The 144,179-nt window shown below is 38.2% G+C and overlaps 1 protein-coding gene across 2 annotated transcripts; it reads left to right on the top strand.

The window, feature by feature from the left end:
- Positions 1-54,191: 54,191 nt before the first annotated feature.
- Positions 54,192-129,519, top strand: LOC122146417 (protocadherin-1-like). 2 transcript variants are annotated; one of them, XM_042764916.1, is made up of 5 exons: positions 54,192-54,365; positions 59,001-59,819; positions 60,493-62,679; positions 106,750-106,969; positions 127,080-129,519. In XM_042764916.1, the coding sequence occupies exons 2-5, from the start codon at positions 59,028-59,030 to the stop codon at positions 127,451-127,453; spliced, it is 3,573 nt and encodes a 1,190-aa protein (XP_042620850.1). In that variant the 5' UTR covers positions 54,192-54,365; positions 59,001-59,027; the 3' UTR covers positions 127,454-129,519. The 2 variants fall into 2 exon arrangements, with proteins under 2 accessions (XP_042620850.1, XP_042620849.1); XM_042764915.1 differs by having other exon boundaries at positions 54,192-54,783.
- Positions 129,520-144,179: the final 14,660 nt, after the last annotated feature.

Here is a 144,179-nt window from a genome sequence, read left to right as displayed (position 1 = left end):
CACATCCTGCGAGCCGGGCTTAGTATAGTATCCGGGATGAAAATGACGAATTGTTTCAGACATTTTTCACTGGTGCAATTACATTTGTGCACACAAGTTTAATGATGTTCGGCTGCAAGGCACTTATGGGCAACATTCACCTGTTATGCAGTTATGATGCAATGCCAGCAAAGCCACTACCTCATCTCTCTCTCTTTCACTCCCTCTCTCTCTCTGTTATTAGAGTCCCAGTGCTTGATTATCCAGTGAAAAAAGCCACAGACTAATCCTGCTCAGACGCCCTTACTCTTTGGTTTAATATCTTAACTGGAGAGAGAGGGAGTGGGAAAGAATAAAACTACCCTACCACTTTCATTCTCTCTATTTTTCTTCCAGAGATGAGGCTGGAGTGCTGATGTCAGGACAGTGCTGTTTCCGTGGTAATGAGCTGTCAGCGATATGAAGCTGGGCACTCGATTTCTCACATCACCCATCCCCTTTCCAAATCAGGGCCAGAGACCAGAGAGCCAGAGAAGTGCTTCCCTCCTCACGTTTTCTGGGAAGAGCGCCCCAGGGACGACAGTGTCAGAGACGCGGAATAAAAGCCAGAGCAAAAGCGGTCAGTTCAGTTGCAGGCTGAGCCAGTGCTGTAATTAGGCCTTTAGATGTTATCTCTTGAACAGGGGTGCACTCAGGAACCGCCATCCGCTTGTCTGAAGCAGGGGCTGTCAACTTTTTTGGACCCAGGGACCCCCTCCCACCCCAGACTCTTAAGAGTCCAGTAACCCGGTGATATAAATATACTCCAAAACACTGGATAATCTTTATTATTGGTATTAAGGAATATTCGTATCTTTGATCCTTTTGAGCACAAACAAGCAAATAAATAAAATGCTAGATAGAGATAATCATATTTAAGTAATAATATAATATAATTAATTTAATCAATGTAATATAATATAATATAAACATTACCAACATTTATTAATATGTAACAATTCATTACAGACATACAGGCAGGCTTTTTATGTAAAATAATAAAATAACCAAATGTAAAAATAACATTTACATTACAAAGATATCACATATCTATTGTATCTTTTAATAGAGATAGATAGATAGATAGATAGATAGATAGATAGATAGATAGATAGATAGATAGATAGATAGATAGATAGATAGATAGATAGATATTTATACTTTAATACAAAGAGTAATTACTATCTATTTCTCTCTCTCTCTCTCTCTTTCTCTCTCTCTTTCTCTCTCTCTCTATCTGTCTGTCTGTCTGTCTGTCTATCTATCTATCTACCTATCTATCTTATTAGCAGGCGCTAATAAGACAAACAAACAAGATAAAGCTCAGGGCTGTTCCAGGCCACAGTTGTAAGCCACACTGATGCCGCGATGCCTCATCACAAGGAGATGTGTCATAAAGAAGGTTTACGCAGAGCTTGTCGCAGCTGCACTGGCAGTTAAACACGCACTACGCCTCTGAGAACACCACTGTACACCAGACTATTTTCCATTTACTGAGATGTTGTCCCCCAGCCGATAGTGTTGGAGACAGCGTGCGCAGAGATCACTACAGGCTGTCAGAGCTGCTGATCTCCGGAGTGGCTGATCTCTGGGACACGCGCTCAAAAAGAGGAATTCAGGCTGCTGGAGCTGGTTTAGCTGAACATTACTTTACAATTTGAAAATGACAACACAATCATTTTCGCCTATTCACTGAGGATTAACTCAATGCACAATGGAGGAAACGTAATTAGCTCATTATTCACATAGTAAGCCAAAACATGTCACAATGGCGCATTAGCAGTTGCTATTGTCAAGACAGCTGAGCGCACAGGCTCTCATCGCTCTCTCTTTGGAATAGAAAAAATGAATACAGTAGAGGAAATTTGGCAGTTTTGCTTATTTACATTCTGCAATATAGACTTGTCATCTATGCTGAGTGTACGTTTGCTGGTGTTATTCACAGCTCTCATTCCAGCACATATAAAGCATGCTTCCCATACTGATCTGAAGTTGCAGATGTGTGGCTCTGTCCATGGTGCTAAAACATACATGTAACCAAATAATCAATTAGTAATCGGATTAGTGGCTCTATTAGACTGAAAAGTCTTCATAAAAAACATCTCAATCAATTCAATTGAGGTTTCGATCTGACTGAAAGGCATACACTGTAAAAAAAAAATAATAATAATATTAAAATAAAATAAAAACATTTGTAGTAAGGGGCAATTTTTATTGTGTGTGAACTGAACAAGAATACTGTAAACAAGTTTCTAACAAAGCTTGGTTTGTTGGCCTTACTTAGACACTCAAGTATTTGTTCAAAACCTGTCTAAATGTTTTCCCAACTTTCCAAACTGAGTCATCTGAACAATTTTACATTGCACAATATTGTGCAACTTCCCAGAATGCAATGCAGCTTGAAAACACTATGGTTACTATATATATATATATATATATCATAGATTTACATTAAATTACTGAGTTAATTAATGCTGCTGCTGTCAATGTTAGTTAACATAAGCTGTTAACATTTGTTGGCAATCACTGTTTAACAACGCTCTATGCACACCTTGGCAATATAATCGCCATTGGCTAGTGGGTACACAACCTACTTACTCTTTTTGATATACTATTTTACACACACACACACACAAACATATTATATATATATATACTCTGCGAAACCATTGAGCTGAATTAAAAAAAAACATAACACAGATCGCTTGATGGAGAGTGAAACTCTCAAGCGCTCAATCAGAGTGTTCAGCGAGTGAAAATATATCTATGCTAAACTTATAAACAGCCTCTCACAAACGAGTAACATCTAAGAATTTATTTGCCAATGACTTATGATAGACATTATTTAGTCAACCAGAGTGAAGATTTAGTCACATATGCGAGTGATTTACTCACAATGTAGAGGGCTGCTTAAGATTTGTGTGTTGACACAAATCTGCCACTGCCACTGCTGGATGTAATATATTTGAGTATTAGGTTTGTAAGTTTATCTCTAGTTTTAAGAGGCACATAACAGCCATATCATGAAGTGGGCTTCTTTACTTCAAGCGTAAAGGTGAAAAATGAGGTTTGTAGCTCCTTGAATTGCTACATCCTTCAGTGTTTCCCATACATAAGCTCTAAATAAAATTTGAATTCCACTTTACGAATTTCTGTATTTTCTGACCTTGGTTGAATGACCCATTTAAATCACATAAATCTGTGTTTCTTTTCTTTTCTTTTTTTCTTCTTTTCTTTTCTTTTCTTTCTTTTCTTTTCTTTTCAAGAAAGTCACTTGGTGATTGGTGAACAAAAGTATTTAAGTTGTCAGGTGTTAGCTTATTTTTTTTTTTTAGTTTTTTGTTGTTGTTGTTGTTTTTACCATGTGGTGTAGACCTAAAATAATCTGAACAATAGGAAAAATCTGATTTTAATAAATTGTTGTTCTAAAATGTGCTGAAGTTTTGTCAGCATATGCAAATGCACATGTAGACAAATATGTGCATCAAATTGCAAAGCTTAGGGTTTATATGGACAACTTTCAAATCTGAAAATGTATTGGATTTATTCTGACTGACGACAAGTAAACATATCTAATGAAACATTTGCATTGCTAAAGGGGTAGAGAATGCAAACTTAAAATTCTGTCATCATTTACCCATCCTGATTTCATTTCAAATGATCTACATTCTCCTAACATTCTTGTTCAAAAGAATATGGCTAGAATGTTAATGCTGGTTTTCCCATACAATGAAAGTGAATGTGAAAGGTGCTGCTGAGTAACAAAAACTAGGAAAAAAATAGTCCATACATTTTTTTTGGCAAGTCTTTAAAATCATACAGGAAGACTGCTATGCTGCTCTTACTGTCATTTATAGAACTTGTCAGCACATGTCTCCATTCATTTTAAATGTATGGGGAAAATATTTAACATTTGCTTCTGTTGTCCATGGAAGGAAAAAAAAAAAGTCACATAGATTGTTAACGACATGAGCTTGAAGAAATGATGACAGCAATTGCCTGAGGATGTCCTCAAATGTACAGTACAGTGCAGATCATTCACTGTCCTTGGTCCTGAACTTCTCAGCCCATTCTGTGAAAACTTTTTGATGTCTACTCTAAAATTAAGTTCTCTAAGGAACTGTAGCTATTTGAATATGAACAAAAAAGTGAGATAATTTTATGGGGGATTACAGCATGTTGGTTTAATTAAAACATGGTAGTTTAAAAAATGTATCAACTCTAATTTTTTTATTTACTATGCCTTCCCCCAACCTTTTTTGACACTGTGTTAATCCCACACAGCTCTAATTAAAGACAAAATATATATTGATTTGTAGTTCGTGTGGATCCACACGGTTTCTCTCTTATAAATGTTGTGTCATTTCAGTAATTAGCCTCTGGATAATATAAATGTTGGAGTTTGGGCTTGTGCTTGGACTGCCAGCCAAGAGCAGTGGAAGGAACTAATTACCAGCCACGCGCCTGCAGAGTCAAAACCTCCACCCACATACACACACACTTAATTAAACTGATGCACATGTGCATACATATGCATATAAGGAAATTGTAAATCTTTTATGTTTTTCTACATACACAACCACTCCTCATCTCCCTTCAACACATTCACAGATGCATTAGAAAAGCACACGTTTCCACGCAAGTACATGTGAACACACACACCAACACATTCATTAAAATCTTCTAGACTCTAGAGTCTTTTATTCTGTCATTGTCATATAGACACTATTGAAAGCACTGATGTTTGATGGATAAGAATGTGTAAGATCAATTCGGAAGGGGTGGAAATCAAGCAGGAACATAGCTAATTGGATTTATGAAAGCACAACTAGACCTATCTCTCGGAAATTATCAATGGTAAGTGGTTACCTACGGTATAGAAAAATGTTTTTCATGGAAATACTATTTCAGTCTGTCTGCTTCAAAATGTAATTTCTGATGTGCTACTTTTTTTTTTTATTATTTCTGAAATTTACTACCATTTCTACTATTTGAACTGTTTCTACAAAAAATATTAGTGTACACAAGAGTGTGTCAAAGGTTAAAATCCAAATGCCAGCAAGGGAAAATTTACTCAGTACAAGAATGAGAGTCCAACCAGCTGATAAAAACATCACAACAATCTACAAGTAATCAGTATTATTATTAAACATGAATATATAGTAACAGTTCTGTAATTTATTAGTAGTGGTAGTTCTTTAATAAACAGTGTGTTTGTGAGTTTGAAATAATTACACATATTTTTATGTTTCTGAAAGAAGTTTCTTATGTTCACTAAATATTAAAATATTAACAATGCTATATATATATATATATATATATATATATATATGTATATATATATATATATATATATATATATATATATTTATATATATCAATGCCAGATATATAATAAATACAAAATCTGTGCAAAAGTTTTTCTGTGTTTGACAATGCAGAGTGTTCCAAATGAACAAATTCTGCCACGTCAAGTGAACTTCAACACATTCCCTGCTGAGTGTATAGGAAGCAATGAACACTGCCCAGGGACCCTGTGGATTTGAACAATGCTAAAGTGTTCTCAGCAATAGTTAATCTCTCAAACTTAACTGTTTTTGCATCACTACTGCAAACCTTTGTGGTTTTCCTCTGCGCTCCTCTTGACATCCTCTATTCCTCTGGTCTCACAGTAAGCTCTTATACGTCCTCAGATTCAATCCATAATCCATCCACATCTTCTCTCTCAATGCCTCAACTGAATAATACAAACTCCTACTTCCTCATACTCACAGTACAAGTGACTCAGGCAAAGCCTCAGGCGAACCTGGCACAGAGGAAATGAGCTCGATCCTTTGAAGGCGATGGCCCCTTAAAGCTTAGAACAAGAGAGGACCGGCTCAATAATTACCAGAGCACAAAGCAAAGGGTTTTTATGTTTAGAGCTATAGCATTGCATGTGGCGTTCAGACTATTTAATTAGACAGACAGATTTGTAGCAATGCATCTCCCCCAATGCGGTTGTTCTGCTCCAGCTGAATGAGCGCACACACGCTTGTCTTTGTCGCTCTTATAAATTCACACAGAGCTACCCGGCAGAACTGCTCTCGCAAACACAAACTCAGCATACTCAGATACACACATACACCGGCCTATTACGGTCTAAGACACAAACACCTTTTAACAAGCATGCACTAACAGATCAACCCACCCACACAGGGCTTGCTTTCAGACACCTGCACACACACACAACTCCACAGTAAGTTCAGTGTGCTAGCGCTCCATTAAAGATGTTGGATGCCAGCAGTGCAGGTCAATGGTATGGCAGTTAAAACAAATTCACACACTGGAAAACAGTATTTTTTTAATAAGCAGAGGTTTTTAAAAGGTGTTATCTGGCTTTTATTGACATTTAGACATTCTGACACTTTTAAAAACCCTGTTTTTTAATTTAGCTAATGCAGATGTTTTCTTTGAACTGGCAATGGTCAACTCTGTAACTGAAAAAAGGTTCCCACGCTGTCAGATTTATCCAGCCCTACAGAGACATAAAACTGGAATAAACAGATATTCAGGCAAGAATTATGATTAATTATTACGCGTCAACATCGACCATTCCTTGTAAGATTAATTTTTAATTATTAAACAGCGCTCTGCATTTATTCTGACTGGTTTAATACTTGACTTCATCCTAATATATATATATATATATATATATATATATATATATATATATATATATATATATATATATATATATATATATTTATATACTATATATATATATATTTATTTATTTACTTATTTATTTATTTATTCCTTCTCTTTCTAGCTTGTACTTATTTGAACAATGCCTAAAACTTGGTATTACGAGCACTTCCTGTGTCTGTTTGCCTCTTTAAGAAGAATCGTTTTATGTATTCCTCAATTGTAAGTTGCTTTGGATAAAAGCATCTGAAAAAAAAATGACTAAATGTAAATGTGGTCAGTGAAAGCATTAAGGGGTCAGATTTTTTATAACAGTGTCGTTCTTGGCAATGTGGTATCCTACGGTGGCCGAGAGAGCTCAACAAACTGCAATTGAAAAAGCACATGCAAATAGAAAAAAAAAAACACCTGCAAATTAAGAAAACATCTTCATCATTTTGACAACACACGTGCTGCAAATTCTCACAACACAATCAAATGCAGAAAAAAGCGCTGCAAATTCTCACAATACAAACAAATACAGAAACGCACTGCAAAGACTCACAACACAAAGAAACGTGCTGCAAATACAAAACAAACACACATTAACATAAATGCACAGAACACATTGAAAATGTTTAAGGGATGCGTGTTTCTTTCTTTGTGTTGTGAGAATTTGCAGCGTGTTTTGGTATTTGGTTATTTTGTTTTTTGTGTCTATGTATTTTTTTTTTTATTTGTATGTAAGAATTTTTTTTTGGTTGTTGGTCACATTTATTGTTGTTTGGCGAATTTTCGCAGGCAAAATCCAGATTGTGACCAGTGCTTCATACATCACTATACTATTGACAATAGACAATGTACCCTTTTTGTCTGTGAAATTTGACCACAACATTTAGCCACTATAGATAAATAACTATTGTACAATAACTGGAAGGACTGCACCGGAAGCCTTGGACATTCAAGGAAAAAAAATTACTGCATCCGCGCTTTTTAAAAATAAAGTGTGTATCAAACATACTGGCATTGCAATGTGTGGTGTTTCACACAGTGATCTTGCTCTCTCTCCTTCTTTTTGTACAAACGCAACAGACGCCATTGCATGCATCACAGCACTGAAGTGACACAGCATTGTGAGTAAGGCATTTAATTTACACGACAGCTCAATAAAGAAGTTATTATTGGTTAACTTACTGTTAAGGCTAGATGGCATACGCAAAAACTACTGGGATTCCGCACATCAATATAGCATAATTTTTCTCACTCTGTACAACAATAATTACTATTTTTGCATTATTGTAAGGGCTAGGTTTAGGGTTAGGGTAGGTGTAGACATTAATAAAACACAATCTAATAGGTACAAAATTTAATTTATTGTTAGCTTCCGGTTTTTGCTGTATCCCTTCCAGCCACAACCGTAACTTACATTTTAGACACAATATTTCCTGTTCCTTCTTATTCTTCTTCTTTTGAGGTTTTATTGGCAGTTGACAAACAACAAAATGGTGTATTACCGCCACCAACTGGTATGGAGTGTGGACTAAAATTACTTGCTCCCTCTCTTTTTTCATATCCTATTTCTGGTTCCAAACACATCCACTGAGTAAGTTTAACAGCTGAGTCTCTGACCAACACAGTATTGTAAATTCCTAAATGAATAAGCGTTTTTACGAGTCGGTTGACTGAACGATTCAATAATTCACTCATAAAAGATAATCAGTTGTTTAATCCCTGAAGTCTTTTAAAGGCACAATATGTATGATTTTTTTATTAAAATATACAAAAACCACTAGAACAGTGTTATATATTTTGCTGACTTGTGTACTTAGATTATCCCAAATGTTTCGAAGAATGTTTTAATCCAGAGAAATAAGCTATTTTAACTAGTGACATGGACCGTGTCCATAGTGTCATTGTGTCGCCTGCCAAATTACATCACACACCCTCAATTTCCGTTTTTGTTTTGTAGAAAACATGGAACAAACGCTTTAATATGTTATGCATTTTATTAGATACAGGTTGGGGACGACCGCACAGAGTAGCATTGTAACAGAACTTTCAAATATATCTAGTATGATGAAACAATGCGGTTTTTTTTTTTTTTTTTTTTTTTTTTTTTTTTTTTTTTTGCCATATACGCACGACCGGAAGGAGCAGAAGTGGTGTACTGTGGCATAATAAAAGCTCCGCTGCTTTCGAGCCATTCATACGACAATGTTAATAAATCATTAGCTCATCCACGAACATGATTTCTGCCCGAGTCCCATCGGATTGCATCAGCTGTGGGGATGAAGACGACAACTCCCATGATTCCATACTCAGTCACGGTGTCATCATGTGCCTTTAAGCAAATTAGTTGATTAAATAATTCAATGACTCACTCATAACAAAAGTTACCTGTTTCATGCCTGAATGAAACAGCCTTTTTTTTTAATGATTTGTTTACTCACTTATAAAGGGTGCCACCTACTGCCATATTGATTTGAACTACAGAACTGTAAATGGAAATTTCGACACTAATGTGAGACTTCCTGTCGCTTATTTTGTGATGACCAGCTGACTGAATGTTATCATTTACTAATTACACAGCATTAAAGTTTTGCAGGGCATTACATGTAACATTCATCTTCACCGCAAATTTTAAATTAGATTTTTAAAGATTTTAAATCAAAAATTGTAATTCGATTTTAAATTAGATTAATTTTATTTAGAATGGGACATCACATGTTTTACAGTGCTCTGGAGTGCCACTGATTTTATCAAACAGGACAGTTTAAAGGCCCCTTCAACCTCTAAATAGGGCCATTCATTTTGATGGACAGCTTCCATCTTTTATCTGAACATGTATGGTCATGCCATACCAACAAGCCTCTTGTTTGTACCACCCCACATCAGACTGGCATTGTTAACCGACATGCACACAATCATCTCAGCTCTCATCTTGCCAGCCAGCAGCTCGCATTGCAGAGATCATGAATATTGACAGAAGATACAGGACTGGGGTCCGGCTGCTCATTTCACCACGTCAAGCCACATTGCAAATCTAATTCATTTTCCTCCCTGGACCACCATCTCACAAAACTGCCAAGTGTGATGGATTGAGTCAGAAATTCATTTTTCCTCATGTTCCAGAAATCCTGCAACATTACAAATGGAGGAGTATCCTGCGGTGGTTTGTAGAGCACTGATTTGTTTCTGTCCAGCGTTTGGGTCACATCATTTTGTGGTGTCATTGGTTTACACTTGCCTCCCTTGACCCCTAGCAACATTTTGAATGGATGATTCATAAAGAAAAATAAAAAAAATAAAAATAAGTACAGTCCACCCCCACCCCTCCCCCCTCAACTTTAGAAAGTTAGAGGTCAGTGTACATTGGGTGAAATATTTATTTGATCCCCTGCTGATTTTGTAAGTTTCCCTACTTACAAAGAATGAAGGGTCTGTAATTTTATGGTAGGTTTATTTTAAAGTATAGAGACAGAATACCAACCAAAAAAAAACAAAAAAAAAAAAAAACAGAAAAAACACATTATATAAAGGTTAGAAATTGATTCGCATTTCAGTGAAATAAGTATTTGATCCCCAAGCAAAACCTGACTTAGTACTTGGTGCAGAAACCCTTGCTGGAAATCACAGAGGTAAGATAAGTTTTGTAGTTGGTCACCAGGTGTGCAGACATCTCAGGAGGGATTTTGATCCACTCCTCTTTACAGATCCTCTCTAAATCCTTAAGGTTTCTTGGCTGTCATTTGGGAACTCAAAGTTTCAGCTCCCTCCACAGATTTTCTTTAGATTTTAGGTCTGGAGACTGGCTAGGCCACTTCATAACCTTATTGTGCTTCTTCCTGAGCCACTCCTTTGTTGCCTTGGCGGGATGTTTTGGGTCATTGTCATGCTGGAAGACCCATTTATGACCCATCTTCAGTGTTCTGGCTGAGGGAAGGAGGTTCTTGTTCACGATTTTACAGTACATGACCCCTCAATGCGGTGAAGTCGTCCTGTACCCTTAGCAGGAAAACAGCCCTAAAGCATAATGTTTCCACCTCCATGCTTGACTCTAGGGATGGTGTTTTTGGGTTCATAGTCAGCATTTCTCTCCCCCCAAACACAGTGAGTCAAGTTAATGCCAAAGAGCTCAATTTTGGTGTCATCTGACCACAGCACTTTCTCCCAAGCCTTCTCTGAATCATTAAAATGTTCTTTGGCAAACTTTAAATGGGCCTGTACATGTGCCTTCTTGAGCAGGGGGACCTTGCAGGCGCTGCAGGATTTCAGTCTATCGCGGCGTATTGTGTTACTAATGGTTTGCTTGATGTGGTCCCAACTGCCTTAAGATCATTAACAAGCTCCTCCCATGTAGCTCGGGACTGATCCCTCACCTTTCTCATTATTATCCTTACCCCATGAGGCACGATCTTGCATGGAGCTCCAAACCGAGGCCGATTGATCGTTGTTTTGTATTTCTTCCATGTCTGAATAATCGCACCAACAGTTGTCACCTTCTCGCCAAGCTTCTTGCTGATGGTCTTGTAATCCATTCAAGCCTTGTGCAGATCTACAATCTTGTCTCTGACATCCTTTGAAAGGTCTTAGGTTTTGCCCATGGTGGTTGGAGAGGCTGGAATGGAATATTGGATTTTTTTTTTTTTGGTTTATATTCTGTCTCTATCTGTAAAAAAAAAAAAAAAAAACTACCATAAAAATGACAGACCCTTTATTTATTTCTACAGTACGTGAAAACTTACGAAATCAGTAGGGGATCAAATAAATATTTTCCCCACTGTAGCATGCAGGTAAATAATTCAAACATTTCATCTAAATGTTTTATATTGATTGTTTTCGTTTTAAAATTATATAGTTATTTACATTTTTTTTTTTTTCATTTTAACGATTTAATGAATTATTAGCTTTTCATCAATGGAATGCAAAAAAAGTTTTTGCAATAACTTTCTCAAGCTAATGAAAAGAGATTTTCTTTACCAGTTAACATTAAGCTTAGCTTGAAAACTGAAAGTTAACTGAAAGGGCAAAAAAAAAATGAAATTAAATTAAATAATAATAATAATAATAAAAATAAAATAAAAAGTGAGAGAAATTAATATTTTGATTGTTTAAATTTAGGTAGTATGATATGATTTAAAAATACATTAATTAACATATTTCCATGATCATGATTTCCCAACATTTCCATCTGCATACCCATAAAAAGGTATTACTTTTGGCTCCAAATGAAACAGGGTCTTGTGCAATAGCAGCCTCTCCCCACAGGAGCTAACATGTCCATTCTAACAAGCCAGACTTTTGGCCACCTCTTGAGCCAAATGGTCAAGGGAGTTGCAGGCAGGTGGTGAAGAATGACATGTAAACACTCTACAGGCACAAACTGTATGAATGGGTGTGTCCTCCTGCAATCCCCCGTAACAGGTTTGCGCTAAGTTAGCTAATATCCCCATTCCCAGCTGCTGTTGTGTTTTTGCTGACCAAACACATCTGAGCCCAGAGAGAGCTAGAGGCAATCAGCAGGCGGGTCGACAGCCTTGATCGATTATTAGCCTTGCTGTTGGCTGGGTGATTATATATCATTTGTATGTATTGTGTTTACTTTCTTAAGTGTAGCCTCTGCTAATCAAGGGAGTTCTGCTGAGACAAAATGCAGATGCTGGTCAAGAGCCATTCGCTTTTATTCCCATAAGTCACTGCTTCTCTGACTAGATCGGGCATGATGCCTGAACATTAGACTGATAAAACCCTCACAGCCCAGGCCCTGGTTTGAGTGTCAGGACTGCAGCAGAGGCAATTTCATTAACTTTCCTTCTATCAGTTATTAGCAATATCAAAAGAGTGTGAAGTGTGTTTGTGTGCCGAGAAGATGGTTATCGATTGCGAGAAGATACCTCCTGAACTCTGTGCGGCTGCTGACACCGAGAGATTGCTTTAGATTGTATGAGTGCATATGGAGGACAGTTATGTTGCAGATAACTTGATATGTTGTGAATTGTGTCATTGAAGATGAATGTATAGTATCATGATGTCTTAAAGTGTTTTCCATTGAACGGACAATAAATTTCCCATTTTTCTCAGAGAGACAATGCATATGGCCAAGTAATCGTCACATTTACAGTCACTGACAGTAATGCACACTTAAAGGTGCACTAAGCAATATTTGAAAAAGCTTTTGACCACAGTTTGGTTTGGTGCTTTCAAATCTCATCATCGTTTGGCAAAATTTGCGTAGTGCACCTTTAATGCGATTCATTGCCAATAAAAACTGAAATTATTATTATTATTTTTATTTTATTTTTTTTACGTACCAACACACCCCCATTGGTAAGTCTCAAGTGCACCTTCATTATTATTATTATTATTATTACCATTTAGAGGACAGTTATGTTGCAGATAACTTGATTTGTTGCACGTTGTGTCATCAGTATTGAATATAGTGTAATGAAAGCATTTTACATTGAACGGACAATATTTTTTAAACTCTTTAATTAAAAACAACAACTGAAAATTATTATGGAAGCTACTTTTAAACAGTAATTATTGAAAACAAAAACAATTAATTATTTATCTAAACATTAATTAAATAATTGGCTTTTTATGCAAAAATTGCATATTTATAGATTTTATTATTATTATTATTATTATTATTATTATTATTATTAGCAGCAGCAGCAGCAGTTTAGAGGACAGTTACAATGACTTGATACATTGTAAACTGTGCTTTCCATTGAACGGTCAATTAATTTTTGCATTTTTTCTCAAATTGCCATTTTTCTCAGAGAGATGATACTGAGGACCACGATAACACTCGTAGATACTGACTGCTATACGGTCTCTTGCTCAGTGCAATTCATTGCCAACAAAAACCGAAATTAATTCCAGTCTGCTAGGTTAATCCCTCAAATTGTTTTTTTTTTTTTTTTTTTTTTTTTCATTAAACATAATGATACCTGCGCAAGGTAATGGCCACTATCCGGTCTCCATATTGCTAGCGCTAATGTACTGTAAACTCTCTCTCTGGGGACCGTCTGAGATTTATTCTGGCATGAGTGTGTGTGAGTGAGCCCTGAGTGCATGAGTACTCTTCATTAATGTAAGATAATGTAGTGTTGGGAGGGTACAATGCTCAGTCCGTCCGTGCATGTTCTAAGTGGCTGAGTGTTGCCGTGTGGCTGAAGTGCGCTGCATTGCTAATGTATGCTAATCCAATAGACATGGAGCATAAGTGTCATTTATCAACTCGTTTGACAAAGTCCCGCACATTTTCACACCACTTTAGATCGCTTGTACAGAGAATTGTTCAGAAAGATAAAAATGGATGTGCTGCTAGCCTGTTTTAACACAATGCTGATTCATTTTAGGTGAGCTGAAAGTATTCATTACTCGTTCACTCCCAATGGACTGTGTGAGGCGAGCGGTGTGTGATTAATGGTTGGTCTCGGTGCCCACACAAGAGCAAAAACCTGAAAACCAGATCCCCAGACAAAAAATAAAAACACCTCACACCTGACAGAAATTAGAAGATGGCAATTTTGAATGGGCACTTGAGTTTTTAGTCCTCAAGTCCTGCCCCACTGAAGTAGCACACCTGCTCACTGGGGCCTTGATGGCAGACAAAATTTATGGTTATGAGGAAATGTGCCATGGCATTAAACTACTGTCTAATACACTGCCTTTCTTGATTTCCATTTGAGATGGACTGAAAAGCCCTTCTCCCACTCCTATTGAGTGGGCAAATGTGGCACACAATGCGTGGTCCATTGTTTCACTGAAATTAAATTGTCTGTTTGTAAATGCGAAAGTAGCAAAAGTGTATGTGAATATTTGCTTTAAGTATCTGGTCTGACCCCCTTTTGCAGCAGTAACTGCAGGTAACATTTCTTGTAACTGCTGATCAGTCCTGCACAACATCTTGTTGGAATTTTAGTCCATTCGTCAGTACAGAACTGCTTCAACTCTGTGATGTTAATGGGTTTCCTCCTATGAACTGCTTGCTTCAGGTCCTTCCACAACATTTCCATTGGATTAAGGTCCAGACTTTGACTTGGCCATTCCAAAACATTAAACTTTGCTTTTCTTTAAACATTCTTTGGTAGAACGACTTGTGTGCTTGGGGTCATTGTCTTGCTGCATGACCCATTTTCTCTTGAGATTCAATTCTTGGACAGATGTCCTGTCATTACCCTTTATAATTTGCTGGTATAATTCAGAATTCATTGTTTCATCAATGATGGCAAGCTGTCCTGGCCCACATGCAGCAAATCAGGCAAAAACCATGATACTACCACCACCATGTTTCACAAAAGGGATAAGGTCCTTATGATGGAATGCAGTGTGTTATTTTCTCCAAACATAACGCTTCTTATTTAAACCAAAAAGTTATATTTTTGTCTCATCTATCCACAAAACATTTGTCCAATAGCCCTCTGGCTTGTCCGCATGATCTTTAGCAGACTGCAGACAGGCAACAATGTTCTTTTTGGAGAGCAGTGGCTTTGTCCTTGAAAAAGTATAAAGTATATATTTTTGTCTCATATGTTTGATTGGATTTTCTTTGTCAACTTTCAGGATGTCTGATGTTCTTTTTGGTCATATTTATGCAGAAATATAGACAATTCTGAAGGGTTCACAAACTTTTAAGCAGCACTGTATGTATATGTATATATATATATATATATATATATATATATATATATATATATATATATATATATATATATATATATATATATGCGTGTGTATATATAACTTTAAAATATTTATATATATTTAAGTACAAATACACAAACACAGAGACACACTCATATAAAACCTTTGTTTCGGTCAACGCTTCTAACGTTTGAAACACACATGAAATTTACAAAGGTTTTTTATATTGTTAATTTCTTTGATATTGTGGTTGAGGCACATTCAAAATTCACAAAAAATGCAGACCTGTGCCTGCACATTATATATCAAATTGCTTTGCAAGCATAAACAGCCTACAGGCAGGATAATGAACTTGGATGAATTATACCGATAATTGTTTGTAATAAATGTAAACCTTTATTGAACATTGGTGTCTTTTATCATAGTGCCATTGCCGGCATTTTATAAAAGCAATAAGCCGCTGGAGTCTGTGGGTTGTAGTGAATTACAGCATGTGTGGGTTGAGGGTGAGGGGGGATGCTGACACTCTGCTTTGTGTAAAATCACTGTAACACATGGCCTCTCCTGGCTTATTGCTTGAATATAGTTGACTCTTGCCTGAATATATGCTAATGTGCTTTTATTGTGTTCACTTGTTTATACATAAAAATAAACAAACAAAAAAAACCCTAGAAAAAAAACCTTGAGAATTCCCCATGTGACAACTTGCCCTGGGTCTCTGTTAGACTTGGTCTTGACTGTTTACGATACTGGCTTGTGCGTTACATTACAGTGCTCACTTTGAAAGTGAAAGTGACGTGACATACAGCCAAATATGTTGACCCATACTCAGAATTCGTGCTCTGCATTTAACCCATCCAAGCGCACACACACAGCAGTGAACACACACCGTGAACACACACCCGGAGCAGTGGGCAGCCATTTATGCTGCGGCACCCGGGGAGCAGTTAGTGGTTCGGTGCCTTGCTTAAGGCCACGTCAGTCGTGGTATTGCTTGCCCAAGACTCAAACCCACAACCTTAGGGTTTGGAGTCAAACTCTCGAACCATTAAGCCGCGTCTTCCCCATTCATGTTATTATATTTGCAATATAATAACATGAATATTTGCAAGGTCATACTAATTACAAACATGCACTTAATATTTAATTATGTGGTAGAGCTACTATTGCTGCATTGATATTATTATTACAATATAATGAACTATATTAACATGTGTTACTGTATATGTAACAAGGACACTGAAATGTCCCTGAAATCCAGTGTGCTGTTCACATTAACTACATGTAAGATTGGAAAAATGATTTCCCTCTGTGCTGTTTAGCAAATCTAAAGAGACATAATCAAAAGGCTCTGTAATGTAAGACAGAGGGTGATGGATGTGAAAGCAGCAGTGAGATGCTGATAGCAGCTTTGAGCCCTGCAACCCGTTTGTCTTTTATTATCTAAGGGATTGTTTCAACGGTTATTACCACTTTGTAACAATAATGAGATGCTCCGTATGTGACTCACACCAGATCACTTTTAGCCGGCGACTCTGCATTCGGTCCACACTCTTTTAAATAAATTTATCTGTAATATGGAAAAACAGGCAAATCCTCACCTAATTAGCTGTAGTTTTGCCACTGTTTCTCTGCTAGAGGGTGTCCTGTTGTTATCAAAGCATGGAATTATATCTTCACACATAACTAACACTCCTGCTTGTTTATTTATTTATTTATTTATTAGCTTTTCACTGAGAGGCTAATTATCAAAGGATAAACTCTTCACAGAATTCCTCAAACTGAGAATAAACAGTGGGCCAATTATTTTGTGATCTATAGACTTAATTATTTTCTACAGTGAGGATGATAGAGTTTCATAAGCAGAATTGATGAGATCGGATGTCAGCAATGACTCCAGTATTGTATGTTAGGGGCCAATTAGAGATTGCAGGGCAGTCGTTTATTCTTACACTTCCTCATAATAATTTTATTAGTCAAAAACAAGAATGTCTATCTATCTATCTATCTATCTATCTATCTATCTATCTATCTATCTATCTATCTATCTATCTATCTATCTATCTATCTATCTATCTATCTATCTATCTATCTATCTATCTATCTGTCTGTCTGTCTATCTGTCTGTCTGTCTGTCTGTCTGTCTGTCTCTCCATCCATCTGTCCAATCCATCTGTTTATTTATCTGTGTATCTGTCCACCTCTCCATCTGTCTATACATCCATCCATCCATCTAGCAAAATCTACTCTCTATCTAATCTAAAAAAAAAAACAATGAAAGAAGCTGTTTTGGCGATCAGTGCAAATTGGTTAAGTATGTAATAAAATATATACTATCAGAGATTGCTCATTGAATGTAATTACAGGACAGAAGAAAAAGCTGCTTTCGAACTTTGCTTGCTAGCTGACAAGTGATGTTAGCTTGCTAGTAAGCTAATTGTTTCTATGGACAAAGGGAAATTTTTAAAGGGGCATTATGAAAGAATTTTCAAGTATCACAGTTTTTCTCAGTCGCTTCTCGATTCATCCTTGACATTTGCAAAACAGTAAGTGCATTTCTCAGAACAACTCATACAAATAGCAAAACACCATGGATTACCTGCAAAAGCCAGTCTCTTGCTCAAAATTCTTAGTTCATCTCTCAAAAATAAATATCTGTGTCAATGAACATGTCAGTGCCATCAGAATGACAAGTCCTTGTGTACGGATAAGACAGTCAAATTGCTTAGTCATGTTGTCAATATAACAGTGTACTCTGGAGGGATGTTCTAATGTAAACTATGGCTACAGTTTTGATGACAATTATTGTAAATTGTAGGTTACACCTTAGTGTATGTGGGAGTTTGATTGCAAGAGACTGGACAAGATTCACATTTACGCTTTTACTGTTTGTACTGTAATTTGTTGACAGACCATGTCATTGCCATACAGAAAGGAAAAGACAACACTGCATAGCACAAAGAAAAAAAACAAGAAAACAAAAGTAGAAATGTGAACATAGGACAATCTCCTTAGGGAAAACTGTACATGCAGTTGTACATGTAGGAATTAAAGTGCAGTCTTCCTACACCTCCTGACGTTCCAGTCTGTTGGGCCACAAATTCTCATCCACATCACAACGAATATCTTCTCTTGCGATGATTTTTTTTTATTTTGTTTTATAGTGGCTTTGCAGGCATCTGCTGTGATGTCATCACACACTGCATCCATGGCAGCCAGAAGGGTCATCTGTGTATGTGGCTGGCGATCATATACTTTCCATCTCCATGCTGAGAAAAATTCTTCAGTGGGGTTAAGGAATGGAGAGAAGGGGGGGAGGAACTCCATCAGTATCCTGTTGTGGGCTGCAAACCATTGCCTGATGATGTTGGAGTGATGGAAACTGACATTGTCCCAAACTATCATGTACTTTGGCAGGTCATCTCCAATCTGACCCTTCTCTTGTTCAAGGATGAGATCCCTGTAGAGAGTGTCTAAAAAGGTGACAAGACACTCTGTATTGTATGGCCCAATAATGGGAATATGCGTTAGCACACCATTCTCAGAGACAGCAGCACCCATGGTTATGTTCCTGCCCCGTTGGCCTGGCACATCAACTGTAGCTCTGTGGCCGATGATATTTCGTCCACGCCTTCTACATTTCGTTAGGTGGAAGCCAGCCTCATTCATGTAGATGGTTCACTTGCTTCCAGTTCCATTATACCCTATATCCAAAAGACACAAAATGAGTTTTATGAATTACATGCATTTTTATTTTGGCCAAGATACAATTACATCAAATGTATACAGCACATATTGCATCTTTTCTACAGCCATAGCAAATGTGTAAAGGTCACACTTACTGTACTGTATATCACTATACGATGTTGTACTGTTTACTGTGAGGTACAGTTGCTGCATGCCCACACATGTTTTAACTGTACATACTGGTAGCACAGCTCCTTCACTCTTTCACCATTTCTTTCAAATGGAACAGTGTACAGCTGCTTCATATTCATTTGGTGTCTTTTCAGCACCCTGTCAGTGGTTGAGATGCTGACTGTTTGGATGTTTTCAAAGATGTGGTTGTCCTCTATAATGGCACTCTTTATCTCCCTTAGTCTTATGGCATTGTTTTCTACAACCATGGTGCAAATAGCCTCCTCCTGTTCAGGTGTGAAAAGGGGCCCTCTTCCACCCCTGTGAAGTTGTCTTGCAGTCCTATGTGGAAAAAAATATAGTAATGCAAAACACAAAATTGAGTAAGATACAATCACACTGTTTAAATTATACTTACTATATATTATAAAATGCAGGTGGAATACTGTAATATTGTATGAAGCATTACAGAAAGTATACAATATTACAGTACAGTGCCTATTGTTAGATTACATACCTGTTCTGTCGACTGTTTGTGTGCCCGTCTCTCTCTCTCTCTCTCTCTCTGTCTCTGTGTGTGTGTGTGTGTGTGTGTGTGTGTGTGTGTGTGTGTGTTAAACTAGGTCTTAACTGTTCATGATACTTTCTATCTGTTTATTTATAATTATGTATATATCAACATATAGTAGTATTGTTAAATTTATCTATTATATTATCTATAAGCAAAAGATTTAATATTGTATAATTTTATTATATTTATTATATATGATATATACTTTCTATTTAATTATTTTATCAATCCATCCCTTCATCTGTATATCTGACATTACTGTTTCTTTTAGCAGATATGAGTCAAAAAGTCCATTTGAGCTGTTGGGAAATAGAGCAGGGTGTGAGTTCAATGCCAGGTCATTTCACAAGACGTCAAGGCCACTTGCTGTGACAAAGAAAATCCTGAAAAATTGAGAACATCCAGCATGGACGAGGTGAAGGAGACTGATTTTTGTTCTTAAGAAAAAAAGAAAGAACAGGTAAATGCATTGTGTAATGTTGAACCTATGCCATGGTCATATGGATCACAGTATATTAACTAAGTGGAAAAGTGTCATCTATATCCTCAGCTGCCCCTGTAGGAGGCCATTTAGAAAAGTAACATTGATGATTTGTCATAGCACTACATATAAGACTTCACTGACAATGCTGTCAGCTGCAATCTGGGAATGAAGACTAGGGGTTTTTAATGCGATTCACATGTCTGATTAAGACGGAAACTCCCCGTTCAGCATCTAAACAGCTCAATCTCTAATTCTCCACACATAGTCCTTGTGTTTTCCCCAAGGTCTCTCCACTGTCTCTCTTAAAACCTAATCAAAAGTAAGCCATCAGTGCAGCTCATCAGCGCAGACAAGCAGCCGTGCAGAATGAAAGTGTCTCATCAGTGATATTCCTCTGATAGCCCTCTAGTCGGTAACAACTTACCCACTCAGCATGTGTACCCCACAGTCCCAGGAGCCCTCACAAACAGCCATGCCAACATTCCTCCTAGATACAGTTACATTTTCAAATCTCTTTATTAATTTATGCTACTGTTTAGTCATATGGGGTGAAATCAAGAACATTGATTTTTCACTTGGGGCTTGTTCTAAGAGGCCAGGTAGAAATATTTATCGATGTATATATGAAAAAAAAAAGAAAACTTTTTTGTCTGACCATGAGTTTAATTAGATCACCTTGTACGACACAAAATTTATATGAAGTTAAAAGATATATAGATTTTATATAACAATAAAAAGCAGATACCAAATGCAATGTTTTCAGCAGAAAGCTTTTTTAATTTTTTTTTTTTTTTATGTAATAAGTTTTATATTTGTTTTATTAGGGGTTCAAGCACGTAGCACTGAAACTCTATTGCAATTGCTAAAATGTCCCAAAATCAGCAGTCTCCCATAAAAGTGATCGGACAGACCGATCGTCTGCCAAGTCGTAAAGATTTTAAACTTGATGGGAGTACTCACACCTTCTACAATGTCACCAATACTCACCCCATTCAGCCTGACGCGTTACTGCCATAAAAAATACGAAATCGCTTGTAACTCCTAAACCGTCGGTCACAGACTCAATTGCCTTATATCGTTGGGGTTCTTGGCTCACGATGGACAAAATACATCTTTGAAATTTTCAGGGTATTTTGGATTTTTTGAAAAAACTACTAGGTTGTCCTAGGTTGTTCACCCGATTGGAACTAAAACTCACCATCAAGACAGAACGGCAAAATGTTCATAATGGACCGAGCTGCTTTTACTAAAACAGCTATAATTCTTGAATGGAAAGAGATATTTTCACCAAACTTGGAACACTTATGTAAGAGCTCAATCTGAGGTCACAGTTAAAAAAACGTGGAATTCGACCACTTGGTTGTGTTATAACAAGGGGAAAAAAACCCTTAAAAATCATTACCCAACCATTAGTCCGATTGACATGAAAATTGGTATGCAATGTTTTTGTCCAAAGTGCCATAAGTGTCTCTGAGGACATTTGCGTATCTCGAAAAGCATGACCACCACCGGCCTCAAGTACCACTGCTATCAATCAAATCGTTAATTAAATATCTTTGATTCTGTAAAAAAAAAAAAAAAAAAAAAAACACTTTTGTGAACTAGTACTATGTTTTTCACTCAACCTCAATATAACCACTGCAGCACAATTCTCTGGACTCTCTAGATCAATAATTATCAAAACAAAAACAAAAACAAAAAAAAAATTAAACATGGATGATTCTAAACAAGCATGCAAAGATTCATGGAGATCGGACCATAGGTGATGCTATAACTGTTAAAAAGCTTTAAAAAAACATGTATTTCCTTAGTAAATTGACTGTATTGGCTGTAAATGATCCTGTCCATCTATGATCTAAGTGGTTACATGCTTGCTAAATAAAACATAACTCCTTTTTACACATGTTAAAAGCCTTAAAGCACTTGAACCCTGATAATTGCGGCTTGCAGCTATTTAATTTTTTTTTTTTGTAATTATCTTTTTGTAATAGTTTTGTATTATTATAATTTTATAAGACTATATAGTAATAATAAAAAAATAACAATTAAATCTCTACTTAATTAATTATATATTTAATAATAATAATTTATTAAATATATAATTAAAGTAGAGATTGAATTGTTATTTTCATAATAATAATAATAATAATAATAATAATAATTATTATTATTATTATTATTATTATTATTATTATTATTATTAATATTATTATTATTATATTTTTTATTATTATTATTTTTTTTTTTTTGTTTTTGTTTTTTTTCCAAAGGCTTAAGAAGATGAATTTGCTAAATGTTAATTGTTTGGAATGGTTTATTATTATTATTATTATTAATGAAATTGTTAATATAATAATTATTAAGGGATGCCGATATAATAATGATAACAATATAATAATGACAACTCTGGTGGCATATATGCATCTTCTTGATTTAATGAAATATTTAGTGTGAAATGCAATAATTAAGACTGATTTTGGGGTAAGAAGATTCATAGTTGAGCTGTCACATGCTTGGACAAGCTCCAAAAACACTCAGCATGAAAATTATAAAACGCTCACTGCATTCAAAATCAACTTATTTTTGGGAGGAAGCACATGTTTCGCTATCTGCGGCAGAACAAACCCAATCACAGCATCAGTTTGGCTGGGTATTAAAGCAGGTTATGTTGCTTTATTGAGCATCCAAATCTGTGTGTGCCGCTTGCAAGAGCAAAAAAAGAGTCGACGGATGCCAAGTGAAAGCATTTGGGAAAAGAAACAGAGAAGGCAAAACATCTGGCCTCTAGTTTTTAATTAGAGTCTGTTCACCTTTGGGATTATTTTTAGTTCAGGTGGTGAGGGATTTCTCCTCCTTGCGGACCACCTGACAACAACGCGAAAGCACCTGTGTTGTTGAAGTGAGAGAAACAGACCAAATGTTCGCTTTTGTTTGAGCTACGTGCTGTAAAATAAAGAGACACGTGAGGCGACTGACACCAAAACTCACCGTTTCTCTTCGGCTACATTAGAAACGACTACCAAAAGACTTTTTAACCCTGCCCCGCACCAAGGGCAACTGGAGCAAACCACAAAGTATGGGATTCTTGGATGGGAGAGCGCATGACCAATGGGAGGACACTTAGCCCAGGGAGATGCAAAATCGATTCGGTTTCACTTATCAGAGTCTACTGAGAGATGAGTTTGCGTGGTATCCATAACAGATTCAGAGCAAGCCTCCTGCTGAGAAACTCACCTCAATTTCCACAGAGCCGTGCTCCTGCTCTGCTTAGCCAGGATCGAGCACCAGATTTTTTTATTTTATTTTATTTTTTGAAGGGGGAGGGGGGTAGGTAGAGTATTTTTTGGTTGGCGGGAGGTTTTATTGCTAGCGGCTACGGGTGATGACACTAGCTGGTGTGATTGAGAGTGAGTAATCACGAGTGTCAGGCCCGTTCTCAATAAAACCTGCTCGCACAAAGCAAGCTTCTCTTTGATTGACACTTTCTTATAATCCGCCATATGAATTCCGGGAAGCTTATTATGGCTTTTTTTTTTGTTGTTGTTGTTGTTGTTACTGGATGCTGTAAGCACTTAGTTTGTCCGTATCAACGGGTCTTTCAACCTGTGTACATTTCCATTCATATACGGGGAGAAATCATTCTTCAGACAGTCTAAATACATTCATAAGACAGGAACGCCATGGTTTCAGATAACATGATTCGTTTCGCTTGGTGAGAAAACCGAGTCATCATGCTGGGAGATAGATGTTGGCGATATTTTTGACCAGGCCGAATGCTGAGTGTTGGAACTAATCATTTCCTTCTCCACCCCATAGAGTGCTGTCACTCAGCCCCACTCTAATGCAGACATAATCATAGCAAGGGGATGAGGAACTTTTCATGTTTAATTAATAATGCTAATGAAACTCAATTAGCACGGCTAATGAAAAATGCATTCAAATGAGAGATGAGCTTTATCCTTAAATAACAAGCCTCCTGCACTGGATTTGGTGTCCTATTACATGCTAATTAGACTGCACTGGGGACTGTTAATTTAACGAGCACACATCATTTTCATCTTCTCCATAGTGGAGGGGTGCAGGACCGGTGGGTGTGAACGAGAGAAAGAACGGAAGAGCGCAAAGGAAGCATCTAAGCCAGTCTCACGTCCAGCCTTCTGTATTAAACATGTTTCTGATTAATAGTCGTTCTCTGTTAACTGAACATTTCTATAAGCTTGACTGAAGTCAATTTACTATGCTCAGATTTTTTTTACACACCACTTGACAAAATCTAGGTCTTTCTCCTGCAATCAAATTTAAAGGGGTCATATGATGTGATTTCAAGTTTTCCTTTCTCTTTGGAGTGTTACAAGCTGTTCGTGAATAGATCCCTAAAGTTGCAAAGACTAAAGTCTCAAACCTAAAGATATATTCTTTATAAAAGTTAAGAATCGTCCACGCCCATGTATAAGTCTGGATGTTGGAATGTTTACATAATGTCGCTCAAATGTTCACGCAAAGAAAGAAGGCGTATTGTTGCTGCCACCACCGCTGCGATGTTGTGAAGATGCTGTGTGTTTCGTTGTGAAAGAGAAATAACTTTGTTTGGTCTTCCAAAAGAGGACACAAATCAGTGGTTAAGTTGTATTTACAATACTGCTCCAGAACAGTTCAACCCAAATATTCAGATGTGTGCAGCGCATTTTATGGAGGACTGTTTCCTGATCCTGGTAGAGTAGACTACAATGCCGGCGCTTCTGACTCACAGACATGGTTTTGTTTAAGCGGCGAGATGCTACCCAACGCATAAAAATACAGTATAAGTCATTATAATCCATAATTATGTCCCCACTGGATGCTACAAATGCCTAGTTTATAATGGGTTTTAATGTTTTTTTCTCGTCACTCCAGGACATGGCATCACAACATGGTAAGGGGCGTAACATTTTCATCACACGCGTTAGGTATTTGGCCAATAACAATGCACTGGATAGCTGTCCAATCAGAGCACACCTCGCTTTTCAGAACGATGAGCTTTGTAAAAATCAACAAAACAATTATGTACAGTACATGGAAAATAATGTGTTTTTGAACCTTAAACCACATAAACACATTTCATTACACCAAATACACAAAATAATGTTCTTTTAAGCAACATCATATGACCCCTTTAAACAGTATCTATAAAAGTCTTCAGAGTGCTGAGTTATATGTAAATATGTTTTTTTGTGCATAATTATTTACACAGATTTTATTTTCCTGTTGCAATTAACTATAAATGCTCATATAAAGAAGTCAGTAAACTTAAATTAGTAACAAAAAAATAAATAAAAAAAATGTGCATTTTCTAGCAATCATGGCTGCAGTAATGATCAGATGATGGGGAATATGTTTTGAGTTTGTATGGCCTGAGATATACGAACATGTAGTGAAAATGATTTTTAGGTTAAAATAAATAAATAAAAAGATGGACGTCCACCCCTAAACTTTTTTTTTTTCACTTTAAACCTAATCCTCAGTAGGCTGTAAGTAGACTGAAAAAAATAAAAAAAAATAAAAAAAATAAATACTTAAACTAGCCTTAACTGGTTGGATGGTCTGGTTTAAAGTGGTCTCCCAGACTGACCAGTGTTTATATTGTTAAAGCGATAGTTCACCCGAAAATGAAAATTTGATGTTTATCTGCTTACTCCCAGGGCATTTAAGATGTAGGTGACTTTGTTTCTTCAGTAGAACATAAATTATGATCTTAGCGTCAGGCGTTGCAGACTTAGAAGTGCCTTACCACCACCTATCTCTCAAGTGGACCATTGACACTCCTAATTGAGATTGTAGAGTGTTAATGGGCCATTTGAGAGATTGGTGGCGGTAATGCACTTATAAGTCTGTGATCCGACATAAAGTAAGCAAGAAGAAGAAGATGATGTCTCAGGCACCTGCTGCTATGAAGCGCGTTCACAAGAGTTCTAACAGTTTGGACATTGCGTGAATCAGAGGTTAAAAAACAACAACTTTTAAATACTAAGTTTCTTGCACAGACCGATCATTTTGTGTCTTTACACATCAATGTATCATCACGAGCCACAGGGTTTAATATGGATTTGTCTGTGCATGTTTTTTTTTTTTTTATCTCATAGATTCTGTTACCATTTGCCATGCATTGTACGACTGACAGTATGCAACGACTGGAGCTAAAAATCATAATTTGTGTTCTACTGAAGAAACAAAGTCACCTACATCTTGGATGCCCTGGGGGTAAGCAGATAAACATCAAATTTGAATTTTTGGGTGAACTATCCTTTAACTAAAAATAAAATGATTTAAATGATTTCGCTAATTGAAATAAAGCTGAAATAAAATAAAATTAAAATATCAGATGAAAAACAAAAATTAGACATTAAGTTAAAAATTAAGTTTAAGTACTAAAATGACAAAAACTAAAATTAAAGCTAAATATATACTGTATATATTGGGGAGGTAGTAGTTGTTGTTGTAAGAAAGAAGAAAACAAAATGATGCTACTTTTTTATTTTTTTAGCTAGCTGTAGTTGTAGTTGTAAGTGTTTGATTTTAGAAAAAAAAATTAATAAATGAATAAAATAAATACAAATAAACATCAAGTTCCAACCCTAAATGTAACCCAAGTAGGGCAAGTACAATGTACAAAAATGTATATATATGAGTATGTATGAGTTAGACTGTTCAAATTCAAACAAATTTGCCAACAATTCACCAAACCACAAAACAGAGGAAAAAAAAATAAAAATCAATGTGTGCGTTGGTTTTAACACAACATTTACTTCTACTGGACAAACAAAAATTTCACTATTTGTTTTCCAATAGTGATACAGCCCACTCCAACTGTTTCAGTTTAGTACACTTTGATCTTGACACTGATTTACACAGATTTCTTTACATTTATTTTTAGCAAATAAATATTTTTTGGGGAAATTATATCAATGTTTGTCTGGTGAACTCCAACCTGCAAAACATTGTACCATGCAAATTGAGTTCAGCAATCATTTTTGGCCCGTATTTGCATTGTTACCTGATTTGTATGAAGAGGTCTTTAGCAGGTGGTCGATGACAGTACTATAGGGGGTTTGTCAGTTATTGTTTGATCTAAAAAAAAAATAAATAAAAAAAAAAAATGCAGTTAATAAAGATACACAATATTTAACCCACATAAATATGATACTATATGCATGTTTTTATAGGCCAAGCTTTTAGCACTTTAACAATATACAAAAAACCTATAAATGGTCAAAGACCCAGTTTCACTAAATCAAGTGCTAAAAAAAAGCAGAAGGCATGCACAAATAAATGACGCCATCAGCGGGCGTGATTTTATCTTTGTTTTTGTGCATTAGGTACAAAACTAATGGCGGCACAACCGTTTACAGTTTGTTCATCCACTGCAGAAGGTGGTAGACTGTCACACTGCATCTGTCCTTCTTTCGGCTCCCTGAACAGAGTAGCGACATCCCAGCTCATCCGTGGAAAATGCTGTTACGCCCCATGGGGAAGGGCTTGTGATCGGCTGCCTGTCTGCATGATCCCCCCTTGAGCCCTGATTCTATCTCCGCATTGGGCCATTAGCCAGCTCTACATGCTTAGATACACATGACTCCAAGGTTTCTGCTTTCCTTGGAATTAATGCAGCTTATCACTGTGCCATAAGTGTGTTGTTGGTGACATATAAAGTTTCCCGCTCCTGAATGATAATTAGATGTTCTGCATGGTACACTACTCGTGGTGAGGCAAAATGTGGGAAGTGGGTTTGTTGTGTGCGCTGTCACCTACCGTACCGTATGTGTGTGTGTGTTCATACATCTTTGGGTGTGTGCGAAGGCAGGAGAAGGTGAGAGAGTGAGCGAGCATGTCTTGCTTGCACTCTCTTACATGGACTGTGAGTCTGGCAGAGGCCAGCGGGGGTTTGTGTGTTGCCATGGTAATGTGAGGCAGGCTTGAAAGAGCAGTGCGGTTTGCCCAACAGGACATGTCTTAAATGGACCAAAGGAACACATGTGAACCTCTTTTCCTCTCTCTGCCTCTTTCTCTTTTCAGTATTCATCATCTTTATTTGCAGAACGTTCTGCTTGTAGCACTAAGAATTTCTTTGCCAGGTTATAATGTAATATATTAAAACCTCTCTGGCTAATGTGGCTGTAATAATATACTGTGCCATTTTTCCTGTTCTTCATTTAATTTGATTTATATTTTTTCATATTTCAAATCATGACCGTAGCGATTGTCATATTTCGGGAAAAAAGGTTATTAACAAAAATGTGTGTTCTGTGCTAGTACAGTTTGAGATATGCCAGGAAAAATAAACATAATTAGGGGGTCTGTAATTCAGAAATAATTATTTTTAATAAAGTGTTAAGACTTTATTTCTGACCTAAGGTAGCCTATGTGCTTCATGTGGTAAATATCTAAATTAACTGGTCTTATTAAAGTAAAAATAATATTTAATAAGACTACATTAATAAGAGTACTATCACAATCTCTCCCCGGACTCCATTTCCCATAATCCTTTGCCCGGACTCTTGAGCACTCAACAATTGCAGTTACCTGTCTCTCAGGACTTCATCAGTCACACACTATAAGAATGGCACACACACACTCACTTTGCTGCTGGTTTTAATGCTGCATTCACTCCATGTTGTAATTACTGTGATTTAGAGATGACAACACGTGATGTTCTACTTGGAGCTGTTCACACCCTTGTACTCGGTACTATCGCACTATCAATGCCTAAACATATTACCTAATGAACCTGAGGTGGTCAGGTGGTAGTGGTACAAGTTGTAACTCTCAGAAAACTCCCAATTTACAAGTTGTACTTACAAGTTCTATGAGGACATAAATGTTTTTTACAAGTTTTTGTAATCACGGTAATTACGATATGGCGTGTACACACCTTAAGCCTGTAACATTTTCCCAGTTTCCGTGTTCCCTTGTTTCCTTGCCTTGCCTTAGTGTTTCTTTGAACTTGGACTCTTTCCATGTTTTGATTGTTTGCTGTCTGCCCTGACCTTGCGCCTATTTGTTGGATTACTCTTTTGGACTATTCTTGGATGTTATTGTTTGCTGGTGATTAACCCTGCCTGTTTGACCATGCTCTTTTAATAAAGCTAGCATTTGGACCCACAACTCTGGTGTCACGACCCCTACATTACAGAAAATGGAGTCCAGGGGGTAAAGTGGCAAGAGTCTGAAATGGAGTGCCCTCTAACAAAGCTCACAAGCACTCCAGCTAGAGATTGTGACAAGTACATTCCCTGCCAAAAATAAGTTTAAACCAGGCTAAACTGGTTTGCTGTTCTTAGCCGGTTTAAACTGGTCTCCCACCCTGACCAATGGTGTTATTGGGAATAAAAATATAACTATTAAAAAAAGTTTTTATTAAATTAAATAAACCCGAAATAAAACATAAATATCAGGTGAAAAACCAAAAATATTGGGATTGCATTGGGAACTAAAATAAAATAAGCTGAAGTAGTAAATTACTAAAACTAATATATATATATATATATATATATATATATATATATATATATATATATATATATATATATATATATATACACACACACACACACACACACACACACATACAGGGGTGCACATAATTTTTTCAGCCTGGTTCAGCCATAATAGAACCTGGAGATTTGGTTTGGTCCTCACACTGCATATAGCGTGACCCATTAAATATAACTATAAAATAATAATAATAATAATAATAATAGTTATAATATTATTGGACTTTATTATTTTTTTAAATAAAATAATAAACTAAATAATAATGTGTGATAATATTATTAAAAATAAAAGGTAGGCCTAGTATTAAATACAAATACAATTATTTTATAGTAAACTTAAAAATAAAATGCTAATATTTACTACTACTTTATTTGTTTGCCTCTTTAAGAAGAATCACTTTATATAAATGCATTATATATACTATATATATAATGCATACATATACACACACACACACACACACACACACACAAACAGAACATTTGAAACATGGTTCGTTTGAGCATTAATGTGCAACTCCTGTATGTCACTGTAATATTCTTAACCTTGATTACAATTGTCATCCATCAAAATTATACTAGCACGACACTGGTTTGTTTCATCCAGTCAAGAGCTGTAGTTTGCTTATCATACACTCATGCAGCGGTCGGGTGTTTTGAGCTGCTGTTCAGTCTGTATTTCACACAGCGCAATGAGAAATGGCATGAGCTGCTCTGAAACACAGAATAGCACAAAATAGGCCTAAGTAGCCTACAAGAGAGGTGGTGCTGGTATTTAAAAAACATATTTTTTATATCAATCATAAAACTAGTGAATTGAATATACTTTAATTTTAAGTTATCTCCCTGGAGGAGAGCACTCTACCCTTTGGAAAATAAGTGAAAAAAGAAAGAGCAATTCTCACTCAAGCTTCTATTTATCACAGGTCAGTGTTTGGCATTCTAAATTTGCTGAGACAAGGAGCCGCCGCAAACGTGGGCCGATACATTTACAAATCCTCGCTCGCTCAGAGATCTTTATTTAGAGAAAGAAACAAGGAGGAACAATGCTGAAATGCAGAAGATTGAATGTAACCTTTTCCAAACGGAATCAAGCCTGACATGCATTAAATTAATATCACAAATCAGTTTGAGTGATTTGCTTATTTTGTACACAATCATTTTAGTTGGAAGAATCTGGTCTGCCATGTATCCAGGCAACCGAGTCTTGTGTTTGTGACTCCTTTGGGAATAACAGTGAAAGGGAAGATGTACATTTAAATTAGGTTAAAACGACATTTTGTTTCTGCTCTACATTTCTTTTTTATCACCAGTCCATTAACTCCTGTCAGGTCTGTCATTCCCTCAATCTGCTTTCCTTATTATTAAGCCTCTTTGCCTGTCACACTGTACTTAACGCAAACAAAGCAACAGGAGGAGGAATCCTCAAAAGTGGAGCATCACCGTGATTGGGTTTGGGGTGACATGCAGCCCCGAGCGCGGACACCGTTTTTTTTTTTTTTTTTTACACACATCCTTGAGACGTTTTCACACCCTGGCCTTAAGTGCAGCATTGCCGATGTGAACAGGTGAATGCACTCGTACTGTGAAGCGTCCAGGTAAGTGGCCCACTTTCCCACTTAGAATGGTGATGTCATGACCTGGTACTGAAAAACACCTGGGGGAACAAGCTTCAGAGTGTGAATGAGATCTGTCAGTCAGAAAAACACAATGCAACATGGGCATGAGCTGACATTTAGCCGCCACTGCTGGCCTGTTGTGAAGCTCTGTCAAAATATGTTTTTTAAATAAACAAAAGCTTGAAAACACTTTGCCTGCAACTCGTCTAATCCACTACAGTTAAGCTGTGTGGGTCTGACAGGGACTCGGATGAGAGCATTTCTGGCTAAGACTGAAAATTTTGCCACAAACAAGACTTATGATGCCTTTTTCACACACACACACACACACACACACACACACACACACACACACACACACACACACACACACACACACACACACACACACACACACACACACACACACACAGTATTGTGTGTATACATTACATTGGAAATAAATGACATAAAGGAAGTTTCATCTGATGTCCTAAAATGACTAAAACTGAATAAAAAAAATACAATTTATAAAGTAATAAAAATGCACAAAATTACCTAAACAAAAATGAAGACTTGAAATTTAAAATAAAAGCTAGCTCAAAATATTTTGTCAAAAAATATTACTTTTATTTAGCATGGATGCATTACATGAATCAAAAGTGACAGTTAAAACATTTATAATGTTACACTATATTTCTATTATAAATGCTGTTCTTTTAAACTTCAATGATTCAAAAAAAAAAAAAAAACCTTTTCCACAAAAATATTAAGCAGCACAACTGAATGATCATGTGACTCTAAAGACTGGCGTAATGATGCTGAAAATTTAGTACTGCATCACAGGAATGCGTTGCATTTTAAAAGATATTCAAAGAGAAATCAGTCATTTTAAAATCTAGTAATATTTCTTTCTTTTTTTTTTCTTTTTTTTGATCAAATAAATGCAACCTAGGTGAGCATATAAGACTTCTTTCAAAAATGTTTAAAAAAATCTGATTAACCACAAAGCACCAAAGTGGCTGCAGTTCTGCAATGCTGGCTCAATATTTAGTATTCCCACCCCCTTTTTTTGTAATAAAATAAAATGTTTTGAAATTTTAAATCATACCAAATCCTGATTTACATTACAGCTAGCTGTTCTGCAGACTATTTTTGATGTGTTGACACTAAATTATCCAAGTGGAACACACTGGTGGTGTTGAGTTCTCATTACACAAAAAAAAAAGGTCCATAAAATGTCCATGAAAGTGCTCCCCGACTCAGTTCGCTCATTTGAAAACACCGACAACTACTCATAAATCAATGCTCTTTGAGAAAAATGGTTATTGCAGACATTCAGAAATAACACTTCTAATGACATAACATTACTTCAGATTAAAGTTTGAAGTGTTTTTTGACAGCTCTGAAATGATTTATGAAATAAGATTCATGAAAACGCTCTCTATATATTCTCTAGGGTCTCTCTATAGGTTCTGTATTCTCATTCCTGTCAAATAATGAAATTACACTTCATTTTTCTTGCTTTCTATCTATCTATCTATCTATCTATCTATCTATCTATCTATCTATCTATCTATCTATCTATCTATCTATCTATCTATCTATCTATCTATCTATCTATCTGTCTATCTGTCTGTCTGTCTATCTATCTATCTATCTATCTATCTATCTATCTATCTATCTATCTATCTATCTATCTATCTATCTATCTATCTATTTATCTATCTAAACATTTAATTTAGCCATTTGTTAAGATTGTCATGTAATTATACAGAAACTTCATTAGTTCCTTATCAAGTACTAATTCAGTACTATATCAGACTACAAGCATTTAGCGGAGCCTGATGCCAGAAACACCTGTCGAGGCTAAGCAAGTGTGGGCAATGATAACCTGAGAAATCTTTCCTGACTTTCTGTCATCATTAAAATTCCCAAGGCACTTCTTGCAGGAAAGCTAGGGTGATAACCTGGCACCTTGGACAAATTTCCCACTGTGGCCCATTGCTTTTAGCCTCCTCCATCAAAGAGAAAATTCTCCCCTGCCCCTCAATGATAAGTGGTGAGTGCCCATGGCCAACCTGAGTATACCTCTGCAAGATTTACAGTGTAATTACATATGGAAGTGCCCAGTAAAAATAATGAACAACATGCACTTTTATATAATTATGTTGTGGAACAGTCTATGATTGTTGTTGTTGTTAATTATATTAATTAAAAGTAATTAATTAGCAGCATGGGATCCATAATGTAAAACATTGTAGAGTGATTTAGTATCTAATTTACTAAAAAAAAAAAAAAAACACCTTTACCAAAAGAAATAATAATAATAATAAAAATCGCCAGACTGACACACTAATTCCTCAAGGATCCTGATTATACAAGTGCTATTGATGAGTTTTCAAAACACTCTTAAAATTGACAGCTTTGAGTGAAAAGTTTCTTAATGCCACTTCAGACTTGAGGGATCCGCAAAAGGCCATTTTCACAAAAAGAATGTATTCAAACAAAACATCAAATGTTCTCCCCAGTGAGGAAATTACTACAAGGTTTTATAGTGTTTTATAAGCTCCAGCAATTTTGAACCTAGTTTAGACTTCCTTGTCTATGGTTTATGAATCTCTACTTTTAGAGAGATTTTAAGCTTCAGCAATTACGAAACTCTGTAAAGGTCTAAAATGAAAACTCTCCTTCCCTTTAAAACTGTTTAGTGGTCACAAATATGTTATTTGCTGAGGGCAAAATAGCATCTAAATTTAAAAAAGCTGTTATTTGCATCACAATTCTATCAAATTATGTTTCCTCAACATCATTTTAAGGTGGCTCGTTCAATTGCAAGACCTTGTTTTGGGTGGAGCATGCTTATTGTTAAAATGACATGTTTTATTTACATTTAAATGATGTGTCGCAGAGAATCAAGTTCAAGGTTTTCTAGTTGTGGCACACAATTACTTTTTGCTGTGAGTAATTATGACAGCTTTGTTATTTTTCCTGTGCTCCAAATATTCTCTCTATAAACAACAATCTCTGTTTAAATGTCAAAATGCTTCTATATTTGGTTCTCGCCACCCCGAGCCTCTCTTGACCCTCAACCCCAGCCAAGTCTTAATGGCCTTTTCTCCTACCGTAAGCAGCCGGAATATTTACAGTATACATACTCTTCTTCTGTTTCTTCAGAAAAGCATGTCCACAGTTCACTGTAAGGTCGTCCACCTCTTATTCCGCTCCGTGAACATCCCTCTCATGCCGCAGGGCTGCAGGGTGTGTCTGAGGAGGCGGTATGAAGGAAGGTCAGCACATCTGGCCATATTCTGCATGAGTTGAAACTGCTGCAGGAAGGTGAGGATAAGGACATATGTATCTTAGTAACTGTTTTTACAAAGTACAATGCTATTATTTCAGATTTTGGAATAGAAAACTTTGTATTATTAAAGATTCTAAAGATATTCTGAATAATATTCATTACTGGATCCAAGTGACATCCACTGTATGGACATAAATCCCATAAATCCCAAAATTTCTAAACACAGTCTTTATTACCTATGCATTGTTGCTACTCCACTAAATGTGTATTGTTTCAAGGATGTTTTTATATAATTTATTTTTACCAGAAAACAAGTAAAATAATAAGAAACTCATCAAATAACAAAAAACGTATAAAAAGTCATTTTTGCACAATGATATCTAAATGCAGCAACACAGGTGAGGTGTAAAAGAATGAAGGGAAAGAACTAAATTAGAATTATGTTGCTAACCAGATTCAATCTAACATATTTTATTTATTTATTTATTTTGCAGTGATGCCATAGGAGAACTGTTTTGGATTCCCCAAAGAACCTTTCAGTGATCAGTTAGTAATTTTTTTTTTTTTTTCTTAGTGTGAAGAACATTTTAATAATCTAAAGAAAAAGAACATTGTGTGTATTTGAAAGGTTCTGGAGATGTTAAAGCGATACTATGTCATAGTATGAACAGGACGATTTGAGAGTCACACCAGGTTTGAATCCTGAACACTGACTGTGTGAACGTGCACTAATTGCTAAACTACGACTCAAGACAGTTCAGCATATCTGAAGCAATTTTAACACAAATAAATTGTGTGCTCAAGAGTTCAGATGAAATTTTGTGTTTAGGATACCCTTTCTCTTAAGGTGCTGCTCACGGCAAGGTGAAGGTAATGCCTTCGGCGGCAGACAATACCCTGACACTGCGCTCCCAACACTTTTTATTACAACATCAAAGAGGTACAGATCATGTAAACACAGAGCACATTACATCAAAGCAGAAGACTTCATGTTTAAACCCCCTGACTCCCTCTTCCTCTCTCTTTTCAAACACCTGCATTTACTCTGCAAATAGGGCCAGTCGTGGTTATTTTGTTTTTCCACTCTCCTCGGCTCGGAAAACCATGCTCTGGCTGCTGGGGGAATGTTTTCTTTGTTCCCAGCCAGAAGACAACGAAACTCTGCTGAGTCCTTTTGTGAATATTATCCAAAGGAACATGTAACGTATGTGCAGAAGCATATAAAGTACCGTACCACATGCACCTGGGAACAGATGTACACGTGTTCCATATATTAAAGTCAGAGTTAAGCCTATGCCACAAAGTTAGAGCCGGTGGATTCATATATTATCAGAATGTTCCGCTGGTGGAATGGGATCATATCTTCAAAGCTGGTCCATATTGACATTCAGCTACTTCCGAAAGTGTGTGTGCGATAAACTGGCAAATGAGACTGCAAGAAGCATGCAATTCAGACGAAAACACGTACGCAAACCTGATATTCTGCAAAACTAGGTGTGATGTGTTTGTGAAAGACAACAGGGTAACATGTTTCACCAGCTGAGGATTTGTACAAAGAGCCAATTGTTAACAACTAATTACAGACACTCACTGCAATAATAAATTAATAGCGTTCCAAGGGGCAGAAATAATCCTAATGAAAAAAGCAGCTTAAAACGATACCAAACCTAGAGAAATGTGCAAATAGACACTGCTTGTGCTAATCCACTCAAATCTGTGATATTGATTCAAAAGCATTTTTCTCTTCTTTTCCTTTTCTCTTCTTTATGACAAACCATTTCATTAGACCACTGTATACTTAAGAGGCTTAATATGCTGTTTCCTTGCTGGCTGTCTTCGCTGCGTTTGGTGCATGGGTAAAAAAATGAGCATGATAGATATTAAAGCAGAGCTCTATCACTGTTGGCCATGTCGGTATGATGAGAGCCCCACTGCATATCCACACAGATGTAATCCCACTAAACAACCCGATGGCAGATAGCCTAGAAGGTAGAAAACAAGCATCTGCTGGAGGAGTAAGCAGCACGGCAGGGAAAGAGGTGAAACATGGCTGGGAGCATGTACAGAGACATTAAACATATCTCTGAGAAAGAGAGACGAGACACAAAGAGCGAGAGAGAGAGAGATCTCAAAAGCAAGTAAGATGACTAATTTGATCACCAACTACTTTGGTATTCAAGTTAAGACATGTCAGGACATGTTGTATGTTTCTTGGTGGTAATTGCTGTGGATGACAACCCTTACGAAAAAGAAGTTTATTCAAGTGTGCTATTAGTATACTTTTTTTAAACTAAAAATAGGAAAGTATGCTTTTAGTTTACTTTTTATGTACTCCTCAGAAATATGCATAAAATTACATTTAAGTATACTTGACTTATACTTACAAAAAAGTCTAAATATACTTGAACTTTACTTAAGTATACTTAATAAAATAAACTTGAAGTATACTACTTTTTGGTAAGGGAACGCGTGAAGTGCCAAGGTAAAATCACTTGTACTAGTTCAGCTACAGCAAATACCAGTGTAACGGGTTCAATATCAATGGAGCAGGTAACAAATCTGTTAAGAGCTGTTTACATAGTAAGGGTTCTTGTGAAATCGAACAGATGCAGGGAAAGTCGCAGGGAAGTTGACAAAACAGTGCTATGTATCAAAGTTTGAATCATCTGTTTAGTATGTTTACCATGTTTACCTAATCCAATGATTAAAAGACGGATTGCAAGAATAATTCCTCTATGAACAGCTCCTCTGTGGATGTCTTGGCTAAAGCATGGTGTCCCAGACAGTGGTTCGCTGAACAGTAGGGGGTTCATGAGTTGACTAAAAGTAATTTATAAAATCATGGAAATATAAAATTAAAATAAACAGGACTCCACAATTAATTAAAATAAAAATGAAATTGCAATTATGGCCTAACAAATTAAGACATTGCAGAAGTTTGCAGTTTGGCTGCTGTACTGCATGTTTCAGATCAAAGAGTGGCACTATGTTCATGTACACACCAGCAGCTCATGATCCGGTGGTTTCAGCGTCACTGATAAAGTGCACTTATGAACTAGTTTATTTGGTTCTGATTAATAAGAGTCCTCAGTTCAGTTGTCTAGTTAGTTTTTCCCTTTGTTTTACTCTAAGAAACCAACAGTTTCTGTTTGACATGGTCCTGATTCTTATTGCTATTGCATTAGAGCCTATGTTTAAGTTCACTGTGTTATGTGGTTGAAGATTTTGGCTAGATGTTATTCTGTTTGGTTCCTTGAGTAATGAACTAAAGGCCTCCAGGGTATCTCCTTCATCGTGTGCTGTATTGTAAGATAATAGAATTATATTAAAATAAGTAAATCTATCATTCTATTATTACAATAGTAATATATTTTGTCTTATTTTCTTATACTTAGCATTAATAATAAGAATAATATTAAAAAACTGTGCCTTTGTATATTATTAAATATTAAAAAATGTAAAAAAAAAAAAGTATAATTTATCTAGTTTTATTAAGCCATTACATTTATAAATATACTTTTATTATACAATTATTTATATTATTTAATACAACTTAAAATGTTAAAAATGTATTAGTATACACAGAAATAAAAAAAAATCATATTCAGGATATAAAAATATAATAAGAATCAATCAGTCAATAAAAATTTGAATAGTAGTTACCTGAATGCGAGGTATAACACTACTGTTAATAATGTGTTAAGAATTTTGCTCTCAAAAGTAGACTTCTTCAACACTGCACGTTAAGGACACAGTGTAACTGAGGTTATTCTGTCTGCACTCAAGCTGCTCTCAAAGTTGCCTGATGCCTAAAGCACAAAGTCATGACATACAGAATTCATAAGTCACTTCTTTCTAGCCTGATACTCTCTTGTCTGTCCTACAACCTACAAACAGTTTCTGCCCTGTTAGATCCTCCAGAGGGGAACCAAGGTGGGTCATGTCCTGAATCCAGCCGGAGGAGGGTCAGGTTTCTGCTTGACACCCCAATCATCAAAGCATTACAGCTGAAGTCAAAAAAATAAAAAAAATAAAATCACAATAGTTTTAATGTATATTTTACAAAGCAGAACATAAATAATATAAAAGGGATGGAATTTGTATTGAATTCACAGAGCTTAAAGTTTAGGCTGAAATGTCAGAACAGATGTCTGGAAGAAAATAGATCTCCCTCGGACTGTTTTCACATTGCCCTCTGTCTCAACTGACATGTTTTACCAACCATTACAGGGCATCTATGCACTGACTGCCCAGCTTACATCTATAGCTCTTCTTTAATTAACTCACAGGATGTTCTGTTTTACCCGCAGTAAGGGGATGATGAAGGGGATGATGGCTCATGTTGCACCAGAGTCTGTAATTGTCACAGAAATTGTCACAGACTCATTCTTTATTCTCTCTAAATTAAGTCATCTCTCTTGTTCTCCAAATTAATCCACTCCATCTAAACCTACCTGGCCCCTCCCCCCCATAACAGAAACCCCTCCCTTTTACTCTATTCCTCATGCTCATTAAACTATAATGTGGTTTTAATCAGCTCATCACCTCTGGAATAGATCTGTGGAGACAATTTCTCCTCTCAGAGGAAAACTGCACAGCTCAAAAGGTCTTTTATTGCACTGGAGACTTTAAAAATACGTTTCATATGAGTAGCGACAATGATGTTTCTCCTACAGTTCCTATAAGAAATACAAACACTTGAATTTTCTTTGGATAACCAGACAGCCCATCCCATCTTACAAAACTGGTTGAGCTAATGTGCATTTTAAATATATAAAAAATCACACTTCACATTTGAAGGAATATTACATGTTCAGTACAAGTTCATTCAGGCAGCATTTGTGGCATAATGTTGATTACCTCAAAAATAATTTGGACCCTAAAATGTTTATTTATAATTTGGTACCCTAAATTTATTTATTTCATTTTATTTATTATTATTTATTTATTTATTTATTTTTGAGAAAAACATGCCGTTTACAATTTTATAAAATCATTTACATAATTTAAACTTGCATATCATTTAACTCTGTAAAGAATGATAGTAAAAATAAATAAATAAATAAATAACGGAATGGTTTATAGAAAAATTTGTAATATTAAAACAAATCTAAAACATGCATTCAGTATTGTCTTTTTTGTTGAATATCATATTCAAAATACTGCTGGAGGATATAAAGCTCATAGAGATGGAAAAACTCTTCAGTTTTATTCAAAGGCTTCATATTGGCATTTATATTGCCTCCCCACCAGAAAAAAACACCCTGAAGGCACATACTTTTACTAACTATAAAATTATAAACTATCAATCAAATGAGGCATGTATTAGATTATGTACAACAGGTTTTATAACAATGCTTTAATCAAGTTAATAATTTAGAGGCCTTAAAAAATGTGAGTATCAAATATGATGCAACAAAGTTGGATGCAACAAAGTTAGAAAAGGTTAGTAATCAATTTTCCACTTAAAAAAAAAATTTATTAATACACATTTTTTATATCTTGTGGCTATATTATTGCAACAGAGTTTTTATATGCTTGGCCCCAGTCTTTCACTGTAACATAGATTTGTCATTTTTCTTTCAAGAAAAGAAGGTACAAGTGGGAAATAATTTCTCTGCCAATCAATATTGTGTCAGAAATGCTGTCAGAATGTTCTCAGAATATTCCTTGATAGTCTCTCTCCTTTGCATTTAATATCATTGCTGTCTTGGAGAAACAATTGAGATATTAAGATCGCAATTGTAATTTTTCTTTCTTATGGGCTTTTCCCTCTCTCCTCTGTGAGTTAAATAACTACTGTACACTGCCTGAGACAATACAAGGCCAAACCTTTCTCCACTGTTTTTGACCAAACTTATATCCGGCCCATAAATGAAAGCACCCAGAGTCAGGAAGCGTAAATAAAGTAAATTGCTATAGGATGCCATAACATGAGGCTGTAAGAAATAGAGGGTGAAGTGACAGTCATTTAAAAGCTCATCTGGCTGGGCTGGCATGATGTTACTCAACAAGACAAATGGCTGGAGTAGTCAGCTTGCTGTAGTGGCTTCACCAGCAGCCATAGGAAACCTAGTTAATAGATATTACAAAGCAAAGCAAGAAAGTTCTGCACTACTCTGCTCACACAAGCTATTTCTTAAAGGCTGCCCATGTTTCTTTCCCTGCAATATCTCTCCTCTTTTAGCCATCTCGGCATGCTGTGTTTTCTCTAAAGCTTTCATCACCTTTCCTGCCCAGCTGCCTTCAGCATCGCCTACACACAGCTGCCTCGAGCATGACTTCCCGGGCAGATGCTTCCTCTGGACACTAGAATAGAAAGAGTATATAAGTTCAATGAGCATGATACTGACAAGGACAGCACTGTATATTTAACTGCAGTCAAGTAGGAGGAAAATATAGAGACTTCATCTATTATGGGAAAAGGTGTTGCTTCAGCTATCGGCACTTTGACCCTAACTAAACTCACTTAAAACAAACTTTTCACACTCTCGCTAGTTGAAATAGTCCAATAACAAAGTTCAACAGTGTATATATTCATACATCACAGGAGAATACTGTCATGTTTTCTGAAAACCAAGAATATTTCCAGCATATTTGAAATTCTGCAATGTATGAAGATGGCAGAAATGACTTCTGGCATCTTGCACATTCGCGATTTTTAACCAAAGTGATATTACAGCGACCAAAGATTCGTTATATTCTGTGATTTTAACTAAACCACTGTCAACAGAGCCGTCGTGTTTTGTTTATGTTTGGAAGGCTACTTTGCAGAGTGCACTTTTGAAGGTTTGCAATGTCCACTTATTATAAATGACACTTTTTAAGTGTCTTTGAGCTTGTTGTTTGGGCTCATTAAGCAATTTGGTTTACATTTGGATTTGAGTTTATTATCGACGTTCTTATTTTATTTTATTTTTTTTTTACATCTGGCAACATTAGTCAAAAATGTAACTTGTGATTTCCTGTACTGCGCATACAGAAGAAACACAACTCTGATATGCATTGGAATAAGTTATTAACAGCTAGTTGTTTGATTCGGTTCCATACACACTGCGTAAAGTTTTTGTAAATGTGGTTATAATTGAATTTTTTGAGAGTCAAATCGGTTGTAGAATGTGGTTGTCACTCCCGTAAATTACTGAACTGTGTGTCTACAAGACAGAATTAAGCACTAAAAGGTGAATTGACAATTGAATTTAGCAGCAGTGTGTACATGGCCATGACCTATTTTCATCTACTTTGTCTACCTAATGCTAATTTCACAATACAAGGCCAAACCATTCTTCATTGTTTTTGACCAAACTTATATTTAGCCCATGAAAAACAGAAACTTGTCCAGTAACAATGTTCAACACTAGATATTCATACTTCACGTTTAAACATGTCGGCATCCGTTGTGTTCCTAAGGCTAATTACACAGCTAGCATATTACATATCTGAAATATACACAATATACACGTAATATTTTCATACTTTTGGCATAATTTGACAATTGCAGCATGATTGGAAGTGAATAAAAAATGTGAAATCTTCCTTGATTTCCGTTTGTTTTCTTCACACATTACATATCTCATATTTCATTTCAAGCAGCCTGTCCACTGACAGTTTTGTTTCCATGGTAACAAAGAACACTAAGTTCTGAAAAAAAAAAAAAAAAAAAAAAAAAAACTTTATTGAGGACAAATGTTTGTTTTGAAAAAAAAAACAAAAAAACAGCACAACAATTGAGAAATTATTACTGGTCTCTCTCTCTCTGTATGTGTGTATGTGTGTTTATATGCCCAGAATGCAGATGTTTGATGGCTTTGTGGAATCCAATCTGTGTGTGCAAGGGAAGAAAAAGGGTGCTGAAGATGTGGGGTCTATTCGCGATAAGGGGGTTGATATCAGTTGATAACACTGTTTGTGAGCCAAAACACTGGACTCTTTGAGCTGTCAGTCAGGTTTATATATACACACACACACCCCTCCTTCTTACACAAACCTATCTGAGATGTCGGATTGGATAGCTAATAGCCCCATCGATGTGGAAATAGCATCTCAAAGCAAATAAGTTGCTGATGTCTCTCAAACAGGAAGAAAATCAATTACACACCGTTTTTAGTTTTGCTGCTCTGAGACGTAAAGGCCAAACACAATTATCAACAACACGAAAACAAATACAACATGAACTGACAGAATCACACGAGCAGCTATCTAATAGATGTCAATGGAGACTGACCACCAGAAAGCAATTATATTACATAAATCAAATATCACAACAATGTAGAAGGAACTGCAATCAAATTGCATTTTCTTTTCTCAGATGGAAACAGGTTTTGCTGATAACTTGTTTACATTCTGAAGTTATCATTTTACCTGTAAAATGAGAGATAAGTTAAAAAAAAGAAAGAAAAAGAAAAGAAAGAAACCGAAACAACTTGTGCAAATGAAAGTTAAAGGACCTCTGATCGCTCTTATCAATGCAGAGTTAATTTTGCACATGACAAATGTTAATCTCACTGCGTACTTATTTATCACATCTCTATGGAGATGTGTAGCTTTAATTATCTGGCATTGTTTTTTCATTGTAAGCCTGATTAAATTGCATGTTTTGTCTTACTTAAGCAAGATTGGCAGCTAGTGGTGTGACATTGCTCCGCCTCCTAAGAAACACTAATGTACTTCTCTTATTAAAGTCTATTGTGCGCACACATCTTTTTTTTCTTTTCTTTTTTCTCAGGATATTGAATGTCTTTTTCCCCTAACAACTCCCTGTTGAACCAGGTTCTTGTTTCTTTGATTACTGATTTTATTTTGACTACAATGTTTATTTATGCTCGGTGCCCTGTTGCGTCTTGTGTTTGACTACTACAGCACTGGACTTGGTGATTTAGGTAATGCAATAAACACTGAAACTTTTTACATTTTTTTATTCTCCTAATTATATTATTCTGCAAAGATGACATTTTTGCAGGCCATAACCTGAAAATGAATTCCAGTTCCATCGTCTGTGATTAACACAAGCTCAAGATATTTTCTGTTTTTTTTTTTTTTTTAGTTATTATGCTGCCTGCAGTTGGAATCAGCTTCCAGAAGAGATCAGATGTGCTAAAACATTAGTCACATTTAAATCTAGACTGAAAACTCATCTGTTTAGCTGTGCATTTATTGAATGAGCACTGTGCGATGTCCGAACTGATTGCACTGTATTTTACGTGTTCACTGTATTTTATGTAAAATCATTTTCTATTTTTAACTGTTTTAAATTCATTTTAAATAAGTCGATTTTTAAATAATTTCCAAAGTTTTAAAATTGCTTGTTTTATTTTTGTTATTATTTTTCTTCATGATTACTTTACTTTTTTATGTAAAGCACTTTGAATTACCATTGTGTACGAAATGTGCTATATAAATAAACTTGCCTTTCCTTGCCTACAGCACAAAATACATTAGTAATACCTCTTTGTGATATTTTTTTAAAGCTTTTACTTGTCTTTAAAAAAAGGCAGTTTCTAACAAGAGGTTTAGGGGACATTAAAAGTTATCATTAAACACCAAACAGAAAAACTCATCTCTTCACCACTAGTTTACTTTCACTTCCTCATCGCATTTATAATTGCAGACTATTCTAACTCAAACTTTCAAGAAAGTTTTCTTTTCTTTTCTTTTCTTTTTTTTAACTGAAAAAGCTGTTGGAAGGTTAATGGTGGTGACATTAAAGGCATGCGATAGTAGTTCATTTATAGCTTAAGTTCAGCTTTTTACTTCTGCCGATTGTATTTAGACTTAAAAATTCATGAAAGTTGTATTTATTTCTGAACATTATGATGAACAAAACATATAAGAATCATAATCTTTTGTTGGTCACAGAGCTTATATTCTGCAATGATCCAAAAGCCAATGGAAAAATGCTACTGCGTTTTTGTCGAAGGAACTAGGGTGAATCAAACTTACGGGATGACCTACAAAAAAACGTCATCACTGGAGAACTCTAAACTTTGGTGCAAAATACACACTGTATCTTTTCAAATAGTGAGGTTTTATACACTGTGTATTGCTCATAAGCATTAAATTGTACCAGCATTTGTGGTACAGACATCATGAACAGTACATCAAATCGCAACCATGTAGCAATATCTTAGTAACTATCCACAACACCTCACCGTATGTAGTTCACAGGAATACATCTGAAAGCATGACAACACAATAAAAAGGCATCATCTGATTTGTCCATGTTCTTGGTACACGTCCAACATTCAATCCTATTATGTGGACGTATCAACGATAAAACAGTTTAGTTGCAATCAGCAGCACTTCGATGCAAATGAGCTCTTCCGTTTTCAAGATCCCGTTGTGACCGAAACAATAATGCATGTTTTTCCATCAATTTCTCTTCTGGTATTTTTGCTACAAGAATAGAGACATAATCATTCATCTCCAGTACACCATTGTTACTGTGAAATTTCTAATCGTTCCCATTACAGATTGTAGCCCATTGATATACAATGGACATAGAAGCTAGTTATAATTACTCTGTGATATATGGCAGTTATTATACCATATTGAACACTATAATACGATAAAAGGCCTCCACGCCATCCACCTCTGTCGCAATCTGTGGGGGTGTACGCTGCCTCAGAGCATTGAGGTGTGACAGACCTTTGATTAAGGACTTCATTTAGACCTGTTTGTGCAGTGGCTGGTCAGTCTGAGCTGAAAGAGACCTGCGGGGGATCGCGTTAAGAGACCTCTCATTAGAGAGAGTGAGGCATTATGGAGTCTTCAAGCCCATTCGAAGGCCACATATGGTTTTAGTGTTTGCTTTTGGAATTTCTGCGTCTCACAGGGGTAGATCACAGGAAAGTGGCGGTTAGATATCAACAATATAGAGTCGAGGGGATTATGCCACCTGTTCGTGGTGCCAGGACTCACTCAGTTTAATGTTTAAACTCAATCACTTTAACTCAGTTTAAAGGACAATGCTCAGTTTAAGTGAGGACAAATACTAGCCTCTGGCGAAACTTGCCAGTTTAAATAGCACACTTGCCATTGGAGAAGATGGAGAATTCCAAACTGTTACATAAAAATGCATTACGTATGTGAACATATTCAATCCAAGCCCTGAAGCTGATTCAATCTTTAGCTTATGTGAGAAAAGAAGAAGGAATTGTCTACAATTTTGAGCAGCATGGGCTAGCACAATGTTGTCACCAAACCCAAAATAGCTTGTCCACGGGGGGTGGGGTGGGGTTTTATAAGTACTAATACACAGCCAACATGCTGGAAATATGCATTATAATAAGCAACTAGTTAATAGTGAGAACTGGTCCTTAAAATAAAATGTTACCGACTTGGGTTAAAATGAACTAAGCATGAATAATACTTTGTGTTAATTTCAACATTTACTAATGCATTATTGAAATCAAACGTTGTGCTTGTTAACATTAGTTAATGCACTGTGAATTAACATGAACCAACAATGAATGACTGTATTTTCATTAACTAACATTAACAAAGATGAATAAATAATGTAATAAACATATTGTTAATTGTTTGTTAATGTTAGTTAATACATTAACATTAACATTAACATTAACTAACATTAATACATTAACTAACATTAACTACTGGAACCTTATTGTAAAGTGTTACCAAAACATCTTTCTGCCACTGAATAAAAAAATAAAAAAATAAATAAAAAAGGTAATGTTCTTTTTATCTCACTATTCTGATTATTTCTCTCAGAAATGCAATCCAATTCTGGACTGCAGTTTAAAAAAATCCAATTCTGAGGGTGAAAAAGAATTACATTTTAAAAAGTTTAGATTTAATTATTTATTTACTTTTAGTGCTTTATTTATAATGTATTTAGACAAAAATAGTATTATATTTTAATATCAGCCCTTACATAAAAATAATTGTCAGTTTATTGGTATCACACCAGATTTTTTATATAGGTACAGACAATCTTCCAACTTCTTGATTGGCATCTGTTGTCCCATGAAGAAGATTTGACATCCATGGAAAAATTCCATTGCACAAAGGTGGAAAAAGCTCTTCAGATTAATAAAATATTGTTTGTGTCAAGAAAATGTCCCTACCAAAAGGATCTTTTGAGAACCCAACCATGGTGGACTTTCGAACCTATATTTTAAGACTGAAGAATGAATTTGAAATAGGAGACACGATTGTGTCTAGCATGAGGAAAGTCCATCACATGCAGTTAGTATAATAAGAGATGAGCCACCAGTCAAAGGAGAGACAGAAAACACAGATATTTGTTTGCTAACAATGCTAACTAACTGTAAAAACATAATGCTACCAGGGCAGTTTCTTTTTCAAGCAACATTGTCTGTAGCACTCTAATGAAAAATAATTATTTTAGCTTGTTCTCTAAGCGAGAATGTGCAGTTTTACATTGTGTTGGTTAATGTTCCTCTGGATGAATGCCACACACATTAATCTTTGTCTTTGCATTTAACAAAGCTAAAGGCTTATAATCATCATTACTATTTATTCATTTACATTTTTTCAAGCATTGCTTCAGCAATTTGAGTTGGAGGAAAATTAGTCCTCCACTGAGGTAGCCAAGACACCAGCTCTGTTCCAAAACCCAGTGAGCTGCTTCTGTATAGGCAGCATTTTAAAGCATCATACACACACTTTCGACATTAAGACTGTTCCAAAGTGTAATTTATTCAACTTAAATTTAATTATGCTGGCTCCTAAGACACCATCTTTTGCCCAAATTAAAAGGCAACATGGTATGTATCCTTCACGGAGAAAGTAATCCCAGAATGCACTGAAACGAACAAAGAAACAAAGATGATTACAAAGGATTTATACTTCTTTCAATACTGAAAAGTATAAATAGTTTAAAAAAACTGACCTTTTCTTTTTAACCCAAACGTCCTGAATTCTATGCATATTTATGCTAATTAATGTAGTTCCTCTCATGCTGTGTGAATTTAAATCAATTGTGTTTTTTTTAGTTGTGTGGTTCACTGTTGCTGCCTAAATTAGTCACTTATGAGGTTTCATTTCAGTTAGAATGATGCCTTAGAAGGGAGCTGCTTATGTAGTCAGTATGAAGCTCAAATGGTGTTCACATTTTCAAAAAATCAGTATTGATTTTTGTCTACTGTATGTGGAAAAATTGTATGATCCTATACTATCAATGCTTCAGGTGATAGGGTATTTAATGTTTTTGAAGGAATTGTTATCTGTAGAATGTGAAGCTTCCTTCCATAAAGTCAGTCGGCTTGAAAAGCAAACTCACTGAGTTTCCAATCATTATGCCTGCTCTGTTTTATTCAAAGCTTTCAGGTGAAGATCAGAGGTTTGGCAGTCATGACAACTGACTATGTTTTCTGTAGAAGTCTAATAAAACATTACAGAGTGTATGTATTCTGCAGAGTGTTTATTATTTATTATTGTAGCACAGCATCTGCAGTCAGTAAAGGGGTCTTCATGCTGACAGTGATTTGCAGAGAAGAAGCAACTAGAAGCCATTCATTTTCAATGAGAGCTGGTGATTTCTGGCAGCGTGAGTGACAGCACCAGTTGTGGGCGTGTCCAGCCATGTCACAAAGGTGATAAAATTGTAACTTTATGCAAATGAACAGCAAGACAATGCAGCAGCTACTAGTAAGATGAAAACAATGGAGCTCATGTAATCCGTCGATAGTGAGTGATTTCATTGTTCTATATGATTTGTCTGTGCTCACATGGTGAGATATAATTATGCATGGAAACTATGGTAGAAATTGTCAGCACTGAATTTGATTCATGCATTGATAATTGTTCATGTTGTTCATGATATGATTAATTATGCACTACTATAATTTATATACCTACACTTTTGCCTTTTGAAAAAAAAAAAAAAAAAGCTTCTGTGTAAAATAGAATGAAAGCTTATTTTTACCAACAAGCATCCCATTTAGACATAAAGAAAGACATACATAGATGGATAGATAGATAGATTTTTGCAACTCTGCTAGTTACGTAGCCCCCAAAGAACATTAGTGCATCCAGCAGTAAACTATCGACCAACAGTACAGCGACCCGATAACCTCCTACAATAATATCTCTGTCAAACTGAATGGGGCATTAAAAGGTGTTTTTTAGGGGCCGGCAGAGCTGAAAGTGGTGGGTCAACCAAAATATAGCTTTTACATAAGGTCAACAAACCATCTGAATACCAATGTGCACTTACATTCAGTGTTTCAGGCAGCGCTACTTGCTAAAAGTGTTTGGCCTTCCCTTAACATTACTCTCCTGTACCGTGTTCAAGGCTGGATCCACCTCTTCATTTGAAAGGTGCAATTTTAGCAGGTTCCTTGGGCGGGAATATCTTTTTCTTCATGCACTGGCTCTATGCTGTCAAAAAGCTGTTGACCCTGAAACGTGTAGAAAAGGTTCCTGCCTGGTTTTATTCCTAAGCCCAGTTAATTGTTCCCCTGCAGTCTTGTCACGTGAATCAGCCTCAGGGCTAAAGCATTAATTCACATGAATTTCTCTGAAGCAGAGTTGTTTTAATGTGTAAATGTCAGTTTGTGGAAGCAAAAAATGCCCACACACATGCTTATGCTTTTCCATTCATTACTAAAATCATTGGCGCAATAGTCGAAGAGAGAAAAAGAGGGGAAAAGGGTGAGTTTCAGCTGTAGAAGAACAATGTGTATGTCATCCCCATGCATATTATGTGAAGTGACTGTGAGGAAATGTCAAAACCATCTCACGCTCTAAAGAGGAAAATAATCAAACTGCTTTGCACTAACCAAAGCAACTCCTCTGCACCCCCCTCTGAGTTTGCTATGTCATTATGCAGTTTTATCCCCTTTGAATATTTCTGAATACACTGATTGACAGTGGTGGGGTGTCATTATCGCAAACTGTGTGAAAAATGAGTCAGTGCTATTACACAATCAAAGAACAAAAGATGAGTGATTTTAAAGTCTCTCACCTTTCATTAGAACAGGTTTCAGACTATACAAAACCTGGATGTAGACTTTCTTTTGTGAGACAAGCTGCTTCTGTCTGGAGTATTTAACAGAATTCTGTGAAACATGTCTTTACAACTGTTTGGGTTTGTAATGCCACTTCAACAAGAGGCAAAAAATCTATTAAATGGCAAATGTGTTTTTGTTACCCTTTTTGGATGTAGATACACTTCACTAGACGTTTATTGATGGACTGGAGTCTTGTAGATTACTGTGATGTTTTTATCAGCTGTTTGGACTCTCATTCTGACGAGAGTTCATTTCTGAGTGAGTGATTCCTTTAAGTATACAAAAAAAAAAAAAAAAAAATATTATATGTGAAAAAATATGAGTGTATGTTTGATGTCTTAATTTATTCATTTTTACATATTAAACCAATATTTATTTTTATGTAAAACCACAAGGAGTGCTTAAAGCTTCTCTTTTTATGCTTCTTATTACAAGTATGAAAATATAGTAGCCAAATACACATTAAAGCGAGATTTGATTTTATTTTGATTAATTGTATAGCCCTACTTGTGAGACAGAAAGATACAGTGAAAAAAAAATGGCGTTTCATACATAGCTGACCTCTGACCTCCTCCTTGTTGCATGTAGGCAGGCAAAGCGTGGGTAGAAGCTTCGCTTTGATTGGCTGGCGCCAGGCTCGTGAATGATTGGCAGTGCTTAATGAGAGCCCAGGAGAGGTAACCCGACAGCTGTTTGTTTGCTGCTAATGAGAGACGGGTAGAGGAGAGAGAAACACACTGGAACTCTTTGAAAGAGGCTGCCTTCAGAGCGCTTGGCAGAAAAGAAGAAGTCCTACCTCTCCCTGAGGGCCGGGCTCGGGGGTCTGCTTCAGTGTGCCGCTCTGGAGGCTCCTGGGTTCTGCCACCGCTGTTCACCACAGATCGGATTTGATGTTTGCACAGAGACCAGGGATATGTGGCTTGTCAGAGCTTTGCTGTGTCTGTGATAATTAGGTTTAACAAGATTGTATTGATCTTTCATAAAAGATGACTGTATAAAAAGATGATGAAACATTTTTAGCACTTAGGTCATGTGATTTTGGTAACAATGTGCGGTGGATTGGTACAGTTTTATCTATACAGAATCCTGCTTCAATTGTTCTTTCTCTCTGAGCTTTTATAAACCCCCAACAGCATGTTAGAAAAAATTAAACGTGTAGTTTCCAACCCCCGCCCCCCCCCAAAAAAAAAAAAAAAAAAAAAAAACACAAACCGCTTGTTGGACTCTTTCTGAAGGACAAACTGCCTGCTTTTTTCTTTTATACAGATCTCCTCTCGGCTGGTGGGAGCTTTATGATTTTAACAGACAGCATCAGGTGGCATGCTGTTACACCCAGTGTAGAAAACATCTACCGTGTTGAATACATACAGTGCTAAAAATATTGAGTTGAATCCTCAGTTTTGCAATGTAAACACTGAATTAAGCATAGCAGGTTATACTTACTGCTCCGCTGGTCTCACAGCAATCAATAAAGGCCTTGGCAGACAGTTTTTAAAGTACTTAAATGGTTAGTTTTGCCAAAATTAAAATGTCTGTCATCGTTTACTCACCCTCAGGTTGTTCCAAACCTCCTAAACACAAATAGAGATGCTTAGCAGAATGATTTCTGTACAGTGAAAGTGGATGGGGACCAGGGGCCATCAAGCTACAACAAGGATGAAAAAAACACTAAAATTGAGTTTATACTTGTTTACCGACTTGCGCGCTAAATTATGAAGTCATCCAGTAGCATAGACAGCAAAATCTTGATTGACAGTTTCAGTAACTTTTCAATTACACAATTTTTCAAATTACACAAGTTTTCAAAAGGCATGAGGGTGGGTAAATCTTCATTTCAGCTGAATGATATCTTTAAATGAAGGATAAATGAGAGTTCACAAGTTCCCATGTTAATATAATGCTTGAATAAGGTGAAGGTAAACTTGCTGGCATGCTGTCTCTAATGGAGGGCTTGAGAACGAAATAATTCAAACTCTAAATTGTCCCCTTGACTAGCTAAATACTGAATGTAGAATAGAAATGAGTAGAAATATAGGTGGAGTTAGGGTGATTGACAGGATTAGATTAACATATTTCTCCCAAAATGTAATTTATAACTCCAAGATGAGAGAACTAAATGTCAGTATACAATCACGACTACCAAATCACTGGTATTTGCATGATATTCTCATTCTATCTTGGCTCTTAAAGGACTATGATAATATACAGTAGCACTGATGCTAACAAAACATTGCGTTTTAGACAATAGGTATGTTTACATGCACCAGTTTTCACCAATCAGAATGAATCCAATCTGCTTTTAGATTCTGAGAGTGCTGTTTATATAAACCCTAAACTTTACAGTCCAGTTCACATATTCAATTAAAGATGCAGTTTGTCGCATTCAGAACTGGATAGTCACCGCAATGACGTCACCGGAGCTACTGTGAGTGCAATTGACATTTTTGCTTTTATGACACATCTAAAAGCTGACGTATGTACATATGCTCAGTAGTGTGTTTAGGAGGCACCACGTTATCTACACAATTGAGTGGGGCCCCGCAGTCCAGGGGGGCTTCTACAGAACAAGATTTCTACCAAGGGGATCCCCCAGGGACTGCTTGTTAGGGCCTCCAAAACTCTAAGCACGCCCCTGTACATGCTTATTTTTTATTGATCAGATTATTTAAAGGTGCTGTATGTAGGACTGACATCGAGTGGTTGAACTAGGTATTGCAGTACAAATTCAAAATACTGGAGAGGATTTTTTTTCATCTGGCCACTCCTCCTCAGACTTGATGCACACACAGGTTGCCAGGTTGAGGACACCAACAAGAACAAGCACAATTGACGATGAGTGAAATTAAATACGCTATCTTTTCCGACAATTGGCAACCCGGGGTGCCGAAATACAGTTGGGTAAACTGGCAGTGGGCAGGTTTCACAAGCCAAAACAATGACAGACATTCCCGCCCGGAACACACATTTTCAAAGGAGAATGACTGTAGCATTGTTTTTCAGATAAACAAGTATGTTGACTTAGGATGTTTCTTAAATATCTGCAAACACATTTGGTATTTTTATGCTTTAGTAGAGTCAAAATCTTACATACAACACCTTTAATGTCTACACCACCCCTTCCAATTCGATCAAAACTGCATTCAGATCAAGCTCAATCGAATTGATTGAGGTGTTTACATTAATGATTTTCAATCAGAAGTAACCCATCAATTGGATTACTTGAGACTGTTGCATTCGGTTGCATGTAAACGTAATGTCATTATGGCATGAGCCAAAACCTGCCCTAATTTAAACAAGAAATAAACATACATGACATAGATGCAGCAGATGTTTCCTTTCTATTGTTGTTGCTGCTGTTGAGTGTTTTCATTTAAAGCTTAATCACACATCTCCATTCATTCCTATATGTGCTTATTTCTAAACAGCATGTTCAGGGATGAAGTCTAGTCTTCTCTTCACAACAACTGTTACACAATCTAGCATCCTTTCTTCAGCATAAGAACAACAGCAGTGGCTCTGTAGGTGTGTGTGTGTGTGTGTGTGTGTGTGTGTGTGTGTGTGTGTGTGTGTGTGTGTGTGTGTGTGTGTGTGTGTGTGTGTGTGTGCGAGCGCGCGTGGGCGATGGGGGAGTGGATTTATGGGGTAGATTAGAGCAAACGTGAACACGCTTTGCCAGACATGTGTACATTCAAACGCCTGTGGGTGGCGCCAAAAGAGCAAAGAGCGCTCAGCTCTTAACTTTTGAACGCATCAAACTGTGTCTGTTCATTGGATGCGATTCCAAATCGATCAGTAATCATCACATTTTATCACCCAGTTGCTCAGTATTATGATCCATGCACGAGAAAGTAATGAGTAATGACACAGCCAGCAGAGCTCCGTGGGTGACCCTTGGAAGGGTCTGATGCTTAAAGACTTTGAAGCCACCTCTTTAAAACTAACAACTTTAAGGTTCAAAAGCGATTATTTTTTTAATAAGGCCATCACGTGGTCCCTGTTTTTGATTACATTTTTATTTATAGGCATTTTTACTATTAATTAGATGTCTACCAGTCCAGTTCCTATAGCCAGCTCGACTCAATAAAATAGCAACTTGCAGCATTCTCGTTTGTGTATTAACATTCTGATTTTTGCCTATTTAAGTAATTCGCTTTAAGGTCCATCAGTCAAATCCTCAGTTCAGTCCGAAGGGTGTTACTATCAGTCCACATTTCTCGGTCCGAAAACGGTGGTGTTGTTTTAAACACAATAAAGTTAAATGACTCGTGAACCGATTCAGTCAAATTCTGGTTGTGTGAACTGGTTTAAACAATTCATTGAAGAGGTCTGACCTGATTTGTTCACAAATCTGTCTTGCTAATAGGAAAGCAGTAAAACGCATTTAAAATGATATGAGCCACATATATTAGGCTATTAACAATTATTTTCCTAACCTAATTGTGCCCTTTTCATCAAACAGCCTGTGGCGCACAAGAGCCCCACCTCCTGTCGGTCTGCGCGTCCGCCTGTGCGCGCTTCCAAAGGGGGGACAGCGCGCGGTGCTGAGAAATCTCTACACTCACTCACTCTCTCGCATGCATAGAAATGCAGGATTAACCCTGTGCGAAGAAGATCCCTGTGCCAAAACTGAATTGATAGTCTACTTCTGAGGAAAGCGAAGGGAGAAAACCCGATTCCATACGTTCTGCCATGTACTGTTACATTTTTACATTATTTCCGTAACGAATAACGAGGTGCAGTCGAAATTTGTGAGAACCTTTACTCTCCTAAAATTACTGTTTGAGGATTTATGGATTGAAACGGGGGGGAGTTGCTTGTATTAGAACTGTTCCTGTGTTGAGAAACAACAGAAAAGACCTATCATCAGCCGTAATTTCTAATCCTGTAACACTTAAATGAGTGCCGACGTTATCAAACTGACGCGGAGTCGTGGGAATGGCGTGGAAAAATAACGCGTCCACTTATGGATTGGTTTCCAACGAGAGGATGTTATGTTTTCTTGATGTCTGGATTCTTTAAAGCAGGTGTTTAGGGGTCCGTGTAACCACGAAGGGAACATCAGCTAGTTGATCCTCAGACAAGAAGCCTCGGAAAAAGTAATCGACGAAGGTAGGCAATGAACTTTATTGACGCCATCGGAAAATGAATAAAGCTGAGGGGAATGCTGGTTATGTTGATGGGTCATATTTAAATCGTCGATTCGCGGTATGCCACTGCAGAAACTATAGTGATTTTGAAAGATTACCCATCGATGTCAGTGATTTGTGTGGCAGCCCTTATTATTTCGAGATTCTGACCGCATTTAGATGGGGGTTTATGTGCCGCAGAATCAATCGGGCTGTTTAGGTTTACATACAAATAACCACTTGTTTGTTGCCACTAGTAGCTATTTAATGTGACACGAATTCACGATTCTTATTTATTAGTGCAGTAAACGTTTTGCGGATCTTTTGCTGCGTATTTTAAGGTACCGAACATCAATTCGTACTGATCCAGCTGCGATGAAGATAGTTGACGAACGACCAGTTGAATGTGCTGTTTGCCGTGCGCAACTGCATGTCATGTGTAACATCACTATCGTTAGTAACTCGCCATCATGCAGCGCTAGGTTGGATTTTATTCCACAGGGCTGCAGATAAAAAGGAAATCGCAGTGGAGCGCCCACCTGGGCTGGCTGGGTCAACAGCAGGATCAATGTTTGGTCAAATCCCTGTAAGACTGATTACAGGATTCCCCCATCCACCATCTCCACCCACAACCCTGTCTGAGCTCAAAGGAAAGGATAGTGTGCGTCTACAAAGTGGGGTTTACAATAAATAAATAAATATATCAATAAAATCCAAGAAAAACCCCCAGTGAGATGACGATGATGATGATGATGATGATGATGATAATTATTATTATTGCTACATACATTCATATAGCTATCAATAAAAAAAAAGACAAGATAAAGAAAAGCAAACTAATAATGCACTAACAATAAAAGAAATTATAGCATTCCTAATGAGCTTATGCAAAGGATAAAAATAGTGCATGGTCTTTAACAGCCATTACTGAATTCATTTGACTGTTAAATGATCCAGCATTTGTCCATAGGGAAACGTATGGCTAATAAGATGGGTAACTGATTTAATTGGACTGAGCTGAAATGCTAAACCTGTTGAACCTGAATGAATGCGATAACAGATGATTTACAGCACTGCAGAAATATAAAAGGTCACAATACTTCAGGGAAAATAAAATGTCTGCATGAACTATCAGTCTCAAGAGCAGAGTAAAAATGACTTCAGAACTTGTTTAGGGTGGCTTTCCTGCATGTTAATTTCTGAAATTGTTGCAGGCGTCTTGTGAAGTATATAGAGCAAGGCTTGAAATGTACAACTGAGGGTTCTGTCTGAAAGTGCTTGTGCTGGATTTTCAACAGACCTCTGAATATTCTCAGCACTGTGTGAGACTGATACATTGGCTGAATGAGGCTGGTTCGTTTAGATTGTCTAGGTGTTTACCAGCATTCACTAGGGAAGTAATACATAGTGAACATATGTTCTGCTCTTTGCCTCTCCACAGCATGAAACCAGCTGATGTCTTTGAAACAGACCCTATAGTTAATGTTTTCATCAACATATTTTTCGACGCTTACATTTGAGTTCAGAGCTATTATAATAACCTTTTGTTCATGAGGCACTCTAAATAGCTAAAATCAAGAGCACTTAAATAGTTTGTTGAGTGTTTATAGACCCTTATCAGGATGAGATGAAGTGCTTATGCTCTTGTGGTGTTTGAAGAGTCTCTTATGTAAAGCATGTTTCCGTGTTTTAATAATTTTTAATATTATTATTGTGATTTGCTAGAATCCATGTATGAATCTCTGTCAATTTATTGTGGCTGCTGAGGGAGTTAAAAAATGAAAATGGCTTCTACAGCCTGTCAAATATGGCATGAAAAAGCACTCAAATGAACCTCCCCCTTGCACATTTCTTCAGCAAAATGTTTTCACTTCCCTGTGAACCACCCCAACAAAGGCAAAATGCAATAACCGTCAAGGCTGGAACTGAGGAAAAAGAGCTTCATGGTTTTTTGATTGATTTTTATACTCTGTTTTCTCTGAATCTGAGGATAGTTCACCTAGACCTGTCTGTCAGAGGACAGATCATAGACTAAGAGACCCAATTTCGGTCATAACCCACTTTTGACAAAATGTGTAGTTATTGTGCTTTTGTCTTTGTAGGGCAGTGCAGTGTCAGTGAATTTCTATTCAGTTTGAATTGAGTGGTTATACAGTAGAACTGGCTTGAAGGTTCCTCAGTTGCAAGCAGTTTTATTGGCTGGAATTTTTTTTTTCCACAAATCATTACATTCACTAGTAAGTTACTTGGAGCAGCATACTTAAAGCCCTTAATAGAGCGAAGAGCAAAGAACAATATATATATATATATATATATATATATATATATATATATATATATATATATATATATATATATATATATATATATATATATATATAATGCACCAAAACGCCACAAAATTGCATTTTCTCCACTAAGACATAATGCATGAGCCAACATATCATCACTGTTAGGAGTATTTTCACATATCTGTAGCAGTAGATCCAGTGTTCCAGTCTCACTGCATTACTTGTGTGGTTGCTCACTGCATTACCACCCACTGCCGTGAGCGCAAGTTATTGCCTGAGCCTTCAGAGGTTGTGCTTTATGCCACAGCCCCTAATCATGTTTTTACCCTATACACTATCAGCACAGCTAAATCGACAGGAGGCTGCCCTACAAATGCAGAAAGAGGACACATCAATACCTGGGCAATTAGTGCATCAATACGCTGCACTCCCAATCTTAACAGATACGAAGGAATTGTATTTCTTATTGGATTTCTATGCATTCTTGTGTTTAGCTATTTTGTATAACACTTATTTACTTTCCTTTGTATCATGGCCGCTTGCAAAGCATGTATTGATTCTGGTTTGACTTGTGCTCCATACTAGATGTTACATGGATGTTTTGCATATAAACATACAGGGACTTCAAAGACCATAGCATCAAGTGTCCCAGATCAATAAACTGTCTACTGTCTTTTAAAGGCACAGCATCATCTTACTCAGAAAATAATTAAACTGTAAAACTATATGGTGCTTAAAAAGAAGAGAAACCTGGATCCAGGGGAATACAGATCAAAGCAGATGCTAAAATAGAGGATAGTAATTAACGAGGAGGCATAGCAGGTTGAAAATCAAACATGAGCATTACAGTGTGTAAATTAGCCTGAAACTTCTAAGCCTTGATAGGACAGATATTTCTCCTCTGTCTTGAGTAAATCTGTATTTTGAGATAAGGGCTGGCCTTCAGGTGCTCTGGGATCTGGGAGTGCAGCGTCTTAATATACCAATGTTTCACTGAGGGGAATCTTTCAGCTTACATTCTGTGATGCTGAATGGTTCCTTTGCTGTGTTAGCAGTCTTCTTCGTACCTTTTGTCTCATCAGCACTTTGCATTGAGAAACTGCCTATTTTACGTTATGGGCCAATCAAATGAGTGTAACCTTCATTAAAGGGAAGTCATCCAAAATAATAGCCCCATCACTGGCTGTGAATATGCATTGGATTAAGCATATGTTGAGGAAAGTGTATTATAAACGGCATGTAAGATGGTTTAATTTATGTTGTAAATAGTACAAAGCTTGCTGAGCTGTTGTTTCGAGCCTAACAGTAACCCATACCTTCTTATTAAAAAGCCCATTAAGAAGTGTCTTATTGCGAGTTCTAAATCATTAATTTTCAAAAGCATCTTAAAAAAAAAAAAAAAAAGGTTTAAAAATGAACATTTTCCTGTGTGGTATTAATAAGGATGATGTAACTTCCAGATTTAAGAAATTAAGCATTGTTGTAGCAATTAAGCTACTAAAGCATTGGCTGAAGTTGAAAACATTACCATGGTTTCAAACACCTTTTTTGAACGACATTTGTACAGTAGGTCTTTATTGCCTTTCTTTACATACTCAATTAATTGTCTGCTCAAAAATGAGGATGATAAATAATGTAAGATAATGAGAGAGGAGGCTTTTAGTGGTGTCGGGGGAAGAGGCATTTTCCGGAGAGCTTTTACAACTCTTAGCCTTGGATTTAGTGCTCACAATGTGTAGTGTGTGCAAAACAGTGTGTGCTGTGTGCATTCTGTTTCACCCTCGGCTAGTCCCTCACTGGTAAAGTAAATTAGAAGAAAAAAGGAAATTTGTTTTTCTATGTTTGTTTAAAAGAGTACCACATGACACACTTGTTTACGATTTAACATGTTTTTCATACTGTTTTGCAGACTGAGGTGTTACCTCTCCAAGGGCCCATGGATCTCCCTGTGGTGTTGTTTCTGCTGTGGGGACTGATACTGGACTTGCTGAGTGGTGCGGTGGGTGGCATTCTATACCGTGTGCATGAGGAACAACCTCCAAGCACACTGATTGGCAGTCTGGCAGCTGACCAGGGCCTACCAGACACTGGACACCTGTACAAACTGGAGGTGGGCGCTCCCTATCTGCGGGTGGATGGCAAAACTGGAGATATCTTTACAACTGAGATCCCCATAGACAGAGAGACACTGAAGGATTGTCGTAATAAAGGCAAGCCCTGCTTTCTGGAGTTTGAGGTGTCCGTCACAGACCTTATTCAGAATCAGAGTCCACGGCTGATAGAGGGAAGGATCGAAGTGCAGGATATCAATGATAACACACCACAGTTCCCCTCACCTGTCCTAACCCTCTCAGTTCCAGAGAACACCCACGTGGGGGCGCTCTTCTCAATTCCACTGGCCACTGACAAAGATACAGTGAGAAATGGAGTAGCCGACTACACCTTAACAGCAGGACCAGAGGCTGTAGCACTCTTTGGTCTGCAAGTTGCAGAGGACAGAGGTGAAAAATTACCTCAACTCATTGTGTTGGGAAGCCTTGATCGAGAACGGAAAGACTCCTACGATCTCACCATCAAAGCTGTGGATGGAGGCAATCCACCTCGCTACAGCAGTGCCTTGCTGAGGGTTGTCATTGCTGATGCCAATGACAATGCACCCCAATTTGAAAAATCCTCCTATGAAGCAGAGGTTGCAGAGAACAGCCCAGTTGGACACTCTGTGTTACAGGTAAAATCGCAAACATGCTAAGCCAACCTTTATATCTGAACAAAGCTAGATAAATTGCCTGTTGCATCACGTTGGAGTTTAAAATTTTAATGAGCACTGCTTTTCCAACCTCCCAGCTGTCTGTTCTTTACTTTGATGCCTTACATCAGTGGAGCAGGACCTGACTTACCAGATTCATTTTCCTTAATTATAGAATAATCCAGTTTGATCATCACACACGTTCATCCAGTTAAAGATTAAGTAAAAAAAAAAAAAATACACATTAATTTGGTTAAATAAAATACATGCTCATTTGGTTAAATAAGTAAATCACTATAACTATTAGTTGAAATTGAAAGATTAAATTATTGAGATGATCTGAGTAGTCTGTTAAGTTTCTTTTAAGAAACCCCACTCTTTATAGATAGCCTGTGCCCCAGAAATCCTATTATGCAATGCTTTGACCCTGTTCCCAGTTTTGTGTTATAAATAGATTCACTGTTTAAAAACCCAATATTTAATGCCCAGTGAGTGTTAATGAATGTTTTTGCAGTCTTGTCCTACAGCGTTTTTTGTACATTGTCTTGAGTATATGTAAAATCCATTTAGCTGTTTTTTATTACTTTTCATTTACATTTATTTCAGTGAAATAACTATATTTTCAAAGTTTCGGTAACTATGTTTTCTATTGTAGGTGAAGGCTAATGATTCAGACTTGGGTCCTAATGGTGAGATTGAATACACATTACATCAGGCCATTGATCCTGTGCCAAAACTTCTCCGGATAGACCGCTCATCAGGCATCATATATGTCAAAGGCCCATTGGATCGTGAGGAGATCAACAATTTGAAGTTTTACGTCGTTGCACGAGACAAAGGCCCCTCACCCAAAAGTTCTAAAACATATGTTTCTATTGATGTAACTGACCACAATGACAATGCACCAGCAGTGGAAATCCGAGGCATTGGGCTTGTCACCCATAGTGATGGAGTAGCAAACATTTCAGAGGATATGCCTGTAGGCACTGCAGTGGCATTGGTCCAGGTTTCAGACAAGGATGAGGGAGAGAATGCTGTGGTGACATGTGTGGTTGCTGGTGATGTTCCTTTCCAGCTTCGGCCAGCCAGTGATTCATCAGTTGACAACAAAAGGAAGTATTTTCTCCAGACGACAACACCTCTGGACTATGAAAGGGTTAGGGACTACCGGGTGGAGATAGTGGCAGTGGATTCAGGCAATCCAGCTCTGTCCAGCACTAACTCGCTAAAAGTCCAAGTGACTGACACAAATGACAATTCCCCCATTTTCTCACCGACTCTGTTTGAAGTGGAGTTTGCCGAGGAGAACCAGCCAGGAGAAAAGGTGGTAGATGTAGTCGCCTCAGATGCAGACAGTGGCACTAATGCAGAGCTGGTCTACAGCATTATTGCGGACTCTTCAACAAGGGGACTTTTTGAGATTGACCCTAGCTCAGGTGAAGTACGTGCTCGGAGCCCTCTTGATCGTGAGCACAAGGAGCGCTACGAGTTCCGTGTTACTGCAGCAGATAAAGGGGTTCCCAGTCACAGGGGTACTGCCACAGTTGTAATCAAAGTACTTGATCGGAATGACAATGATCCCAAGTTCATGCTGAGTGGATACAGCTTCTCAGTCTTGGAGAACATGCCAGCCCTTAACCCTGTTGGCATGGTAACAGTACAGGACATGGACGAGGGTGAGAATGCTCAAGTGCAACTTTCTGTGGAACCGGATGTGGGCAAATTTGTGATCCAAAATGGGACTGGCACTATTCTGTCCAGTATCTCATTTGACAGAGAGAAAGAGAGCAGTTACACATTCCGCTTGAAAGCTGTAGATGGAGGGGATCCACCAAGGTCATCCTACGTTGGAGTGACCATCAATGTCCTCGATGAGAATGATAATGCCCCTGTTGTCACCAAACCATCTAACTCATCCTTCATACGTCTGTCTCCTATGGCTGCTCCAGACAGTGTTGTGGAAGTGGTCGAAGCTGAGGACATTGATTCTGGTTCCAATGCTGAGTTAGTATACAGCATTGGTGGGGGAAATCCACATGACCTTTTTTATATCTCTCCATCTAATGGTGAGATCATATTAACCAAGGAACTAACTCGAAAACATAGTGGTCTGCATCGACTGGTGGTAAAAGTAAGTGATAGGGGCAAACCTTCCCGCCACGCCATTGCCTTGGTACACATTTATGTAAATGAAACCATTGCCAACGTAAGTCATGTGGAGGCACTTGTGGGGCATAGCTTGTACACCCCACTAGACATGGACATTGCAGGAGACCCAGATTATGGTTTGGCTGCCCAAAGAAGCAACATTGTATATGGCAGTTTAGCTGGAGTGGCAGGAGTGGTCACTGTGATTGTTGTAGTAGTCTTCATCAGGCATCGCCTTCAAAGGGAAGCTAAGAGTGGTTATCAGGCTGGCAAGAAGGAGACCAAAGATTTGTATGCCCCCAAGCAAGGGCCAAAAAGTGGCAAGGGGAGAAAGGGTAAAAAAGGTAAACCACCAAAGTCACCTAAACCTCTAGGAGAAGATGAGGAAGTCAGCCTTCAAAAGAGTCTGAAATTTAACCTTGATGGGGTCAACGACAGCCCCAGGATCCATTTGCCTCTGACATATCCGCCTGGAAGCCCTGACCTAGGCAGGCACTACCGTTCCAATTCCCCATTGCCCTCCATCCAGCTCCAGGCCCAGTCCCCATCTGCCTCCCAAAAGCATCAGGCTGTCCAGGAGCTCCCTGCTGCCAACACCTTTGTGGGAACAGGCGGTGATGACAACTCCACCGGCTCAGACCAATACTCGGATTACAGCTACAAGACCACTCAACCAAAATACAGCACAAAAACGGTACCAGTTTTCATTTCTGATTTTGTATGTGTAATGCTGTGATGGAAAAATAGGTTTTGCTTGCAATTTCTGATATGGGTCATTTCAATTTTGTTCAGAGTGGTACTTGTGCTAAAGTAGTGGGTGTTGATATATGAATATTTTGCTATATGCTAAATATTATTCTTCTCATTCCATTTGTTGTGGGTTAATTCACAGTGTATGACATGAAAAGACCATTTTGCCATACAAGAATCTGTCTGTTTGAAAGATGTCTAAAATGGCTCTTGTGTTGCATCATGTACCCTTTTTATATATTCTCTGGCCACCAGTTCACTGTCTGAAAATACACTTCAATTTTCTTTGTGATCAGACAAATGTCCAGTCATTAAATTATTTCATTGTATTTTTGTAGTGTAGGTAGAGTGCAAAATGGGTATATTTGCTAGAGCTCATGTTTTCTTACATTTCTCATGAAATCCGATCCATTCAGTGAGAGGGGCCTGTGTGATCTATTGCTATTGAAGTCCAAAGTCATTTTCTTTGGCTCAGATGTCAATTCAGTCTTGAACCATTTAGATGCCAATTCAACATGCTAATTTCAGATGCAAACCAAGGGGAACTAAAGTTACTAAAGCAATTGGTGGCAACTAAAACTAAAGCAATTGGTGCTATGATTTGTGCGTGGATCAAGGGGAAAGATAAAAATTTCAAATTGAGTGTAATCTCCAGGGAGAGTGGTAGTGAAGTTTACTGGGCAGAGGCTTGAGACAGAAAGCAAGGGCACATGGGTCCCGACTCCGTCAGTACCAGTCTGGTGTTTGATAAAGCCAGCAGATGCTTGATGACAGTCAGGGTGAGTGCAGGCCTTGCAGACTCACTGACTGGGGAGAACAGTTACCCACGGCAGCTCCCACACTGTGATGGACAGCATATGGCATGGAAGTGACAATAGACTCCAGCTATGGAGAGCGTACTGCACTGGTGTGTATTATTTCTGTGTGTGTGTACTTCCAGGCTTCTGCATGCACTCATGTAATCCATTTGTGTGAATGTGGGCTGAGTTTCCTGTTTGTGGACTGGTTTCAGCAAGTCAACCTAACTGATCAGATTCTTACTCGATGACATGCGTTACATAGATGGATATTTGTATCTGTGAGAGTTGACTGATAGGCATATAAACAAGGGACAGATGTTGACTCATGTGACATCTCTTGGCAGATGTGAACTCATGAGGGAACCTCCTCCATCCCATCCCAAACCCACATCAGGCTTAACAGATTGACCAAAATAAAAAATTAAAATCTCAGCCAAACTGAGTGACAGATGTGGAGAGTGGAGCATGACAGAACGAATGGTAATACGCTCACCGATGACTCAATGCGCGTGGCAATGTGCTCAGGTGCGTGTGACATCCTTGGCTCAAGCTCTCCCAGTTTAAGCTCTGATGAGTGTAAACACAGTGGCCTTGTTTGCTGTTTATTGCCAGTGAGGATTGAGTGCGATGACTGGCTTCACTGCTTTCCTTCTTGGTCCATAAAAAACTCATTAAGAGGAGTTTGTTTGTTCGGAAATACTTCTGAGGTGTGAAAAAAAAAACTCAATACTCAATTCACAGTGGCATGGCCTGACTCAGTGAGGAGAGATTTGTTTGAATGTGTTGCTGTGTGTTGTGTTTGTGCTTTCACAGTTCATGGATCTTCCCAAAACTCTCTCCCTATAACCTTCCAAATGTGTTAGACTGTGTGACAGTTACCGAGGGGACTACATGGGCTCATCAAGTACAGTGCTGATAATTAGCTTGCTCATGGCAAAGATCTAACACCTTTTTTGTGATGTGTTCCTCTCTCTCCGGAACAGCTTTGAGTGAGAGACATAGCGTACAGACGGGGATCAAGGGAGAGACCTTCCCAGTTATTTTTAAATGGGCGTGATGAGAGTTTGTGAAGCTGTAAATCTGTGCTTAAATTAAACCCATACAATTAAAATGCCTTATTAGACAGAGATAACACTTCATTTTCCCCACTCTGCACCATGGGCTGCCCTTCATCTCTTACTGGAGGGAGGAGGATTGGGAGGCAGGGTTTCAGGTTGGGTTTTGGGGTGGGCTTTAATAGTGAAACACATCTCCTAACCTTGAAATTGCCTGTGTGTTGGAAGAACACTCATAAAACACTAATATTGGTGCTGGGCAGGTGATGGTATATATTGTGAGTTGTTAGAAATGTCTAATTTGGCAAAGGTTTTGCATCCATACATATTAGTATGCATGACTGCTTTGCTTTTATTGATGAGGAGGAAGTTTTATAAAGGGAGCAGTGTGAAGCACAGTGTGTGTTTCATTTCACAACTTTCCACTAGAATTCATATGTAGGTTGTTTTTTATTATTATTATTATTATTATTGATGATAACATTCTTTAAATGTCAAATAAATGCTTTATTGTCCATGTTACAACTTGACACACATTCTGACTTGAAGGTAACACCAATGCACAAGTTCACTTCCATTTATGCTTTGTGCACCTGATTATTATAATATATGTAGGATGCATATATTATCTATTTTACTATGGCTTCAATGTGGAAGTTAGCAATGTGACATAATGTGATTATTAAAAACTTTTTTTTTCTTTTTTTTTCTTTTTATTTCTGTGCCACTATTACTATTAAAGGGGTCATATGATGTGATTTCAAGTTTTCCTTTCTCTTTGGAGTGTTACAAGCTCTTGGTGCATAAAGAAGATCTATAAAGTTGCAAAGACTAAAGTCTCAAATCCAAAGAGATATTCTTTATAAAAGTTAAGACTTGTCCACACCCTCCTAAAACGCCTCGTTTAAACACACCCCCACATGTCTACGTCACTGTGTGGGAAGATTTGCATAACGCCGCCCAAATGTTCACGCAAAGAAAGAAGGCATAACTTTTATTATCTCAATTGCCGCCGGCGCCATGTCATGGAGAAGCTGTTTCTTTGTGAATGCGAAACTACTTTGTTTGGCCTTCCAAAAGACGACACAACTAGAAATCAGTGGTTAAGTTATATTTACAACACTGTTCAAGAACAGTTTAAGCCAAATATTCGAGTGTGTGCAGCACATTTTATGGAGGACTGTTTCCTGATCCTGGGAGAGAAGACTACAATGCCAGCTGTTCTGACTCACAGCCTGTAAGTACGTTTACATACGTAAAGGATTTGCCACTGACGATTCAAACGTGAGTTTTGAGCAGTGTAGAGCAGTCGTTCTCAATTCTAGTCCTCACGCCCCCCTGCTCTGCACGTTTCTCTTATAGCTTGAGACTTTTGTTCTATTCAAACGTAAGTGCCCTGCGAAGTGGACATCACAGGATATTCCACCATTATTCCAGTTCGAAGCGAACGTATATCTTCCATTCAAAGTGCATTGAAGTGTGCAAGACATCAATTTAAATTGTATTTATTTACAGAGGTATATAATGTCACACTTGTCCATGTGTGAAGACATTGCACAGCGCAAATCCGTGAATGAATGCTCCGAAGTGAGGTAAAGTTCAACAGATTTCCCCTGCTCAGGGAGTAGGGAGCAATGAACACTGTGTAGGGCCCATGTCAATGGGAACACAGTTCATGAACGGAGCTCACTTCTAACAAGCTGATTATCTGAATTAGGTGTGTTAACAAAGAGAGACATGCAAAATTTGCTGGGGGCTCAAGGACTGGAATTGAGAACCGCTGGTGTAGAGTAGCACTTGTTTGTCGTTTCTCCGATCAAAAATGCAGACATGGTTTTACGTTTATGTGGTGCAATGCAGTCATTGTTATCCATAATTATGTCCCCACTGGATGCAACAAATGCCTTGTTTGTAATGGGTTTTATTATTATAGTCTTGTCACGCCGGTGTTCTGACCAGGACAGGCATCACAGTTATAGTAAGGGGCGTAACATTTCCATCACACGCTTGAGGCATTCGACCAATCACGATGCACTGGATAGCTGGCCAATCAGAGCACACCTCGCTTTTCAGACCGATGAGCTTTGTAAAAAACTATGCGTTTCAGAAAGGTGGGGCATAGAGGAGAAACAATAATGTACAGTCATACACTATAGATAAAGTGGTATAAAATTTCTCACAACTCTATATACAATTTATAAGATTCAGCTCAACCTTACTCTGTCAGACTGCTTTGACCATCCAGGGCATGGCAAAACTAAGTAAAAACAGTGAAGTGCAGACTAGAAAAGCATTGTAGCAGAAAAATAGCTCCAAGCCAAGACTTATCTCCACTCCATCTCTCTATCTTCATATCTATGACACATGCCTCATTTTCTCTGGCAAGCGAAGCTTTAAGATAAGAGGATCTACCATCAAAAATGTTTCTACAGAGCATTCTTCCCTTTTCACTCTGTCTTTTCCTTTTTCACTTTTCTAAATTATGCACCCTATATAACAAATCCAATATGTCCATAAATCAGCCCTGGCACCAAGAGAAGCTAAAAGAGTAAATATTCAGTAGCTTTAGAGCCCTCTTTGTGTGGTTCATCTCCTACTCAAATATTCTCTATGTGAACCAGTGTTGCCTTTATGGAGGCTGCCTCAAGGCCCTTCCCAGAATCCCACATTTTGAGCATCTGCTCAACCCAGCTCTGGCTAATATCCAAAGCAGAATGCAGCCGTAAACCTCAAACCTGGCTCCCACCCTCTCAGATCTCCACTCAGTGAATACAGCCCATAATACTTTCAGACTGCTCCTCATTAGAGCACAATACTGCTGGCACTCAGCTCCCTCTCGGTGGACCAATCTACTGTCAGGTGCGAAGGCCTCACAGGCTCATGCTCAGCGTGAAGACAACTGCTGCACTTACAGGAATTCACGAGTTCGTGGCACCCTCTCTCTTTCTAGCCTGCAGGAGCAAACAACTAAGCAATTATCAAGAAATGCTTTGCATTTATATTCCACAGAGATCGCTCATACTGAATGAAATTAACACAAAAGAAGAAATTCCATTGCACCTACAGCTGGTATGATTGTGTCAACATGGCAGATGTCATGAAGACAACGGGGAGGGACAGATATGCATTCTTGTTTGCTCTTGGAGTCTCGCTGGAGGGTCTCTCTGGGACTAACAAGTCTCTGCTGGCACTTATGGACTGACTGGTCTTGGCTGACACTTCAGAATCGATTGACCTGGACAAGTGCTCAGGGATTTAGTGCACTGGGCAGACATATTCCAAATGAGTAATCTTGTCCAGTAGCGATAAGACGGTATAGCCAAGGACAGTTTACAGTTCTTTCTGAGCCATTTTGTAGTCAAACCACATTTTGGCCACCAACCAATTTTAGGATGTTCAAGCCAGTTCTTCTGCCAAAGTGATTCACTAGATATCACCACTCTGTTGGATCTCTACTTCAAATAAATGAGGCCGACATGACATTTTGAGTCTGGGCTAATCGATTCTCATGATCTTGACAAGCATGCTGGGATGGGAACTGCAGAAATGGCAGAGGAGAATTGGATCATCTCTCTCTCTGTCTCTCACTCACTCTCCCTTCATCTCAAAAGAGCACAAACTCTTTCATAAACTTTGGGTTTTGAGTAGTGGAAAGGCCTTGCGTAAATCTTCATGCCTCTGGTCTGGTCCTTATACGTGTTGTTTGGCGATTTTGATCTATTATCCCAATGATTACCTGTTAAGAGGGATTACAGTCCCTACCAAGGAGGTGCTTCACCGGCAGGACACGGTTTGTCTGTCACCGATGAGATGGCTGATGTTGTTGAGCTCTTCGACAGCGAAGAGCGGCGCACCACAGAAGCACACAGATGTGCAACTAATGATAGTGTCGTCAAAGACAAGGATGACAATAATGATAATGATTATGGTAATATGCAAGTGTTCACAGTCAGATTCATTTCCTCCCAAATATATTTCTGCACACAACCACAAGGAGCTTGATTTATGCGGGTGTTGTTTTGGAAGCATTTTTCTACATGGGTGTTTACGAAACGATGTCATTTTTTTATTACGCCAGAGGCAGAGCATCTCTGATTTCATCATATTACATTCTTGCTTATGATATGAGAAGAGAAATCTATGATAAGGATGAATGTACTGTAAATAGGTTGGGCTGACACAATTATGAATAAGTGTCATACAAATAATACCGATCATTAGTTCACTTTCCATTAACAGTGTTGCTTTTTGAAACTCAGCCAACCTGGATTTTATATTATAGTGATATATTGATATACAGTATAAAGACATTTCATGGAATTCCTACATTGCCTTAAACTGTGGATGGTAATATGAGATTGGAATTTAAAGTGCTTGATAATAACAATCAGATGAGATGAGATGAGATCAATCAGGTGATTTTGTAATAACTGTGACAGGCCTATATAGAGAGTGAAATTCTCTATATCTCTAGCTGTTTCCCTGAGCAGATGAAAGGCAGTGGCAGTTGTATTCTGTGCCCCTGTCTCATTTCACCGCTGACAGAATCACGCTCTCTGAGCCACCGATGGTCAGAGTCGCACTTAATAAAAAATGAGAAGCTCCTTTAGGGAAAGCTATGTAGAGGCTCAGCTCCCTGATGGCATTGCCTTGAGCTCAAATATTTTATCACTACTCCTTCCAGCCTCCTTTACCTTCCGCCAGGCAGATTAGTGCTTTTATCAATAAGCAGCTTAGCACCAGTGCTTCTCTCAGTAATGTGCTATGCCATTTCTCTCCTGCTGCTGTAACTCCTAGATGCTTCTCTTTCTTTCGGCCTTCCTCTACCTCGTCTGAGTGGTTTTTCTTGTTTTCCTTTACATTGGTGGAAGTACACTGTAAAAAGGGAATTGGTGGCAAAGGCTTTTTTAAAAAAGTCAGCATAATGCAATTTTTTTTTTTTTTTTTTAGGTTCTCTCAACTGTCTTAAGTTGTCCCTATTTAAAATACTTTTGTTCATAAAATGTCTAATTTAACCAACACAACATAGCACAAACTAGCAAATTAGAAATTAAAAGTAAACTAGAAATTAAGTCAATAAATAACAATTTTCTATTATGATCATTTCAGAGGCCATAAACTGCATGTATGTATGCACATGTATGTATGTATGTATCTATGTATGTCACACTTAATTTTAATAAGATAACACACTTAATATAAAACTTATTTTATCTTTTTTTTTTTGTAATGATAAATCTATAGTTAAATGAATAGTTCACCATCCCTTCAAAGCACGCGTTACAGAGTACCAATATTTATAATAAATCCACACATCCTTACTAATTTATTGAGCCATTCACAGTTTCACTGTACCTGCTGTGTGTGTAGAGAGGAAATTATATTAGGTCAGGAAGTGAAAATGCTGCATAAATTGTGTTTAAAATAATTAATGAGTTAAACAGTCCATATTAAGTGAGGAAATGAGCACATCCCTAATTTATATGTATGTATGTCCCACGAAACACTCCTAACATTGCAATAATTAGCTTGTGACTGTGACATACGGTATATAGTATATTTAGGCTTATATTGGTGAGGCTATTAATTTTTCCCGAAATCTCTCTCTCTCTCTCTCTCTCTCTCTCTCTCGATATATATATATATATATATATATATATATATGTATATATATCGAGAGAGAGAGAGAGAGAGAGAGACAACTAGTTCAATTATTGGTTTAACATTGATTACTATTGTACAATAAGAAATTGTTTGTGAATGCAAAGTTCTGTCTTTTGTGTTCTTTCTCCCTCCCTTTGTCTTGCTTTATTTTTCACTATGCAACTATAAGTTGTTTGCTCATTCAATGGCCAACAAGGCCAATCAGAATTCTGAGGTGACAGTAATGAAGTGGCTCATTCTCTCAGTGTGATGAAAAATCAACTTTGCATGATGTAATTGTCTTTTCATGGGCTTTGTATGATGACTGTGAAGCACATTTCTCTGTTCAGTGTGTTGCCATGGAGAAATAGGCCACAGCTCCGCATTTGCTGAGGCTTATTTGTAAATATTGATGATATTAATATTGAAGCCACTTTAAGTAAAAAGGCAAACAATATCCCGAAAACTGAAGATGCCCTGAGCCTCATATATTTTCATTTCCTTAATATAATTTTCAGATTTGACAGACCAAGAAGATCTTGTTTTGCCATTTCGCTAACAATATTTTATTTCAGCAACCATTGAGGAAACCACCAGGTTAGCTGGGGACATGTTTTGGAAGTCAGCCTTCCCACCATGCTTCATAACTAGTGTGACCAACTAAACCAAGGAGTAGAGTAGCACAAAATGAACGTAAACATGAACCAACCTGGAGATTCATGTCAGTCCATGCCATATTACTGCATTTTCAGAAAACACCTTGCTTGTGACTCTCTGAATCCTGAGTCGGTTTAGTGGACACTGGTCTCAGTCTCTTCTGTAGGTCAGTGGGAAAGTTTCAACTGAAGAGAGTAAAATGAGGACGAATACCTCTCAGGCATCTCACCCCCATTAAAGCGGTAGAGATCTGAACACAATCCATTAAGCTCCATTAGAGAGGTATACATTCACACACGCACTCACACCTTCACAGCCTTTTAGGGGTGTGTTGTTACACTTACAATCAAGTTTCATTATTCAGACATACCATTCATACATAATGCAAGTTACAAACTACCAAGAGAAAACACGGGTTCATATTTGACCATGATATGTGTCGCCGCAGAAAAGATGCCTGGGGGCAGACTTGGTGGAGCTTAGCTTTTATAAACCTACTGTTATTATCACTTACTGTGAGCATACCCTGTTCGCAATTGCAATTTGCATTGGAAATCAACAGGACATGCTTTGTTTTTGTACAGGAAAGGTGGTAGGAAATGAAGGAACTGTCCTGCAGTCATGATGTGCTTGCTCCAATTCTCTGGTTTTGAGCTGTCAGTGACTCAATCATGCATCACACCCTGGCACAAACAAACAAGAAGATACAACTAAATCAATTCTTCAAATACAGCATTCATTGTCAGAGGCTTGTCAGTCAAGCTCCTCAACAGCCCCAAGACGGCCTTGCTCTTACTGAGATGTCAACGTGCAGGCTCAACTCCTGACACTGTCAAAATACAAGTCCTAATAAGATCTTCCACTCTTTATCTCCACCCCTGAAGAGAATTGCAACATAGTGCAGTTTTGGAGAAACCAGCAAACCAATTATGTTCAAATTGTTCAACCCACATCTTCAGCGGCAAGCATGTTTAAAGCCTAGTTTAATATCCGAGGCTTCAGAACTATTCGTAGTCATGATGGAAAACATAAATTTTCTTGTGTCCTGGATTGGAGAATAATCCACTTACCGGGAAAAAAGTAAGAAACCACCAAAAAAAAAAAAAAAAAAAAAGTGCAGAAGAGATATGCTGTTGCATAATTCTCTTTCCTGCTTTTGCTGGCTGACATGAGCAGTGATCATTATTTCTCTCACTGTCTTCACCCCACTGGGAAGGTAGGATATTAGAATATTTCATGAATATTGAGCTCTCCCTGGCTTTTTGGCTGTGGCAGAAATACTGTTCTCCGCTGTTTCATGTTGGCAAAAGGAACAAGGGCTTAATTATGTAAGTCTATAAAATGGGATGAGAAATAAGAGCTTCTGACAATGTAAATTATTCTGATACACCTCCTTGTATTAGTCTCAAAAGCAACAGCGTCAACTAGAATGTAGACAAGGATGACGGGAAAAAAAGACAGAGCCGCTGAACGCTTTTAGACAAAAGCCAGCTCTTCAAGTGCCCCACGAAATCAGTCTTCGGTTTAGCCGTCTGTGAGATAAACTTTTTGAACTCAGCGATGTGGTGTAACATGCTCAGATCAACCTGGGACTGAGGAATGGTACATTTGCAATTTTATATTGGTCTGTGTATGTGGTATTGATTTCTATTTAAATGGATGATATTTCTTACAACATTGATTCCGGAAGCTTTTCCCCCGCCCCCCGTAGAATTGGTCACTGGTGTTGAATAACATGGCTACACTTAATCCAGATCCAATATTTTCCACCATGTTGGAATCCCTTGTCTGACTAATAACTACGCACTGGTGTGAAAGGGAGCAAGAGAGAAAACGAGAGAAGAGACATGCAGGGAGAGTGTCCACTGCAGTCTAATCCTTTATTTCACGTGGTGAGAGATTCTTCGGGTGAGTGCTCTAAAGCACATTCAGAGATGAGTATTTGCATGGCAGTCTCATGCTCTTATCTGGATAGAAGGCATGTTTAAACACAAAGGCCACTGAGAAGAGAGGCAGAGATAGCACTGGACAATGCACCAGTGATAATTATCTGTCCAAAAGCACTTGTCAGGATGATGAAATCCAATTAAAGAGCTTTAAAAAAGCCAGAAAATAGGATAAAACCACAGAGTCGATGCATGAATGGTGGTTGAGTTCATTAGCTCCATCATCTCGGAGCCTGACAGGCATGTTTTGTCACGACACGCACACAAACAGGTAGATCCAATTGCAGTATGTTTTATTAGGACAATCCAAGTCTCATTATCAGCCAGGCAAAGGTCACAATCCAGGTAAGCAGTCCAGAAACAAGAAACATAAACAACATCCAAGAACCACGACAAACCAGGGTTACATTCAACAAGGACTCCGTAACAATGACAGAACAACCAGGGTATTTATACACAGGTGCAAACAATGTAAGTGGTGACAGCTGAATACAATGAACAGTGATGAACAGATAAGGCTAGTGGGAAATGTAGTTCTGACGAAGGTGACAATAAGGGGAAGTGAGACCTCTAGTGGCCACCCAGGGAGACAAAGAACAGACACCGTGACACTACCCCCCCCTAAGGAGCAGCTTCCAGATGCTCCTCAGAACAAAATAAACACAAAACAAAGAGACCAGGAGGGAGGTGGACTGGTGGAGGCAGAACAGGGGGAGGGATGGCGGGGAACTGGGACCGGCAGCGATGGCTCCCCTGGTAGCCCAGGTGGCTTGGTCAGATCAGGGGGCCATGGTGGACCCGAAAGTTCAGGGGACCACGAGGGACCAGGCAGTTCAGGTGGCCACGGTGGACCCGAAAGTTCAGGGGACCACGAGGGACCAGGCAGTTCAGGTGGCCACGGTGGACCCGAAAGTTCAGGGGACCACGAGGGGCCAGGCAGTTCAGGTGGCCACGGTGGATCAGTCCATTCTCGTTGTGCAGACGGCCAGGGAGGAATTCGCCATTTGAGTGGCCCGAACGGAACCTGCCAATCGGGGAGCCAGTAAGGAGCAGGCTGTGGCGATGGCCAGGTCACGGCATTGGGAACGGCATCGGGAACGGCCTCAGACAAGGGCACCGCCTCGGGAACGGCCTTGGACACGGGTATTGCCTCCGGAACCATCTCGGGCCCCGCGCATCGGCCTCCGGAACAGCATCGGGCACCGCCTCGGGAATGGCCTCAGGAACGGCATCGGACAAGGACACCGCCTCGGGAACGACCTCGGCATCGGGCACCGCCTCGGGAATGGCCTCAGGAACGGCCTCAGGAACGGCCTCAGGAACGGCATTGGACAAGGACCCCGCCTCGGGAACGGCCTCGGGCACGGCCTCGGGAACGGCCTCGACCTTGGACAAGGACACCGCCTCGGGAACGGCCTCGGGCTCGGCCTCGGGCTCGACTTCGGGCACCGCCTCGGGAACGGCCTTGGCATCGGGCACCGCCTCGGGAACGGCCTCGGCCTCCGCCTCGGGAACGGCCTCGGGAACGGCCTTGGACAAGGACACCGCCTCGGGAACGACCTCTGCATCGGGCACCACCTCAGGAACGACCTCGGCCTGCGCATCGGCCACCGCCTCGGGAACGACCTCGGCCTGCGCATCGGGCACTGCCTCGGGCACCGCCTCGGTCTCTGGAACCAACTCGGGCACCACCTCGGTCTCTGGAACAACATCGGGCACCGCCTCGAGAACGACCTCGGCCTGCGCATCGGGCACCGCCTCGGTCTCTGGAACCAACTCGGGCACCGCCTCGACCTGCGGAACGGCATCGGCCACCGCCTCGACCTGCGGAACAGCATCGGGCACTGCTTCGGCATCGGCCACCGCCTCGGCCTCCGGAACAGCATCATGCACCGCCTCGGCATCGGGCACAGCCTTGACCTCCAGAATGGCATCGGGCACCGCCTCGACCTCCAGAATGGCATCGGGCACCGCCTCGACTTCTTGAACTTCATTGGTGAATGGCTTTGGGTACAGATTCTGTTCGGGCACCGCTTCGGCATCAGGCACCGCTTCGGGAACCTTGGACACGTCCACCTGGATGACAGCGGCCTGCTCGGGAACGTCCTCCTGGACGGCAGCGGCCTGCTTGGGAACGTCCTCCTGGACGGCAGCGGCCTGCTCGGGAACGTCCTCCTGGACGGCAGCGGCCTGCTCAGGAACGTCCTCCGGGCTTCGAGGAACGGCTGACGCCTGTCTCCTCCTCCTGCGGCCTCTATGATGGCGTGCCGGTGGCTCCTTGACGGAAGACTCAGGCGTTGAGTCAACCATCTTGTCTGCCAACACAGGTGTAGATTCGACCATCCTGTGCAGTGGTGCTGGGCTGGCGGTCATCTCGTGCTGTGGTGCTGGGCTGGCGGCCATCTTGTGCTGTGGCGCTGGGCTGGCGGCCATCTTGTGCTGTGGTGCTGAACTGGTGGCCATCTTGGGCATTGGCGCTGGCTCAGCGGCCGTGTTGTAAACACTCCTGGGACACTCTGGGATCTGGCACATCCTGGAAAAGTAACTTAATACTGTCTCCGCGGCCATCTTGGGCTGTGGCGCAGGGCTGGCGGCCATCTTGTGCTGTGGCGCTGGGCTGGCGGCCATCTTGTGCTGTGGCGCTGGGCTGGAGGCATTATTTTGCTGTGGCGCTGGGCTGGCGGCCATCTTGTGCTGTGGCGCTGGGCTGGCGGCCATCTTGTGCTCTGGCGCTGGGCTGGCGGCCATCTTGTCTGGAGACTCAGGTGTGGTTGATGTATCCCACTGAGCACGATGGCACAGGTAACGGGTAAACCCCCAAAAGTCTAGGATCTCCAGCCCCTTCATCTCCCATTGAGGCAAAGGGTCATCCAGACAATTGTTAAAAAAATCCTTCAGTGCTGCATCATTATAACCCAACCCGACCGCCATGGTCCAAAACAATTGCGCCAGGCCACCCACCTCACTCCCCCTTTGACGAAGGGTGGTTAAGTTCCAGAGTCTTCCCCTCCGTTCCTTCATGGTGGCTGGGGAACGGATTCGAAATCCCACACCGCTGGATCTAGGCATGACGGAGTCCTTCTGTCACGACACGCACACAAACAGGTAGATCCAATTGCAGTATGTTTTATTAGGATAATCCAAGTCTCATTATCAGCCAGGCAAAGGTCACAATCCAGGTAAGCAGTCCAGAAACAAGAAACAAGAAACATAAACAACATCCAAGAACCACGACAAACCAGGGTGACATTCAACAAGGACTCCGTAACAATGACAGAACAACCAGGGTATTTATACACAGGTGCAAACAATGTAAGTGGTGACAGCTGAATACAATGAACAGTGATGAACAGATAAGGCTAGTGTGAAATGTAGTTCTGACGAAGGTGACAATAAGGGGAAGTGAGACCTCTAGTGGCCACCCAGGGAGACACAGAACAGACACCGTGACATGTTTTGCATGAGTTTTGCTTGCCCTCGCTTTCTCGAGCCACAAACTTTGTCGATCCAACACAGACACACAACAATTGCTGCTCTGTCAGTACAGATTAGACAAACATCCAATCTCTTTAACTCATGTTTTTCTGTTTCCATAATATGAGAAGATAATTGATGATAATAACACATCATTATCAGCGTTATTTCTATGACTGTAATCAGAATGCAGAGCAGATGCCCTTATCTGCAGTCGCTGACATGGCTCTCAGTTGTCCATTATGCGCTTGGATACACAGAAGAATTTAGGTTAATTATCTAGCTGCTGGAAAACACTCTATTCGTTACCATTTTGGGTTTGAACTGGCAGCCAGCAGGTCACCTGCTTGACCATATACCATGAAAGAGAGGAGGAAAGGATGGTGTTATATTCAGAAATTGCTCTACATTGCATTGGCAATATTATAGCTTGGACAGTGACATCATTAAAACTCCATTGGATGTGAATTTGAAAGACAGAGAGAGAGAGAGAGAGAGAGACAGCGAGAGAGAGAAAGTTTACTGCAGTAGCCGTGCTCTGCCATTCATTACACACTGATGCCCTCTGAGTGGACGCACAATACCAATAAACAAGTTTATCCAATTCTGCCAGCAGTGCATTCTGGACTGCTACCTCAGCTGCAGCCTTCTTCACATCCTACAGTCATATCAGTCCCAGTGGTGTAGAGAAGGATAGTGAGAAAACATAAGAGGGGGTAGGGAGAGAGAGAAAAAATATATTTTTATAGATACACACACCAAGGCTTGTATTTTACAAATGTTTTAAAATCCACTAGTTGGTGGGTTGACTTAAAAGGGCTATAACACCTGGTGAGAGCTATCCAATAGCGTTCCTATTTATCTTATTGGCACCTGGCACAAGACCCCCTGGAAAACACAGTTTGAAATCTGCCATCGTTGCTTGTGGGATCAGTCCCAAACCCTTCACTAGTGACTATCTTAAGCTGTGACCTGAAAGGCAGCAAACACTGGAGAAAAAAAGTCAGGCTTTCAAAAGTCAAGAAAAAATAAGTCTCAACAACAATAAAATGAAATGTGCAATAAAATGAGCTGGCATCTACCAGCAAAAGGCTATCAGGGTCATGGTAACCAGCCAAATCTTGACTTATTAATCTGAATGGCTAGTTCACAAAATCAGTATTTAGGAAGACCTGTAATAATACGCTGATCAGATACATTTCTTGGGAACATTTACACCGCTGTTTACAAGTTGGGCTAGTAGGATTTATTTATTTGTTTATTTTTAATTTTATTTTATTTTGTAAGAAATTAATACTTTTATTCAGCAAGGACATATTAAATAGATTAAAACTGATAGAAAAAGATTTACACAGTCACAAAAGATTTCTTTCTCACTTTTTTCTATTCATCAAATAATCTTGAAAAACAAAGTAGAATGGTTTCCATATTTATTTATTTATTTATATATAGACCTGTCTCTAGTCTCGTACTTTGGCTACAGCACAACAGGGTCAACTGTCCAGCTCAGTATGTGTGTGAACGTTCAAGAGGTTTGTCCCTCATCTAGATTTTTTTTTCTTCTGTTTTTGGAGTATAAATAAAGTATTCAGCCCGGATAAAGACAATCAAAAGGATCCTTGAGAAGCTCTGCAGAACAGGATTGAGGATATCCTATAAAGTTTCTCTTCAGGCTAAGAGAGTGCAAGTATATCAGTGTGTGTGCGTGTGTGTGTGTGTTTGTGTGTGTGTGTGTGTGTGTGTGTGTGTGTGTGTGTGTGTGTGTGTGTGTGTGTGTGTGTGTGTGTGTGTGTGTGTGTGTGTGTGTGTGTGTGTGTGTGTATGCCAGTGGGGGGACACTGAAGCGGGTTTTAGGGGAAGGATTTATGCTTGCTGTTATGAGGAAGAAGCGAACCGATCGGACAGTGATAAATGAACCATAACCTTTTCTCTTCCAGTTGCCACCCCCCTTACCCCCTCTTCTCCCTTTATCCCTCTTTTCCCTCTGTTTCCTGCTGATATTGTCTTTGTCTGCTTTTTTGAAATGTCTTTGTGTTCAGCGTGTCTGAGAAGAAATGGCCTAAAGCAAGGTCTCAATGTGTGGCATGAGTAACACCAAACGCTTAATTCAGAATTTGGTCCCAATTAAGGTGGTGCACTATTCTGTGTTGAATTGAGATAATAATAGTGCATACTTGAAATGCCACCTACAGAAATGTGTATTTATTATATAGTAATATTATAAAACATGTACAAACATATTTGTATGTATTTATTTATTCTGCATGTATTCCGTATTTCTGGGAGCAAAAAGTAAATTTTTTAAATAATAGTAGTAATGTGTTTATTTTTTAAATAAATTATTATTGTAGTTAGTATTAATGACAATTTCAGTTCAGTTCAGCTTCCTACTTAAAAATTTAAAAAGAGCCACATTGTGTTACATATTCTATTACCAGCAGTGACTTAAATGTGTATTTAAAATAATATAGTCCAGTCCATATGGGATTTTAGGTTCAGGCTAATACGGTGGGTGAGGAAGCTCTTTTCTATCTATAATTACCATCCTTGTAATAGACATTTTTGCTTGAGTTTTAAATTGAAATGCCAGGCAAGGCGACTATTAATTGCTTGGCTACATCTGCACTTGTTGTTTTTTTTTCTCCTGCAATTTCTGTTTTCTCCTCCCTACTTTGCCTTTTTTTTTTTGGATGCCAAGCACTGGAGGCTGATAAGAAGAGAAAAGCAGGGCCACCCTGATGCTCACTGAGCTTGTCTATCTCCCCCTCTCCATGCTCACTATGGTAATGCTAATGCAATGGGCCAGTCCGCTAAAGCCTCTACACTTCTATACAAGACACTGCGTCACACAGCTCAACCGCTTCACTTAGCAGCACACCAGTATCTATCTGCTCCAAATAGCATAGGCTACTACAACAAAACTTCCATACCAAGAGAATGGTAGCTATATATTGTCTGTTTTCAAGAAGATAATTAACAATACCATAATGCAGTATAGCATGAAATGAGAGAGTTTTGAAGACTGGATTCGGGTCCCTTTGAGAGGGGATTCAGCGAGCTTTTAAAATTATCTAGTGTTCACTGTGGCGTGCAATTATGTGTTAGATTGTTTGTAAGACTATCATGGTTCTTCAGCATTTATTACAGCATTTAAAGACCTTGGAGAGGCAGATGTTTTCATTACTTTGCTAATACATGAACACTTTGAACAAAATTAGTCTGAATTGCTATACTTATGTAATCACATTCTAAAAGCAGATGACTCTCTTTTGGTTGCTTGCGATGCCAATCACAAGAAAAAAGCACAAGTCCTTACCTTATTCTTCAGTTGCTACCCCATTCATATTTATAAAACTCCACTGTACACCACAAACTCTTCTATTTTGTGGACCAACGGCACACAAAACATTTATGTCAAGTGGAGTCTTGCTCCTGTTTCTGTGCTGCACATGTTTATTTTTCCCCCAAGTCTGGCTTTTTAAAGGCTTACCAGAAGATGAGGAACTTCTCACACCTTAACTGGGTGGCAAACATCCCAAGGCATAATTGTTAGGTATGGGAAACGATGTCATACTCACACTCCAATTTCCATCTAAAAATACCAGACTAGAGAAAGCGGCATGGAGGCACGAGTCTCCAGAGCACCGATCCTGAAAATAGACAGTCTATTTCCATTTGTTTTATTTATTAGTTTTTCATACTTTGGTTATCCTTGTTTGCAATCGCTGAGTCTTTCAGTAGTCATTTAGCTTTCTTCACACTGAATACCTGTTTAGAAATTCATATTTTTCCCCCTCGTTTCCCTTTTGGATTAATGTCAGAGTAAACAAAAGACCAGAAATGTGAAGTCCGAGCAGCAGCTCTGTGGGCTTTTGTGCTCACAACAAAAAGATTTGTGGAAACTGCAGGGTCTCACCCAGGGATGGATTGTCTCTTATTAGCAGTCCATATGAAGTGTCAACCAGGATTTGACAAGTATTATATGAAGCAGGCAATCCCTTGCTGGAGATTTCTCCTGAGCTGAAACATATTGTCTGCTATTGTTCACCAAAGAGAGAGACCCGCCCTCTTGGACGACCCATGTCATTGTGTGATAAAGCTAATTATTAGCTTAAACTTTTTGGTCGTGTTGGCCATGTTTTCTAAAAACCTGTCTGTGCCAGTTTTTGTGGCTTGTAGGAAGAGGGAAAAAGTAGCATATCTGTGATATATTGACAGAACACTGCTCTGCCCCACTTTTCTGTGTTTAAGCTTTGTTGTTCAAGATGGTATCATTATGGATGCACGGATCAGCTCCTATGTAAGGGAATCCTGTGTCCTTCATTTAAGTATCCATACAAGGCTCTCTAGTGGGACACATCTGTATTACCCTTCAGCTTTATTTCTCCATTACAATCACAGCACAGCTGGGGTTCCACAAGGGTATGTGTTTGGGCCCGTCCTGTTTTCCGGCATGCCCTGGCTACCCAGCTGGGGTCCAAATGAAGTATGAAACACTGTCCTGCATTCAGTTGTTGCCGTTGCAGCACAGCTGGGATTTAAACCAGCCTGCCCTGGCTGTGTTCTACATTCCCCATCTCCATGGAAGCACAGCTGGGGAGGGTTTTATCCCCCTATACCACCTCTGCCAGAGCATCACAGCTTGAGCCTCCACAAGTCTTAGGGCAATCCGCCTGAATTGACTGTGACTGAGAACCTCAAACACCGCATATGAAATGAGCTTCCCTTCTTAATCTTTAAATCGCTTCTTGCGGATGAAAAATCTTTATTTGCAACTCTTAATTTTCTTACCATCGCTGAAATACTTTTTCAAAGTGATACTGGAATGTTTTGATACTCACAGGCAAGGTTGGAATTAGGACTGGGTAGTGCAGACTGCTTCATAATACAATACACATTGAAGTATGTTGCAATGCAATATACTGCAATGCATCACAGTATTATAATTGGACTGCAGTTTCAATCTTTCAATCAGCAGTTTCAATCTTTCTCATGCCAGTCTAAGAGTTTGTGCTTATTTTAACAACCTGCTTCTTCAAAATTTTACTGTAAGATGTGCATTTACTTTTAAATTGTAACATATTTAGACATAAATTTTGTGTGTGCAATATCATGATGCACCAGCCAATGTGGTTTTAAGGTAAATTGATGGAAACATTTGCAAATTTAGTTATTAAGAGTTGCACAAAATTAAGAGTTATTCTAAGAGGACATCTTTGCAGTTGAATATATATATAAGAAAAGTTTTATTTTTTTGTTTTTTCCTGACCTTCAGCCACCATTTGTTCTCCGACCCCTTTAAGCAATTGCTGGACCAACCAACTCTCCTCAGCACACCGAATTCAATCTCCCAATACAGTTACCGTTTTTAAGTATTCCTCAGCACAGTGCACATTTGTGTTAGAATAAAGGTGGCTTCTTGTTGACAGAGCAAATATATTAAATCAAAGTTCTGATTTAGAAGTGATTCAGATCTCATTTGATATGGCCTGTGTTAGCTGTGTATGCTTGTGATGAAATCTGTCTGAACTGAATTGTAATTTGGTGTGAGCTCTTTGTGCATTTATCCATAACAGGGCAATATGCACTTACGAGGACTGCTGCAGGCATCCCTTGCCCCACGCTGCCCGTGGTCACTGACTCAGAAACAATTACTTATGGGGAACTTTGATGATTTGAAAGTAATTCAGTTTATTCTCCTTGATTTCCCTGGTAATAATGCCTGCCTCACTGTCAAGCTTAAAACGCATTCAAGAAAAGTGGAAGAATTTCTAAGAATGCTACAGTAATGGTTTAAAAACTATGTGAAATCAAACTGACCTTATTTATTTTCTTAACACATGTTGCTGTGTGACTCATCAAGTCATGCTATTCCAAAGAAAAATGTTTGTTTTCATAATCATTTGCTTTCATGAATTCGCCAGATAATGGTAAACAAGCTTGGCTTGCTGTTTGTGAAAGAGGCTCTGAATAAGAACCCCCCTTATGATTGTGCAGTGTCGAGGAAAAAGAGAAGGAATTAGAGGAGGAGAAGGGGACGTGGAGGTATGTCGGCAGAATTGTCACTGTAATGGAGCAATGACTGCTACTTATATACGGTCGTAGCAATGATTGACAGGACTCTGTTTTTTTGTTCTTGTGTATATGTGTGTGGGGAGGTGGGAAATTTTGTGTGGAAATATTATTTCATTGGGTTGGGGTTCCGGTTAAGTTCCTATTGGATAAAAACAAATTCTGCCCTGCATTATTTCCTTTTCTATAGTACTTCACTCAGAAATATGTCACATTATGAGTGGGAAATGTGATGCAAATGGCATTTTCATGTGTTTCAAGTCAACAAAATTGATCTTATTTACTTTCTTAATTAACATTTATGATTATATTTCATCGCTATTGCTCCAAATGAAAAAAAGAAAGAAATTAAGTTCCTTCATCAGACTCTGAAACTGCTTTGTTTTTCAACCCTGTGGGCTACTGGATAGTTTTAAATAATACCTACAGTAAGTAGTGATTTAGACTAAATCACTACTTACTGTAGCTATTATTTAAAACTATCCAGTAGTAAAACTATCAAGTGATTTAGACATTGTTTGACCAAATTTGCATTCAAATCTGGCGCCATTGTGGTAATGCCCATTTTTCACAATCCAATTAAATAAAGTCCTGCCCTACTTTATTTCCTTTTAAAAATAAAAGTTCTTAATTGGCATCTATGGTGAATCTTTAACATCCATGGAAACTTTCCATTTCACAAAAGGTTCTATGGAATCATTGCAAGAACACCCTTTTGGAACCTTTGTTTCTAAGAGTGTATTTTACTCAGAAATGCTACTCTACAGAAGTTAAATGTGTCTTGAATGCCGTTTTATGTTGTCTTTTAAAGGAATACTGGGATCCGGATACATGTGGTGGTTTCAGAGATCAGAGATTAACTATAGGGTGCCTTAGAAGGAGTAATAGATGGAGATGGAGTGAGACAGTCTGAGAAAGAAACAAGAAAACTAAAAAGAGAGGTTAGAGTAGCCTTGGATTGAGATCGTACATAGAGAGTACTCATGCAAGAGATGGGGTCACATCCCAAACGCAGAATGGGGGTCAAATAGCAGAGGGGGTGGAGGGAAGAATAAAGGGGGATAAGTCGTGCTGAGTGAAGATACGAGGGAGCCTCATGGGCCGGAGACAGCCGAGGTTGCTAGGAGACTGTGGGATGAGAAGAGATGTGCCGAGCGCATACAGAGAGATAGTGTGCCAGTTTGAAGACGGCAAGCTTTGTGCCAGTGATTTCAGAAAGCTGCTGTTGTGAAGGCATCAGACCAAATGAGCACAAGATACACCAAAGCGACATACTAAACCGGGATCTGTCGGCACACCAGCAAGTAAGGGCATCTGGATAAACTTTCCCTCTGACTGCAGGTGCGCTGGTCTCGACACAGCACGCTGTCAAAAGGGGAAAACCATTACACGCAGCAGCCCAGCCCTCTGTATGCATAATTTAGATGGAAGATGTATCAGTAATTGGCAGGGTTTAAACATCGTGAGCTTAGGTAATTGAACAGTCTCCCTACTAATGGAAGCATGTCAGACATGAGCTTCCACCCAGTCGAAAGTGAGTGACAGGCACACTGCAGAGCCAAGAGAGAGGGATACAGACTTGGAGGAAGGAAGTGAGTCAGAAAGAGTGAAAGACAAGTCACTTTTCTCTTTGAGAGGATGATGAGGGAAGAGAGTGTTAGGCTAACTCACAGCCACAAGGCTGCCCGGACAGATTCTGCCTCCTTAACGTGAGCTTTGGTCTGGGTTGCCATTTTGTAAAGCAGGCAGAGGGAGAAATAAGAAAAACCTTAGAGGCCCTTCGGCCTCCCCGGCGGCATCCACGTTGGAAACCATCCCATTTACCGTATGACAAAGAAGTCCATCTGTGTAATAAGCACCAGAGACACTTGGATTATAAAAAAAATGGATCCAAAACGGTTCTCACTAGCAGGAACTGTCAGCGACAAAGAGAGGGGTGAGCAATATAAAACTACTGTATTATATATACTACTATATTTGCTGCTAATTATACATATTAATGAATTAATGTTAAAGAACTCTCTTATACTCACCAAGGGTGCATTTATTTGATCAATAACACAATAAAAGCAGTTATGCTGTATAATTTTACAATTTAAACGAACTGTTTCTTTTATAATATATTTAGGATATATTAAAATGTAATTTATTCCTGTGATGGGGTGGCAAAGCTAAATTTTCAGTGGCCTTACTCCAGTCTTCAGTGTCACATGAACCTTAAGAAATCATTTTAATATGCTCTAATATGCTCAACTATTATCAGTTATTATTGGTGCTCAATTATTAATAACGGTTCTTGTTGAAAACAGTTTTTGCTGCTTTGTATTTTGTGGAAAATGTGATACTTGTTTTTTTTTTTGTTTTTTTTTGCAGGATAACATTTAATTCATTATTATGTAGAATTTTTTAACATTATAAAAGTCTTGTCACTTTTGTTCAGTTTAATGCATTATATGTATGTATATATTTGTTGCTTTACTATTATTATTATTATTATTATTATTATTATTATTATCTTACCCCAAATTTAGTGCATCACGGTCTCCACAAAAAAAAAAAAATTATGAAAATAAATAAATAAATATATAAGTAAATTAAAAAAGTATATATATATATATATATATATATATATATATATTATATATATATATATATATATATATATATATATATATATATATATATATATATACATATATATACTTTTTTAATTTAAATAAATTGTTACATATAATATGATCATATTACAATGATTTCTGAAGAATAATTTGATACTGAAGACTGGAGTAATGGCTGAAAATATAATTCAATAAAAAAAACAGTGAGAATAATTGTAATAATATTGTACAGTATTACTTTTTTACTGTATTTGATTTATTGATGAAATAAATGCAGCCTTGGTGAGCACAAAGACTTCTTTCATAAACATAAAAAAATAAAATAATAATTGACCAACCAGTATTGTATACAGCTAAGTTTCAGACATACTTTAACTTTCACAGAGTCAACACAAACACACATAAGAGGGTAGTCAGGTGATGAGCTCTTTGTTTGCTTTAATTCTCTTAATCAAATGTTTCTCCGTGCATGTTTCTCTTCAGGATTTGTGAGCAGTGTTCTTTACCTGGAATTGGGGTATTAAATACTGTTAAAGGAAAATAATAAAGTTGACTGATGGCTTCAATACAAGCTTATACCTACAATTAATAACCTTGAGGCTCATGGTGGGTTTGTCTTGAAAGGTTTACACAGAACTGTTAAAAATCAATTTCTCTATGGAGAAAATGAATGTGTTTTTTACTTCCAGAACCTGACTGTTGCACTCTATTGCCTTTTTTTATTTTTGAGAGTTTTTTACTGTAGCGTGTGCGTGCACATTAACTGGACCAGCCTGATATAACAATACAATTTATTTTTGATGTTTATGATACTATTGTTTTCAGAATTCAGTGCTGTTTTGAAATATATTCTTGCAATTTAAATTCGGTAGATTCTGGTTTTCCCCTATTTAAGTAGATAGGAGCTGCATTTGTATGCCAGTTACTTAATTCGTAAAGTGACTTTTACACCAGTCAAAGAAACTGTGCACCAAAAGCCCCACAACATCATCAGGTGAGCGAAATCTCTCACCCTGAATTGGCCATGTGTAGTAAAGGGAAGTGGAGTGCAAGCAATGAGCTGGGAAGTGGCTTGCGGTGTACACTTGTCCTCCACTCCTCTTTTCTGCTCTCCTCTCTCCCTTCCATTCATGAATCAGAGCCATGAGAGCAAAAGCAACCCTCATAAATAAAGCAAGAGGGGAGGAAGGAAACCTCTCTCTCTCTCTCTCTTTCACTCACTCTCTCTCTTCTTCCTCTCTCTTTTGAAGTCACACGGCATCACTCGATCCCCATTACGTAACCATTGAAAACAAGCCCAGCAAAAATCCTTCACAGAGGCCTGAAGAGTGTCCTAAGAGAACCTACTGAATAATGAGCACCCACTTTATTTTTTCACACACGATCAGAAAGCATTAATGTAGGTATACAAAGAGTGCAAATGGAACCATATACATCACAATCGATCAGATCTTAGAAGTCTTTTTTACGTTCTTTCTCCCTCATCAGCCAACTCAAGACCAAGCATGGATTGATGTTTGGCATAACTATAAATGCACAGAGAGAAGAGAGAGTTTTATCTCTATTGGATTTCTCCTCCCCTCTCTCCTGGGACCCTTCACACACTCACATCAAAATGCCACTAAAATGCCAGCAGGGAAATGGAAGCATTATTCACCAGACCGTCATTCATAGCGGAAAGATGCTGGCAGTTGCAACCCTTCTTCACATCCTCTTCATTATCTACCTCCCCAGAAAATGCCACATCCTTTCATGTGACTTATCCCCACATCAGACGTCCATGCAAATTTAAAAAACCGAGCCAAATTTGGACGGGGAAAAAGCATTTCTTTTTTATTGGTTTTGAAACCTTTCTTTTGCAGGATTGTCATTTAAACAATGCAGAAAGTGCAGGCTCAGTATAGATAGACAGAATGAGAGGGAGAGTCGAAGAGGGGGAACGGCACACTCTATACTTGATGAAGTGGATCAAAGCACTGCCACGCTAGCTGCCACCACTGGTGTCTCTGCCTTTTTTATTTAAATGCAATACATTATTTAATTTTAGCTTGACAAGTTAATGTAGGGTTCTTTGATAGGAACTCTGGTAAAGTGCAAGGGGCTGTGTTTTTTTTTTTTTTTATATGTTTGCCTTATATGTTTATGGAGAGCACAGAGAAAAGAAAGCCTGTCAGATAGACACTGATGAAAGCAGCTCTGAAAATGTCACCGAGCCGCCGGAGGTGAGATGGGTCCGCAGACATGTGACATCTTTAACTGGAATGACACAGATCACCGAAAACAAAGTGGAAATTAAATCAAGCCTCTCATTTTCTCGTAGGTGGCAATGAGAAGAGACAGGCAGGCGAACACCCTGCCTCGTCAGATGTGCACACGCTCCTTGAGACACCTTTAGTCAGTCGAGTAGATCGCAAATAAGTCCAGGGAGATTCACCGGGATATTTCGCCATCCCCAGCGCGGTGGCAGGCCAAATGATGGAGGAGATTTATGGAAGAATCAGGCCGCTTCAGTTCTGCTAAATTGGTCTGTGTTGTTCTGCAGAGCGCACAAAAATGTGCTGTTACTAAGAGAGAGTTTGGTGCACATGCCAGGCAGGCCTCATTAATCTAATGTTAGGAGCTGCGTTATTGAACGCAGTCTTGGGGGAAGGACTTCAGCGGGTTATATCCGAGAAGATGCTGTGTCTGCACTGTTGGAGGTTTAAAGATAATGGCCCACACTCATTTCTTTTTCAGATGCTCCAGAGACACCAGAGTGCAGTCATGTGATGTGATTGTGTGCCCCCTGCTTTCCAGAAACGACCGGCGCATTTATGCATTTATGCATTTACACTCTAAAACACTCCCAAGCAAAGCCACCCACGTCCAAGGCCGGAGGAACTCTCTCCGGATGGCTCTCAAACATGAGAAATCCATCTACTAAGTGTCTTTGCAATGAGTTTCCTACCACAGCTGGTTTAGGCTAATGAAATGTGTCCACTGAGAACGGCGGGGAAAACAGAGTGAAAAAATAGAGATGTTGTCGACACTCTCTATCCTTAAAGCCAAACACTCTTTTTCTGTGGATTACCTGCTCACTCAGAGAATGATCAGGTAATTGAAGATAACACCACCTCAGCTTTCAAATAGTACCATGTCAGTGCTAATACCAAGTTGGCATAACAAGTGGGTCTCAGATTGTCAGGGCGCATTTAGGACTTCATAGAGCACTGGTATTCCTTTCTAATGCCTACTGAAAGCTGCGGCTGAGGCGGAACACAGCAAACGTCTCCTTTATTCCTGCATTTGAAGTGGAATATAGCAAATCGACACTGAAAAAAAAAAGAAAGCGAGGCCAGACTCGGGCGGAGCGTGGAAGTGGGTCCACAATGGGGCTTGTTTATTTTTGGCTACCTAGATTTAACAACCCTGCTTTACAAAGGCTTGTTTGAAAACTAATAATGAATATCAATAGCATAATTACCGAGCTGATGAAATAAAAGGGGACGGACACCATGCACTATTTTCCATGAAAAGGGGAAATGGACGAGAGCTCTGTCCATCAGCGTTAATTACATGGAGTTGTATTCAGCTCGTGAACTAATTAATGTTTTTTTTTTTTTTTTTTTTTTTTTTTTTAGGAGAAAACTAATGGACCACCTGGTCATTTCATTAGACGCCAAAAGCCTCTATGGGTTTAAGAGCCAAATAAAGGTTGTTCAGGAGCATTCTAATCCAAACCTTCATTACAAACGAATAAAAGATACACTTATGAATATGGATGTGTTAGCCATATATGTAAAGCATGATAATGAGATCTTTTGTGAACACTGTTGCATTTCTCTCCATCCCTGATGGACAGTGATAATAAGTGATGATAATGAATGAAGCCTTATAGATTTATATGAGCTCTCAAAAGTTGGAGCAAAAGGATCTCAATTTTTTTTTTTTTTTTTAAATCTCATTGGCTCTTCCTACAGCAGTTTACACTGGCAGGTAAGCCTAGTAACACAGATTACACAAGCCTAGTAACACAGATACAATCTACACACTGTCAGCACATTGTGTATATGTGTGTATTTGAGAGAGAGAGAGATAACAGTCTGTCAGAAACATGTTTGTCTGAGGCCTTACAATTCTGTGAGCTAATGGTGTTTGATGTATAAACTATGAGAATGGGGCAGTGTGTATGGGGGGGGGGGGGGGGGGGGGGTGAAACAGAGAAAATGAATTGTGTTTGCTTTTGTGTGCAACTGAATGAGAGGGGAGGAGTGTTGAAGTCATTTAATGTTTTAATAATGTTTCAGGCTGATTGAGTGTCTCTTTGTTAGATGGTTTCAAGTTTCAATCAATCTCTCTTTTCGACCAATGACTAAACACTTTCACAGAAATATGAACAGAAGTCACTCAAATGTGACAGCTTTGACGTGATTGTGTGTGTGTGTGTGTGTGTGTGTGTGTGTGTGTGTGTGTGTGTGTGTGTGTGTATGTGTGTAGAGCTGAAAGGAATATTTTCACTAAAAAGAACCTCAGTACCAAAAATATAATTTTTCTAAATTTTGGCACCTAAAGCGGATGATGTGCTGCTGTTTTTTTGTGTATGTGTGTGGAGTTGGATTGAATTGAAGCATATCTTAATTCATTTACTCTTTAGATTCATTTAAAGTGCTTTTTATGCACTTTGACGATTTGATATTATCAGAGTTTCATTCTGTATTGTATCTATGAATCAAATCCAGATCCAGATGTTTAGAAAAGTGAAGTTGTTTGCACTCTTTGAATGGGGGAATTAGATTTTTATGAACACTATGAAATATATTTTTGTAAAACAAATAATAAGGAGACCATCAGACAGCAGCAGCAAAACCAACTTTTATATATACTCTACACACATGCGTTTGATAATTTTTATATATATTTAATTCAGATTTGCATTGTATTTACATGTCCTTAGCATTTTGATGCAATATAATTATTCCATTAAGTTTGTCATCCAAATGAATTGCTGAGACATTTTGTATTCTTACTTTATCTACAAAAAAATATGAAATTCATAATGAATCATTTACATTTGACTAAATCTATTCACAGCACTAGTTTCATTTCATCATTTGCCTGAGGCTGTTTATTTGTTGCATAAAGTATTGATTTAGTATCATTATTGAGGAAACAGAGGTTAGTATCGTAATGAAGCCAAAATGTTGGTATTGATCCAACTCTACTGTATGCAAATGTTTATGTCCATAGAGTGAGCATGAACATACTGGAATGTTTCCAGCATAAAGGCTGTGATTTATCTCCAAGTTGGCATAGATGTATATTTAATCAAAGCCTGTTTTGTTGCTATGCACTTAAAAAGTAGGCTATGTGTGTGCCTTCATCACAAGTCAGACTGAAATTCAATCATTTAAAAGGTTTGAGTTATAATGGCAACTCATGTTTCCAGAGATGCCTGTTCTGCCCTACAAAGGCAAAAGACCTTAACTCGCTAGAGTGTGAAACTGAGAAAAACGACTTTAAAGTTTTTTACTTGTTCAGACAAATTAATTATAGGTAGGACACTGGACATTTAACAATGAGATGTTTTAGTAATGAAAATTATCTACATTCAAAAATTGTGAGCTCAAACTTGATTTTTACCCCTATTTTGAAGTTAATGTACTCTGCCTTTGCATTGTCTGCAAAACGTGAGAAGTCATACCAAGGCAAAAGGCAGTAACTTCCACATCATCAATATTTGGTTGATGATCACCATTTACAAAATCGTTATAGTAACACCTGTATAAAATTTAGTGATCATGAGCTGTCTCATATAGGCTATTGCATATAGTAATGTGACTGTATTAAGGGTTTTTTGTTGTTGTTGTTGTTTTTGTTTTTTTGATCATAACAAGCAGACTTAAAGTGAAACATGAGTGGATACCATGGATACTAATTTATTTGCTATGCTCAGTAACATAAAAGAATGCTAGACATAGCATAATTGCTTTTATTGGTTTGTATAAAATAGCCTAACCTAAAAAGAACGACTTGTGGATGTATATGAACACCAGCAAATGGGAATAATGCTCAGAATGGTTGTGGACTAAACATCTCCAATCAGTCTGATGACGTTGCCATGGATTGATTTTATCAGGTTACAAGAAAAGGTAGGATATAGATTTAATTGTGAACTGTTAGTAGGCTACTGATTGTATGATTGATCATGCTAGCTATGGAATTCGAGTCCACACGCGTCCAACTAGAAGTGACAGCCTGATGAACAATCTGCATTACAAAAAGAAAAAAAAAAGAAAAGAAAAATCTTTAAAGGCTATTCATGATTACGTATTGCTGCCAAGGTGTCTGGTCTTTATAGTACTTTGTTATATGGAGCTGTTTGGTAGATCACAATCTATCTAATTCGTTTGTCTACACCGTAATTAAAATGCGGCAGATTTTAATGGACAGTAAAACAAGGCAGAACACTGTATAACTCCAAACTGGCACCATAAATTCATATTGACGCGGCTAAACAAAATCAGAATGACGTAACTCAATTTGAGCGTTCCAAACAAAGTGGAAGAGCGGTAACTGGTCTTATACGGTGTTCTGCCTTGGTTTCTCCGGGGCTTTTCGAAGTTACAGTTGAGACAACCCATTATTTTTTTCAGGAAAAAAAAGAGATTGACTCAAGATACTTATAAACATGTTAAAGGATGTCTTGAATGTCCCAAAAATATCAATAACCCATTTTCGACAAAAAGCGAAGTTACAGTGTTTTGCCTTTGCATGGCAGTATTGCTTTAGTTGATATTTGGGGTTCAAAAGAGCAATGGCCACTGCAGAAAGTTAATGCATTAAAAGACTTTGTGATCACAGAATGTGTGATCACAGAGAGCCTTCTTTAGAAACCAGCACTGTGAATATGTTACCAGTGTCTCCAGAAAACTAGCACTAAGTAATTATTTTCAAAAGTATGTTTAACTTGCATTTCAATAGGTGTTTGACAATCTTTGCATATGGAAATTATTTACACTACATTGGATTCATACTGTTGTGGAGAACCTGGAGATATCAGGGATTTTCTAAAATTGGGATTTTCAGGCCTGTAAAAGTCATGAAATATTTATTGCTATGCTTATCTGTAACATATTACCAACTAGATATTGATCTTTTTCAATGTAATCTCTATAAAATTGATCGTTTTTAGTATATATTAAAATTTCTTATCCAGTGATCATAAATCACAAGGGGGAAAAAAGAAAGAGAAAATAAAAGATAGACAAAAATTATGTACAGTATAATGTAATGTACAAAATATTTTTTATATATTTTAATTAGATTGGGCTTCTTTTGTTAGATCAAGCAAGCTGTATTGTGATTTACTGCTATCCATTAGATTTTACCCAATTGATCTACCTACTGTTGCTTTTAAATGTTGTTTGTATTTACATTCAAATAAGATGCATCAAGATGCACTAAGACAAGAACAGTGGCACAAGGATCAATGTTGTGAGATGTAAATGATGTCAAACCTGGCACCAGGGTTGAGAATTAATTAACTATAAGTAACAACACTAATTTACCTACATTTTAGTAGCATTTTAAGTAGGTCAGGGTTTTTTTTTTTTTTTTTTGTTAAACACATTTTGTACTCCCTTTCATGGATCATTTTGGTCCTTCAGTTCATTCACATGGCTTATATAAGTAAAATGGTCAAATAAATGATTCAGATGGCAAAAGGAATTATTAATCTTAACCTTCTCAGTTTTAGTCCAGTATTTAGCCAAATGCTGCTGTTCATCGCTGTCATTTATATTATACATTTGTGTTTTCTAGTTTTATTAGTTGTGTTTATATGTAAAATTAATTGTAATTTTAAGCAGTAACCGTAGTTTACATGTTTGTCGGCCAAGTAAATGCTCTAATAAATACTGTAAATTGTAGCTGTACATTCATAAAGAGATTTTTTGAAGGTTTTTTTTTTTATATATTATTTCACATTTAATTCAGTGTTACTTGCCAATTTCTTTTATAAATTTCTAAGTAAAAAAGTTTCTACGCCATTTTTTTTTCTTTCAGTGTAGCTTACAATGTGGCTTTCCCAATATGACCTGTTAAAATTCATCTTAATCATATCTAAATGCATGCAAATCAGATATATCACATAAGGTAAGATTAAGCAAATAATGCTATGATTTTACAGTCTGTTACAGTCTGTGTCGATTTCTGTAGCTTGACAGAGCTCATCTGCATTCACTTTAGTTGTATGAAAAACAGCATCTTGAACATTATTCAGAGCATCTTCTTTTGTGTTACATAGAAAAAAAAAGAAAATCATAAAGATTTGGAAAAACATGAGGTGGGTGAAAAACATTTTTGGGTGACAACAAAACAAAACAACTTTAATTGCTAATCTGTATTAGCTGGAAGTTGTTTTAAAAAATACTGTTGCCCAGGTTTTCAGAGTGGAAAATGTGGCATGGCCTGTATATGTCCGCAGGGATCGAGACCATGTGTCAGGTCCTTTTTATGTGTTTTTTTGTTTTGTTTTTTTGAGCCAATTGTGAATGTCTATGCCAGTAACAGTTGGACTGTGAGAGTCTGGATGTTTTAGAAAAGTTGAAAGCGCTCTGTGTATTTGACACGATCACTGCACTGATAAGGTCCCTGGAGCTTTATGGCCACAGAAGTGCAGTGTTACATATAAACTCAGCCAGACTCTGCTCCCAGTCTGCCTTTCAGTTTGTGGTCAGAAATGTACTGAAATTAGTTGCTTCAACATGGGACTAATGGGTATCTCTGTCTCTGTCTCCCACTATCTGTTTCTGTTAATGTCCTGCAGTAATGTAATGGAGGTCAATGTGGAGAATATCACCTCTGGCTGCCGATTAGTCCACTGACCTACAAACCCGACTATAAAGCCCAGTAAAGCCAGTGTCTCAAAACCCAGCATGCTGAATGGCTGAAAACATCTTCAATACAACTAATGCAGATTTTAATTTGCAGCTTGGAGAAACCCCCCCCCCCCCCCCCCCATCTGCTATTCTAATCCCCAACTAGCTGACTCACTTCTTGATTTCCATGAGAAACGACGGGCTATCTATGAAACAAATCCAAGAGTGGGGGGTGGTGGTTTTGGGAGGGCTGGTAAATTTCAATCCCTGTGTTATCCAGGGGTTTGGGAGCAGGTGACAGGACCCTCAAGCTTATTCATATTAATCAGAAAAATAAGTGTTGAAATGTGAAATCTGTTAACTTACATGTAGACCAACACCTGCCCTACTTTTCTCACACTTTTCAAGCTGATTATGAAAGAAAATCTGTGGAAATTATTTATTTAGAATTAAATTATATGTCAAATATTAGCAGAAATGGTAGTATTTTCATATTAGCCAAAATAATTAATTCACAAATACTGTATACAAGGGACTAGGTATATAAAAGCAATAAGCCACTAGAAGCTGTTCTTAGGTGCAAGTGGATGACAACCAGATATGTTGTCTTGGGCCCTAATGGAAATTTATTAATAAGTACGGATACAGTGATAATGATATTCTGTTCAGGTAATGATAAGCAGAAGGCTGATAACCAACAAATGGCCATTATTAAAATTCTATAAATATGAATACACAATCTTCAATATCAATATTCAAAATTGATGCTGATATGGTACGAATATTGTGCATCCCCATTTTTTAAAAAGAATAGTTTGTTAAAAATGATCCTTTCACCAGTTAATGTAGTTTGTTGTCCTAGCAACTTCTGTAACACTTTGTTTTACCGTGTCCTTGTTTCATGTTACATTTACTTACTATAGTAATAACAATAAAGTATACATAATTACATGCAACTAACCCTAAACCAAACCCTCATTCTAATCCTAACCATATAATTATTACATTTAGTTACTTAATATTGCTCAGTAATAAAATGTATAACTACGCAGTAACAAGGACACTGTAAAATAAAGTGTAACCGCAACTTCATAGAACTCAACTGTGTGGTAACAGATATGCATATATTATACAGTAAAAGCTGATTAGATGAGCCACATTCAATGTTAGAATGTGAGTCAGAACAGAATCCGTTTTATAGGATTAATTAGTGCCGCCCACTTTTTCCCTTACAGATTTTTTTTAAAGTCTTTGTTAAACCCTTATAAGTCATGAACCAAGGCAACCAGCTATGAGGTAAATCACAATATTATAAACTTTTATTTGTTAAAAAAAAAAAAAATAATTAAAAATTTGGACAAAAAACAATGGAGAAAACTATTTATTAGAAGTTGTTGAATCCATTTATAGAAATTCTTTGGTGTAATTTGCTTGCTGCGACTCTGATTGGTGGAATTTTCTGTACAACATCATGGATTATGTAGTTCTTCACTATGAAGACTATTACTTTGAAAGGGATACTCCATCCCAAAATGAAAATTTTGTCATTATTCACTTACCCCCATGTAGTTCCAAACCCGTAAAAGCTTCGTTCATCTTTGGAACACAATTTAAGATATTTTGAATGAAAAGAGGGAAGCTTATTTGGCAGTCCCACGCTTCTCTCTGAAAACAGTCGATAGCCGTGCCATGGGCGGAGCTAAAGAGTCACGAACACACATAGCTTTTTTGAAGCGATCGTCTGCAAGCTGTGACATCGACGTAAATAATTCCCTTAATGCTGGGTTCTTTGGGAAGCTGAACAAGGTTATCTTTTCCACACATCCAAAAACACACTTCTTTGTGTCTAATGGAGCACACTGATGGGCATGCTCTTGCTTTCGCTCTGGTTGATGTGTGCACATGCTCTTCCGAGAGAAGTACTCATAAAAGAAATTCCACACTTTCAAAATACGTTGAAGTTGTGGGTTCCGGTCTCCATAGAAATCCATGTTAAAATGGGGTAAAAAGATTGACTGAATTAATTAAACTGAAACTTTTTTCAATATAACTAAATATAGAAATGTGCACAGGGTTAAGCTGTGCTGTTGCTGGCTGCCACAGTAACAACAATGAGCTTGAGTAATTCCTGTAAAGTAGTGGTTTTGTGTACCAGCAAATCTGTCCGTGTCTGCCACTGGATGCCTTGCATAAACGATGACAAAAGAAAACAATTATGGCTTGCAGCACTTAAGTTAAAACTACTGTGTGTGAAGTAATAAATAATGTGTTAAAATAAATGAAAAGTACTTATCATTCTGTGGAAAAAAATCCCCAAACTTCACCCCGGTTCCAGAGCTGTATGTAGGATATGTGCGCTTATGTGTTTTCAATGCAGCTAACCTTCAGCCACTTCATGTCATATACCACTCATAAACTGTGACAGGTGAGTAACTGCAAAAAGACTGTAAATTGATGAAACTACGGCACCATGTACTTTTTAAAAAAATAATTATAAATTCATAGGTTTAACGTTATATTATCAACTTGGAAATCCGCTAATTTGAATAAAAACACCAGAGACCAGAAATGTAAAGTTGCGTTCAGGAAAAAGGTGGATAGGTATAAATTTGATGGCTATTTGAATTATGTGGAAATCTGAATTTTATTTATTTATTTATTTATTTATTTATTTATTTATTTATTTATTTTTCATGGTTGCACATGCTGTATATGCCTGTTCTTGTATACATTAACTGCTCCAACAAACTGACTCCATTCATTACAGTGTACAGTGTTGAACTTTAGGTAACTTGTTTTAGTTTGAATTCGGATAATGCACAGAAACACAGAGAGAGAGAAGGGGGAGCGAGCGAATGCCTTGACTTTAAAGCCATTATCACACCACACTAAGCACAGACAAACACTTTGCCTTGCACGCACACGCATGAATGCGTAATCACAAACTCCTCAACTCAACATGCATCCTCACTTAATTGGAAATGTCGGATCAATGCTTTCTGATTACGAGGCTTCACAAGATAGTTTGTTTCTGGCTTACGGCAGTGGTTTTTATCCGGCTCGTTTTTTTTTTTCGTTTTTTTTTTCATTAAAGACTAACCTCTCTCACTCTCTCTCTCAGTCACTCAACTGCAAGGCCCAGCTGTAACCAAAGCTATACTCACACATCTGTAATCAGCTTTTATTCATTAAGACGACAGAGCTTCGAATTCATCAGCTCTACGGCGTGTTGTTTCACCCACTGGCTAAAGTGGGCGGAGGATGAGATGTGATCAGAATCATCTACTCCATCAATTTCTTAGGGGTCTTTAAAAGGCTTTGAATTCCTTTGATATTTGAAAACAGAACTCCAGACAAGACGTCCTTCTAATTTCAGAATGAAGGGAGAAAGCACATGAGCGAGCCGGCCTTGCTGCAGATAAAAAAAAATATATATATATATGCTAAGAGTCATTTTTACGTCTGGTTGAACACACTTAGGCAGCTGCCAAACCAAGGGTTCGCTCAAATGGATCAATAAAAGCATTTTGTCCTAGTTCCATGGCCATGGCAGAGAGCTCTGAACAGCAGATGAAAGAGCTCTTCGGCTTCTAATTAAACATTATTTTTTAATATAGTTTCCCTTATTTTATATGTTAAGGAAATTCAGAGTATGGTTAGTCATCCATTTTAAATAAGGTAGGGGAAATATACAGAAAAAAAGGCCGTCTAGCTACAGTAGTGGTGCTACTATCTGCTTTAAAGGGGTCATATGATGTTGCTAAAAATAACTATTTTTGTAACAAGTATTTTATTTGGTGTAATGCAATGTGTTTATGTGGTTTAAGGTTCAAAAACACATTATTTTCCACATACTGCACAATATTGTTTCTCCACTATGCCCCGCCTTTCTGAAATGCGTCGATTTAAAAAAAAAAAAAAAAAAAGCTCTGTTTGGCTAACTATCCAGTGCGTTGTGATTGGCTGAATGCCTCAAGCATGTGACAAAAAATGTTATGTCCCTTACCATACTGTGATGCCGTGTCCCAGTCAGAACACGAGAAAACCAATTATAAAGGAGGCATTTGTTGCATCCAGTGGGGACATAATTACGGATAATAATGACTTATACTATCTTTTTACGCTTTGCGTGCATCCCGCCATGTAAACATAAAACCATGTCTGCATTTGTGATTGGAGAAACGACAAACAGCAAGCGCTACTCTACACTGCTCAGAACTCGCGTTTGAATCATCAGTGGCAAATCCTTTAAATATGTAAACGTACTTACAGACTGTGAGTCAGAAGCGCCAGCATTGTAGTCTACTCTCCCAGGATCTGGAAACAGTCCTCCATAAAATGCACTGCACACATCTGAATATTTGGGTTGAACTGTTCTTGAACAGTGTTGTTAATGCAACTTAACCAATGATTTCTATTTGTGTCCTCTTGTGGAAGGCCAAACGAAGTAATTTCGCTTTCACAATGAAGCACAGAGTATCTTCACAACATGGCGGCTGCGGCGGCAGCAACAATAAAGTTACGCCTTCTTTTTTTGTGTGAACATTTGGGCGGCGTTATGCATATCTTCCCGCATTGTGACGTAGACATGTGGGGGCATGTTCAAACAAGGTGTTTTAGGAGGGTGTGGACAAGTCTTAACTTTTATAAAGAATATCTCTTTGTTTATGAGACTTTATCTATTCACAAACAGCTTGTAACACTCCAAAGAGTTAAAAAAAAAAGATTAAAACAAAATGATAATCTAAATGTTTTAAATTAATCTAAATGAACTTTGTCACAAGGCCTATTGTTTTGCTATTTTCAGTTTTGAAGTGTAACTTTTAACAAATGTTTAATTTGACAAATATGAAAAAATACAATGAAAGAAAGGGGTTTTTGAGGCAGAAAGACTGAAATGGTAGTTTCTTGTAAAGGTACTCCAATAATCTTATAGATTATAGGTACTATAATCATCCATAAGAGCCACTATATTTCAATTGTTATAAAGTCATAAAGTTTACTTGTGTGAGAAACATACCAGAATTTATGTCATTATTTATTGCAAATGTTTCATCCATTCAGATCTGATATGTTAACCCCGTAAAACCTGGCATATGAAATAATAGGCTTTTTTTTTTTTTTTTTTTTCATGGAACCATTTATTGAACCTCATATGATATAAAAGAATATGGAGTTTACACATTTTATTTAGAGACCCAAACTGAGCAAAGTTATGAAGTTTGGTGCAGTTGCTAGTATTTATATGGCCAAAAAGTAAGATGAAATTCTGATGGCTTATAATATAAATCAATGAGATTTTATAATACTACAGAAGACTACTTACATAAAATGCATATAAATACCAGATGTCATGCTATATCTCCCAATAATATGTCTTAGTAAGATGATATTAACATGCTTTAGTTTTATTATTTTATTATGGGGGTCAAAACACATAATAGACTGCAATACATTGATGATTGAGAGATGTACAGTTAAACATTCCTCGAAAGCCTAATGTATCATACTAGATAAATAAAATGACTTTTCTTTAAAATTATTGTTTATCAAGTAAACCTACGATGTTTCAGTCCAGTAAATGTTAATTTTGAAATATTACTTACAATATAAAAGTTATAATTTTTACATTATAAAAATATAAGATTTTACTGCAAAAATGCATGTGAACCACAACCTAAAGGGCAAAGTTTCAGAATGATACTTAAGGCTTTATAATGAATACCTTCACATATCACATATACCTTCATTTGCTATAATATATTAATAATAAAAAAAAAAAGTATGAACTATCTATCAGATGAGAGAAGGCATGAAACAGATTGTGTACTACAGGTTTTGATTGTGTTGATAATTTAGTTGACTATTCAGATACAGTAGGCTTTATAGAGTTAATGATACATGCTAGAACATCTTTTTTGTTTACATAAGCATAGCAACACCATAAGAGAAACTGTGCTCACTTTTTATTGGATCTCATGTGTATCGTCAATGCGGCAGATTTCAATGTGTGAAATGTACAGGATTTGAGAACTAGGGAAGTCTCCCACACCACCTTTACAGTACTTTACAGTGAGCTTTGAAGTCTTTAGTAGTATAATTTTTAACATTAAACTATCTTCCAAGCTATTCCATCATAGTCTATTAATAGTGACGCAAAAAAACAACTCAGAAGGAAGCTCCTGAAGTCTGGCGCACGCTTGAGAGCTTTGTCATCTCTCCCCACAATCCCATTATATATCAGGTCCTTAAAGCAATTTGAGGCTGGGCTCCATGCATGCCTTCCAGCCAGGAGCTTTAGGGACTGAGATATTAACTCTGAAATGGAGGTTTAAGAAGGAAAAAGGTGTCCACTTGGGAGTGGATAGTGAGGATTAATTTCTCAAGTGCTTTTCTGTGCCTCTCTCCTTTCGGTTGCACCTCCTCATTGCAGCTTAATATTCCAGCTGCCTCTCCCACTGTCATTCAATATTTTTAAAACAAGGACTTTCAGAACACAGCAGAAATGAAATGCAATTTAGGACACCGAGCCCAAGTGTTTGCCCACCTCTGAATGCAAACACTTGCAGTGGGGCCAACCAAGGGCAACCCTCAGGATAAAGGAATTATTGCAGAAAAACGGCTGCTTGATCCACCCAGATTAAATGGTAATATTCAGAAAACTTGACACACTGACACAGCCCCTCCTTGTAATGCTGTAAAAGAGGCTTGTGTTATTATTTTATGTTATGCTGTGATGGATCCGTACTCTTCTCTCTCGCAGGAAGTCAGATTTTTCACGTTAGGAATCGCAGGTATATACCTCTCATGTGTTATGAAATGGGTTTTTCTCCCTAGCCTTAAACGAATCGGCAGATGTCTCGGGTGCCCTGTGATATGAAAAATTCAATTTAAAAGGATGAGAGAGAGAATGGCGCCCCGGCCTATATTCATTCTCTCACACAAAGAGATATGAGAATGATGTTCTATTGTGAGGGGGGAAATGATGCCAATCGAACTGCAGAGAAATTCCTTCATAATTCAATTCAATTTCCTCAAGATCCCAATGGCGGCCTACAGTTCCAAAAAGAGGGGTTGGGGGAGAGATGGAGAGATTGTGAGGGAGGCAGAGAGGGAGTGACAGATACCAGGTGAGAAAAGGGAGGAGAGAAAGGTAAAATATAGAGGTTGTGAAGAAACTGGGAGGAGAGAAAGGTTAAAATTTAGATGGTGTGAAGGAAGTAAAGGTGAGATGGAGAGGTGTTATAAGGAGTGTAGATTAGAGTGTTTGTTTCACATCTTGTCCCGCTGATGGACAGGAAGCCGAAGAGTTTGAAAGGTTACGGGTTCACAGCAAGGTCAACAATGACAGCCGTTGTGATCATGTCAAAGCTGGATTGCAGATTCGGCTACTCTGTGTTTTCCCAGTCAGGACAGAGATTCTTCTAGTTTAGACGGCTGTGTCATCTGATGTGGCAGACAGCAGAAATTATGTTATCTGTCTTGTGCTCAACATAATAATTTATTGAATTACCTTCATATAGTCTAGACTAGGGCTTTTCAACTTTTATAAATCCCTCACAAAAACTCTCACTTAACCCCCAATATAAAAATATATTTTTTAAAAACATTAACATTAAAATGTGTACGAGATATCTAGTTAATGTTCATTCAAATAGTTAAGAAACATCCAAATCTGTGGGGAGTTTAGTGTTGATTGTTTAAAAGCTCTTTAGCTGTCAGTTTGTTTTTTTGTTTTTTGACATAACCTTTAAAAAATAATTTTCCTTCTAAATTTTTTCTTCTTTAGAAACATTGGTAATACATTAATGTATTGCATTGTTTTTTTGTTTTTTTTTTCTTGTTATATTTTCATCAACAGTGTTTTTTTTAAATTAAAATAATTTGAGTATCGTCATCATTAGCAGAAAACTGTAACAAACACTTCTATATGTGATTTCTTTGATGAGATTAACAGTTCAATGAGAAAGCATTATTTCTGCTTTTAGTGCTGCTTAATTGCCCACGCTGTCTTTTCTTAGTGGCAATTCACTAATTAATTATGTAAAATATCTAACTGTATGATTCTCTTTAAAATGTGAAAGTGTGTACATCTACACCATGCATTAGAATGTATGCCCAATTATAGTGCTCTTCTCCATATTTTGATTATAATTTAGTTAAAAACTGCTGTCATAGAAAATGTGCACAAGCATCTCTTTGTCATAAAATAGTGATTCCTACCATTTTTTTTTTCTTTTCTTTTTTTTTATATAATAGGGCAGTGTTCATTGTGGCAGGCAAATACCAATGAGTTTTGTGAATAAGGCTTAATTTACATAGAAATGTCAATAAGTTAATTCAGGTGCTATTTCAGCAAATTTACTTGAACGTTATTCAGAATATCTTCTTTTGTGTTCTGCAGATGATGACAGAGTTTTCATTGAATTATAAACACCCTTTAACCTGGATTGTGAGTGGTTAAAACGCCAAATTTTATAATGAAATAAAAAATTGTTGTAAACAAAAGTATTGTGCTTTCTGTTTACTGTAAAAAACATAGAATATAGGCAGTGAATTCACTAGGGAGTGAATTCACTGCCTGTATTCTATGTTTTATACTGCATATATATCTATGGACCTTCACAGATCCCCAGTGGTCCCTGGTCTTAAACTTTGGCCCTAGACCATTGAAGTTAAGTATGGCAGTTTTTATTTCACTTTCAGCATTTTAAAATTTTCCCAAGGCAATAAAACCAAAGTTTTGTACTGGGAAGTCTGGAAAGGTCTGTTGTGCTGTCTGCTGTGATATATTATGTGATAGAAATTGAAGGTTGTTTTCTCAGCTGCTGTCCTATGGTTAATTTAGAGATCTTTCCTGCCCTTGTGCACCCACACTGAGTAGGAGATGTACTGTGAACCACTGTGCTCTCGCTTGGTTAAAGTCAGTGGGTGAACTTTTGGTGCCATGTGTTAGTTAAAGGGGATCTGAGCGAGCATTCAGGCTGCAGGGCTGCAGGCTTGTGCGAGGATCAATGAGCCTGTGCTTCAGAAGGCATGTAGAGCAGAGGAAAAATGAGCTGCACAAACAAACATGACAATGAAGGAGTGCATCTCGGAAGAGATGCAGCCAGCTTAAAATTACAGAGAGCTGAGAAAAAAAAAGGGGGGGTTCACATATGCATCTGTTCTTATTTTCCATCCGACTCTCACCAGCTTTTTCCTCTTCCATCTTTCAGATTTGTGTTTCTCCGTTTTTTGTAGGTGCAATAGCTTGGAGGCAAGAATTGTGACACTAGGGTCTTCAAAGAGTCCAGACTTATCAAAGTGACACAGGTAGGGGAAGTTGGGGAGGGGGAACTCTGGGAATGTGTTGGAGAATGAAACAGAAAGGAGGGGGTGGTCAAGAAAAAGAGGAAAGAGTGAAGACATGAAACAAGAACAAGAAGAGCTGGTGACTGAAATGAGAGAGGGCAGGAGAAAGCCATTGTCAGACTTGTTTAGCATTCACTAGTGGCTAATTGCACCAGCAAAGCTAGGTAGATACAAACCCCTGTGTCCGAGAGACATGAGAGCTTCTGCCTCCCTGCCTCGAAAGCTGATCTCCTAAAGCAGAATGTTTAAAAATGGTACAGGGTTTGAGGCTGCAGCAGCGCTGACACAGTAAAAGCCTGTATTGGCCGTACGCAGAGTACAGGGGATCGAGCTGCCACTTCTAATGACAAATCTCATAGTTCATGCCATTTGGTATGACAGTGTGCAGGAGTAATGGGCTGAATGAATCACTGGTAGGGAAAGCTCAGCCTCGCCGCCCTGCCTGCAGCTTAAACCACCCTGTGAATAAGCTATCCATTTGTGGAGTATTTCACCTCAAACCACACCTCGTGCGTGATGAATAAACAGATATCAGGCAGCACTCCATTATCAGCTCAGAGGCACAACACCCCATCACCATACCATTTTCTCCCTCTGTCTCTGTTCATATCTGTGGGGTTTTCTTTCTGTCAAGTGATATGTTCTTGCATATTCAGTATTGCATGTTTGTATTATTCCATTTCTATTTCCATGTGCACTGTTCTAGTTTTACTCAAATTCCTTCAGAGCCATGTTGTCTGTCTCTTTTACTTTGTCCAGTCATCTTTGTGGTGCATAATCGAACCTTTCTTTGGCTTCAAGTCCAGTTTAAACGCCAGTCCCCAGTAACCCTAATACACTTCTCCATTTCTGTCCTGTATGCTTTAGATTAGCACTCACCCTCTCCAGTCCGAGTCTCTCTACAATTTAAGTTTTAGTCTCCAGTCCAAGACCCTCTCCAATCCAATGCTCCCTGCCTAGTTCTAGCCTGTCTCTCCAAAGACTTTCTGCCTGGTCCAAATCTCTCTCTCCTATCCGAGACCCTTTCCAATCCATGACTCCCTGCGTAATTCTAGGCTGTCTCTCCAAAGCAAGACTCTCTGCCTGGTGCAGTTCTCTCTTTCCTATCCAAGACTCACTGACCTGTCCAAGATTCTCAGCCCAGTACATGACACTCTCCAATCCAAGACTCTGTCCATTCCAGGTCCCTCTACAATCTTAAGATTCACTCTCTGACTCTTCTTCCACTCCAATACTCTATTACAAGACCCTCTCTCTCCAAAGTGCCCAACTCCAGTTACCCAATTCACAGTCATCAAAATCCATGCAGGTCGATTCTAATCAGAGATCACTTTATTCCAGGCATCAGTGCAGAACTCAAGCCAGCCAGAACGGAGACTGGCTTTTTTACATCCAGAGCCAAGGCCTTGTTCCTTTATCTTGGTCCTGCCTCACTGCTATACCCCCACTAAACTGCTGAGACTCTACCCCATCTGCAGAACTGCAGCTTCCTGCACTAAGGGGGATAAAAGTGCTGACTCTCAAACAATGCCTGTAGGAGCAGTTTAAGCAAGAATCCATATTTAAATAACTAAATGCCTCTCTTAGGTTTAAATAGCAACATGTCTGAAGTAGAATTCTAGTCGCTCAGAATGCCATTATTCCAGGATGGTACCTCGGTTGGCAACAATGTTTGCAATTAAAATATCATAAGTGTAATAATGTGCTTTCCCTAATAAAACCACACTTGAGGATTTTTCTTTTCAAAGTCCCTTACTGTAGATCAAACGCTACAATTTGCATATTACATGTGGCCTTATAATCACTACATCCCTTTACAGTGATCAAGCGGTGCCATTTGCATTTTCTACAAAGCATAAAGCACATTTTACAAAAGATAAAACAATGACTAAAACGTGCGCCACCCGAAGAATGGTGTGTATGCGGTCCCTTGCACATCAAAGACTGCAAATTAATAAGAAAAAAAAAAGAAAGATATATATTAAAACGTTTCTGCCCCAAGACAAAACACCCCATGGTTCTCCCTTGTATCTCTTTCTCTCTTCCACACACATGGACCCTCACTGTATGAAAGCTTTGACAACAGAGGGACTCATGCTGTGAGTCCATGTCTGAGTTTGCTAAGGAAGTCAATGTAATTACTGTACAGTGAGAATCACTAACCGTAAATACCAGGGCACAAGGGAGCACAAGAAGAACAGGCCTACAACTCATGAACGTGACAGAGTAAAGAGTAAGCACAAAGTACAAATGTTTAGTGGAAGTGTGTGTACAGCTTATGAGCAATGAGGGGATGTGTACAAGTAAACAGATTGGGGGCGGGCAGAATGACCAAGATCTTATATCACGATACAAGTAACTTAATATCATGGTAACAGTATATATATCAAAGTATTGTTAATGTTGCTGGAAATTGAACCCCTAAATGTATATATATACAGTATATATAATTTATGCATCATCCATGAATGCATAGTTGCAATCATACCTCAGCTGAATTCTGTAGAACTACAAGCTGCAAGTTTGCATGGCAGATACTGTATAAACAATCTACAGTCACACTGTATACTGTTTTTACACTAGATGCATGCAGCACAGTGCAACACATCAAAAAAAAAAAAAATCACTCATTATAATTAACAAAGCTGTCTCTACTTGGAGTGCACATCTGTGACACTGTTTGGAGAGTATGCTGTCATTTTCTATGTAATGCTGGATTTTAATAATTGCACAGATATATAGCACAACTCTGGCATGTATGTAAATGAGCACTATGTTGCATGAGCTCCGCAAATATGCAGATTAACGGTATTTGTATGTGCACTGCATTTCTGAACTATTTGTACATTAAATTGCAGGAGAAGTCAAGAAAATAGTTGATGAATGAGCTTATAAGTAAAAATGCTGAATTAGAGGGAGAAAAATAATGCCTTACGACTGGATGGTGTAGTATGTTGCGTTAATGGCCTCTCTATATGTTTTAAATGGCCGTGTTAATGGGCTTTTTATATGAACTGAAATTGCTCTCTTAATGACCCTAATTTCTATTCTAAAATGGTTCTGTTTGCCAGTTTGTATGTGTTTGTACATGTGTATGGGCCCTGGCACTATCGATCCCTCCCTGCAGTCGGCGGGCTGTGAGCTCACACAGAATTGGGAATGGAGGCTTTTTTTGCAGGATTCTGTGATTTCCACTGTTTTATGAGCTCTGCGCCTCTGTATTTCAGCATGAGTGTTTGCCCTCATTGGCCTTGTAAAAAACAATGTGTTCACCTAAGCAGTGATATCATAGAAGAATTATATTGCTTTCCCCTCTGCCAAGAGATACTCTAATAAGTGATTTCCTCTTTACCATTTCCCCTCAATTTGAACAAAACGTTTCCTCATTAGCCGCCCCTCTGGAAATTACATATTGAAAATGCCGGTCTGCTGAAGTGTGATATTTCAAATTTAGTGGTCAATTAGCCTAGTTTTGGGGCCTAAAGTTATAATTAGATTGTTGTGTGACTGAAAGCCCCTCTTTCCTCTCGATTGCAGCTCCCGCATCGCAGAGTGACATTCTCCACAGCCAATCCCGTGCAAGATCAGCAGGACTCCTCTCAGCAGAGTTACTATGACAGTGGTCTGGAGGAGTCTGAGACCCCGAGCAGCAAAAGCTCTTCAGGACCACGTATTGGCCCCCTCGCCCTGCCCGAGGACCACTATGAACGGACCACCCCTGATGGGAGCATCGGAGAGATGGAACACCCAGAAACCGGTAAGCAATTTAGGATGCTGTTACATCTCATTTGGCAGTGTAACACTGGATCCATTGAAGAGTTACCCAGATGAGTTTTCTTTATCAACACTGCTTTGTTTTGGCCAAATTTAGATGTATGAGTTTGGGGTCAGAAGCAGACTCAGCAGGGTCTGTGTCTCGCCCATCAGCAAGCCCTCAATCACAACAGCAAATCATTCTTAATGACCCTCTCACACAAGCGTGCTAATTAAAAACTCCGACTAATGGAGCTTTTGGTCTCTGAATAAATCTGCACTTTGACGTCTGCCCAGACAACAGTGTGCTGATCGTAAACAGCTTCTTTGCTCAAGCCAAACTGCTCTCACAGCAGCTGCCGGGGTCATAAAACAATAAGACAGAAAACGAATCCAAAAAAGAAAATGCACGGACTAAGCAGGATAGTCTACCGTCAATTTTATTTAGCCATTACTAAATTCCGCCGGAGACGTACTAGACATTCTTCCTGGAATTCATTTATATTGTCGCTCTCATAACCAGAAACATCCTCACAGCCGCTGCCATTTAAATGTTGCCCTCCCAAATTCATCTCCGTTCAATTTAAGCTCCATTACCACGGCAACAGTGCCATAATAGCACTTTTTCACATATTATCTTCTTCAGATTTTTGTTCTATTAGTGCTGTTGTGCTTAATTACCATGTTGATATCCCTCTGGATGTTTTAGTGAGCTCTTGTTAACATTTTAGCTGTGAAATATACCTTAGTCTTCTCACGTCAGTGTTTTAACATGCTCCATGAAACACAACGTCCTGTTGATTTCACACTGGGAACCTGCGCCGTGTGTGGGGTGTGTCTGCCAGCCCCACAGACATGCATCAGATTCTAGGGGAACCGTTTAGGAAGTGAAATGTCAGCACTGCATGCGACTGGCTCTGTGTTCAACAGAGAAAATCCTATGGCAAATAGACGCATAACCTTCTGTTTGTACATTGCCTTGTGGGTCTCAGCTTAGTCAGACGTGTTATGCATGATTTTGCATGATGGTCTTTGGTCAATATCTTCAGGAAGCCATGAATAGAGGGACTTCTAAATAATACTGTTATTTTAACTCTCTTATTTTTGTCATGGAATACAACAAAAATTAAAATATCTCCACATAGATTTTTATAGGACTATCAGCCTCTTGAAAAAAACAAAAATATCCTAAAATGTAGCACTATAAATGTGCTGAACAGAAATTAGTAATTTTTTTTGTAAAATTTTCACTGTTGTATTTTATAGAACCCATAGAACATAACTATACAATAATAACAACAACAACAAAAATATTTTTATTATTTATAATATGTTATTATGAATATTTTATTATAATGTACTGTATATAGTATTATTATTCTGCCCTCACTATGGTGTCTCTCTTCCCAAAATAATCATAAATATATAATATGTATAAAATAAGGCAACTAACTGAGGCCCCGTTTACAGTAGTGTGATTTTGTTTAAAATGGCGTTTTAGAATGAAATCGATCCTCGTCTACAGAAACGATCTCCTTTTACACTACACAACTTAAAATGCATGTCACGTGACCATTCATGCAGGTACCTCCATAGATATGAATAGTTAGATTCCCTATTATTTAGATCGCGGACGCGTCTACGTGCTTGGAAAGATCGAATGGGAAATCTACCTACACATCTATGGGTACAACAATGTGCATGATGTTATTGTTTACACAGTCGTCAAGGATTCGCAGAGCGAATGTCAGCAGCCACGCCATCGTTTTCAAAAGTCTCCGTTTTGGTCCGTTTACACTGAAACGCAACCCCAGAGTTTTCAAACTAAAACAGGCTCTGCAGCGTTTTCAAAAGTCTCAGGTTTCGAGTAGTGTAAACGATAGGCGTAACCGTAGCAAAAGTTATGCATTTTAAAATGAAAATGCACTAGTGTAAACAGGGCCTGAATTTAACTGTCTTGGAATGTTACTATGGTAACTGTATTTTAAAGGAAGCTACATAACTAGGTACCAGAATTATAATCACTACAAACATTAAACTTCATCAGAAGTTGATCCAGAACAATTATTTTTCCTAAAATATCAAATATCAAATATTATTTTATTAAATTATAAAATTAACATTATTAGCATAATAACAATAATACTATTATACTGAAAATTATTTATAAAATTAAATATTTATTTATTTTTACTAAAATATTTGATTCAATTATATTATAAAATTTAAATAAGACAATAAAAAAAGCTTTATAATGGCAGTGAATGGTGGTTTGAAGCAAAATGAAGTGCATCCATCTATCTTAAAAAGTGCTCCACACAGCTTCTGGGGGTTAATAAAGGCCTCCTGAAGGGAATCTGAGCTTTTGCTACGCCTATATCCTGCATCTTCTGCTGAACGCCACTCTCTCGTGAACTCACATACAACAGTTAGCAGAAGCTAGAGATTATGGTTTATAAAGTTTTGAATATGGGTATTTTTCTTACACAAATGCATTGATTCGCTTCAGGGGGCCTTTATTAAATCCCCGGAGCCATGTGGGACACTTTTTATGAGGGAAAGATGCAGTTGTTTTTGGCCTTTAAAATCTTGACCACCATTCACTGCCATTATAAAGTTTGGAAGAGCCAGAACATTTTTTAATATAACACTGAATGTATTCGTCTGAAAGAAGAAAGTCATATACACCTAGGATGGTTTGAGGGTGAGTAAATCATGGGTTAATATTAGTTTTTGGGTGAACTATATTTTTAACTGTAAAATTACAGTTAATTTCTTTGCTTTCAATTTTTTTTAATTTTATTATATTTTTCAGGGAGACTATAAAGCTTCTGTTTTGTTGACAACCATTTTTATAAACTATTCTCATTACAAACTTGGGAAGATGGTTGGCGCTTGTTGCATTTTAAAATGCAGATCATAAGCGATTCAAACTCACAGCACTTGCAAAGATGGAATCCTGTGGAGAAGCATTTACTGCCAGCAAAGCCGATCCGAGACACTGAAAACACAGACTGCTCGCTTGTAACAACGTGATCTGCTTGCATGTAAATAAACACAGTGCCACATTTTAAGCACTCATCAGATCCACACGAATCACACTAATTACCTATTTTGATTCCAAATGTTTGCACCCCTGATCATTGAATAAAATGTTGGTGTTTTTAACTTTTGTAATGTTCATATTTTGGTCCTGTTGATGTCTGCAAATATTGTTTTGGTATTCTCTTGGGAAAACAAAAAACAAAATGAGGGGGTATAAAAATAGCAAAATGTTCATCTTTTGGTGAACTACTTAAAAAACCTTTAAAGACTAGCGTGGCACATGCTGGCTTTACGGGGGGTGGTGTTTTCTTTTGGGGGGGGGGGGGTGTCGCGAGAGTGAGAAGACTGAGGATTGTTGCCATCTTTGATTTGATCCAGTTTGATCTGAAAGTGAGTGAGTGTGACAGCCCTGCTAGCACCGCCGGGTGGGCACGTACACTGATCAGGCAGGGAGGGGAACTGTTAACCAGAGGTAGACCTAATTAAAATATAATTCTCACCTCCGGGAGATTATAAAGAAATCCCTCATTGAGAAATGGAGGAGAAAATGATTTTAAAAAGGCAGTTGTTAACACTCCCCCACCCCCTCTAGCCATCTTCCATGCGGTGCTGCTTTGTGCCCCCTATTTATTTTTGTGGTGAGATTTGAGTGACAGGGTGACAAGCAGGGGCTGGTGGAGGGTTTTGTTCGCTGCCGTTGCAATGATTGACAGTTTGGGGGTGAGGGGCGGGGGGTGTCACTCTGTTTAAACTGGATGAAAAGCAATATGTGAAATTCACACACATTCCTGTGCGTCTGCGGCCCACGGGAGAAAGGACACCGTGGATCCCCGAAGCAGTTTGGCCTTTGGTTATGAAAAGCCTCCTTTTTTCTGTTGCCGACGTTGGCCCCTTCGTGCAGGAAATGATTGTGTTTTATGATTTGCTCTGACCTTTGTTACCGGCCCTCTTGATTCCCTGTTCTCGTTGACAGTGCTGGAACAAGACACATTGTTCTCTTGCCTATTTTAGATATACAGTGAACACCTGCAGCCTGTGACTGATTCAGTGACCAACTGCAACTCTAAACCAATCATTTCTGCAGCCCGGGACGACGTGTCAAATATCGTCCATCTTTCATGCTGAGCTAATGGCAGATGTAATATTTCAAATGCCCTTCACGGGATATTTGACACAACAACCATTGTTAGCTGCTATCAATACAAAGCCCAATATACATGATACCACTAATCCATCCATAAAACCGCGAACTGACGTACCAAGAGCTCTGCTAATGTTTCAGACTGTCACTACACCGCTCGTTTGTCAATCCACTAATGATTGATTGATGTCATCTTGACAGAGTTACGCAGCTCAGAGCAGAGACTAGTGATTTATATAATGCATATACAGTGCATTGCGTTCACCACAATAGCAACAAACTGTCAATCATATATATTTATATATATTTATATATATTTATATATCAACAGGACACACATATTTGCTGGTGAGTTGTCTCCACAAGTTTCTTCAGCATGGTTTTGTTTGGTTAGTGTTGTAATGGACTGGCTATACGGTGCTGGAATTTCTTATTTTTATTGCTGTATGTTTGTTGTGGTTGTTATCAGTTGTGGAAAGCAACAGTGGCATTTTCTCTCCAGCTCACACCTCTCAGATATGGACTCTTAATATATTGCCTTTCAGCAGTTTGCCATCTGTTCTAGTGAATTCACAAAACAAAGTGCAAACAAATGTCACTCCAGTCCAAATGTACATCCACCAATGCACATCTGGTTTGTTAAAATAAAAAGTTGTATTAGTGCAGATTAGAATCTGGGACCTCTCGCACTCAAAGTGATAATGTTAGCACTGGACCATCAAGACACACTTATTGTTCAATTGTTGATCCATGCACATGGTCACTGACCTGAATGACTTTGGTATATCAGATTAAACATGTCATGAGGGATGGTGATTGGACCTATTCAAAACAGTACAAGATCATTTGAAACTGTTTGTACATAACATAATTAATATTCATGAGAAATTTTGTAGAGTCACAACCATTTCTGTGAATTCTAACTGCGACAGCCATTGTAGTCTTATTTTGTGCTGCAGAAAACATACTTGTCTCTAACATCAGTGTAATGTAAAAATGTAAACTTTGTCATTTCTCATTTTGCAGTTTGCAGCAGTGTTATAACGTTCCATCAGTAAATATCAAATTTGAGCTCAGGCAGTTGTCAGACATATTCTTAAGAAGTGAACAAAACCCCGGCGTCTCCTCTGCACGAACACCAGTCAGATGCAGAGGTTTACACTGGATGCTGGAAGAGGAAGTCTTTGAAGTGTGTTTCCATGGCACCCGCACGATTCCCTTTTGATCCTGGATCAGATTGAAGTGTATGATGTAATTTGGTGGTATATATGGTGGGGGAGAGAAGGGGCGGTTGTCTTAAATTCTGGGATTCAATGATTTAGTGGAAGGAAAATGTTTTCTGTTTTGTGCTCTCTTTCTCCCCCTCTCTCCCCCCCTTCCTTTTTCTGTCTGTCTACCTGTCTGTCTGAGTCTTTGTATCCCTTTCTGTCTCTCTCTCTCTCTCTCTATTGCTCTGTCTTCCCCTTGTTGTCGGTCTCATTTTTGTCTCTCTTCCCTTTCAGTCTGTCTCTCTCTCTCTCTCTTGCTCAAGGCTTTTCTCCTTAGAGAAAAGGCTCAGACGGGCTTCCTGAGATCTGTGATACACAATTTGATTTTCATGTAACATGACCTGTTACTATTGATTTCTGCAGATCTCATTTTGGTATTAACATTAGCTCTGGTTTTTGGTTTGCTCTTGGTTTTTGTTCTGTATATGTTTCCCTGATCTTCCTGTTTTTGTTTAAGTACTGTGGGGCGAATATAAGAAACACTTGTGCACACTATTTTAGAGCAAAAACCTTCTTTGACCACAATCCAGTTTAACTAGGTGCTAAATGCATTTAAGTAACACTGTGTTGCATTTACATTAAGTAATTGACTGTTTTCAATGTAAACACACCTCCTTTCTATGTAAATAGTTTGGATTACACTTTTTTAGGTATCCTTGTTAAAGTGTAATTATACATTTAAGAACATGTACTTACTAAAGTGTAAGTGAAGTTGTAAATTAAAGATTATTTTATTACATTTTACAAAAGAGTAAAGTTCTACTTTTAAATGTTTAATGCAGTGCTTGCTTTTCTTTGTAATAATTTGAATTTTACTAGCAATTTCAGAGTGAAAATTATTTCAAAGTAAATCCTAAATTTTTTGTGTATAGGGTTAGGAATAGTGCTTAGTTTAGGGTTAGTTGATTTATTGTTATTACTAAGTATATGTAACATGTACAATATTTGTCAGATTTGGTAGATTCCACCTTATTTATAAAACTGCATGCCTGTCACAATTAACGTCACTCTATTACTGTTCGTGGAAGGCAGAGTTAAAGGGCAATATCATACAAAAGAGATGTTTGCACACATTTACAGTTGATCACTAAAACAGTTATACTTGAGGTAGAGTACACTGAGAAAATTTTACTTTACTTGGAAACAATTTTCACTCCGAAATTGCTTGTAAGTTTTACAAAGAAATGGCTGAAGACTGAAATGGTATTTTCTAGTAAAACATACAACAATAATCTTCAAAAAAAAAAAAGAGAGAGAGAGATAATTTTTGACAGCATGATGCTGTATGGTTCCAGTAAAACATGCCAGATCACAATCCACTGAATCCTCTACCGACATGCAAAAAAGGTAAATGTAGTGTAAAAATTGTTCAGCCATTTTATATTTGCATAATTCCTCTAGTGAATTGGATGGGTTTTTTTTTCTGTGTTCTGGCTGAGATCTTGGCTAAAGACTTTCCATAAACTAACTTTTTAGAAAAGCATTGATTTTGTTAAATGAACGTTTGCCCAAGCAGCCATACATATTTATGCAGTGATGAGTAATTTGCATCGCTATATCACCATATGAAGGCAGATAAATGATACAGTGCTGTATAATAATTAAAGTTAATTAGAAATCATTTTATACTCCATAGTTAATAAACAGGAAAAAGTCATCGCTTCCCATGGACTGAATGACTGTCAGTCTTTTTAGTTGTATTGAACACAATCTTTCAATAAATCTGTCATCATCGTGGACATTATTAGAATTGATGAGCATCATTAGTTTAAGTGCTGGCTAATGCTTATTAGTATCATATTAGCATTATATGATGAAAAATGAACTTGACATTGTTTTGAGTGGTAAGTGTGCTCGTATGTGGCCCCATCTGCTTGAGTTACAGTAAATGCATTACAAATGAACTTGCCTGTATATAGAAACATCGCTGCAATGGCGACAACACAAATTCAGTGTACTACAACAGCTTGCGCTTCACTCTAGATGCTGTTCTGTATTATAAATATGCCAACACAGAGGCCACCCAAAATAGAGATTTCTGTACGAATGCGTATGGGCGCACCCAGTTTTGATTATGATTTTTCAAGACAGGCAGCACTAGCGGTGAGAACGTCTGCCATAACAGGTTCAGAGTTTTAATCTTCTCACTTAATTGGACTCGTTTGATTGGACGAGCCAGGTGTACAGAAGTCATTTATGTAGACAATCTGAGTGACAGCCAGCGAACAATGACATGCTCGCAAATGCTGATTCTCTCTTTATTGCAGCTTCCTCCACTCGAGAGAGAAGGAAAAAAAGAGGAGGGATTGACGCTGATGAATCATTCCTTCCTGATACGTGGTTGTTTGACTCTGATTAGGGCTGCTAATTTTGATTTATGGAGGAACTATCAAGCATGTTTTTTTGTATCGAACATCGCAGTTTTCTAACGACAATCCAGTCTTGCGTGAGTCTGGAATAATTTGACTCTCAGAAACACTTTTAAAGGCTCATTAGACATGATTGTTGGAACGCTTGGTCTCTAAGGCACTGACATCGGGTCCTACTTGTGTTTGATTGCTTTTGTACTCTTTAAGACAAGCACTCGCTCGTCCCACAGGGAGAGGCAAGTGCACAGGTTTCCTCCCCGAGAGCTCGCTGGGAGTTTTACACAGGTCAGTGGTGATGTTTGACCACATCACTATGGCCACAGTGTGTCCTGTTTGTGGTGATCAGCTTGGGCTGTTTGATCCCCAGATGGGGGTATTTGCATGTGGCCTGGCTGAGCCTCCTTTTGAAGCCCCAACATGAGCCACAGCACATATGGCCAGAGTGGAAAAAGAGACAGAGATAAAATAGAATAAAATGGCATTTGCATAATGATGAGGAACTTCAGCAATACCGTGTGATTTTTTTTTCTTTCTTCTTCATTCCTGTGATGTTTCGTGTGCCTTATGAAGTCCTAATAATGTAGCATGTTTTTTGAACTCTTCTGACAGCTTCTCTCTTAGTTTCAAGCTCTGGGTTTTAATGAACTCATTTTTCATTGTGTCCCGAGCTCTTTCAGTCACACGTCGCATTCAGATCTCATGCTGATTTAGTGGTTGGTTTTGTTTGTGAGTGATTTGTCTGTGATCGTTTGTTAGTTTTTGGGCGTACTAAAGATGACGTGTTTTTGTTTGTTCTGTATTTGACAATGCATACACGTATGGCAATGGAGAAGAACTTCATAACTGGTATATATCCAGACATGCGTAGTAAACAAGTGTGCTTTTAAGATTTTAAAGAGCCACTTGAGAGTACACTGAGAAAACTTTGGTGACGGATTTTAGAAATTGCTAGTAAATATTGTACATATAGTTACAAAGAAACGGAAAGCAATGAACTGAATTAAACATGAAATTTTAGAAAAACTGGAATAGTATATTCTTGTAAAGCGTACTAAAATAATATAACCGTATATGTCCAGACGTGTGGTGAAGTTCCCAGACAAAACGTTAGTGTAGGATTTACTTTGAAACAATTTTCACTTTCACAAATTACTTGTAAATGTCACAAATAATTACAACAAAAAGTAACAAATTGAATTTAGCATAAATTTCTTTAAGACTGAAATAGTGTTTTCCTGTAAAATGTACTCCATTAATCTTTGTTTTGTTTAAAAATTCAAAAAAAAAAAAAAAAAAAAAACATTTTTGTAGCACTTCCTTTGAACTCCATTGACAGACTCTTAGTTTCAAGCTTTGGGTTTTAATGAAACCATTTTCATTGTGTCCCGAGCTCGTTCAATCACACGTCATGTTCAGATCTCATGTCGCTTTGCCAGTCACTATTTTTTTTGTGAGTAATTTTTGTCTGTGTGTGATCATTCGGTAGTGTATTGGGCGACCCAAAGATGACGTGTCTTTGTTTGTGCTGTATGTGACAATGTGTGTGTTGAAAGAGAGGAAGAGAGAGGGACAGACTGAAGAACAGAGTGTTAGTCTGAGGGGGCTTGTTTGTCTTCTGGGTGCCAGCTTGGGCTGTTGCCCGGGTGCCAGTGTGGCGTGACGACGCGGGGCATGGCTCTGTACAGACAGATGGCATTGGGCCTTGTCAGAGTCCCTGCCTGTTAGTAGAATTGATTGCAGAGGCCCAAGCCAGCCTCTCTGCTCTCTGCTCTCTGCTCAACCTTCCCCACAAGAGAGAGGCACATGTGATGCTCTGGATTTTTCGGACAGTATTTTATTTTTTCCCTAGTGGTTGTTTCAGGTGGAGAGGGGAGGAGTGAAACAATGTGTCCTGGTTCTGTTTACCCTCAAGAGGTGAGCTGTCAGTGGCTCTCTGGCCTTAATGCCAGTAGGTTCCAGCACAGCTATTGTGCTCATTGTGCTATCGTTCAATTTTTACCACCTTTATTGTTCAGTACTTCGCCGTGTACAGTTACAGTGCAGTGGCAGGAAAAAATAACCAACTAGGGCTCAGATGTATCTGTGTTGCAGAGTTTAGTTGAATGCAAACAGAGTGTGGAGAGATTGAAAGTGTGGGTCACGGCCCGGCTCAGAAAATAATTTCAGCTGTCCCATATTTCTTTTTAAGGCACATATAATGAAAGTGAACGAGGCTATGAACGAGATGAATTAACGAATGAACGAAAGCACTAACCATAAAAAAAACAATTGGGATTATAGTTCTAGCCAAATATAGTTATTTTTCTGTAAGATTTTTTTTTCTTTGTATAAAGTTTGTGTAAAGGCCAGTTCTCACCAAGGACGATAACTATAGTAACTTTTCGAAATGTCTGCTTCATTAAATCAGTTTTAATTGTCTTAAAGGTTTTATGCTGAAAGTATAATGCATAAAAAAACAAGCTGCACCTTCCAGTGCAAGTATGCAGCACTTTCTGCTTAGTTCACTTTGTCACACTTTTAAAGTATTTGGTGTCTAAGTGTGTATAACACTAAAGGAGAGTACTGCAAGAGGTAGATATAAATGACATCAACCAAATAATTTTTAAAATCATTTTAATACTATTTAGATGTTTATTTTTTTTTTTTAAATAAACATTGAGAATCTGCGGTCCAATCTGATCTGCGTTTTTTGTCCAGGTGTACTCCCCTCATCCTCTCCAAGCACCCATTTTCAGCCCTCCCTTCACGCACCGCTCAGATGTTTACCCAGGATTGTCTATAATGACTGCGGGGCGATCTGGCCCAAGTGGTGCAGATAATATCTGTCATTAGGACAAAGTGGATCGCTCAAAGTACAGGAGTGGGTTCAGGGCTTGATGGGGTCTCGGCAATGTGAGCTGATAAAAATAGATAAAAAATTAGATAATTATTGCCTTCACGGAACATCAACATCAGCCTTTGGTTTGCACCCTCATCATGTCACACTACAATAAAGCTCAAAACCTCTTGCCTGCCCCTCGCTCATTTTCCAGCAAATAACGCCCAATTACATCATGTGGACTGAAACGTCTGGCTGGATGTTACATATTGAACTATAGCATGCCTTTGCTGCAGTGTGATTTCTCATCTTCATGCCACATATAATTCATCTCTGATCCGAGTTTCATCTCGATCTGGATATGTAGTCCAGCCTGAAGTCATTTAATTCACTGTGGAAAGTCAATAATATATCATTCCCTTATTATGTATTTAATGGTCATGAGATATAAGTTCATTCATAAACACCAGTAAAGCTGAAATGTTGGTGCTTCAATAGATTTTTTCAGCAAGTTTCAATAGATTCAATATTCTTTTTGTGAGCAGTCGATTTGAGCATGCTTTCTGTGAGGCGTGTGTGCCTGTATGCTAATCAGAAGCAAATCATTTTATACTGCCATGTGGATTGCTCACACAATAAACACCTTTGATTGTCTGACAAATGGAGAACATTACAATACACATAGCACAACATAACCCAATAAATAACATGCAAAGTTGGGGAAGTTGACATTATAGACTTTAAGTTAGAAGAGTAAGGGGAACTGTTAGACATTATAAAGACACGGGGGATAATTTTAAAAAGTGCATAAAAAAACTCCCCGGTGTTTGTATGAGTTGTTGCTGCGGACTGACGTTGCAGAACAGTGACTGATGGGTTGCGATGAGCCGAAGCCAGACAGAGGATCAGCTCAAAACAAAGAGGAAAGTACAACATATCTGAGCTCAGGCTGGAGATGAACAGTCTTTGTAAGGGGGTTCCTGAGCAAATTAGACACACCACGGGCCAATGGACCCTTTTCACACTGTAGAACTGTGACTATGATGACAAGTTTTCACAGTTCTTAACATCATAAAAGTTTAAATATATTTTAATTAGGACTGTGCAATTATTTGAAATGGAGTTTCGATTTCGGCTTCCAATGGTTATTAAAATACAATAATTAAAAATGTCAAAATTCAGTGCTTGATTATTTACGTAAACCCTCGCCAGGGTCTTAAGTGAACATAAAAGGTTGAGTGCGAAAATATGTGTAACAATATATTGGATCCGTACAGCTCTTAATGTGACAGACAGGCTGCTGTCTGTGTGCTTAATATTAATCAAACAACAAAAGACAAAGAAAAAAATCACTCACTGCTCTTGACTGAAGGACTTTTGTAGCCTGAATAAGAAACGAAGAATAAACAAAGCAAGAAAAATTCTTATAGTGAGGACTATGCTGTTTCATTCGATTGTTCAGTTTCTGTAGTAGACTGTTAGCTGAATATTTCAGACTTGCATGCAAAAAAAACTTAAAGCACCTTTTACTTCACTTGTATCTTTTTTCTATTGTATTTGTCCTTTGCTTTTTTTGTTTTATTGTATTACTGTTTATCTATTTTATTTTTATTTTTTTTTATTTGAGGACTTTTTCACATAAGCACACACACATATAAAACTACAGTGCCTTTATAACCTTTTTGAATCTTTGAAGTTTTGATTACATTGAGGTGGGACAGTTACCTCTCAGGTTTCATTAATTATATCTTCATGTGTTAGGAAAGGTTAACCAAAGTCTTATGGGTTCGGAACAGCATGAGGGTGAGTAAATGATGACAGATTTTGGGGTAATTTTTGAGTTTTTTTTTTTTTTTAATTCAACGGTGGGAGGGAATGATGGCAAATTGGAAATCTTTCTCTTTACTGACCAGTGTAAAATGCTATTGACACGAATCAGAAGGAGAAATTATATTCATCACAGTTTCCATTCACCACTATCTGCTTCTGAGAACCCTGGAAATGTGAAAAGCATCTATTAGATGATCAAGGAGGGGTTATGCTCAACCAAAATCCATGCACAACCTCTGCACCATGATGACTTGTCCAGAAAAGCTCTCTTAGACCAGGTAGAGCAAAGGGCACTTTTGAGAGACTGCTGGCTTGCAGCCAAATCCACTTCCCCCCCAGTTGGGCTGCTCATACAGGCAAAGAAATGTCCTGGGGCTCATACCTCCATCTCACACACATGCATACAACGAGAAGCAGTGAAGCGCTCTCTAACTACTGAACTGGCCTGCCATGATGGATGGCACTAGAGGGAGCGGAGCTGTGTGGCTCTGACATGTACTTCCTTATTTTCAGCAGTGCTGAGAGGAGCAAGTCCACTGCGGCTGCTCTCCATCTTCACCAGCAAGCCAAAGACAACACGGTCTGTGTTGTCAAACATACGCTGTAAATCTGCAGACAGAGCACAGTCAAGTTCCCTTGCACGTATTGATGCGGCCATACACACCATTGCCCATTCGCTCCCTGCTCTAAAGCTTTGTGATTATACAGTCACAGACCAGAAAGCCAGACTTTAATTGTTACCCCATAATCCAACAGCAAACTGATAGTGCCAAAGTGTGTTGCATCAAAGCCAGATATGACCATGCAAGTGCCAGCAATCACCATAATAAAACCCAGGACAGGCTACAGCCAAGCAGCACCACTCCGGCGCCAAGAGGAAAATGATCCCTACCCAAAAATTGCTGCCCATCAGGAGGACCTGGCAGAAGCGAGTGGCTAATCAGTTCATCAAAATGGCCACACTACCTCCAAACCTCTCTCCCTTTCCTCTCTTGGAGGTAGAGGTCTGCATTCGACGAAGCTGAGTGCAGCATGGGACAAGTTCTGAATTTCTGAGTGCAAGAGGGAAGATAACGATGTGTGTGCAGGAAGCAGGAGAAAGAAATCACTCGTGGGACTCCCACAATTAAAAGTAAAGGTTACAATTTATTTTAAGGCAGAAATTGTTTACAATTGCAGGGTTGGATATTCTCCAATGGGACATAATCTTGTAGGAACGGGACTGAAAAATCAATCCCACACAGACCTTTACTTGGAGGTTCTTTAGGTCTTCTAGAAGAAGCTTTTCATCCATTCTGTTCGTTCTGGAAACAGAAATGGAAATGCATGGCACAGCATGCCAAACACTGAAGGAGGAAAATGGACACCAAAGACAATTGCAGCAAACCAAACGGTCCAAGTAATAATCAACACACTCACAAGTACAAAAATAGAGTAGTGCTGTGTTCAATAATGAATCAAATCTTCCTTGAAATCTTTTTTGCACTTTCTGGAGTGAAAAATTTAGAGGCTGAGATTAGTTTAACAAAAGCTCCACACTGAGTCGGTAGTGATTGAAAGATGATCAGTTGGTTGAAATGCTACTTCTTGTGCCCTCAAAAGCCCCTCTCACTCCAAATATGAAGGGTTTTGTAACCAAGAAATGACTTACTTTCATAGAGCAACAGAAATGTCCTTGTCACAGAAACAACACAGGATAATAGACATCCATAATGCTTCAGCACCTGGAAATTTGCCATCATTACTTCTTAAATATGTATCCTTCTTAGGATGTGTCTGCTATTATGTGTAGGATTCCAAGATCTGTCTTATTTTGTGTTATTTTCTCGGCTGATTTCTCTCATTTTCTTTGTCTTTCCTGGTTGCTCTCGAAAGGAGCATGATGTACTCAGCAGTGCCAGCTTGTTAGAGTAGCTTCTGTGTCTGATAATAACCTCAGCATGTCAGGCTAAACCAAGCTGTGTCATTTTCCCTCCGCAAGAAGACGGCTGCCACAAATTATTACAGAAATATAGACATCATTTTTTTTTTTTTTTTCGTGGTTAACCACAGGGCATCTGATTTTTGATAATAGATTCTTATAATTACAAGAGCATTTCGCACATTTGATTAAAACTGTGGACAATTGTGGAGTCAGATTATTTTCGTCTGGTGTGCTTTTCTGTGAACTGGACTGTAATTTCCAGCTGATTACAGCACAGCGGCACACTCAGAAGCAGCAGGTAGAAGGAAAGAGAGGGAGGGAGGGTAACGAAGGGAGAGAAAAAGTGGCAGATTGGAGAGAAAGTAAAAGAGGGAGGGGGGGGAGGGAGAATAAAAGCAAGGTAAAGAGAGTCATTCAGAAAAAGAACTAGAAATAGAGGATCAGAGAGACAGAGAGAGGACAAAAGGCTGAGGGTACGTTAGAAAGTGTGCATGCTGGATCAAACAGGAGGTGTTCTGTGAAATCTCAGGAAGAGCAACATGCCCATTTCCCCTCCCCACTACCCCTCAGCTGGAGATCAGACAGAAAGGAAACCTGCCACAGATCAACGAGACCAGTCATCCCACTGATTCCCTGATGCAAGAACACTGCAAACCCACCCTTATTTGTGTCTTAAAACGAAGGACGGGCAAGTTTTGCATGCTAAGGTGGTCATGGCGAAGTGCTTGTAGCGTGCAGTTGACCTTTTTTGTGCTCTTTCATCTTTCCTTTTTCTAACTTCCCTTTGGTCTCTTATTCCTTTGGTTATGTGCTGTGATTAAGGCTGTAAACCTAGATGGTTTCAAGCTTTTGTTGTACAGATAGAGCATCAATGTATAGTCCAAACCCCATACACAATGCCAATTTGAGGTCGACCGATTGATCAGTTTTGCAGATTAATCGGCACGATAGTTGATTGCTGGAACTATCGCTATCGGCAAAAATCAATGCCGATAGTTTTCCGGGTTCCGTCAGTTGCTGGAGCGGCTGAGATGGTCCTGCTGTCATTACAGTATGAGAGCAGTCTCTAGAGGCAGAAATCTGACACCTTGTTGTTTGTTTTGACATGTAAGGCTGCCGTGCTGTTTTAATGTCATAATTGCTACCATCTATTTTCATTAGTTTATATCCAGCTGGTAACATGAATGTATTTGTTAGCCAGCTAAGTTGCATATTTAAAGCTAGTGATGTGAAAAAGCACATTGATGAGTTCATGCAGCCGACAGAAATCCTGCTGCGCCATTTACACAGTTTTCCATTAAAAGACATTATATTTTATCCCAAATCATTGTTCATGCACACAATGATTTGACCCTAGGCTGTAAATTTGTGTATTTTGCATTTTTTCAGCCAAACATTTGTCTTTCTTTGGCTCTAATAATGTCTTTCTCTTTCCTTTTGCTCTTTTTTTTAAACACCGGACTTAAAACTCATCTGTGCCACTTTGTTCATTCTTGAAGTAAACTTTTGCCCATTTGTTGTTTAAATAAACTGTTTTAGACTGCCGCTTGAATTGAACGCAACACAATGCAGCGCTGTGCTTTTCCCTGATGTGTGACTAACATATTTTGTATTTTGATGAAATAATCAAGTGTTCTAAAATAGAAGCAAATAAAGTGTGAGTGTATACATACAACATCCATAAGTATGTAATTTCAATGCTATTGCGTTTGTGTAGATATTTAAAGATGGCCATCTTTAAGCATGAATGTTGAAATTAAATGGTAACACTTTACAACAAGAGTCCATTTGTAACATTAACATTAATGAAAGCTGTAGAAGTATTGTTCCTTGTTAGAGTGTGAATTTCAACATTTACTAATACATTTTTAAATTTTAAAGTTGCTACTGTTAACATTAATTAATGAACCATGAACTAACTTTAATGATCAATATATAATTAATATTTTTATTCATTTACAAAGTATAGTTCAGTACTGCTTTATATATATATATATATATATATATATATATATATATATATATATATATATATATATATATATATATATATATATATATATAGTAAAGCACTATTTTATTTTTCATACAGTATCCATTTTAAAAACCATCAGTTTATTAATCGATATCAGCCAGTGTGGCCCAACCTAGCTATCGGTATCTGTAAAATCCACTATAGGTCGACCTGTAATGCCAATCACAGTAAACACCAAAACACACAACTTTAAGATGTGAAATGACATTTATGAAAGCAGTAAGCTACTCAAAGCTTTGAAGGGAGGTTATAATTGAGCTACAGTCTTCTACAGCTAATTAATGTGTATACATGCTGGACAAAGCCGAGCTACAATCACATTATTTGGGTCTGTGTGTTGGATTTCTCAAAAACCAAATTTAGTACTTTGAAATAATTTTTACTAAGAAAATATTTGCAAAGAAATGGCAAGTAACACATTGATTTTAACATGAAATCTTGAGGCAGAAAGAATGATAGATTTTTTTTTTTTTTTTTTTTTTTGTATAATGTGCTCCAGTAATATTTGTTTTATTAACTTTGTGTAACAGTGTGCCTGACATTTTAAAAATTGAATCAACTGAATAAGTCTTGTAAAGTGCATGTAAACACACTTACTGATTGTATTGTGGGTAAGGTGTTTGGTAAGGAACTGAAATATTATAAAATACACCAATTGTGAATAAATAGTCTCAGTTGTTGTTTTTTTGTTTGTTTGTTTTTTAATAAATAAACTCTTCCACAATGTAGCATACTAATTACCTGAACAGTTGCTTGCAGTCCAAATGTGACACACTTAATGAGAATTTAGAGTCAGAATTACAGTAACTGCTTTATAAAAAACTACACCTTCTATTTTGTCTCTTATGTACTCACATTTAAATGCATGCTTTCTTTTCCCGTTTTCATTTGTTCACCTAAAACAACTTAAAATCATTGTAAATAGATCTGCATTTAATTGATTATTATTCTATTTATATATATATATATATATATATATATATATATATATATATATATATATATATATATATATATATATATATATATATATATATATATATATATATACACACTGGAAGAAATGAGATCCAGTAATGGATAATAGATGTAAGAAACTGTTTTCACACCTGCCTACATAAAGCCTCAAGAATATCACAAACACACACACACACAAACACACATTTCTACACTCCCAACACCTCACTTTTCAAACACCATCTGTAGCACACATCCTTCTTGCACAAACACATGTGCACACACTATCACTTCACAAACACATAGACAGTAGCATCATCTAACACACATGCTCCTTTTCCTACGCACATCCTACCCCTCACACACACAGGTTGCGCCTCTAATGCACATGCTCAATTATATTCCGAGTTCACCACACACTTTTTTCTCCCACACAATCTAGCCCTTTCACACGCACACAAACAGGACTGTAGAACTCTAATGTGTTTGTTCCAGAGGGGCGAGTTGATCTATTCCGTTTGGTGAAATATAAAGCCTCTTTCCTCCTCCAGTAAACGCCCTCTTTTAGCCTATTCCAGACCTCTTTGATGTATTGACCATGTCGGCTCCTGCTTATTAGGAGTTTTTTTGAAGCATAAGTACGTTTGTGGTGGTAGGGTCAGTGTGGTGTTTTCGTGTGGAGAGAACTGTCAGTTATGTTGTGCCGGTGGAGCCTCACAGAGCTCTCTTTAATGAGTGCATTTAAGCTTCCTGGATGTTCAATGCCAGTGGAGGTATGTCCCCTGGGCCCCAGCGTCGCCTCAGGGCTGCCATCTGTAGATCTCTTGCACATTTAAGGGTCTTCACTACTTTTCTCTTCATTTTCTCTGTCTCTGGAAGATGAAGTAGTTTGAAACTGTAGCAAGAATCGAAAGTGGAGAGAAAGGTAACATGGCAGGCAGAGTGTGCAGATCAGAGGTTTTTAACAGTGTTGGGGAGTAGCGATGCTGCTAACGTTACTACATTTTTTAGTAGCTTGACAGTACCTCTGCTACTGTACTTTTAAAACAATGTAGCTTTTCCAGTAGCTAACTACTTTTTCCAGGGAATAGCCATCTTTATATATATATATATATATATATATATATATATATATATATATATATATAATATATAACACTATGTATTTGGAGAAAAGCACTATGCAAATGGGCAGCAACCTGTAATGTAGATTCTGCGCTAATTTGATCTAATATTTAATGGGTTTTTGTTTTTCTGTTTGAAATTTCTGTAGAAAATGACACAGTGGTCCTGTTTATTATTTTCACTTTTGGTCAAGGTAATTAAATCATGTTTTTTAATGACTGAAGAATATATAAAAGTGTGCTGTTGGGTATGATAAATAGCTGGCTGACTTTTCTATTTGTTGGCATGACCTAGTTAGATTCAAATTATTTATTAAGTTGGGTGTTCACCTTATAATAATGACCACGCTTATAATGAAACCATCATATTAAAACAGGAGTTTTCAAACCACAGGATGATCATATGATGCACAAACTATCTCTCGGTTGGATAAAGCAAACCAGTGTCATGGTAGTAAAGTTCTGATGGATGACATTTTTTATCAAGGTGAAGATGATTGCAGTGAATTTACATTAACCATGCAAGAGTCTGCTATTATTGATGTGCACACTCTTGGCGCACAGATCGCAACAGCATCGTATTACATCATAAATTCTACATTCCCAGCGTTACTTGAAATTCTTATCTATGTCACAAAAATAATTTTATGTCAGTTTTTAGTTTTTTTTTGTTTTTTTTTTTTTTTTTCAGATTATGATAAATGACTCCATCTGCATTTCCAGCAACCCCACGTGGGTTCATAACTGAGAGATTGAAAACCTCTGGTGTGAATTCACAAGGGTGTGGAATGTGGTCCACAGAGTGGAACGGCTCCTGAGAAAGAGTGCATGTGGTTGGCGAATTACAGGGAGTGTGTGTTAATGTAGCTCTCTGTATGGCTCTGTCAGAATGAGGTCACTGGGTCATGGCCCTATTTAATTAATTAGGGAACAGTGGAATGGAAAATGGATAGCAATCAGAGGCTCACTAATTTCAGACCTGCCAATCAATAAGCCTTAGTGCTGAATTTTCCTTCAGGGCCCTTGGTGGGTCTCATTTAGTGTTGAATGTAGGATACTGAATGCAAGCATGCCTGTATGTTTATTTGTGTATAAATAGTCAAGACATGTATATTGAGAAATTGCAGCCCAAGGGACATAAATACAGGGAAAAGTGAAATGCACTTTTGCCCTTTTGCCACCAAACTTCCAATACATATGTGGGCATGCAGACATTAGAATGCACCTAGCAACCATCAATTGGCATGTCCACACTATGAAGAAACCATTTCAATTCAAATGACTTAAAGGAATCAAACCAGAAGAATCTGACCCACAGTAGCCACTGAAGAAATCCCAGTATGCAGTGCATAACAACAGCAATGTGCATAGCAACAACTGCCTCTCACATAGCAACCACACCACAGTACATAGCAACCACTGGCAGCTCTTTATGTATTCCCTGTTAGTTTTTTTTTTTCTTTGATAGGTGGGTTGTATTTTGTGTGTGTTTGATTCAGGTGGTAGTTATTTAATGAATATTATAAAAAGTGTTGTTTTTTTGTTGTTTTATATCATTTACTCATCATTAAAGACTGCTTTCTTGTGTGCCTTCCTTTCACAGATATTCGCTCACTGCCTGATGTTGCCATGACGGGAAACTGCAGTCAGGAGTGCAGCGAGCTGGGTCACTCAGATGCCTGTTGGATGCCTGGTCAGCCTTCGCCTGTCCGCAAGACCCGCAATCCCCCTAAACTGTCCACGTTTGTGCCTTATCAGGAGAGAGGGAGCTTGGGACGCCTGGCCAATGGGAGCTTGAGGCTGGGAGGAGAGGAGAACAGGCCACGCCTCCCACCTTCCCGTAGTGCCTACTCCAGTAGTGACCACACCCCCAGTGACCACGCCCCACTGGAGGAGGTGCCTCTGAGTGTGACATCAGAGTTCCCGCCTACCAGCCCCCCCTCCAATCACACCTCGAAAAGGGAGATATACCTGTGAGATAACCACACCCACCATCTTTGATTGACGCACATCGAAATTACAGAGACACGGTTTCGAAAAGAGAACATCGAATTTGCGACAGGATATAAATTGGATAGTGGAAAAATACACTATCGTCATAATGTCAAAGTAGATTTATTTATTTATTCATTCATTCACTCATTCATACATCTATTTATTATCAATTTTAACATGTTTTGCTCTTACTTTAAACTTTTTATACTGTTTTTGCATACCATCAAAAAAAAACAATGCATACTTTTACGTGACTAACCGACTTTTCGCTTCGCTAGCCTACAGAATGTTCATGGGTTCTTCTACTAGATTACCAAGTGCTGTAGTGGACTGGAGATACTGCTGTAAAAGGGTCTTGAGCCACATACAGAGTGTCTAACACTCTTAACTTGATCCTGTCCTCAGAGGAGAGCAGTCTTTATACATGCTGTAATAATGCTGTAAATACATTTGTATGGTGAATATATGAATATTACTATCAGGCTCAAGTTGAAAAATAGTAAAAAAAAAAAAAAAAAAATTAAAAAAAGGGTCAAAAGTTACATCTAAATCAGGCTGGACACCTGAAGTGTGTGTCAGTACCACTGCTTTTGAGGGTTTGAAAGGCCATATGGGAACATAAATAGATGAGCTGGAGTGAACGGGGAAACGTCCTGGGGGTGGTCATGACCCTCGTTGTGCCCTTCTAGGGCCCAGTTCCTCACCTGCTGTGCTGTATGTCCATATGGACGCTGGAACATGGTGTATAGCTGTGTGTGGGTGTACGTTCGGAGAATGGGTAGTGGGTTTAACATCAATTAACTCAATATGACAGACCTTAACATATGCTGGTGTGTGCATTCATGCGTCAGGGTACCTACTGTCACAAAAAGTAACACATGTGGCTTTTGGCACATTAACACGCTATTCAACAAGTGAGAATGTGCGTGCATACTTTTGTGTCATGCGGCAGAACTTGTGTTTTTTGGCACTGTGAATCTCTCCTGAACTCCCACGTTGTAGTGCAAATGCTGCCTGGCTCTTGCAAAAACGCCTACGGCTCACACAGCACAGCCTCAGTGAGGAGGAGACCACCTGCCTCCCTTCCAATTATCAGTATAGTTTTGTTAAACTGACGGTGTGTGCTAAGTCCACAAACACACCTCGTCTCCATCAAATGAGTCCTTTTTTGCCACACTCATATTCACGGTCCAGTTTTCTTTGTTTACATAGTTTTTACAGTTTTAAATGAAATATTTGTGTCCTATTTAGACTTTGTTTGAAGAACAAATGTATTAATGCCTTAAAAACAGTTGTAAATAACAATCACAATGGACAAATTAGACTGATAATCCTGTCTTGTCTTTCGCATGTCAATTGTGCATGTTTTTTTTTCCCACAATCAAAAAATAACAAATGTTACAAACGATCACATCACCATTTGCCTATTTTCAGCCACCTTTCTTTTTTTACATAATCATTCTGTCCTCCATCAGTTGGAAATTTCTTCAGGTTAGTTTTTTCTTTGACACTGTGCTAACTATCTAACCTGCTCTTAAGCTGAGGCTCCCTCCAAGTTTCAGAGAATCTCTGGGGGACCATTTTGACAATGACTATCTAGTGTGCTCAAGGACCATATATCTGATGGACATTATATTACTATTGCATCACGGTGCATCGCCTCAATATACCTGCTGCAGTACCTGCCCAGATCCCGACGCTTGGGCGAGCGCGCTTTGTGTCTGCAGGGGGGTTGACGATGGCCATTTCCTTAATTAGGGTGAGTAATGAGTGTGGTGCAGTTGGCATATGCGAACACTCCAGCCCCCAAAGGAAGCACAGATCACAGAAAAAGATCCCAGTCCAAAGGCTTCAGTTGTTTAGCGAGTCGCATTTTTCACTGCACTTACCTCATTGCGACTGCCTTCAGCATCTCTCGCCAAATAATTAAGGCTGAAACGTATGGAAATTACCGGACGTAGCCATGATTAAATAAGGCGAATGATTATCCCGCCCTAAGGAAAGAAAGCACATAATGCTGTTTTCAAAGCCATTTAGTGACTCTGATAGGAAAAAATATAATCCAGCGAGAGTCATGATCCAGCGTAATTAGCCCAGCTCGCTTCTCCTCCTCCGCGCAGCAGGCAAGCTTCCCAGGCAAACGTGTGAGATCGCTGACCTGGACTTAACATGGCTAAAAGATAGAAATGACCACGAAACTCTACCACCACTTAAAGGCTTTCATCTATTCAAACTCTGAGTGAAGCAGGTTTTGACCTTCCTCCACTCTGATGCCAACCTGAGTCAGGCAGTCTGAATTGCAGGTTTCGACTCCTCTGGCTTTATATCGGCTTTTTTATTCCTAGTAATTCTAAGGCTAGACTCCTAGAGTCCTTCGGTCCAAAATGCCAGAGGACAGATGGAGGAATGTCCACTTCTCGTGGTTGTTTTTTAAACTGGTGTTTAGATGTGTGCTCTTTCGCTGTTAGATGTCTGGATGTGACGAGACGACCGTAACGAACGAGGGAGTCTTTTCTTCATCCTTAGAGCGAGACTTTTCTTCATAGACTAACAAAAACTGGTGTTTGTGGTAAACATCTCTTAAAAAGTGTTCTGTACATAGCTCTCCACATCCCCCGTGCGTGGTGTCAAGCAGGCGACGAGTTGAGCATGAATTCCAAAGATAATTGGTAGAAACCGTTTACTGTTCTTGCTGAAATGTTAGTGCCGGTTCAGAAACCTTGAGAACAAAAGCGACGTTCACTGCACAAAACTCATCTTCACCATTCACCCCAAACTGAAGACAGCTGCCTTGAAAGTATGTCTTTTGCAGGAGAGTTCAAAACTTGTTATCCTTAATTGTTGGTTATATTTATATAGGACTAAAAATGCTTGTGATGATCTGTTTTTGTACAGTTTTATGTACATGCAAGTGAAGCTTTTTAAATCTTACAAACAAAGCCGATGGCATATAAAAATCGTAAAGTGTTTATTGAGATGTGCACATCTTGCCTTGGATGGATTGATCTTTTTTGCCGAGTCAGTGTGAATGTGGCCGTCGTATGCCTGCACCGTAGTCATTCACTGGCTCCCGTCACTGAGGGCTTTATCAGATTTTATGTTTATTGTGAACAGTGGATTGTCCGATCCGACTTGTTTGTTTGATTCCCATGTGTTTTGTTTTGTTCCGTTTCCGCATGTTGAAAACAAACCCCTTGTAATAAGTCCTTGCAAAGTTTGTAATAAAATGAGTGAGAAAAAAAAAAGAAAAAAAAAAAGAAATACATTTGCTTGGTGAGTCATTGTTTAAGAATGAATCTAGGGACTGTGATCTCTCCATGAAGCTTTTTCATTAATAAAGCAAATTGATCTGACAAAGATATAAGACTCCATTTTTTTCTCTCCCATTCTGGGTCTCTTTGCCTATGTAAACAGAGAAAGAGGAAAAGGTTACGGTTTCGCCAGACTGACAGGAACTTAATAGAACAGAATAGCGAATGTGAGATCTAGTCATGTGAAGCTCTCACTTCACAAAAGCTGTCCATCAATATTAATGATCAAAAAACACAAGACCCCAAATTTTCTCAGTCTCGGAAACCTAATTCTCTCCTCTACAAGGAGTTAAACCATTACACCCAAGACCTCCCAATACTCGACAGCACAATAAAGACGAAGGCGTAAAGATGATAACGCTGAGATGAAAGACAATAAATCAATCCGGCTTTCATTTGGTGCGCTGTCTTTACAGATATGCCACAACATAATTCGCGCACCTCTGAAATGATAGCTTTCACAGATAAAAATAAATGGATGTGAGCCAGCAAACAAACGCTTTCAAAAGCGAGAGCCATAAACAAGTTCAAAAGAATATCAAACGTACAAGATGGAAAGTGAGGTAAATATTTGAAGCAAGTATGTGAGTAAACAGGCGAATGTGAGAAATGCATATTGTGCTGTCAAGTGTATGAAAGATAGTTTAGAAGGCCAAGCTGCCCTCTAATGGTCGCCAGGAGAACAACAACTCCCCAAAAAGGCAAAGGATTAGCGTTTAATACCTGATACTCAACAGTCAGGATTAATGAATCAGATAGCCTTCCTTTCTGCTGGTGTTCTTCAGTTTCTTGTTGACATCACCTACAGCGTACACGTTCCCAAGGATGGCGGATGAAACGAGTGAAGCTGCATGAATAATAATTGAGATCAGGATGATGCTGGTTTCTGGACCACATAGAAGCACATTTCAAAGACAAGGATGCTCATAGCGGCTTATTTAACCAAGGCTACGATGGGAGGACCCACTGAGTTTTTTTTATTTATCTCCTTCTAATGGATAGCTTTTCGCTTCGCCTCACACTCTGCAGGCTGAGCTTTAAAAGGAGCCGTTTTGCTGGTGTTTTGTTTATGTGTGGCTGGGGCATTTGTTTCTTGTTGTGGAGGGAGCCTCAGCAGAGAGGGTCTTTCTTCAAGATGAAACTACCCCCTCGGCTACTGCCTACTGTTTATGTGCTGTTGCCATAGAAACCTGGCCACTCTCTCTTTCTGTTCTTCCTTCGCCCACGCTCGTTCTTGCTCGCTTCGTTAAGCGCGGTGCTGCTGGCAATTAGAAGCCAACCCAGCGGCGGGGACGGCTGCCTCTCAAATGCACTATCCAATTAAACACTGTCAAATAATGCCACATCTCAAAACCACCACCTCCCTCCGTCCCCTCCTATCACAAGACACATTTGTGCCTCTAAAAGACGCAGAGATCGATGTGTGCACAAATTCCAAAATTTTCCGGCAGTATAGCTACGTAATGATGCTAAAGGTGGAGTGTTTTTCCTGTAGTCACAAGACATTAAAAACTTGATTATTCTTTCATTCAGCAGAAAATGCATGTAGCTGCAAGCCCTAAAAAGGTTTTCTCCACAGTATTGATTGCACATTTTTCAGGAAAGTGAGGTGTTTTACAGATCGTGGGCACTTAAGACTCATAGAAAATTGCTGAACTAAAGCTCTCTTCATATTCAGCTATTTGTACCGCTGTCCCACATATCGACTCTCATACACTATAGACGTAATTGGTGCATTAAAATCAATGGCGCAATTTAAACAGCATCATCAAAGGCTTATGTGCAAAGTCAATAAGCACAGGAGAGATGGCTCGGAACTGCAGGCACATGCAACATCGCACATAAAAAAACTCATTTTGCATCATACTGTACATGCAATCACACACATGCATGTCATTTTTTGTCCACGCCAGCTAGGTAATGTACACACTCCTCTGCTTCCCAATAGTGTCAATAAAAAGTCTCTTTGTCTCATTTAACACCCGATTACATCCCACCTGAACTCAATCTTCCAATCATCTATGATCCCGAAACAGCCTAGAGTCATCCATCAGCCCTGACAAACACAGCGACCATACGCCACACCTCACAGTAGTGCCTCCTCACCTGTTCACTGGGCCTAAACGCCCCCCTTTCCACAGTCACTTAGGCCTCAGGAGGTTTCTCCTGTATGTTCAGGTGGAAAATCACTTGAAAAACTACTTGTCCCTTTCACATACGTTCACTGCCTCGTCTGTGGCATTCTGCTTTATAAAAATGGACGATAGCTCATAACTGGTAGAGAGAGAGAGAGAGTTATAGTGTACGATAAGAGTCACATTTGTGGAGTAGCCCAACAGGAAGTACAACAGGAAGTCATATTGTATTGACCTGCACTGTGTGTGTTTGTCGGGTTGTTAAAATGGGATTATAGAAATTGCAGAGACATGGCAGAGAGCTCAGAATCAATGGTGCCTTCAAGAGAGTGTAGCTCACATTTCCCTGCCCACCTGCTGAGCACCATCACACACCTAGAGACTCGTCTGAATTCATCTTCTAATCCTGGAAACATGACACTTTAACATTAATCTAATTTACAGCAAGTCTCTGCCCAAATGGAATTAAAACAGCTTTTCAAACCACTGGCATACATGCATTCAACAATGTCTGAGTCACCTGCTGTATATATTTACATGTGAATATTTTTATTCTGTAGCTCAAGGTTTTAGATTTTTTTAGATTTTTGTCTGTATATGGGAAAATAGGTCTGTGTTGAAAGTCACAGATGGGTCAACTCAACCAAAGGTCCCCGGATCAAATTTTTAACTTTGCTAATATTTTTTTTTTCTGAAGACGCAAACATGTATGTTGATGAAAGCCAAAATATTAAAGAGGTCATCGAATGCTACATGCACTTTTACAAGTTGTTTGAACTGAAATGTGTGTTTGCAGTGTGTGTACACAACCACCTTATAATGATAAAAATCCACCTGGGTTTTTTTTTTTTTTTTTTTTTTTGTAATATACTAAAATCTTGACCCATTTCTCAAATTGAGCAAATCTCAGATGCCTGTCTTTGTGATGTCACACAGACAGGACCCTCCCACGATAGTTTGATTGACAGTAGTGTTTCAGCACAGACTGGACTGGTGTCTTACCATAGACACGCCCTGAGTGAGCTGTCAACAGAGTGTAAGGTTTTTTAATGAATCTTTGCTAACCACCTTTCCTAATAATGTGCTAATTAGCAAGTTTCACGATGAATGCGGCTAAAGTAAACAGTCTTTTTGAGAGAAGCTCAGAAGAGAGGGGCGGGGTCAGCAGAGCTCATTAACATTTAAAGGAAAATGCTACAAAAAGGCTTGCTCTGAAAAAAGCTGTTTTTGAAAGGGGAAAAAGGGTGTTGTTTTACAATATCATTGAGAAATTTTAACCAAACTATGTTACAGGCTTTTCATTAAGACCCTAAAGAATCATATCAACTTGTGGAAAATGGGCATCTGATGACCTCTTTAAATGTCATGGATGAATATTTACTGAGTAATCCATTATTTTGTAGAGGGGGGTCAAAATGGCAATTTTCACCTGAGATTCATAGGCAAAATACGGGGGGGTAAAAATAACTTAAGACAGGCGGCAGCATATGATTACATCAGTACTTTTGCAGCCAATGCGCAAAACCGCAAAACAGCTGATGTACGGCTCTGTTGGATAGTGAAGACAGAGGAAACTGTTTCTTGACATTTTGTAGTAACACGACTGAATAATGTGTTGAAAATGCATCACAACCGTAAGGAGAAAGAGAAGTGCTGGAGTGAAATCGCCTCAGTTTTGAATGCACCGGGTGAGCGCAGAAAGCTGCTAGTATGCTAGCTAACATATGTAAACATAAATATCAATGACCATCTGCTGAGTGAGATCACGTGAGGCGCTCCCTCTGGCTTGATAATCTTAATGATATCTTGTAGTGTGTGATGTGCCACGATGTTCAAATCTTGAAGTGTGTGCATGATTAAGATTTGAGGGAAGATAATCTGTGAAGATTCTCCTAATGTATGTGCTGCAGCCAGATTTCATAATCGGTTAGGATTTTAAAAATCCTGTAGTGTGAGCCAGGCTTTAGGCAAAGCTTGATGATGCTATGAAGGAAAGTGGAATGATGGGAGATGTCATTTTTACCATATCATCCAGATATGTCTGAATCATGTTCATGAATGTAATGAATTAATTTTTTTTTATTACCTGTTATTCAAACAGCGAACAAATTACATAAAGCAAGCAAAGAACATTTAACGTTACATTGTCAAAGAACAGTATGCAGTAATTAAAATGGCAAACATGCCATTTTGACCTCCTTCTACAAAATAGTGTTTTATTCAGTAAATATTCATCCATGACATTTAATATTTTGGCTTTCATCAATATACACAAAAGAATATATATATATCACCTCACAATGTAGCCAATATTAATTATTCCACACCAGTTGATCATCATGATTTACACCATAATGTATGTATGTAGTATGATGCTTGTTTTGTTCTCACAGGTCTGGTTAACGTCTGAAAACCGTGACATTCTTTATAAAAAGAACACCTATGAGAACAACTATGCCAAGAAACACATCTTTATTGCTTGTCAGAAATGGATTTTAATTATGCTGCCATTTAGACAGGTTAGCAAATGTGATAGCTGTTTTCTTTTAATGTTAATTGCATCACGCATGTTGTGACACATCGCATTTAAGCATAGTAAAAAAAAAAAAATATATGAAAAACAAAGTTTACAGGCAGTGGTGTAGTGCACGGTATATACCCACTTCTTTGTCAAGCTTAAAGGGGTCGCAGATGCTCATTTTCCAGAAGTTGATATGATTCTTTAGGGCCTTAATGAAAAGTCTGTAACATAGTTTGGTTAAAATTTTTAAGTGGTATAGTGTAAAAAACACCCTTTTTCCCCTTCTCAGCTCTTTTCAGAGCAAGCCATATTGTAGCATTTTCCTTTAAATGTTAATGAGCTCTGCTGACCCCGCCCCTCTCTTCTGAGATGCTCTCAGAGAGACCGTATACTTTAGCCGCATTCATTGTGAAACTTGCTAATTAGCACATTGTTAGGAAAGGCAATTTGCAAAGATTCATTAAAAAAAACCTTATAGTCACTTTTTCCGTTGGTGAAGCTGGATCACGAATGATTCGTGCTAACATAAACGCATTTAGGTAGATCAGGGGTGCATTCCCTTCAAAAACAAATGTAATCCACTGTCTTCAGCAGCTCAGATGTCGGGAGTAAATGACAACTGCTCTGTTTATTATTACATCCAACAACAGAACACCTCAATCGCTCAGGAGTCATTCTCGTCTACATCTGCTCCGGCAGTGAAACAATGGCGGACTGATGACAACTCACTCAGGGCGTGTCTACGGTAAGACACCAGTCCAGTGTGTGCTGAAACACTACTGTCAATCAAACTATCGTGGGAGGGGCCTGTCTGTGTGACATCACAAAGACAGGCATCTGAGTCTAGTTTTACATGTCACTGTGTGCAAGTGAAAACGTTGTGCCACAACATCCTTTCAGTTGACTTTAATTTTTCTTTTTTTTCACTTTGCGTGTTTGGGGTGGAGCATTGAAGGAAAGAGGATATAAGGAAGTGAGTCAAAATTGCGTCATCTGGAAAAGTTTGCAGTAGTGTGGGAGTGATTGTTTGGAGAACACTCCGAGGTGGAATGATGGCTGTTTGTTTAAAAGTTTGCTTTTCTTGTGAGTGATGTCTGGTGCATTGTTCCAAGTTCCAAATTACCTTTAAACGTAGCACTTCCAGATCGTCTGCACTTAAAGTTGTTCTGAAGACAAGTATCGGCTGCTCATCCACCTGTCCTGGTGTCTGAAAATCCCGCTACACTCTCCAGTTTTCGTCATGACTGCAAACTTGCAAACACATGACCAAATGCTTATTTAATGTTCCTTTTTTTTTTTTTCCTCTATGGACAATATATGAACAATTGGGGAATGTGAATCTGTGTTGGAAACACACACTAGTGTAACACTAGTTTTTAACACACATTTTTAGTTTGCTATCCTGGGTTAATTTAAATTGTCAGGGTTAAAACCTGACTGGCGACCAAATATTTTCCTTAATGGAGTTTATTTATGCTAGGGCAGCCGCCAACATTACAACTGTTTATAAAACATGGCATTCATTCTTTGTTTGGGCCGCTTTAAAAAAATTAAAATAATTGGAGGCATAAATTATGAGTATACTCACTTCTCAAGGCACACACTACTGCTTACAGGTGTTAATTAATGTTAATGGATCACAATTTACACCTTGGCTTTTCTTTGCAAACTGAATTTTTTTTTTTTTTTTTTTTTTTTTGAATTTGTCTTAAATCATTACCCTCCTCTATTTTAAGCTATTTTAGTGGAATATTTATTTTATGTTTGAGATTCCTTTACAGTTTTTAATCTGAAGGATAAGGAAACAAACTCAAATCTTGGAGGGTGCATCCCTTTATTTAAGAAATCATTTAGACAGTAGTTTGTGTTTGATAATACCTTTCAGTTCCAGTAACACATTGTGTGACTCCTCGGTTACATCTACACTTGTGGGCAGCCACCGTTTTTTTTTTTTTTCAGCCCTATGGGAAAAGAGGTCCAGTCAGGCAACAGAAGTCTAAAAGGGAAGTTAGAGAAAATAAAAACTTTCAAAATAAAAAGATTCAATATCGCAACAAGAAGATTCTCCCGTGAGAAACTCACTTAGCAACCTTAGACAAAGTGGATAGAAGCAGATGCTCAAGAGGTAGATAGTAAAGGCAAGAAAATGGAGAGTAAGAAAAGATGGATCTTTTGTTGTAAACACAGGGGGTGCAATTAAACATCATGTGTACAGCTGCTCTGAACGATTTTATTGAAGGCCATACGGAGTTACTACAAAACACTCCGCTGCTAATGGTGGAGAGAAGTGCTTTATTTTGAAGAGAGATCAGTTGAGTGCCTAATCAGAGCTGCTTTTACATATTTATCTTGCGCGAATAGGGCCGGATTATTTTGATGCCATTTTTTGCAGCAACATTGTTTGCATTTATTCGAGAGGTTTGTCGGATGTTGTTATACACCTGAATGAACCCTACAGGCACGGTGAGCTATAGTGCTTCCTCTGCCTCTAAGGGTGCAGAGGCGGCTCTCCTGCACTTGCTTGATGGCTTTGTAAAGACAGTCAGGGTACGGTTGGAAAACATGGCGTTTTGTTGAGAAATGTTGTAGCTGCTGGGGAGAGCAGAACTGGCAGTTCCCAGAGAAGAAGAGACAGGCTACATGATGGAGTGGGGAAGAGGGCTCTCATTTAGAAGATGAATACTGACAGGCGGGCTCCCGGCGGACCTGCTCCTTCTGTCCAACACGAAACCTAAAGGAGAAGCACTCCTGATTAAGCACACACCTGGGTGGCTGAGTGGCATCAGCTGATCTCAGCCGTCGGAGCCTCTGATCAACCCCACACGCTCATTTTCTGCTCTTTCAATCCTTCTGTATCAAAGTATAATTGCCATACTGTCGGACTAAAGGAGAATCGCTCCTGTCTGAAATGGTCTCACCTTTTGCCGACTGCTGAGGTTGGATGCACGTGATTAGGGAGAAAAATGAGTGCGTCTCGGTGGATAATGCAAAACGCTTTTTGATTTACTCCACCAATGTAGCCTTGAAATGTTTTGTTTGTGAACCGTGGAAGGTTTTTTTTTTATTATTATTTTCCCCTGATCCGTTGCAACTCGTTTGTGGCATCTGCGTCTTGGCCTATAGTGAAAGATAAATGAAATACATTATGGCTTTAATGACAGGCGCAGCCATTAATGACAGGCACTTCCTAGTGTTGTGTACCATCTACCTCGGATAAAAAAAAAAATAAAAAAAAAAGTGCAGTCCTCCCTCTCACTAAAGCTCTGATCCTGTGGACTTATTAAAGCTCACATTTTTTTCCCCCTTTCCTTTTCCTGCATAAAACTTTCTTCCTTTCGAAATTGATTCCCTTCTAATTAAAACCACCCTTTCTTTGTGTCCATCATCTAATTAAAAGGCTCCCATTCACTTTTCTATATGTCGATCCACTTAGCTGCACACAAAAAAATCTCACCTTTTTCTCTGTTCACAGATCGCGCTAGAAAGTTTCAGCCTCTACAACCCAAAGCTCTCCTCTGAAGACGATTCTTTCGTTTTTCCTCTTCTAATGTCCGCAGTAAATTGGACTGAGAGTTGTTGGTAATTGAAGATCATTGTCTCCCTCCTCAGGCAGTGGAGCTTCGCCATAGCCCTAACAATACACCTCTCTCCCTCGGCATCCAGCCAATTTCAGCCCATCCACTTTCTTGCTTCCCCAGACTGGATCTTCTAAAGCCATGTGGAATTGGAGGTTCCATCTCAAACCTAAAGTGCAGAAACATTTTTTCAGCTCTAGTTTTCTTTCACTGTCCTCGGAGCCGGACCCGTATCTCCCAGGAGAAGCATCTCTCCCAGTTCACTAACTTACAGACCTGACTTACTGTGTTTTCAGACAAGAACTACACACACCAGGCCTGGCTGTCCAATTACGATAGTGCAGATTGTGCCTCAAAACAACAACACATTGAATTCAAGATAATGGTGAGTCTCAAAACCATTATTCAGCACATGATGTGTTTTTGAAGAAACGGTTGAGGGACTTTGAATAGTCTCAGTAAAAAAAAAAAAAATAAAGCATATGTTTTGGGTGCCACATGCTGTCACATTTCTTCTCTTCCGCTCTCCATAAATTTGTTCTTTTGTTGCCAGGAGACAGAAAGTCTTTTGTTCTGGGGAGGAAAATGGGAAAAAAAAGTAAGACTTGATAACCTTTCGGCTGAACTCTCATCGGCTGATTTTGTGATGGAATAGAGAATATTCTCCAGAGGACGTGTTGACTTCATAAAGAGTTTTAAAGTGTGAAAATGAGCCTTTTTTTCTGAGTAACACTAATCATGTAATGTAAAAGTGCTCTATTGTAGGAGAGAAACAGGAAGTCAAATGCATTTCAAATTTATTTCTTACACCAAAACTGACATGTTTCACTTTTATAATGAGTACTCCCTTCACACTTGACTAAACTTGTATTTCCTTTTTGTTCTTGTGAGATGGAAGACACCAGCAGAGCTCTACTCTCTCTCTTTCTCATCACTGTGAATGTGTCTGAAGTAGAGCTGACGAGTGTGGTCAGGTTTCTCAGACATAGTCAGAAAATTAAAATGAATAAAGCAACTACATCCTAAGTCAATTATTCCAGATCTGTTGTTTGCGTTGGTATAATTCTGTAAAAAAAAAAAAAAGCAGAGGTTGTGATAGTGAACAAGATAATACATGAGTAGCAATGGACCTTATTCAAGAGAGACACCTTATTTCATTTTCACAAACAAAAACGATACTGTGAGCAATAGATGTATGGTCTGTTCATTGGGTTGTACTGTTGTGTCAATCTGGATTGGACTTCCTGTGAAAAAGAACCGGGATGAAGGTTGAATTGTGCACAGGCCTACTGTCCAAACCAAGTTTGTATAATTTAAATGTATACAATAAGTGACCATGTGCAAGAACTGTTCAGCAGTGCAGAATTATGAATATTTCTATTCCATTGACATTATTGCCCTAAATTTGTGACAACAAATGATTTCACCTTGCCTCTTCGAAGCATTGACTACATAACCAAAATCCACAGCTCTTGCTGTTAAAAAGGATACAGCCTCTATACTTCATGGCACCTTCAAAGAGTAGGTTGTCCAAGCAATTTTAAGTAGAGAGAGATGAGTAAGATAAGTCAGTTTTCACTTAGATTGTTCACTAGGCATTCAGAATTGAGACAGTGGAAAAATTAACATATCTAATTATATTTCAGGTGTCTGGGGCTTAACAGTAAGGATGACCTGCTGGCCAGTGAGTAACTGTAATAACTGAATAATTTCCAGTTATTATTGAAGATTTTATTTGTAAAGAACACTTAACGTCTGATTAAAAAAGCATTTATACAGTATGTTTTTTTTTTATTTGTTTTTAAATTGTTTGTTTAATTACTATTATTATTATTATTATTCTGTCTTTGTGCCTGTGAAAATATTCACAGGTAAAACCCTGAACTACTGGCCCAAACAAGCAAGCAGAAAAAAACCTTGATCATTCAATTGACGCAGTCTGTAAAAAATACCAGATATGACACAGTACCTTGAGAAAGTAAAACTTTACTTTACGATTAAATACAGTCTCTACCCTGAATAAGGCCATATTACTAAAAAGTTTCAGTTATGTAAGGCAGAAGTCTTTCTCACCTTTTTTTTTTTTGTTTGTTTGTTTTGTGGTGGTGTAATCTCTCTCCATGGTGAGGTAACTTTAAAGGGGTCATATGATATGATTTCAAGTTTTACTTTCTCTTTGGAGTGTTACAAGCTCTTGGTGCATGAAGAAGATCTGTAAAGTTGCAAAGACTAAAGTCTCAAATCCAAAGAGATATTCTTTATAAAAGTTAAAACTCTACCACGCCCTCCTAAAATGCCTCGTTTAAACACGCCCCCACATATCTACATCACGATGTGGGATGATTTGCATAACACCACCCAAATATTCAGGCAAAGAAAGAAGGCGTAACCTTTTATTCTCGCTGTTGCCGCTGGTGCCATGTTGTGATTTCATTTTGAAAGCGAAACTACTTTGCTTGGCCTTCCAAAAGAGGACACAACTAGAAATCAGTGGTTAAGTTGTATTTACAAAACTGTTCCATACAATGCCGGCTGTTCTGACTCACAGTCTGTAAGTACATTTACATATGTAAAGGATTTGCCACTGTCGACATGAATTTAAATTGTAGTTATTTACAGAGGTATATGATGTCACACTTGTCAGTGTGTGAATGTGATTATCTGTATTAGGTGTGTTAACAAAGAGAGACATGCAAAATATGCAGAGCTGGGGGGCACGAGGATAGGAATTAAAAACTACTGGTGTAGAGTAGCGCTTGTTGTTTGTTGTTTCTCCTATCACAAATGCAGAAATGGTTTTATGTTTAAGCAGTGCGATGCAAAGCAACGCGTAAAAACACAGTATAAGTCATTATAATCCGTAATTGTGTCCCCACTGGATGCAACAAATGGCTCATTTGTAATGGGTTTTATTGTTTTTTTTTTCTTGTAGCGCCGGTTTACTGCCCGGGACATGCATCACAGTATGTTAAGGGGCGTAACATTTCCGTCACACGCTTGAGGCATTTGGCCAATCACAACATACTGGATAGCTGGCCAATCAGAGCACACCTCACTTTTCAGAATGATAAGCTTTGTAAAAATCAACACCTTTCAGAAAGGCGGGGCAAAGAGGAGAAATAATAATGTGCAGTATGTGGAAAATAATGTGTTTTTTAAACCAAATAAACACATTTCATTACACCAAATACACAAAATAATGTTCTTTTAAGCAACATCATATGACCCCTTTAATGGCCTGTTGTGTTTTAGGCTGTTCTGTGGTAGCTACAGAGCTCTTACTCACGAGTTCTTTGCAGATGCAAGAGACCTTACAGTCGGAGAGAAAATGGTCCAGTGGCTCTATAAAGAGGTGATCTTGAGGGAAAAAAAAACACTTAAGCTTCAGGTTTGGGGATGAAATGAATTCATCATTTTATAGGCCTGCATAAATGAAAGGCTTTCTGTGAGATAACCTGCTTCATCTATTTTCACCCATAAAATTCAAACCTAAAAATGAATTATGAACAGAGTTTATACGCCTACTCTCCATACTTCAAATATAGAGCTTCAATCAACCAATGTCCAGATCATTTTAATAATTGTCTATAAATGTTCCTAATTATTTTACAAAGTGTAGTTTTGAAAATGAAAATAAGCTCTTCTTAGATATAATGAAGCATTCTTATCTAAATGTTTAACCTGTTGCTAAAAAAGCTATGTTTAAGCATACATGAATCCAGGGCGGTCATCTAGCGCGCCATCTTAGCAACCACCTATTTTACCAAGGCAGTTTCAGTAATAAGGGACATAAAAACGATCTGAAAACTAAGGTCACAAATTTTAACTCAGTCTGTCTTTAATATATGACACGATATTTAAAAGGCTTTTAAGATAAAAAATTTATATGGGATATCATTTGAAACGTCAGTTAATAGCACAAACAATTTCAACTAAAATGTGTTGCAACCATGTATGAAAACACATATTTATATCAAACATAATTGGTCATTCAGTGTTTTTGGTGGAAGCTTCTATCATTATTTCCCTCATATGCGATTAGGCAAAATAAACTTCTTAATTGTAATTCGTCAAAAAGTGAGAGAACCTGAGAAACATTATCCCTCACAATATGTCTGCAATCACATTGTCTCCGTTTCTGTAGGACGTTTGGGGTCAAAACTAGCAATGCCTAATTCACGAATGAATCCAGGAGTCGGTTCTCTGATGAATCTCTAACGTAGTGATTTAACAGAGTCGGTACTGTAGTGTTTTAGAGAGCATTGGGGGGTGCTGGAAGCAATATTTTTGAAAGGGGGCTGCTGAGGTGTTCTTGTTCTTGAATCCCGAATTTCTAAACAGTTTATTCAGCGTTCACAAATAAAGCCTACGTGGATTTTTTTACTGCTTGGGAAACTAATGAAAATGATATTTCAAGTACAGTCAAATCAAATATTTCATGAATCATGTGGCATTCAATTACATATTTTTAAAATGATATATAGGCTAATGAGGGCTGTAATATTTTGGTTGAAATATGCTTTTAAAATCTATATATTATAAATAAAATATAGCATATAATTTTTTTTTAAAACAAATCTCTTCTGCTCAGTAAGTTTGCATTTATTTGTTCAGAAAATACAGTAAAAACAGTAAATCTACCATTTGAAAGAACTACTTTCTATTTGAATATATTGTGTGTTTTCCTCTCATGTTATGTGTTTTTTTTTTCTGCTTTCAGTGTAAAGTTATATTTCTGAAGTCATGCTGTTTGTTTGTCAAGTTATGTTTTTTTTTTTTTTTATAGATGTTTCTTATTATTGTAGGTGGAAGTGTGTTTTTTATTTTAATGGACTATTACAAAGATATAAATCAGGACAGCACTAAAACAGTAACTGTTTTGAAAATGAGGAGCATATGTTTCCCATTTTTCTGCTTAGTTTTCTTTGAAGCATATTTGTAAGCAAGCTTTGAAATATTCTTACAAAATCATGAAATGTAGTAAAGGAGGTTTACATTTCTTCCATTTGCATGTGTAAATGTGGTATTTACCCACCAAAATTACCATGTCCGCTATTTCAGAAACAAAGGAAATCCAATATATTCTCAAAAAAAAAAAAAAAAAAAAAAAAGAATCGGTAAAATGGTTTAGCAAATCAGTTCGAGATCTGTGTCTGAATGAGTTTT

Source organism: Cyprinus carpio, chromosome A10 (assembly GCF_018340385.1).
Source record: "Cyprinus carpio isolate SPL01 chromosome A10, ASM1834038v1, whole genome shotgun sequence".
In the NCBI taxonomy this organism is placed as follows: Eukaryota; Metazoa; Chordata; class Actinopteri; order Cypriniformes; family Cyprinidae; genus Cyprinus; species Cyprinus carpio.
This window is presented reverse-complemented; position numbering and strand designations above follow the sequence as displayed.

Bases quoted from the DNA above. Each gene is read 5' to 3' on its own strand.
- LOC122146417 (XM_042764916.1), top strand. From the start codon at position 59,028: ATGGATCTCCCTGTGGTGTTGTTTCTGCTGTGGGGACTGATACTGGAC. The intron at 62,680-106,749 runs GTACCAGTTTTC...TCTCGATTGCAG, and splicing joins CAAAATACAGCACAAAAACG to CTCCCGCATCGCAGAGTGAC. The intron at 106,970-127,079 runs GTAAGCAATTTA...TTCCTTTCACAG, and splicing joins GATGGAACACCCAGAAACCG to ATATTCGCTCACTGCCTGAT.